This window comes from Podarcis tiliguerta (genome assembly GCF_965153285.1).
Source record: "Podarcis tiliguerta genome assembly, chromosome: W".
Lineage (NCBI taxonomy): Eukaryota > Metazoa > Chordata > Lepidosauria > Squamata > Lacertidae > Podarcis > Podarcis tiliguerta.
This window is the reverse complement of record NC_139552.1, coordinates 6,797,520-6,932,522: the sequence shown is the minus strand read 5'-3', so window position 1 is coordinate 6,932,522 and position 135,003 is coordinate 6,797,520. Positions and strand designations below refer to the sequence as shown.

The 135,003-nt window shown below is 44.9% G+C and overlaps 1 protein-coding gene across 1 annotated transcript; it reads left to right on the top strand.

Moving 5' to 3' along the window:
* Nucleotides 1–17,980: 17,980 nt before the first annotated feature.
* Nucleotides 17,981–119,099, top strand: LOC310668870 (BCL-6 corepressor-like protein 1). Its single transcript, XM_083422231.1, is given in 16 exon segments — nt 17,981–18,974; nt 41,545–41,635; nt 53,495–54,391; nt 59,813–61,327; nt 72,155–72,293; nt 73,242–73,322; nt 73,762–73,886; nt 73,890–74,078; nt 77,375–77,489; nt 79,236–79,456; nt 90,768–90,974; nt 91,073–91,239; nt 94,098–94,243; nt 95,328–95,405; nt 115,966–116,119; nt 117,432–119,099. Coding segments are annotated over 16 exon segments (4,494 nt in total). The 5' UTR covers nt 17,981–18,888; the 3' UTR covers nt 117,715–119,099.
* The last annotated feature ends 15,904 nt before the right edge of the window (nt 119,100–135,003 follow it).

Sequence of the window (135,003 nt, the reverse complement as noted above, 5' to 3'; positions counted from 1 at the left end):
TGGAAACTATACTTCAATAAAGACTTTGGTACTTTACTACCGGCTAGCGTTGGTCCTCTGTGAGCTGGGACCAGGAGCCAGCTCTGACAGTATGGTAATACAAGGGAAGAAAATGTAAATACACGCTTAAACAAAGACTTCAAAAGTCTGTAGTCTATGCTTCTTGCTTGTTGCGTGGCTCTTTTAAAATCGAAAGTAAAAAACAACCCGAAGGTCCTTTGTCGACGTTTCCCATTGATTTCACATAAAGACTGTCCACAAAAAGAAAAATTATCTCCTCTATCCCCTCTGTCCACCTTACTCCTTAATAGGAGCCAAATAAAAAGAATCAAAAAGAGATAAATCCAACCGCCAAAACAACCCCCGTTTGTCTGAACTCACTGTTCCGTTCTGAGAATAATCCCTGTGTATTCTTAGGCATCCAGACAAGGCTGACCTCCTTTTTTCCACCTTGTCTGTGTCGAATTAGATCCAATTAGATTATATTTTAGTCTTTTTTTTAAAGTTTCCAATTCAATTTCTTAGTTTGGAGAGCCGATCGCTCCAGCGTACAAGCTCGAGGCTTCGCTCCTGGAGGTAGCAATGGCGTCCCGCTGCCTGCCTTTCTACCCCGCCGCTCTCGTCTCCTCTAAAAAAAGAGGTTACCTGGCGGCCGGGGGAATTGCTCAACGGCCGTGCCGGGATCCTGGCCCCTGAATCTCCTTCCAGGGGTGTGTTGGGGGGCTGCGGTGCCCTTGTAGCACCCCCTTTTTCCTCTAAGGAGCTGGATTCCCTCTCCGGAGGGTAATCCCGCTTGTTTTCGGCCCACGATCCAACTGGAAGTTCCAATCTTTCAATATTTTATAATATTTTGCAGAAAGACCATCCGGTCCCGGGGCTTTGCCTAACTGCATCTTATTTATTGCCATCTCAACCTCCTGTCTTGTAATCATGCCATTTAGTAGGAACCTTTTATCCTCGGGAATTTTCTGCATTTCATTCGCCACAATAAATTGCTCAATTTTATCCTTATCTTCACTTCCGGGTTGAGCGCCATCGGTCATGGCTGACTTCCTCTGACTCTCAGGGGAAGAGCTCTGAGAAGGACGGGGTTTTTACCGCTACGGCGACGCGGTAACCCCTTGAAACCGTAGGCGGAGGAAGCCTACGGCCGTGGGACTCGGCGGGCACCAAGAGCGCGGCTTCAGATCGTCTCCGGGACGGGAAAACAGCCCTGGAGATCGGAGGGGGGGCCAGCGCGGTGCTGCGAGGCTATCGCTACCTTCTCTGAGCGACGTCGCATTGCCAGGACCGGAGAGTGCCCAACTTCTTCTTGTTACAATTCGGACTACAAAAACAGAATAATCGTGAGTAAAAGAGAGTAAATTTAAAGGAACTAAGTTCGGGAAATTGGAAGACAATCGGGACTCTAAATTTCATTCGGAAAGATTTGATTTGAAGTGGAAAGGTCTAAACAGGAAGTCAGCCTTCCGCTCTGTAAATAGCAAAAAGTAAAGACTGTGTTGCTAATATTTTAAAAGAAGGGACTGAAATAACTAATCTGAAGCCTTTGAAAAGACCAGACCCCCCCCCCAGGACGAAGGGAAGGAGGGGGGGAGTTTAAAAGGACTCTCAGGTCCTGAGCTGTCAAAATTGAAACGCAAGCCTCAGGAAGGGACCGCGGACTGCTTTTAAAAGGAGAAAACAACTACAATTGAGTTGAAATTGCTACAATTGAAACTTTAGCGCTAAAATATTTATACAATATTGCTTCAAGAGGAAGTTAAAAGATACTTTATTTCTTCTGGCTCTGTGACTTTTGGGTCCCCCTGGTGGGCATGGACATCGCTACAAAGTAACTGAAGTTTCTTGGTAACTTTCCACTGTAACTTTCTATTGTAACTTTCTACTGTTTGGACTTTGGATTTGAAAACAAGTGCAGCTGCAGCCTGACCGTGGGAACAGCATATCTTATGGCAGAAGGGAAAGGGAAAGGAGAATTTTATCAGGAGAAAACCACAAGGTCAGGCAAATCTTTCTTGCCAGGAAGAAGAGGATCTTTAGACCCAACAGGAGGTGCTTCTGCACAACCGAAAGGAAAAGGAATGCCAACTACAGACGAGCTGATAAGTGCAGGTTTTGCAAAACTACAAGGAGCATTAGATAAATTAACAGAAGAGGTTGCAGAAACGAAAAGAGAGGTGGCAGAAACTGTTAGGATAATTAGTCCGGTGCTGCCAGTAAATCTTCCCAGATTGATTTATGGCCCCCTTTGAAGTCCGGCACGCTTCCGCCGCGTGAAACTCTGTTGTAAAACACCTTAGCAGAATAAGCGCAGCATACGTGTGATAAAGGCTTGAGTAATGAGAAAGGCAGATTCTTTCCTTAAAGTCTTTTATTGCTCCGATAACATTGGCAAAAATCCATCAGAGTTCAGCTCCATCTCTGCCAGCTCCTCTCACCGAGCGAGCTGCTGACACACAGACACTTTCGCTTTCACAGCACACAAAGAACATTCCAGTCTGCTCACGTCATTTCCTGGCAGACGTCCCAGGAAATCCCTCCCCTTTAGAGCCGAGGCACAGCAGTCTAACTCATTACTGCTCTCAACACCCCCTCTTGCCTCGGATCGGAGGGTAGAATCGACACTTGGTCGTTCCAAACCTAAACCTACGCAAAACTCTCCATGTCTCTGGAAGGAGAGTGGCTTCGTTAAGCCATCAGCTAGGTTCTTCGCAGAGGGACAATACTTCAGTGCTACTAATCCCTCTTGAACGCTTTGACACACATTCCGAACTCTCAGTGCTTCACAAGCTACAAGCGTTCTCTGAGCCTCTGCTCTACACTGTGGTTGCCCAGTCTCTGTGGGTTTCACACGGTAAACCCACCTGCAACCTACTGCCTGTTTGCCTGGTGGCAGTTCAGTGAGTGAAAACACGCCTAGATCTTTCATGGACTTCAACTCTTTGTCCATTGCCTTGTGCCACTCAGCTGCTTCTTCCTCAGGTAAACTCTGAATGTCCTCAAAGGACTCAGGTTCACATCTAGCTGAACCTACCCAGACACCTGAAGCCTCATACCGATCAGGAGGTCTCCTTGTCCTCGCTGATCTCCTCAGTGTGACCCTTGGTGACACTGCTTCTTCTTCCTCAACCTCAGCATCTTCCCCCTCTGACCTGCTGCGCCTTTTGGGCTTCACAGCTGGCTCAACGGGTGAAGAAGGCTCACTCTTTGGTTCAAGCTTGACTCTTGTCAGAGGAGGTGTTCTAGGTTCCCCTCCCTGAGGGAGTCTAAGTTGTCCCTGTCTTGGACTTTGTTGCTCTGGACCTTGGTCCCTTGCAACCACTTCATCATCCTCCTCTTCAGCGTCTGAGTCATAGGACTGTTGCATAACCACCTCTGGGTTTGCGTGCAGACGCTCCCAGCCTGCTTGCTCACAAAACTCTGCACTATTACTCACAACCAGTCTTGACTGATCACCACTGGGGTACGCAAACCTCCAGGCCTTTGAGCCAGGTTCATACCCTACAAAGATCATTTTCTTTGCTCTTGGCTCGCCTTTTCTGCGTAGAGCCTTTGGAATAAGCACCCAGGCTTCACAACCAAACACACGGAAGTAATTAACCTTGGGCTTTTTTCCATGCAGTAAGAAATACGGTGTATTTCCCACACTAGAGTTGTACACTCTGTTCTGTGTATGTACCACATACTTCCAAGCTTCAGACCAGAACTTTTGGGGTAGCCCAGAATCCCACAGGATCGCAGAAACTGCCTCTTGCACTGTCCTGTTTTTCCTCTCTGCCACACCATTCTGTTGCGGAGAGTAAGGAGCAGTGAGTCTGTGGCTAATCCCCTGTTCCCTGAAAAAGTCTTGCAGAGCGGATCCAGTGAATTCCGAACCTCTATCACTCTGAAAGGCCTTAACTTTGGCGGAATATGTCACTTCTACAGCTGTGATCCAATCTCTGATCACTTTAGCTGCCTCTGCTTTGGATTTCAAAGCAAAGGTCCAAGAATTCCTCGAAAAATCATCAACCAGAATCAAAGAAAACTTTGACTTCCCCAAAGATTCCACCGCCATTGGCCCACACAAATCTGCATGAATCAACTCAAAAGGTTGTGTGGTACGTCTCTCTGATTTCGGATAGGAGCAAGTTACAATCTTAGATTGCTTACATGCATTGCAATCTAAAAACTTGTCACAACTCTTAAAGTCACACCCTTCAGTTAAACTTGGTGCTTTTCTAAGAAATGCCCACCCCAAATGAGCAAAGCGTCTATGCCAAATATGGGCACAACCATTGTGGGGCGCTACATTCACACATTGCCCCTTGGCGTCTTCTGCGTCTTTTTCTCCTGTGGACAAAGACAGGTTAACAGTAAACAAATTGTCTTTGGCATGCACTGTATAGACATGTTTGCCATCCTTGTAGAATTCGCACTTGTCACCTGCAAAAGAAACTTGAAAGCCCTCTGTTAGCAAATCATGTACACTTAACAGACAATTGGTCAAACCAGGCACTGCAAAAGCCTTAACTTCATGCTTAAGAAAAGGACAGTAAAACAATCCAGTCGCAGTCAATCGCTTTCTGCTTCCATCCGCAAAAGTCACATATTTCTCAGTTTCTACTCTCCTGCAATCTCTCAGCAGACCAGGAGAGGGCACTAAAGTGCTTGAAGCTCCACTGTCAATCACAACAGTAAAAGAGTTGTGTTGTTGACATTCCTGGGTCGCCATAGCAACAACCCCCCTCTCACTGCCCCCTTGGCTGGGGCCTGTGTTGACTTTCTTCACTGTAGCCTTTGTTGCAACTCTCTCAGTTGCCATGGAGACTGGACTTCTCTCACGCAAGTCCAGGGCTGTTATCTCTCCTTTCGCCAGATGGTTGACCTTGAAGGCTTCCACTGTAGACGGCTTCCCACGGGAAGATTGCTCAGCTCCTTGGAGTAAACAACTTGTAGTAGCCTTTGGAGAAAGAGGCTTCTCCGCGCCGTAGCTTTCCTCTGCCCCCCCACTCTCCACACTCCTGGGGCTCCCAGGTCGATAACCTGCACCCCCTCTGGTGGGTCTGGTGGGTCTGGGGTTCCAGCTTGGGCTTGGCCCCTCTCCAGGCTTCTCAGACAGACTCATCTCAGCATCAAAGCAGCTCTCTGCAGCCGCCACAGCAGCTCTACTGCCCCCCTCTCTTGGGAGCTTCTCCCAGCGGCTCTCAGCTGGGCTCTCAGCGCCATCTTGGCTCTCTGCCCCTTCTGGTATCGCAGCGGCCACTGCTCGGCTTAGGCCTCCCACTCCTGCTTCACAAGCTTCTTGGAGTGCTCGCCACGCTGCTCTAGGCCTCCCAGCCTCCCAATTAGCTCCATTGAGCCTCTCAAAGGGGATATTAAAGTTTTCTGAAGCTGCCTGAGCCATGGCCCTTCCCTTCTGTCGGCTTATACTCACTCAGCCAAAACCGGGAGTCTGTGGGGCTGTTGGCTCCTTGCGTCTGAGTCTCTCCGCTGTGCCTTTGAAGATCTGACACGCGATCTCAGCCCTCCGCAGCTTCAAAGCCTTTTTCCACACGTGCTGAAGACCATAACCTTGTTAGGATAATTAGTCCGGTGCTGCCAGTAAATCTTCCCAGATTGATTTATGGCCCCCTTTGAAGTCCGGCACGCTTCCGCCGCGTGAAACTCTGTTGTAAAACACCTTAGCAGAATAAGCGCAGCATACGTGTGATAAAGGCTTGAGTAATGAGAAAGGCAGATTCTTTCCTTAAAGTCTTTTATTGCTCCGATAACATTGGCAAAAATCCATCAGAGTTCAGCTCCATCTCTGCCAGCTCCTCTCACCGAGCGAGCTGCTGACACACAGACACTTTCGCTTTCACAGCACACAAAGAACATTCCAGTCTGCTCACGTCATTTCCTGGCAGACGTCCCAGGAAATCCCTCCCCTTTAGAGCCGAGGCACAGCAGTCTAACTCATTACTGCTCTCAACAGAAACAAAAAAACAAGTGGCAGAAACGAACAAGGGGGTCGCAGAAGCATCCTCTAAAATAGACCAGAACACTATAAGTATTAGACAGAATACGGATTCAATTAGACAATTATTGGAGGACTCTGCCAAAACAAGAAAGATTGCCGAAGAAGCTAGAGAGGCTGTAGCTGTTACCGAGGGGAAACTACCACCTATGAACAGACAACTTGAGGATCACAGAGCAAGGTTTTCTATGATCGAATTGAAGGACAAGCAGACCAATCTTAGGATCAGAGGCGTGCCAGAAATTGAGAAAGAGAGCCTACGGGACCTTCTCACACAAGAATTTGAAAAATTTTGGGAATTGGACTCGGAAAAAGAAGAATTCAAAATACTAAGTGCTTTTCGACTGGGAAAAACAAATAAAAGGATCAAAATCAGAGACTGTCTGGTTACATTAAGATCCAAAGAAGAAAGGGACAAGATTTTGGGACTGCATTTTCAAAAACCTTTGGAAATTTCCCAGTCCAGAGCTGAAATTTTCAAGGATATTCCAAAACACCTTCTTGACCTTAGAGCCAGATACAAAGATTTGGTCACTCAGCTGAGGGGGAACAACATCATCTTCAGGTGGGAATTTCCAGAAGGACTTTCTTTCAATTTCAAAGGAAGAAAGATAAAAATAAAATCAGTGGAAGACAGAAACAGTTTTTTGGAGGCCTACGGGGAAGACCTACAGAAAGGAACTGCAGATTTGCTAGAGGAAAGAAGGAAGAAGATCGCAGGAGCAATATTGAATCTGAACTTGGACAAGAAGACACCACCGGGACCGGAAGAGGAGAAGTTATCAGAAGCATCTGGAGGAACAGAATAGAAAGAAATACAACATGTCTCTGCAACTTTTGAGCTGGAATTGTAATGGTTTGAACTCGGGTCAGAAGAGGAAATCTATCTTTCATATATTAAAAAAAAGAACAATTAGACTTGATTTGCTTACAGGAAACACATGTGACCAGGCTCCACAGAAAAATCTTAATTAATAAAAAATTGGGTCAAGAATTTATTTCGTCGGATAAAGTCAAAAAAAGAGGAATTGTAATTTATGCTAAGGAGAACCTGTCACCAAAATTTGTCTTCAAGGATGAGCAAGGAAGATATTTGGCAATTGAAATTCAATATTATGGACAGAAATATTTGATAGTGGGTGTATATGCGCCTAATGAAGGAAAATCAGAATTTTTTAAAAGGTTGCATGAGACATTGTTGGACTATATGGAGTACAATGTGATTTTGATGGGAGATATGAATGGAGTAGTTTCAACGAATATGGACAAGGCACAAAGACAAGTAGTCACCAATGATGGGAGACTACTGAAAACTTTCTTTGAATTGACTGACAACTTGGACCTGATTGATATCTGGAGAACTAAGAATCCCTTAGAAAGAGAGGGAACCTTCTTCTCTGAAGCCAAAAAGACTTGGACTAGAATTGACCAAATATGGATCACTAGAGGACTGGCACCGAAGACAAGAAAAGTGGAAATCTGCCCAAAGACTTGCTCCGACCATAATGCTGTAAAGATGGCAATGAACCTACAACCAATTGGTTCCTTTAGATGGAGGATGAATGACTCTCTTTTTAGAGACGAGGAATTTGTTAAGAAAACTCTGAAAGATTATTTTGAGATAAATTTGAACACCATGGTGGAGAAAAGAACCATTTGGGACGCAAGCAAAGCTGTTATGAGAGGATTTTTGATACAACAGAATGCACTCAAGAAAAGATTACAACAGGAAAAAAGAGAAAAGATCAAGGAAGGTGAAAAGAGATTGAGATTAAAACCAAAGTCACAAGAAATTCTAAGAGAGATAAAGCTGTACCAAATACAGTATATGCAAATGATAAACCAAGAGATTGAATGGAAGATCAGACAAATGAGACAAAGAACATTTGAATCGGCAAACAAATGTGGAAAGTTATTGACATGGCAAATAAAGAAGAGGCAGAAAATGAACACGATTACAAATTTGGAAGTAGAAGGAAAAACTTTACAGCATCCTACTGAGATTAGGAGTGCTTTTCAAAAATATTTTAGACAGCTTTATTCTCAACAACCACAGAAAGATACAGAGATAGAAGAATTTTTGAAAGTGAATGGGCTACCAAAAATATCTCAAGAAAACAAATCTAAACTGAGTTGTAGGATAACAGAACAAGAGGTCGAGAGTGCCATTCAAAATATGCAATTAGGCAAATCTCCAGGACCCGATGGGTTGACTGCAAGATATTATAAATCATTGAAAGACTGGTTAATTCAACCCCTAAAGGAAGTATGTAATGAAATACTTCAGGGGAAAAGGGCTCCAGAAACATGGAAAGAAGCTTTTGTGACTCTTATACCAAAGACAGACTCTGAAAAACATCAACTTAAGAACTACCGGCCTATATCATTGCTTAATGTGGATTACAAAATATTTGCAGACATTGTGGCTAGAAGACTGAAGAAAGTTTTAATAGAGGAGATTCATAAGGACCAAGCAGGCTTTCTCCCAGGAAGGCACCTATCAGATAATGTGAGGAATATAATTGACATTTTGGAACTTTTACAGGAAAATAGAAATACAAAAGCGGCCTTGATATTTGTGGACGCGGAGAAAGCCTTTGACAATATTTCTTGGGGTTTTATGAAGAAGAATCTTTAAGGCATGGGGGTAGGCCAAGAATTTGAAAACGGTATAGGTGCAATCTATTCTGAACAAAAAGCTAAACTAATTGTTAATAATGTTTTGACTGAGGAGTTCAGAATAGAAAAAGGAACACAACAAGGTTGCCCAATCTCCCCATTGCTTTTTATATCAGTCCTGGAGGTGTTGCTGAATATGATTAGAAAGGACCAATTGGTCAAAGGGATACAGGTCGGAGCCAAACAGTATAAATTAAGAGCTTTTGCAGATGACTTGGTTTTGACATTACAGGAGCCAGACTCTAGTGCGAAAAAAGTTTTAGAACTGATTCAAGAATTTGGCCAATTGGCAGGTTTTAAATTAAATAAAACAAAAACTAAGGTTTTGACAAAAAATCTAACAGAAATTGAAAATGAAAGGTTTCAGAATGAGACAGGCTTGACAGTGGTGAAAAAAGTAAAATATTTGGGAATTACCATGACTGCTAAAAATGGGAATTTATTTAAAGATAATTATGATAAATGTTGGACGGAGATAAAAAAGGATCTAGATATATGGTCTAATTTGAAACTCTCACTTTTAGGTCGTATTGCTGTGATAAAGATGAATGTATTGCCAAGAATGTTATTTTTATTCCAGACATTGCAGATTATTGACAAAACAGACTGTTTCAAGAAGTGGCAGAAAGACATATCCAGATTTGTCTGGCAGGGCAAAAAGCCAAGAATAAAATTTAAAATATTAACAGATGCAAAGGAAAGAGGGGGCTTTGCCCTGCCGGACTTAAAACTTTATTATGAAGCAGCAGCTTTTTGCTGGCTGAAAGAATGGCTACTTCTTGAGAATACAGACATATTGGATTTAGAAGGATTTAACAATGTGTTTGGTTGGCATGCATATTTATGGTATGACAAGGTTAAAGTGCATAGAATGTTCAAAATTCACATTGTTAGGAAAGCACTGTTTAATGTATGGACTAGATATAAAGATCTTTTGGAAAACAAAACTCCAAGGTGGTTGTCTCCAATGGAAGCAAAAGCTTTAAAGAAACTCAAAATGGAGGCCAACTGGCCAAAATATTGGGAGATTTTAGAACAAGATGGAGACAAATTGAAATTACAGAGTTTTGATAAATTAAAAAGCAAAGTCCGAGATTGGCTTCATTATCATCAAATAATGGAGGCATTTAAAATGGATAGAAAAATTGGCTTCCAGGTGGAAAAATCAAAATTGGAAACAGAATTGTTAGAACCCAAAACAAAGATATTGTCAAGAATGTATAACTTGCTGCTGAAATGGAATACACAGGATGAGGAAGTGAAATCAGCAATGATTAAGTGGGCACAAGATGTCGGTCATAATATAATGCTAGCTGACTGGGAACGGTTATGGACCACTGGAATAAAATTTACGGCATGTAATGCCTTAAGAGAGAATATAATGAAAATGATTTACAGATGGTACATGACACCAGTCAAGCTAGCAAAAATTTATCATATGCCCGATAATAAATGTTGGAAATGTAAAGAATCTGAAGGCACCTTTTTTCACCTTTGGTGGACGTGCCCAAGGATTAAGTCCTTCTGGGAGATGATCTATAATGAATTGAAAAAAGTGTTTAAATACACATTTCGGAAGAACCCAGAAGCCTTTCTCCTGGGTATGGTCAACCAACAGGTTCAGGTGAAGGATAGGACATTTTTTATGTACGCCACAACAGCAGCAAGAATACTCATCGCACAATATTGGAAGACACAAGAACTACCCACGCTGGAAGAATGGCAGATGAAGGTTATTGACTATATGGAACTAGCAGAAATGACTGGCAGAATCAGAGACCAGGGAGAAGAGACGGTGAAGGAAGACTGGAGGAAGTTTAAAGACTATCTACAGAAACACTATAAGATAAAGAATGTTTGATGACATCAGACCGAATTTAAAAGAATATTAGCATAATAATTTAAGGATTAAGAAAGACCAATGTTTTAAGATATATGGAAATGTAATTATGTTAAGATATTAAGATTAAGTTGAACTAAAGATAAGCCAGAGGGAAAGAATTTACTGTCAGAATATAAGAACTAGAATACAGAGTGGGAAGGTCTGGGGAAGTCGCGGACCCAGGTTAATGTTAAATAATGCAAAGACACAATGATTGTTTTTAACTCTTTCATTTTTTCTTTACATTGTACTTCATAAATTTGTTGTTGTATTGTCTGTATGTGTTGCTTTTATTTTCTTTTTTGTATCTGTTTGTTTGTACAGCTGTTTAAAGTATTTCTGAAAACATTTTCTTATATCTGCAGGGTTTTCCATAGATTTTCCATCAGATACAATGTTTGTAATAGTACTTTGCTTCTGTCTCTTTTTTAATTGCCAAGCCAACAATTTCCCACATTTATTCACAGATTCAACATTTCTCTGTTTCATCATTTTAATTTTCCATTCTATTTCCTGGTTAATAATTTGAGAAAATTGAATCTGCAATGCTTCAATTTCTTTTGGAATCTGTTGACTCTTTGGCATTAATCTTAAACTCTTCTCTTTGTCTTTTATTTGAGACAGAATTTTCTCTTTTTTCTCATTCTGTATCTTTTTCCTTATCGAGTTCTGTTGTATGAGGAAACCTCTCATTACTGCCTTACTTGCATCCCAAATGACTCTTGTTTCAACCTCTGTGTTCATATTTAGTTCAAAATAGTCTTTTAGAGTCTTTTGGGCCTTACTAATCATCTGTTCGTTCCTCAACACCTCATCATTCATCCTCCATCTAAAGGAACCCTGCAGGTATAATTTCATCTCCAAAACCACTGCATTATGATCTGAGCAAGTCTTAGGGCAAATTTCTGTTTTAGTAACCTTAGGAACCAAATCTCTGGATATCCATAAATAGTTGGTTCTCGAGAAAGATTGATTTGAATTTGAGAAAAAAGTGAAATCTCTCTCCATTGGATTTCGTAGCCTCCATATGTCCGACAAATCGTATTTATCAGTCATATCAAAGAAAATCTTTGGTAGTCTGACCCTGTGTTTTATCCATTAATGTTGATGCTACTCCATTCAGGTCTCCCATTAAAATCAATTTGTAATCCATATAATCCATTAGTTTTAAGTCGAGATTCTTAGAGAATTCCACTTTGCCCAGCAAAAGAAATTTATCGCCTTGTGCCGTAATTTCAACTACAATGTACCTCCCTTCCTCATCTTTAAACAACAATTTGGGGTTCCATTTTTATTTAACGTAAAAAACCACGCCTTTTTTTTCACTTTGTCGGATGAAATAAATTCCTGCCCAAGTTTCTTATTTTGGAGAATTTTCCTATGAAGTCTTATAACATGTGTTTCTTGTAAACAAATTATATCCAAATTCTGTCTTGCCAGTACGTGATAAACTTGATTCCTCTTAAAGCGTGAATTTAGACCATTCACATTCCAGGAGTAGATTTTCAAAGACATCCTGATTTGTTAGGGGCCCACTGCCCCTGCCCCTAATGAAGGAGAACTTTCCAGTCCAAGCTCTTTTGCGTTTTTCTCCAAAAAGCTTTCTTTCTGTCCGACAGCTGTTATTCTTTGTTTCCTTCCTTGAAATTTAAAAGATAGTCCTTCCGGGAACTCCCACCTCTTCTTAGGGCACTGGCCAAATCCGTATAATTATTTCTCAGGACCAAAAAGTATGTCAGAATGTCTTTAAACAGAATTATTCCCTTCTCATCTACCTTTATTTTTTTTATATAATGGTGGCCTAAAATAATATCTCTCTGCTCTTAGTTTTAAAAATCACCATACAGTCATGTGTCATCTTAGTATCTTTTTTAGGTCCAAATCTGTAGGCCTTGTCAATCCAGGAATTTAATTCTTCTTTTGAGAGGCCCCAGTACACTGCATATTCTTCAATTAACCAATCCTTCAAATTATCCCGCTCTTTCTGAGGTACGCCCCTCAATCTCAGATTGCATTCCCTCTGTTTTAGCTGCAGAGATGCAATTGAAATTTGAGATTGTCGCTGAATTGCCTCTAAGTCAGCAATTCTCACAGTTTCCAAATGCGCCAGTCTTGACTCATGTGCTGATACATCTGAATTAACTTGCGTCAAATCTTGTCTTAATTGAGCAAAGTCACTTTTTAGTTCCTGTATAGACTTGATTTCCTCTTACTTCTGTTTTAATTTCCTGAAGCAATTGCAACAGAGTCCTCAAAAGATGGTGACTTAGAATCCCTCCTTGCTTTGGTTTTTGTTTTCTCTGTCCTCTCTCCTTTCTCTCCCCCATCCATAACTTGCAATTCTTTTGTCTCAAACACAAAGGTGAGATAAGGAGACAGACAGTTTCTCTTCTCAAGCCTCTCCACCAGTCTTAATATACAAGTCAACAGTCTCTCTAACTTGTAATCCTTTCTTAATTCCCCAGAAGTTAATAACACAGTCACAGTTTACAATTTATATCTGGGGGTAGGGGTACTGTTTAAAAGAGAAAGGGAAAAGAAAAACCTTTGAGTTCGGGCAGCTGCAGTTACTCCCCCCCCCCCCAAGTAGGAAACAAAAGTTGAACATGTCCTTTTCTTTACAACGTCACAATGGAGTCTAGTCTCCCCGACTGAGTAGTCTGCTTCCACAAAGAAAATACCTCATAAATCCAAATTGTCTGCAAGGATTAAAAAAGTCTGAAAAGTATCTCCCCCCCTTCCCCCTGCTAGAAGGAGGGATACAAAGGTTAACTTGAAAGTCTTTAGAAACTCGTAAATTTTAGATCACGGCTTCGGCTAATGTAGCTGTTTTGTCTCTTAATCAGAGGAAGGGACTGACCTCCATTTTTTTAAGTCCCTGTCCTTTCCAAATAAATGTCCAATTTTTTAATTTATTACTCACTCTTTTCCAATCAAAGTTGCTTGGAGAAATTGGCCGCTCACGATCGCCGGACTCGGAGCTTCATGCGATGAAGGAAGCGAGTCTATTCCCAAGTGCCTCAGTCTCCAACCCCACCCGCTCTCGGAGCCCTTATCAAGAGCTTACCAGGGGGTGAGGGAGTCGTTCCAGGCACCCGCAGGAACACCAAGTCCTCGGAATGCTCAATCCGAGGTTTTTAAGGGGTACCGCGTCGCTCTAGCGGTTTCCCCAACCTTCAAAGCACCGGTGCTCTTTCAAGCGAAAGAGCTCACCCTTCCAGCAGAACGGGCAGCCAACACTGAAGTCCTATTGCTCTCTTTTCTTTGTAAGGCATTTTGTTTTATAAAATATCCCCTAATAACCGCCTTGCCTGCATCCCATATTGTTCTGATACCGCTCGTTTACTTGTTATTTAATTCGAAGTATTCCTTTAGTGTGTTTTTAGCATCTTCTATTATTTTTTCATCTTTCAATAAAGAGTCATTCAATTTCCTTCTCCTTATTCCTGTTCTCCAATCTGATTTTAGGCCTAAGAGGACCGGATTATGGTCTGAAATTGTTTTTGGTAAAATCTGTGACTCCTCAATCCTTCTAAGCAAGTCTGTAGAAATCCATATAGCATCTATCCTGCTAGCCGATTTCTTTGGTTCAGAGAAATACGTATAATCTCTTTCTAGCTCATGTTTTATACCTCCAAGAATCTTTTAGTTCCAAGCTCTCAATCATATTTACAAAACTGGATGGTAATTTCCCTTGTCTATTATTTCCTCCCATTCTATCTGGTTGTGGGTTTATAACCCCATTAAAATCTCCTAATAATATTATTTTTTCTTCCATATAGTCTAACAACTTCGTTTCTAGTTTTTAAATTTTTTTTTGCCTTTTTCTCGTTAGGGGCACACACCCCTACTATAATAATTTGTTCTCCTTGGCTTTGAATTTTGAGTATTATTATTCTTCTGTTTGGGTCTGAAAATATTAATTCTGGCTCTAAGCATGGTCTAACATAGACCACTACCCCTCTTTTTTTTACCTGGACAGAGATGAATTATTTTCCTAGTTTAGGATTTATTAGCACTCTTTTGTGGTCTTTGGAACATGGGTCTCCTGTAAGCAGATGACATCATTCTTTTCTTTCATTAATATGTGTTGTACTTTGTTCCTTTTTTTCTTTTTGTTTAAACCATTAACGTTCCACGACATAATTTTTAGATTCATTTTTATTCGATAAAATTTGTTAGAATAATTTTTATTTACAATATTAACAACTTAGCAAGTCAGTGTATAATACTTTATTGAATGTCAAATCATCTTCTACAATCACGTTCCTAATGTATTCTAGATTAGTGTTCTTTTAGTTCTTATATTTTAGGCTGGACTTTCTTCTATTGTCTGTCTGTTGCCCCCTAGCTCATTTTTATATGTTCTGTAGAATTTTTCAGCTTCTTCTACTGTTTCTAATCAATCTTCTTTTTCCAAATAATAATCCAAATAATAATCCAAATACCTTTCGTTTTTCACTCTTCTCCCCCGCCCGCCTCCATTCCACCCCCTCTCCCCCCACTCCCCTCCCACCTCGTCACCCACTCTCTTCAAATGAGATTCCTATTAATCCAATTATTTTTCAATTATTGTTGATGCTATAATACTCTTTCTCCTGTTACCAAATTAATGGTAGGTGAGGGAAACAAAAGGGGAAAGGGAAGCCGGGAAGGGAGGCAAGGGAAAAAAAGGAGGGGAGTAGAGGGTAGGAATTTATCAACAAATTTTCCAGAATGCAACAATCCCCCCCAAAAAGAGAAAGGGGAAAAGGGAAAAAAAGTAAGAAGGGAAGACTGTTTGTGAGTCTGTATATCCAGGGGTGGGAGAGTGGGTTTTTTTTTACCTTCCTCCCCTATTCAATTACCTGTTCACTCTTCAATTCACTCAGTCTCTCTTATACAGTTAACTGGAGTAAAGTTGGATGCTTTTTCTTTTTTACACCACTTGGTGTCACTGTGTCCAGTCTCTGTAATCCTTTTAATAGATACCTGTCTTTGTCTCCTTTAAGACCTCTTGTTTCTTTGACTCCACCCCTTCTTGCGTCTTTCCTCTCTCTGTTCCTGAGTCCACACTTAGTCCAGCCTTTTCTCCAAGCACGCTATGCCATATTTGCCATTTATGTAAGTTAAAAAATGTTTAAATCCAAAACCACGTGTTGAGTCTTTCTTTCTGCTTTTTCTCTTGATTTTTTCGTGTCTTTTCCTCTTTGCTCTCTAGCAGTTCAGCCGCTTTGTGTTTATAGTTTTAACACCTTCATAGGACAAACTTGCTGCTGCAGAATAAATATTGTTATTCTTCCACTTTTTTTGATACTTATTGTACAGTTCTGCGCTGTTGTTTAAGTATAATGAGAAATATTTCCGTAATTTATCAAATAAAATCTTCTCCCCGCTCTTTATTCTTTGTGCTATAGTCTTTTGGGGGATTTTTTGGGGGGTTGGCTTCTTTCTGCCACACCAGCACGTTCACGTCATGTTGGTTCCGTAGCCTAGCTTTGTCCCCTTGTCCTTAATGCATTCCTTATCAGCTGAATTATTTATTTTTATGGGATAAAGGTCGCTGGAAATTTCACTGTCGCTCTTATCTTATTCTCAGGAGGCAGTGAAACCGGAAGCCTTTCAACCCCTGCAAAAGCTTAAATGACATATGCAGTTGTGCTTTGAATTAATTCTATGGGTAAGCTACCAAAATCTATTCTATGCTTCCAGCAGCCCTCTTTAACCTCAACATCCTGGACCAAGTGTAGCACTCCTAAGCGATGATTGTTCCAGTATTATCAAGTGTGCTACTTTTTGAATAACTCTGCAATGAAACAGGAAAACAGCAAGCATTTCTGTATGGGTTCTGAATTGGATTCATCTCTGGCAATGTGGACATTTTCACCCCCTCCCATTGCAATAATCTCCTGATCTGATGTTTTGAGAAAGGAGGAGGCGGAAACTGCTCTTCGCTTCTTCCGCTCCTGCCTGATTCTGTGGGAGTCTGAGTGTTATCTCTGTAGAGATTAAATGGCTGAGTGAGAACTATAACACTCATGCAAGCCAGTACCTCTTTTTAGTTTTAGTTTGCAGTAGCTAATAGAAATAAAAGAAGTTATGCTTCACAGCTTTCTTCCGTGTTGTTCATACTCTGCTGAGTTTGGTGCTCACAATGGACATTTGTGAGTCCAGTGCACTTAGACCTGCTTTCCAGGAGCGGAAGGTCTCTGGAAGTGCTCCAGTTGCGGCAGACGTTGTTGAGCCCAGTTGTTGGCATCGGCTCAAAGGCGTACTGACAGGCAATTGGATCAGGCTTCTGAAAAAGGCAGCTGAGGCAGAGGAATGGAGAAAACAGGTGAAGTGGGAGGCAGCTTTCCCCTTTCTCATGAGAGCTATATTCAAAGCTCCATTGCTAAGGTGTTTACTAAATTTGGAAGACCCTACAGATTGCAGCATCCTCTTCACAGTTAGCCTCAACTGTGCAGGGCAACTTCTGAGTAAACATTTGTAGGCTCAAGCTGCTTTCCTGGTGCCTCTGTTTTGTTGTAATAGTTCACTGTAGATTGGCAGAGACGGAGCTTTGGCTCATGCTAATCTGCCAGGCTACATAAGATGACATTATAGGACCCCAAGAGGTGTACATGGCTATCTTCCTGCTGAGGGAGTGGCATGCTGAGGATTGGGAAAGAAGGTGCTTGTTGCTTCTCAAGGCTCCTGACTCCCGAGAAGGGGCGCTTGCCATCAGGGTGACTTCTCAGTGGGGTTGGTCGAGGGCACTTCTGCAAATTCCTTTGTGGAATTCTCTCTGCACTTGGCACCTCCCTATGTGCTGCCTGCCCAGAAGGGAACTCCTCGTAGTTCCTTGGGAACTTGCACTTGTACTGCCTAGATGGAGTCTCTCTCTCTATTTTCTCCGCTACCCAATTTTCAACCCTTGGGTTTTGTTCCCCTAGTTGCGAGGGATTCCTGCTCTCCCCTTTTCTCTGCTCCCTGGGAATGGTTCTGTCTGGCTCACATCCCACATCCTCCCTGGGAACAAAATAAATAAATAAAATGCACTCAACAATGTCTGTTTCTGTTGCTGCATCCTTCAAGGGGCCTTCGTGCCTCTGCCGTTGACCCCCGTCCTTCTTTGTGCTTTCGGCAAATACATGGCTGCCCATGCAGCCTTGGCCTCTGCTTTTGGCATGTTTCGTGCACGGAGATCCTGTCCCATCTGTGCTCTCTGCTTCTCCCCCAGTGCCGCCTCCCATTTTGTATGGTACTTTGCTTTCTTCTTGCCCTCGATATCCCATGAAATTTGCTTGTTAAGTCCCCCACACATCTGCAAGCTCTCTGATAACCATATAAAGCACTGATACGGTGCATGAAACAACATGGGAGAAAGAGTTCACACTTGCTTCCCTCATCTCCCTCCCCCCTTTATTTCATATACTGCATTCAACCCCCATCTTTCCTCCAAGGAGATCTAGGTGGCATAGATGATGCTCCTCCCTGCCCAATTTTTTTCCTCACAACAACCCTGTTAGGTAGGTTAGGTTAATACATGACGATGGGCCCAAGGGATTTGGACTTGGGTCTCCTTTGTCTCAAGCTCTTACCACTACACCACACAGCTTCCTAGTGACTTTGAATTTCCCCTTGGTGTTGTGTTTTCTACTAACTTCCCATCATGAGAAGTTACAGTACTCCCCTCTTTGGGTTTCCCACAATCCCTGTATGGTCTTCCCACTGTGGCCCCAGTCTGGAAATTTGACAGCTCATGTCTTGCATAGCTGTACTGAGAATTGCTTTGTAATTAATTGCCTGGCAGTGCGGAGAGGAAATGACTCTTTATCTGAACAGAACTCAGCTCAAGGAATTTCAAGCTGACGTGCGTGCCTTTGCCTTTTGCACTTCTTCTCCTGCAGTGTTCCATGCTTCCTCCAGCCATAGGCATCCACAAAGGAAACAACCCTGCACCCCATGAACCATAACTCCCAGATTCCCCACTTTTCATTTTAAACAAGCTAAGTTTCAAGCCTGAGATACGAGGCAAAAAAGTACAAGAAGTACGGTAATTATTCTCATTTTGTGCGGCAGAGAGGTTAGCTTGCTTTCCCCTTTTTGGTGGTTTAGCTCCACCTTCCCAAAAACATTTCTGCAGATGCCCTTGCCTCCAGCCTAACTTTGTGCATGGCAGCACCTCACCTTAGCCAAGGGTCAGTGTGACTGCCCCCTGCTCTTTATCTGTCTGAACTGCCCCTTAGAAGCTGAAAACAGCAACTGTCAAATCTGGCCCTAATGCTTTGTGTTTCGTTGTTGTTGTTTTTCAATAGGCAGAGCCCGTGACAGGATTGAGACTGGCTGGCACTGAGCCGCTGTCATGATCTCTGCAGTGCCTCTCTACAGCGGGGTGCACAACTGGACTGGCGCTGAGTGGATTCGCATGTGTGGCCTCAGCGAAGAGAGGTGAGGTGAGCGTGGCCTCCACAGGCCAGGAGGGAGGCCAGGAGGGAAGAGGTTGGGCAGCTGGTGTGTATGAGGTGTTGGATTCCTTGTTAGAGGATGCTGGGAAAAGGGGTGTCCTCCAGTTTGCAGAAATGCAGTTCAGCTGACTTAATTTGTAGGGTGTTTGGAAGTGGGGCTGGGGAACCTGTGGCCCTCCAGACTTTGCTGGGCTACAACTCCCACCATTCCTGATTGTTGCCTGGGGGCTTCTGGGAGTTGCAGTCCAGCAACATCTGTAGGGACACAAGTTCCCACAAGTTCCCGGCACCAGACATCAGCTTTAAACTGTTGCACCAGGTACCCGCTACTTATCTACAGTGGGTCAAAACAGTAGCTCTACAACCATACAAATATATGATAAGGACTTCCTGGCGTGGTGCGCTCAGCGTCGGGTCAGGGAAAGCACTTTGCTGCAGTAAGAGCGCTCCCAATCACGGTTACGGGATAAAAAGACGGGGAAGTGAGGGCGACGCAAACCCTGAAGAGGTCTGAGAGGAGGTTCCAGACTGAGGAAAACAGATCCAAGCAGCGCATAAAGGGGTTTTCTGCCGTTCCAGCACAAAAAGTGGAGGAAGGTGGAAGAACTCAGCGCAGAAAGATCGCACACCTGACCGTGAGACGCCCTTTAGACCCGAATGAGAAAGCACCAGGCTGCTCCAAACTAGAACTGTAAAATCATGAGTACTCCTGAAGCAAGAAGGCAATAATGCTGGCTTAAATTAAAATAAAAGGAGCACGGACTAACTTAATATTATAAAGGACAGTAAAGCTAATGGAGAGAGGAGTTTCAGCGTTCTGAGACTTATCAAGTTGTGGAAAATAAGCCTTGTAAAGAGGCAGAAAATAAAAACTGAGACATACTGAGTACCCGCTTCTACAGGGGGACACTCTGTTGAGAGAGACAAGGAGCTGAAATAACAAGCAGCAGCAGCGGGGACAACAAAGCAGCGGCCATTAAGAAGGAGATCAGCGTTAAACAAAGGGTGAGTGGAAAAGAAAAGGGAGGGGGAGGAACGTGGAGGAGACAGTGGAAAAGAGAAGGAATAGAAAAGATTTGAAGACCAGGCAGCGGTGGGAAGATAAAGATTAAGATAAGGAAGTGAAAGGGAAGAAGAAGAGATATACGAAGGGAGAGAAAGAAGGAGGAAAAAGGCGGAAAAAGACGGTAATAAGGAAGAAAGCAGTTTGCGAAAATGGCGCTGGGGGGGAAGTGTGAGTCATTGCCCTCAGAAGGGAAAAAAGCCGGAAGAAGAAACAGTCGGAAACAGTCACTGCAACAAAGAGAGGCTAGAGAAACAAAACAAGAAGGACCAGCTCACAAGTAAATTGGAAAATCGCACCACTTAGTGGCGGAAAATAAAATTACTCCCGCAATTTAAAAAACGCTGCTAAGACACAGGTTTGAAGCACAACTATACAGAAAACTAGCTATATATGAAAGGATATCTGAAATAACAAGCTCAGCTTCTAGAAAATAAGTTCTTAAGAAGGATGTTAAATACTGCGAAGGAATTTTTCTCTGACAACTGCCAAAGTAATTAAAATAAAACAAAATATTTAACTAAATTTATATTAAAACTTTTATTTATTTATTTTTTAAAAAATTAAATATTTGAGATGAACTGGTAATGATATAGTGTAAACCACTGGAATCTTAATTGACTTTCAATCCCAACAGATGGAATAAAAGGACCAAATTATAGACTATAAACAGAGCATTTTCAAAGTTTTAGGAATATATATATTCTTGATTGAAATAAAGACATCTAGAACTAAAAGGAAGACAAATATGGGTTCTAAAAAATACCAAACTACACTGACATCTGGGTCAGGTCTACAAGTGAGAAGACAATCAACAGCTGAAACAGACCCCAATGCTGACATAAAAGATCTTATAATGGGGATGGAAAAGAGCCTGAATGATAAGCTGGACATATTAGCTGGCAACATCCAACAAAACTCAAAGCTAATAATAGACTTAACAACACAAATAAGTGACCTCTGACTTAAAAATAAAGAACTGGATAAATCTGTACAAGAAATCAAGAGTAAATCCACCAAACAAGAGGAAATGACGAAGAAATTGCAAATTGAAAATAAGGACATTAAAAAGTCACAAGATTCAACGAAGGAAGAAATAAACGACTTAAAGAGAGCCCATGAAGAGCTGTTAGATGATTTATCATTGATGGAGATGTGTCAGAAGGAGATGGTCCTCCGCTTCCGAGGCGTACCACAAACTTATGATGAACAAATTCAAGAGAAACTATCACAGGAGATTGCAAACTGGCTGGGAGTAGAAGTAGAAGAGATGCTATTGGATATTGACAAAATTTTCAGGATCAAATCAGAAAGATCGGACACTTATAAAGGGCCAGGAGATTGCTTAATTTTTTTCAACTCAAGACTTCTAAAGGACAAAATATTACATCAAAAAGGACAAGCGAAGTTAATAATAGAAGATAGGCCTATCAAAATATTTAAGGAAATCCCAAAAAGAATTTTGAAGAAAAGGCAGAACTATAAGACAGTAACAGAAGCACTCAAGAAGAATTTGATTAGATTCCGGTGGGAATTCCCTGAGGGCATCACCTTCACATACAAGGACAGAAGAAAAACTTTTAGATCAGTAGACGAGCTGAGAAAATTCTGGAGGAAGTATAAAAAAGAACTAACTGGAGATCCGACATTGGACCGAGAGGAAACAACGCAGACGCCACAAGAAGCATAGAGAGACAAGCGGGTATCAAGGGGGGGGGGAGAGATTGGAAGAAACATAATATCAAAATCCTAAAATTGCTGAGTTTTTTTCTTTTTCTTTTCTTTTTTCTTTTATTTACTCAATGAAACCTTTGTAGATAATAAATAAAGATTAATGAACCTAAAAATTATATCTTGGAATGTTAACGGTTTAAATGATAAGAGGAAGAGAAATAAAATAGAACATGCATTGAGGAAAGAACAATGGGATTTCATATGCTTGCAGGAGACCCATGTGACTAGAAATCACAGAAGGGTTTTAGAAAACAAGAGATTGGGTCAAGAATTTATATCCTCAGATGTAAAAAAGAAAAGGGGAATTGTGATCTATGTGAACCCTAAACTAGACGCAAAAAAAATCTTTAAGGATGATGAGGGTAGATTATTAGGGGTAAAAATAACAAAAGGTAAAGAACATTTAATTATAGTAGGAGTTTATGCACCGAATGGTAACAAAACAGAATTCTTCAGGAAAGTAGAAGCTAATTTACTGGAATTTATAGAAGAGGAAATTTTTCTGATGGGAGACCTAAATGGTGTCACATCAATAGAATTAGATAGGACAGAGAGGGAAAGAAAATCAAAAAAAGGCAGACTCCCAGATACCTTCTTTCAGATGGTAGAAAACTTAAATTTGGTTGACACATGGAGATATAAAAACCCAGGAGAAAGACAGTATACACATTTCTCGGAAGTAAAAAAATCAGCCGGCAGAATTGACGGCATATGGGTATCAAATAACTTAACAACTAAAATTTAAAAAGCAGAAATACAGACCAAAATTATTACAGATCACAACCCAGTCACATTAGAATTAAAGGAATACAAGGAAACTAATAAAAGATGGAGACTTAATGAAAGAATATTAAATGACAAAAAGATTGTGGAAAAAGCGCAAGAACTAGTGAAAGAATTTTTTGAATTAAATAAAGAACAGGATACAGACATCAGGACAATATGGGATGCAAGTAAAGCTTTCATAAGAGGCTTTTACATACAACAAAGTGCAATAAGGAAAAGAAACAGAGAGCAAAAACTAGAACAAATAAGGAAAGAAATCGGAATAAATGAAAAATTATTAACAAAACAACCAAAAAATGAACTAATAAACCAAAAACTAAAAATATTACAAACCCAGGCTTCAGCAATATTAAATGGTGAAATTGAGGACAATATTAAATGGATGAAACAAAGGTTGTTCAAATTTGCAAATAAACACGGAAATTGAAAAAAAGACAAAAGGAAAAACTGATTGATAAAATAGTGGAAGAAGGGAGAACTTTAGATAATCCTGAAGAAGTTAAAAAGTGCTTTATAAAATATTATAATAAGCTATATAAAGCAGGAAATGAGACAGGATGAAATAAAAGGGTATTTATGTGGAAAGGATATACCTAAAATTAAGAAAGAAAAGATTCAAGATCTAAACTCCCCAATAACCACGACAGAGCTTCATCAAGCGATAATTAAGATGAAACTGGGAAAATCCCCAGGTCCAGATGGTCTTACCGCAATACATTACAAAAAATTAGAGGAACCATTATTATCACCTATGAAGACACTCTTAAATAGAATACTAGAAGACGGGAAGATTCCCAACACCTGGAAACAGGCTCACATAGTAGTAATCCCAAAACAAGGACGAAATAAAGAGCTTATAACTAATTATAGACCAATATCATTACTAAATAATGATTACAAGATCTGTGCACAAATATTGGCAACAAGATTAAAGACAGTTTTGCAGGATTGCATAAATAAAGAGCAGGCAGGGTTCTTGCCGGGCAGGAAAATGAGTAATAATAATAATAATAATAATAATAATAATAATAATATCTTTATTGTCATTGCCCCCTTCGGGGACAACGAAATTACTCGGCTGCTCCTTAAAAACACTAATTAAAAAAATATAGTAAAATACAGCAAAGGAGATTTGATGACTTTCAAAGTCCGGGCTTCCCATTCAGGGACGAGATCGCTCTGGAGAAGAAGCTGTTCTTAAGACGGCTTGTTCTTGTCTTGTAATATAAGAACAGTGATTGATATGATCGAGTATTTAGACATGAAACCGAGTAAGAAGGTAGCCTTTGTTTTTGTGGACGCGGAAAAGGCGTTTGACAAAGTTTCATGGAAATTTCTAAAAATATTATTAGACCAGATGGACATGGGAGACCAAATTACAAGAGGGCTAAAAGCAATTTATGAACAACAAGAAGCAAATATAATAATAAATAATGACATGACTGATTATTTTAAATTACAGAAGGGCACCAGACAAGGGTGCCCACTTTCACCATTATTATTCATTTTGGTTTTGGAAATATTAAATCAGGAAATCAGACTGGATCAAGAAATAAATGGAATATCCCTAGGAGAGAAAATATACAAAATAAGGGCATTTGCAGATGATTTAGTCTTAATGGTGGAAAACCCAAAGGAAAGCATAGCAAAGGCTCTAGAAAAAATGGGAAACTTTGGAAGGGTCTCAGGTTTTGCTTTGAATAAAGAAAAAACGAAACTAATGGTAAAAAACATGGGAGATCAAGAGAAAAAGGAACTGGTAGAAAAATTTGGATTACAAATTGTAAAAAAAGTGAAATATTTAGGAATACAAATAACAATGAAAAATATAAATTTGTTTGAAGATAATTATAAAAAAATTTGGGAAGAAACAAAAAGAGAAATGGAAACTTGGACAAGATTGAATTTAACACTCTGGGGTAGAATTTCGGCTATTAAAATGAATATTTTACCAAAACTCTTGTTCCTTTTTCAAATGATTCCCATAATAGGTAAAGATGATTGTTTTAAAAAATGGAAAATGGACCTGACAAAGTTTATATGGCAAGGCAAAAAGCCACGGATCAAACATAAATTATTAACCGACATAAAAGAGCGGGGAGGTTTCAGACTCCCAGACCTGAGACTATATCACAATGCGGCATGCTTTACTTGGATCAAGGATTGGATCAAATTGGATAACAGTGACATTTTGGACTTGGAGGGATGGAACAACAGATATGGTTGGCATACCTATCTAATTTATAACAAAGTGGCAGTACATAAAGAATTTCTAAACCACATAAATAGAAATGCACTATACAAGGTCTGGGTGAGATACAGAAGGTTGTTAGAACCGAAAACCCCATGGTGGGTCTCACCGTTAGAAGTAATATCGGTTAAAAAGAAAAATACTATAGGAAGAATGGCGACATACCAGCAGCTCCTAAAGGAAGAACAGGGCCAATTAAAATTAAGACCATATGAAGAGGTGACCCAATACTGTACTACATGGTTACAATATCACCAAATTGCACAAATATTTAATCAGGATAAAATAATAGGATTTGAAAAAAAGGAATCAAAATTACAAAAAGTATTATTACAAAACTCAAAAAAGAATATATCCAAAATGTATAATTTATTATTAGAATGGGAATTAAAGGATGAAGAAGTAAAAGAAGTTATGATTAAATGGGCATGTGATATAGGATATGTGATTCGGCTGGAACAATGGGAGAAATTATGGAAATATGATATTAAGTTCACAGCATGTTATACAATAAGAGAAAATTTTATGAAAATGGTGTACCAATGGTACTTAACTCCAGTAAAATTGGCTAAAATTTACAAATTAAATTCGAATACCTGTTGGAGATGTAAAAAAGAAATAGGAACAATGTTTCACATGTGGTGGGAATGCCAACCTATTAAACAATTCTGGAACGAAATTTACGAAGAACTCAAAAAGATGTTTAAAATATCTTTCAGTAAAAAACCGGAGGCATTCCTTTTAGGTTTAATTACAAACGATATTCCCGAAAATCAAAGGAAAGTATTCCTTTATGCAACAACAGCTGCCAGGATGCTTATAGCAAAAAACTGGAAAGGGAGGAAAATTCCAACAGTGAAAGATTGGCAAATTAAATTTTGTGAATACATAAATCTGGCAAGACTCACAGCATTTATAAGGGGACAATTGGAACAGAAATTATTAAAAGAATGGGGTTGTGCTAAAGAGTATATGAAAAAACATTGTTCTGGAATAAGTATATTGGTATGTAATGAATGATGCTTTACAGGGTTAAAGGGGAAAAAATGGTGTAAAAAAAAAAAAAAGGACAAAGATGGAAGTAATCTAACCAGACACAACAATATAGTAAGAGTAAATTTTTTGAGGTCTTAGAACAAAGGAAGGAAGTCAATATGTGTAAATGTACGTAATGATATGGTTTTTTTCTGTAGATGTGTGCTTTTTTGTTTTTGTTTAGTTTAGTTTTGTTTCCTTTTTCTTTTCTGCTTTTTTTTTGTATGTCCCGTTTTGTTTGTTTGTATAGTATTATTTTGGATTCAATGTTTGTAGATCAGATCAGATATCTTTAATACGGTCAGTGACCAGAAAGCAATTTATAAAAATATGAGATTAAAAGTAGTATTGTGCTACAAATAACAGTAAAAAAATAAATGGCCAATTCACAGAATTGGTGCTTATATTTATGACCAGGTTTCGACTTTTAAGGTTTTAAAATTCAATTCAGGTGTCACTACTGTTTGTTATCATTTTTTTCTTCGCTGTTTGCAATTTGAACTCCGTTGTTGACGTCATTGCTCATCTTATTCTTGTTGCAATGTAACAGTACTTTGCCACGGACCTGTTAATTTCGGGCTCTTTGTCTGCTAAGAGGTGTCTGATATAGGTGTCGTCTGTACTACGATGTATTTTCCTCAGAATCGTTTCGATCAGCTCTTTTCTTGAGTCTCGATAAAATGGGCAGTATAAGATAACATGCCCAATGGTTTCGATTTTGTTGCTGTTACAGGGACATAATCTTTGTTCGAGCGGTATTTTATTGTATCTTCCCTCTAGAAGAGCTGAAGGGAGAGCGTTAAAGCGGGCCCTGGAGAATGCCCATTGGTGTTTAGCGTTGTCTAGAACTTTGAGATAGTTTGCTAGATGGGGCCTTTGGGAATTGTATAGAGGTTTATAAGTTATTGGAAGTTGATTAAAGTCATTTTGGACCTCAATATCCCTGAGTCTTTCTTTGATTATGTTCTTGGCCCTTCCCCTTTCTAAGCTCAATAAATACTCTGGGGAGAGACCATATGTGGCCAGTTTTCTGAGAGTGCCCTTCAACCAACTAGATTGGAATTTGTCCAGAAGCATCAGGGAAAGTAGTCCAACCGGCGAGTTGTTAAGTCTTAGCCAGGTGCATAAGGTTCTTATCCATACTTTGGCTTTAATGCTGTATAAGCCCGCTTCCAGTCGTAGGGCGGCGTTTGGGACGCATTTAGGTGTTTGCAGGAGTGATCTAAGGAAACCTGATTGTATCTTTTCATATGGGTCTGGATTAGAGAGGGAGACGAGTGGTGCGCCGTATAGTATTTGTGCTGTTGGTTTTGCAACGAATAGTTTATAGAATCATAGAATCATAGAATCATAGAATCATAGAATCATAGAATTGGAAGAGACCACAAGGGCCATCGAGTCCAACCCCCTGCCAAGCAGGAAACACCATCAGAGCACTCCTGACATATGGTTGTCAAGCCTCTGCTTAAAGACCTCCAAAGAAGGAGACTCCACCACACTCCTTGGCAGCAAATTCCACTGTCGAACAGCTCTTACTGTCAGGAAGTTCTTCCTAATGTTTAGGTGGAATCTTCTTTCTTGTAGTTTGGATCCATTGCTCCGTGTCCGCTTCTCTGGAGCAGCAGAAAACAACCTTTCTCCCTCCTCTATGTGACATCCTTTTATATATTTGAACATGGCTATCATATCACCCCTTAACCTCCTCTTCTCCAGGCTAAACATGCCCAGCTCCCTTAGCCGTTCCTCATAAGGTATCGTTTCCAGGCCTTTGACCATTTTGGTTGCCCTCCTCTGGACACGTTCCAGTTTGTCAGTGTCCTTCTTGAACTGTGGTGCCCAGAACTGGACACAGTACTACAGGTGAGGTCTGACCAGAGCAGAATACAGTGGCACTATTACTTCCCTTGTAATAGTTTAATTGTAGCAGGAAAGAAATTTCCTCCCGTTGTACGATGGAATCTTAGGATTGCTGTTGTACTTTTTTGTGCTGTAGAGGAGCTGTAATTTATGTGGGCAGTCTTCTTCCTTGATGCTTGGAATATAACTCCTAGATATTTAAAGCATGTCACTTGTTCAATCTCCTGATTGTCTAAATACCATCTGTATATTTTCATTTTGTTAGAGAAAACCATGATTTTTGTTTTTTGGTAGTTCACTGCTAGTTTCTCTTCACTACAATATTGGGATAAGCTGTTAAGAGCTCTTTTGAGGCCCATCTGAGTCTGGGACAATATAACCGCATCGTCTGCATAGAGTAGTATAGGCAGTTTTTCCCCTGCTAATTTTGGGGCGTGTGTATCCGCTCCTTGTAGGTGGTCTATTAGGGAGTTTATATAGATGTTGAACAAAAAGGGAGCCAAAATGCATCCTTGTTTAACTCCCTTTGTTGTTCTAATAAAATTAGAGAGTTGACCTTCTTGGCTGCATCTTATACGAAGTCGTGTGTTGTTATACAGGTTGTATATTAGTAGCAGCAGACGTCGGTCTATGGATGATTTGTTGAGTTTGTCCCAGAGTCGGGTTCTTGGGATGGAGTCAAAGGCTGCTTTAAAATCTACAAATGCTGCGAATAGGTGGTGATTGTGGTGCGACGTGTATTTCTCAGCTAGGTGCTGTAAGATCAGGCAGTGATCCATTGTGGATCTCCCCTGTCTAAATCCTGCCTGTGCATCATCAAGAATCTTCGCTCTTTCTATCCATTCACACAGTTTCTCGCTGAGGTGTTTAGTGTATAATTTACTTATTATATTCAGGAGGCTTATAGGTCTATAGTTGGAGGGATCGTCCCTCAAGCCTTTTTTATAAATGGGAATAATGATGGAAGTCCCCCAGTCGTAAGGAATCTGTGCAGTTCTATCTATGTATGTGAACAGAGAGGCTAGCAAGGGGGCCCACCAGTTCGCATTGGTTTTAAAAAGTTCCGCTGGTATACAGTCAATTCCGGTGGCTTTCCCGTTCTTTAGCTGATCAATCAGCAGCTGGGTCTCTGTTATTGAGACTGCTGGCCATGGCTGTATCTGATCTTCCGGTATGTCTAATGCATAGGGCTCATCGCTAGATTCCTCGTAAAGATTATGGAAGTGTGTTTCCCAGGCTTTCATTGATATGCAGCAGGATAGTTGTGATAGGCCCCTATCCGGCTGTACAGCTACGATTCTCCAGAATAATGATGGGTTACTTGATTTAGAGGCCTCTATAAGTTGCTGCCATAATAACTTCATTGCAGCCCTTTTCTTTTATATCAGGAGTTTTTTGTAACTTCTTTTGGCTTCAAGCATCTTTTGTCTGTTATCCTCTGTTGGATTATCCTTATGGCAGATGAAGGAGTGGATCAAATATTTCTTGGAGGCTATACACTCATGATCGAACCACTCCCTGGAAGTTTTCCTATGGAGGGGAGACTTGGAATTTGGTTTTACAACAAACTCTTGAACTTTTTGTATAAGCATTTCATATGTTGTCATCATGTTTGGGGCGCTCTCCTCTATTTCTAAGCACCCTTCCATAATTGCTTTTGAGAGACAGTAGCTCTCCTCAGATTTGTACCAGTTAGATATCCGCTCGCTCACTTGTCCATTCCATTTGATTTTCTTGAGGCCTGTTCCGGGTGTTAGATCTGATTGATATCTGTGTTGTGGTTTGGACAGATCATAGGGTAAATCACATACGAGGGATAAAGGTAGGTGATCACTTTCAGCTCTTGCTGTAATGGTGAATTTTGATATCCTAGGGATCAGGTCCTGGGAACCAATGCAATAATCTATCGTTGACAGTTTGTGTCCTGACCAATATGTATATTGACCAGGATAATCTCCTTGTACAGCCCCATTCAGTAAGTGTAGATTCTGTCTGTAGGCCATCTGTGCTAGATGTAGTCCTCCAATGTTGCATGTCTTATCGTAGGATGATCTTGTCATTAGGGGTGGGATAATTTCCATTTCTGGAGGCCATTGGTGAAAATGTGCGTATAGGGCATTGTCGTTGGGGCCCACTCTTGCGTTTAGGTCACCAGCTAGTAATATCATGGCTGAAGGGTGTTGTCTCCTCCATTGCACCACGTGGGCTTCCACTTCTTTCCATAGTTGTTCTACTTGTGCCTGCCGTCGCCATGTAGGTAAATATAAGTTTATGCATAGCAGTTTGATTTGTCCAAAATCTAAAACTGCTGCTACAGACCATTCATCATTGGTGGGTAATTGGGTAATATTAGCTTGTATCTGCTTTGAGAACAGTAAGGCTAAGCCTCCTTTGGGTCTGCCCCCTCTTTGACTAGGTGTTGCTCTTTTTATACATGAGTAGTAATTATCCAGGTAGAGTTCGTCTATCGACCAGGTTTCCTGGATGAACAGGATGTCAAATTTAGTGAGGAAGTCCATTAGATTGGGATCTTTGCTTTTAGCTCCCCACCCTGAGATGTTCCACGTACAGATGGTCAGCTTGTGATTTTTGCTTGCCAGACGTCTCAAGGGACAATCAAACTTAGGTTTATGGCCAATTTGGGATTTATCATTCATTATGTCCCTTTTGGGGTGTGTAGTGGGACATTTTGGCACAGTGTGTACTTGGACATATTTTAGTGTCCCGGAGGGGTGTTCTTTCCCTGTGACCTTATTTCAGTCATCCGTGTGAATGGTGTCTAGGGCTCCTAGGTTGTCCACAAAGATTGAACCGTTCTTGCCTGGTGGTACCGCTATTTCAGCTCGATGTGTTATTGTTTTCTTTGTTATAGGTGGTTCCGTAGGTCCCAGTTCCTCTGGCGATAGGAATAGCCTTAGTATCCACTCACTGTTGGATAAAGGTTTTGTGTTATAAGTTGCATAGTTAAATTCCCTGGTGACGGGTGTGACTAGGGAGGTAATAGATTTCCTTATGGATGCTAGTCTTTCAATTAGTGCGTCCTGAGCTTTATGTATTTGTTCAATAGTTGCTATGAAGCGATTTTCCTTCTCTATGCTGGAGCTTTCGTCTGGTACGTGATTTGGGGATAGGGTTTTTGGTCTTTTAGCCAGCTGGTTTGGGGCTTTATCTGCCTCTAGTTGAAGCATCTTACAGTTCTTGTCCATCATAGACATTGTCGGCTTTATTTTTATCTTATCAGTCTTAATTGTTTCGATGAGAGGAGTGGGGGTACCGGACACTTCGAATAGGCGAATCACCTGCAATCCAACCCTTTGCAGCTTGTTCTTATTGTCTAAAACTAGTTTGGTTGTATGCCAGTCTCTGAATGTTACCACAACTCTGTTTAGGTCCTTGTCTGATGGCAGGAATTTAACATTAATGATGTTTTCTGCTGGGACGAACCCTCTGACGGCTAATTCAGTTTTCTTGAGAATATAGATTCTCTGTTGTGCTAGGGAAAGGAAATCTTTATGCATGTATACAGGTAGGATGATAAGTTTTTGTTTATTTAGAATTAGATTTCTACGAGAGTATGTTGTTTTAGGAATAGTTTCTTGCGACCACTTCCGGTGGAGCGCGAACTCACCGCAAGCGGGGATTTTGCCGAGAGGCAAGTCCCGGGCTATTTCGGAGGAGAAAGGGGTGCTACAGGGCGCAGTAGCCCCCCAAAATCACCTCTGGTGGGAGTCCAGAAGGTCAGGTTCCCGGCGGTACCAGAAGCGGTCCGCCCGGCCGTCAGGTAGCTTCTTAGAAGTGAAGAGAACGGCGGAGCGGTTCAGCGGGTCGAGGGACGCCATTATCTACCTCCGAATAGCGAAGCCCCGAGCTTGCAGAGGAAGCGCTTCGCTCTCAAGACTTGAAACCCGGCACCAAAATTAAAAGAGATCATATCGGATAATTTTGGATTATAAGGAAGTCCCGGGGAGTGGAAAATTTTTCCCCGAGTTCAGCCGGCAGCCGAAATCGGCGGAGACGCAGCACCATTGGCAGAGCAACAACAAAGGAAAAGTGAGTCACTGGCGGTTATTGTTTCTTTTCCCCCGTAAGATACTTTTAAACGAAGAGGAGAGCGGCTTGAAACAGCGTCTCAAGCACGACTAAAACAAGGGGGAAACAGAAGATCAATTGATTTAAAAAGAGGCTTTCTGTTAAACTGAGGGGTTTTTTTTTTGTTTGTTTATTTAACTAGAGGTGCTTCCTTACTTTTACTACTTTCATTTTTGAAAAGAACAATAGATTCCTAAACGGAAGAGAAGCCCTCGACGCCATCTTTAACTATCGGGCGTTCTCTATAACTTAAAGAGGCTAAAAGCGAAAATATATTTGGAATTGGAAGTGGGGACTGTTGTTGGCATAGGACTTTTTATATTGGTTTTTCTGTCGTTTCTTTTTTTGGGAAGAATTAATACAGCCTGAGAAACGTTAAAAACTTTCGATTTCTGAACTACGTCATTAGCCACCCCCTGGCGGTGGCTAAGGAAATTACAATTTATTTTTCTGCCTTCGGCCACAAATACAAGTGATATAACTCTCGGAATTCTCCCCTTATGGGAGAGGGGCTGAGATGATGGACTAGCTCTCTGTGCTATGGGAATGACTTGATTTTTCCGGTTTTGTTTCCAACTGAAACAGTTTTGGGATTATAACTGCATAAGATTTGGACCCCGGAATTTAAAAATAATTTAATTTGAATGACCCCCAAAGTGGATTAGCCTGAATGGAGGCAAGAAGAGGACGATTAACTCAAAATGGATTAGCCTGATTGGAGGCAAGAAGAGGAGCGAATATTTGAACTATCAAATTATTGAACTATTGTTATTGAACTATTGAGGACTCAAAATAATTATTTGTATTTTGTTATATATTTAAGTTAGAAATTAAGGAGATGAGAGGGGAGTAAAAAGGAGGCAAAATGTCTAATTTGGGAAAGAAAGGGGCGGAGGGGACACCATCAGATAGAAAGGGGTCCAAACAGGAAACAGAATTTAAGGCAGAGATTTTAAAAATGTTTGCTGAAATTAAACAGAGTCAGAACAACTTGGAAACAAAACTAGGGCACGTGGACAATAAAATTGGAAATGTGGATAAAAAAATTGATGAGACAGTAAAGGAATTGAAAGGACAACTGAAGGAGGTCGTGAAAAGAACACAATCATTGGAAGAGGGAATGAAGAAGACAAGAGTAGAGGTGAAGGATGTCAGAAAGGAGGAAGAGAAAATGAAATTGGAGATGAGAGAGTTAAGCAAAGCACAGGAAGAGATGAAGGATTTAATAGCTATGAATGAACTCCGACAGAGAGAGGTGAATTTAAGACTGAGAGCTGTACCAGAAGCACAGGGAGAAAACATCAAAGACAAGCTGATTTCAGAATTGGCACAGTGGCTAGAGATACCAGAGGAAGAGATGGCAAAAACAGTGCAAAGCGCATTCAGAATGAGAGTTAAATCAACAAAAGCAAGGAAATTTACGGGAGACTGCCTGATTACATTTAAAGATAGAGAAATGAGGAATACAGTTCTACAGAAGAACAGAGAGAAGAGACTGAGTATAAATGGGAACTACATAATCATATTTAAAGAAGTTCCGATCAGACTGCTTACAAACCTTTAGTGCAAACGTTGAAGAAAAACAAGATTGACTTTAGATGGGAGTTCCTGGAAGGGATAGCGTTTGCATACAGAGGTAAAAGGCATAGATTGACAAGCTCAGAAGAGATGGGGATTTTTTTTGAGAAAATATAAGGAATTAAAATCAGAGAAAGAAGAAGACAAAGGGGCGGACGCAGAACCATCAGGCGGATCAGAGGAAGAGGAAGAAGAAGAGAAGGAGAAGAAAACAGACGAAGAAGAAGATGAGGAAGAAGAAGAAGCGAAATTATAAAATTATTCAAATAAATTTACTAAAATTAAAATTTGGAAAACATGGCGCTGAAAATTTGGAACTGGAATATTAACGGAATGAACGACAAAAAGAAGAGAAACAGAATTGAACAATTTTTAAAGAAGAAACATCTAGACATAATATGCTTACAAGAAACACATGTGGCAAGAAGACAGAAAAGGATATTGATTAATAAAAGATTAGGGAATGAATTTATATCTTCGGACAAACAAAAGAAAAGAGGAGTGGTCATCTATATAAACAACAAAATCGAAGCCCAGCAAATATTTAAAGATGAAGACGGAAGGATAATCGCGGTTCGAATCAACTGGCAAGGAGAAAACCTAATTATAGTCAGGATCTATGCACCTAATGGAAATAAGACTGAGTTCTACAAAACTTTGGAAGAAAAATTATTTGAATACATGGATCAGAAAATAATAATAATGGGAGATATGAATGGAGTGGTGTCACTGGAGATGGACAGACTTAGAGAGGGAGTAAGCAAGGAAGGGAAATTACCGAAATCTTTCTTTTCAATGACAAAGAACCTGAACATGATAGATATTTGGAGACTTAGACACCCATTGGATAAACAGTTTACATATTACTCGGAACCGAACCAGTCAATGTCCAGAATAGATCAAATCTGGATTTCAACGGAACTCACTCCAAGAACCCAACAAATAGAAATCCAAGCGAAGGTAATCTCAGACCATAATCCAATAAAGTTTGAATTGAAAGGATATGAGGAAAGAACCTTCAGATGGAGGATGAACGACTATCTACTGGATGATCAGGAAGTGGTAGAAAAAGCGCAGAAGAAATTGACGGAATACTTTGTGGACAACTGTAACAAAGGCACAAAAACAAAGGTTGTTTGGGATGCAAGTAAAGCTGTAATGAGAGGTTTCTTTATCCAACAGAATTCAATCAAGAATAAAAACAGGGAAAAAGGGAAAAAAGAAATCTTAAAACAAATAATGGACAATGAACAAAAGCTAACTAAGCACCCGAACAGCCAGAAAGTAAAAGAAAACATCAAAATATTACAAAGCCAATTTGCAATGATAATAAATAAAGAGGTCGAGTGGAACATAAAAAGACTAAGACAAAACAATTTTGAACATGCGAACAAATCTGGAAAATGGCTGGCCTGGCAAATGAAAAAAAGGAAAGAACAAAGCACAATAAACAAAATTATGGTTGAAGGCGAAGAGACGGTCAATCCGAAAGAGATAAGAAAAGGGTTCCTGGATTATTATAGAGGACTTTACAAGAAGAAAGAAAGAAATAATTTGAGAAAAATAGAGAGATACCTAAAAGATAAAAAGGTGCAAAAGATCCCGACTGAGAAAAAACAGTGGTTAAATACCCCAATAGAAATTGAGGAAGTAAAAGAAGCTATTAAAAATCTGAAAAGGGGAAAAGCTCCGGGTCCAGATGGATTCACCGCAGGATACTATAAAGAAATGAAATCTATCGTGCTGACACCGTTGAAGGAAGTTATGAATAACATCTTAAAAGAAAGAGACATCCCAGAAACTTGGAAAGAAGCATATATTACATTCTTACCAAAACAGGACTCTGACTTAACCCAAGTAAAGAACTATAGACCGATCTCACTGTTGAATACAGATTACAAAATATTTGCAGGGATACTTGCAAAAAGGTTGAAAAGAATATTACAAGACTATATTCACAAAGATCAGGCTGGTTTCCTTCCAGGCAGGCAGATGAAAGATAATATAAGAAATGTAATTAATATAATGGAATATCTGTCTGTCAGGATTGAGAAACAAGCCATATTGATGTTTGTGGATGCAGAAAAGGCATTTGATAACATAGCTTGGGACTTCATGTTAAGAAATTTAGAGCATATGGAAATTGGTGAAGAGTTCTTTAATGGAATCAAGGCAATTTACACAGAGCAGAGAGCTAAACTGATAATAAACAATGTTATTACAGAAGAATTGAAGATCTCTAAAGGAACAAGACAAGGATGTCCGCTTTCGCCATTATTATTTATAACGGTGTTAGAGGTCCTTCTGAATTCAATAAGACAAAATGGAAATATAAAAGGGGTAACGATAGGACAAAATGAATATAAAATTAAAGCATTTGCAGATGACCTGGTGGTAACAATAGAAGAACCAGTAGAGACGGCCAAAGAAGTGATAGAGGAAATGGAAAAATTTGGAGAAGTGGCAGGATTCAAATTAAACAAGAAAAAGACCAAGATGATAGTGAAAAATATGGATCAAAGTGTAATTGAAACAATGCAACAGCAAATTGAAATAGAAGCGGCCAAAAAGGTGAAATATTTGGGAGTATGGTTAACTCCGAAAAATATTGACTTATTTCAAAACAATTATGTACCAGTGTGGAATGCAATAAAGAAGGACCTGGAAGTGTGGGGAAGAATGAAGTTTTCATTCTGGGGAAGAATATCTACAATTAAGATGAACGTGCTGCCAAGAATGTTATTTTTGTTCCAGACTATCCCTATAATTAAGGGGGGTAGTCTATTTAAAGAATGGCAAAGAGCGATTTCAAGATATATATGGCAGGGCAAAAAGCCGAGAATACAATTTAAACTTCTAACAGATACAAGAGAAAGAGGAGGCTTTGCCCTGCCTGATCTGAAGTTATACTATGAAGCATCATGCCTTTGCTGGTTGAGAGAATGGATAAAATTAGAGAATAGGGAACTGTTAGATCTAGAAGGATACGATAACAGATTTGGCTGGCACGCATATTTATGGAAAGAGAAAAAAAAGGTACATAAAGGTTTTGGGGACCACATCTTCCGAGGTCCATTAATTGAAGTTTGGGATAGGTATAAAAACCTATTAGAACCTAAAATACCACACTGGTTATCACCTTTAGAAGTTATGAGCGTAAAGAAAATCAATATGAGAAGTGACTGGGCAACGTATGGTCAATTATCAGAGAAGGAAGGAGGAAAATGGAAAGTGAAACCATACGAACAAGTTAAAAAGTATGTCTATGACTGGTTGCATTATTATCAGGTCAAAGAAATGTTTAGGAAAGATGTGAAAGAATGGGGCTATGTTGACAAAGAGTCCATTTTCCAATCAGAGATAGTAAATAAGGAGGTTAAAAACTTGTCAAAAATGTATAAATTGCTATTAGAATGGAATTTAAAAGATGAAGAAGTAAAGTCGGTGATGATACATTGGGCCAGAGATATTGGGTATAATATACAGTTTGAAGACTGGGAGAAGTTATGGAAGGAGAACTTAAAATTTACAGCATGTATGGTATTGAAAGAGAATGTGATGAAAATGTTTTATAGGTGGTACATTACACCGGTAAAACTGGCAAAAATGTATAAGACTTGTAATAAGTGTTGGAAATGTAATGAAAAAGAAGGTTCATTTTATCATATGTGGTGGGAATGTAAGAGAGTGAAAGACTTCTGGGAGTTGATATATAACGAGTTGAAGAAGATTTTGAAATATACTTTTACAAAGAAGCCAGAAGTCTTTCTGTTAGGCATTATAGGAAAGGAGATTAAGAGAAAGGACAGTAAGTTTCTCCAATATGCAGTGACGGCAGCAAGAGTGTTACTGGCACAAAAATGGAAACAACAGGAAATACCGACAATAGAAGATTGGAGGTTTAAGTTGTTAGACTACGCTGAATTAGATAAGATGACTGGAAAAATTAGATACATAAGAGACCAAAAGTTTACAGAAAACTGGGGGAAATTTGTCAAATATCTGGAGAATGTAAGTGATGGTCAAATAACGCTAGAAGGTTTTAAAAGAGCACTGTGACATACGCGAGAGACATTGTTAAAAGGAATGATAGAGAAAAGATATAATTAATGACAATGGTAAAAAAGGAAATGCGGAAACTAATAGTGACTATGAAAGATTTACGGAAAAGCTGAAGGAAGTCTAAAACCAAAGACTTGGAAATGGAAATATATGTGTTGTTTTGTTTTGTTGTAAATTAATAAAAAATATTTTTTTTTAAAAAAGGAATAGTTTCTTGCTTAGGGATCGGGTTTTCCCTTGATTTTCCCGCGGTTCCATTCGGGAGCGCTAGTTGCTCTGTTGAATTATGAAGCCTAGCCTTATGGAGTTCCTCTGTTGCATTGAAAAGCCCAGCCTTATGGAGGTTTTTGTTTGGACTTGGGCTTCGGGTTTTATCAAGGGGTGGCAGAACTGGGTTAGCTGGGCTCGTTGGGTTTGAATTCTCTAATAGCTTAAATAGTCTTGTAAAGTTCGTTTTCTTTATTCGAGATGGGAGCTTTGTCTTCCTTCCCATTTTTACATTCTTGGGCTTCTTCTCTTTATTCCTGGTACACTTCCCCTTTAAGAGGGGTTTCTTAGGGTCAATTAAGTTTCCCTTCTGGTTTGCTTTGATCCTAGGTGTTTTCCTTTTTTCCACATCATGTCGGGTTTTATTTTCCTTAATGCAGTTATCGTTTGGTGTGCTAGAGAGAACTTTATATGAATGCAAGTTGTCTATTCTCCTAGTTATTTCAGTCAGGGTGGTAAGTAGGCCCAAGCATTCTGAGAGGAAGTCTTTGATGTGTCCCAGTTCTCTGCCTATCTGCAACTTCTGTTCATTTAACAGATCATTATATAGCCCTGTTAGTATATAGGGGAGGCATTCCAAGTCCAGATATTGGGCTCTTGTGTCCTCCAGGTCCTCATTCGTCACAGTGTGAAACCCCAACCTCTTCCCGGGCCTGGGTCTTTGGGAGGGCTCATCTGTCTTAATTACTGGGTTTTCCTCTTGTGACCCTTGTTCCTGCTCCAGCCCCGATTGATTCACTGAGGTTTCATCTTCTATGGCAGCTTGTTTTATTTCTGTTGCCAGATTGACTCCCACCCCTTCTTCGGCTGTTTCCATAAGCTCTCCGTACCTGGTGCGGTCTATGGACCATTCGTGGGGGTGTCGTTTGTCAGCATTATTTATTTTGTCTGTTTTCGGGGTAAAATATTGTGAGATTTTCACCTGCCTTCCTCTTGTAGAGGGTTCAGCCGCTTTGGTGAGGGGGATTCCCAGCTCTTTGTAGCTCTGTCTTGTGAGCACCATTCTCCAAGTTGAAAGCTTCCCTTGTTGGGCACTTTATTGTAGAAATAAAGGTAGAGGTAGAGTTTGGAAAGCCGGTATCCAGGCTGTTGGATCAGGGAGCCTCCCTACCTTTCCCTCTTTAAGCCTTAACTTGGGTCGGGAGGGTATTCATGGGGGAGTTCTTGGACTTATCTTATCGAAGTTAGGCTCAATGGTGTTCAGCGGTTTCCTCTGCTTCTTTGGCTGTATTTCAAGCCAATCCGTCGTCCGGGAGCTCCAAGGTTGTAGTATCAGTAGCAGTAGCAGTAAACAGTGCGACGGTAAAACAATAAAACCATAAAAGAATAAACTAATTAAAACGTAATTAGTTTTTTTGTTATGTAATTTTTGTTATGATTCTGCATTGAAAATAAATAAATAAAAATATGAAAAACAAAACAAAAACAAAAAAACAAAAAACAAATATATGGTAAGAAAAATAATAAATGTGTCAGGATATGTATGATTGAGCTAAAGGAAGTTCCTGGGTCTGAAAAAGCTGGAAGACTACTGCTTTAAAGTAGCTATCTTGGTACCCACCAGATGTGCTGACTATGGATCAGATCAGCACCAGCCAGTACATTTTATGATCTCTGTTAATTATTTTAACTCTTTTTTTGCTGGAAGTGTGTGGCTTTGTTGTTTAATAATAATGAAAGTTTTATCCTTTCCTCCAAGTAACCTGTGGTTCTTCTCTCCCCCGTTGTTTATTCCCACAACAACCCTGTGAGGTAGGCTACTTTGAAAGAGAGTGATCAGCCCAAAGGCACCCAGGGAGCCTCATGGCTGAGTGGGGGTTTGAACCTGGGTCTCTCCTTTCCTAGTCTGCTCTAACCACTGCATCACATGGTATCAAGCCTTTTTTGTCATTAAGTGGTACATTGAATAACAATAATATGTTGTTATTATTATCATTATCATCATTAATTTAAAGTATGAATTTGGCCAAGTAGTACTCAATATTGCGAGATCTATATTAGGATGGTAGTTTTTAAGCTAAAATCAGAAACTTTCAATGTATCAGGTTTGAATGGAGAAGCTTTGCTGGATCCTTTTAATTTTTGCAAGATGTATGAAATTTCACCTGTAGCCGTATGCATCACCAGCAGAGGCAAAGTGGGACAAATCACTCCTACATGATCACAGGCACCTCTCTGAGTCTCTAGTATACAGTGGTGCTATCAGGGCAGGGTTTGGAGATGCATGTCCAGAGCCCCACTCCTTAGCAAAAGGAGCAGGAGGGGTTCCAAATGCAGCAGGACTGGCTTTCCACATTTTTGAAGTGATGTAATGGACATAATGGGACGCGGGTGGCGCTGTGGGTAAAAGCCTCAGCGCCTAGGGCTTGCCGATCAAAAGGTCGGCGGTTCGAATCCCCACGGCGGGGTGCGCTCCTGTTGTTCGGTCCCAGCGCCTGCCAACCTAGCAGTTCGAAAGCACTCCTGGGTGCAAGTAGATAAATAGGGACCGCTTACTAGCGGGAAGGTAAACGGCGTTTCCGTGTGCGGCTCTGGCTCGCCAGAGCTGCTTCGTCACACTGCCCACGTGACCCGGAAGTGTCTCCGGACAGCGCTGGCCCCCGGCCTCTTGAGTGAGATGGGCGCACAACCCTAGAGCCTGTCAAGACTGGCCCGTACGGGCAGGGGTACCTTTACCTTTAATGGACATAATAACTAGCAAAAGTTACCTGCTGCCCCCAGCAAGACCAGTGTTTCAAGATCATAAATCATAAATCTAAAGCTCATTTGAAGCATACGATTTCCCCCAAAGGATCCTGGGAACTGTAGGTTGTTTTTAGTAGCTAAGAATTGCAGCTTTGTGAGGAGTAGACTACAGCTCCCAGGATTCTTAGAAGAAAGTCATGTGCTTTAAATTTATAGCATATATACAGCCTGAAATTAGCTGACAGCACCACCACTAACCACATGTTTTTGAAGAGATAGTGCTGCTCTACCTCCCCAAAAAATGTTGGGGTGGAGGGAAAGAAAGATTACTTTCTAAAAGCATGGCCAGGCTTTCCACTCAGCACTCTTAAGTAGAGTAGGGGATTGAGGTCAGGCCAAGTGGGTAATATGGGGTATTTGATGCTGGTTTTCTCCATGGTTGAGATATGAGAGAATTTGTGGAAAGTCTGGGAAGCTTGAGGTGAGGGATCTCAGGGGGGAAGGTGGATGGAAGGGATCTCTTCTTTCATCATCAAGATTCTTAGACTCTTCTTCCCCCCACACTAACTTTGGCTACAATCTCACCTGCTACTTCACAAGTTTACTTCCATCGTCCTTGGTGGTAAAGTTTGGGAAGCTGCAGCCCTGGACCCAAAACAGCATAGATTTAGGAGTGGGTGCCACACGAATCAAGGCAAACAGGTAGAAAAAGGTCTTGGGAGGGAGCTGGTGTTTGTCCCTTGTTATGGCTTTGTTAGTGTTCTTCAACCTTGGATTCCCTGGAGTTGCAGGACTACGGCTCCCATCATCCCTGACTCTTGGCTAAACTGGTTCTGCATGATGGGAGTTTTAGTCCAGCAACACCTGGCGACCAAGACTGAAGCATTCAGTGATTCTGAATTTCTCTTAAGTTACACAGGCCCACTGCTGAAGGTTGGGAAGCCAACCTTGCCTTGCTTGCACATCCTTTAGGACAAGCGTGAGCTGTGTATGATTCATGAACTGCATCTAGCTGACGAAGCCCCCTGCCTACGTGCATCTGCTAACAAGAGATACCCCCAAAAGTGGGGTTGGGGTGCTTTGGGTCTTGCAGGCTTGGGAGATTGTTTCTCAGCTTCACTGTTCTTTCTCTTCTTTCTGCAACAGGAGAGCCCCACTTACTGATGAAGAATCCAACACCAGCAACTCCCAGCATCTGGGCTCCCCTGACTCCTGCACTGGCAGCAGCTTTTCTAAGGTAAGGGCAGCTGGTATTAGTGGCTGTACCTAAGGGAGGAGGCTTTGACACTTGCTGAGATACAGAGGGCCTAGGTGGCTAATTATCTGGCCAGCTCAAATGGAATGGGCTGCCACAGGGTGGACTGATGGCCATGGACTTGGGTGACTTTTTTATATAAAGGGTGTTATGCACATTCATGGAGGAGAAGGAGAGATTTGTTAATGGCTGTTTACCCCCTGACCAAGAGGTAGAGCAACTGCTTTGCATGTGTATAGACCCAGGTTCATTCCACATCAACTCCAGAGGATCAGGTTGCAGGTTCTAGGAAGGCCTGAGACCCTGGGAAGCTGCTGCCAGTCAAAGAAGACAGTATTGGGCTAGATGGGCCAGTCATCTGAATCTGGTACAAAAGGATATTCCTGTTTCTTAAGCCAGGATAGCTAAATGGAACCTCCGCGTGCTGAGACATTCTATCCCCAAGTGATCAGATATTGTGAGGAGAATCAGAGCTTACAGGGTTAATAGCTCTATGTGTCGTCCTGCCCACTGGGAGGTGTGTTTTGTTCACATATGGGGAATGTTCTTTGTGTGTGAAGTTACTTTCGGTTTTCGCTGACAAAAGGGAGGATGCCTGCTCTTTCTCCTGGATGATTTATTTGCTATGCTGTACATTCAAGCTTCTTTAGATTAGAAAGAAGCCTGCGTACGGACTGTTATTTTTGCACCCGCACAAGCACACTCCACTGTTTGCGATACTCTGCTCGAAGCTGGGGAAAGTCCAGAAGCACAAGGAAGCGTACAGGACATCCAGAAATCATCACAGGTTGTGGCAGTTGCCTGCATAACACAACAGGTTATGGATTCAGCCACGTCGTGCCTGTGTGTGTGGGAGCAGGGGGTCCAGCTGGAGATCCTGCCTAAGGCTTGAGGCAGTGGAGCTCACTGGTGAAGGCCTCGTCCTCAGAATTGGGTGCCAGGAGCTACTGGAACATGAGTACGCTAAGCCCTGGGGGAGAAGATGGCAGAAGGCCAAGAGTCCTACACAGTCCCTTTTGAGAGACTCAATGGACATAACTGGGAGGAATGGTCCCGGAAAGCCTGGCTTACAGCCAAAGGTCTGTGGGAGGCAGCTCCGCTTCAGGCTGGAGACGGAGCTGGAGCAGCAGCAGTTGCAGCGGCAAATGCCTCACAGAGGAGGGACCGGAGAGCCCTGGGATCTATAGTGCTCAGTCTGGATGGCTCACAGTTGCCACTTGTTGAGGGTCTTGGAAACGCCCAGGCTGTTTGGCAGGAACTGAAGAGGGTTCATCATGGAACCACAGCGGGAGCCAAAGGCCACATCCCCAGAAGCAGGACAGCCTCAAGGAGAGCTGCCGCCAGGAGTGAGGGAGCAGTAAAGGCAGAAAACACAGTCAAAGCTTTTTCAACGTGTCATTGCTTTGTTTGCGGCTCTGATTGACACCTGCATTGAGAGTGTCCAAGGAGAGCAAAGGAATCTGCACAGGATGCCTCCAAGGCCATTTCCCATGGCAACCAGATAAGAGGGGGAGCCCAGGGTGGGAACGCTAGGAGAGGATGTGACAGAGGAAGTGAGAGAGACAGCACTTCGCATCATCTTGCTGCATCTATGGCGATGGTGATAGACAGCTCCAGTGAGGTCAGCATGCTGCGCTGGATCATCGACAGTGGTGCCAGTCATCATCTGCTGCTCTCTGGTGGCCGGATGTGGAACTGCAGAGCTGTTTCGACTGGAAAAGCAGTCACACTTGCAGATGGGTCGCAGAGTCAGCTAATGACTGTTGGAAATACCTTTGTTCCTTTTTTACAGGTGGAACTGGAAGCCTATGTTGTGCCAGGAATGCAATGTTGTCTGCTGTCTGTTTCTTCTCTTGTTACAGATGGCTATAAGGTTAGATTTGAAAATGATGTCTGTTCTATTTCCAGGGGTGGGAAGCACCTGGTTAGTGTTGAATGTCAGAACAAGGCTCTTTGTTCTGGAAACACCTCTTTTTTTTATATATATATAAATATTTTATTCGTTTTTGCATAAAAGACAACAAAGCAAAACAAAAGCAACAAACAATACACCAAAAACATACAGAATTACACAAACATAACATACTACAAACAACAGAAATAAAAACAATCTTATCTTCATATTGATCTTGCATTAACTTGTTTCTCTGACTTCCCCGAGTCTCCCTTCCCTGTATTCCAATTCATACAATTAAACAACAAATCCCTTCCCTCTGTCATAATTAACCTCCTTTCTGATTTGAATGTCTTAATATAGCTTATTCAATGCTTAGAACTTAGAATGTTGGGTCTTCTGATCCTTAAAATTTTACTCCAATAACCTTATACATTCAATCTGATGTTATTTTAACATTCATTAATCTTGTAGTGTTTCTGTAAATAGTCTTTAAATTTCTTCCAATCTTCCTCCACCGTTTCTTCACCCTGGTCTCTGATTCTGCCAGTCATTTCTGCGGATTCCATATAGTCCATGACTTTCATCTGCCATTCCTCCAGCGTGGGTAATTCTTGTGTCTTCCAATACTTTGCAATAAGTATTCTTGCTGCTGTTGTGGCATACATAAAAAATATCCTGTCTTTCATACGTACCTCTTGGTTGACCATGCCCAGGAGAAAGGCCTCCGGTTTCTTCGGGAATGTGTATTTAAATACTTTCTTCAGTTCATTATAGATCATCTCCCAAAAGGTCTTAATCCTTGGGCATGTCCACCAGAGATGAAAAAAGGTACCTTCAGTTTCTTTACATTTCCAACATTTGTTATCGGCCATATGATAAATTTTTGCTAGTTTGACTGGTGTTATGTACCATCTGTATATCATTTTCATAATATTTTCTCTTAGGGCATTACATGCCGTAAACTTTAGCCCAGTGGTCCATAACCGTTCCCAGTCGGCTAGCATTATGTTGTGACCCACATCTTGTGCCCATTTAATCATTACTGATTTCACTTCCTCATCCTGTGTATTCCATTTCAGCAGCAGATTATACATTCTTGACAATATCTTAGTTTTGGGTTCTAGCAATTCTGTTTCCAATTTTGATTTTTCCACCTGGAAGCCAATTTTCCTATCCAATTTATATGCCTCCATTATCTGATGATAGTGGAGCCAATCACGGACTTTACTTTTTAATTTGTCAAAACTCTGCAGTTTCAATTTATCTCCATCTTGTTCTAGTATCTCCCAATATTTTGGCCAATTGGCCTCCATATTGAGTTTTTTGACTGCTTTTGCTTCCATCGGAGATAACCACCTTGGAGTCTTGTTTTCAAAGAAATCCTTATATCTAATCCATACATTAAACAATGCTTTCCTGACAATGTGAATCTTAAACATTCTGTGAACTTTAACCTTGTCATACCATAAGTAAGCATGTCACCCAAACGCATTATTGAATCCTTCTAAATCCAGTATATCTGTATTTTCAAGAAGTAGCCATTCTTTCAGCCAGCAAAAAGCTGCTGCTTCATAGTAAAGTTTCAAGTCTGGCAGGGCAAAGCCTCCTCTTTCCTTTGCATCTGTTAATATTTTAAATTTTATTCTTGGCTTTTTGCCCTCCCAGACAAATCTGGATATATCTTTCTGCCACTTCTTGAAACAGTCCATTTTATCAATAATCTGCAGTGTCTGGAACAAAAATAACATTTTTGGCAATACATTCATCTTTATCACAGCAATACGACCTAACAGTGAGAGTTTTAGATTAGACCATATATCTAGATCTTTTTTTATCTCCATCCAACATTTTTCGTAGTTATCCTTATATAAGTTCCCATTTTTTGAAGTCATAATAATTCCCAGATATTTCACTTTTTTCACCACTGTCAAACCTGTCTCATTCTGAAACCTTTATTTCTCTTTTTCTGTTAGATTCTTTGTCAAAACCTTAGTTTTTGTTTTGTTGAGTTTAAAACCTGCTAATCGACCAAACTCTTGAATCAGTTCTAAAACCCTCTTCACACTGGACTCTGGCTCCTGCAATGTCAAAACCAAGTCATCTGCAAATGCTCTTAATTTAAATTGTTTAACTCCGACCTGTATCCCTCTTACCATCTGGTCCTTTCTAATCATATTCAGCAACACCTCCAGGACCGATATAAAAAGCAGAGGGGAAATAGGACAACCTTGTCGTGTTCCTTTTTCTATTCTGAACTCTTCAGTCAAAACATTGTTAACAATTAATTTTGCTTTTTGTTCAGAATAGATTGCACCTATACCATTTTCGAACTCTTGGCCTACCCCCATACTATGGAGATTCTTTTTCATAAAACCCCAAGAAATGTTATCAAAGGCTTTCTCCGCGTCCACAAATACTAAAGCTGCTTTTGTGTTTATTCTTTCCTGTAAAAGTTCCAAAATGTCAATTATATTCCTTACATTATCAGATAGGTGCCTTCCTGGGAGAAAGCCTGCTTGGTCCTTGTGAATCTCCTCTGCTAAAACCCTCTTTAATCTTCTAGCCAAAATGTCAGCAAAAAATTTATAATCCACATTAAGTAATGATATAGGCCGATAGTTCTTAAGTTGGTGTTTTTCCGATTCTGTCTTTGGTATGAGAGTCACAAAAGCTTCTTTCCACGTTTCTGGTGTCCTTTTCCCCTGTAATATGTCATTACATATATCCTTCAAGGGTTGAATTAGCCAGTCTTTCATTGATTTATAATATCTTGCCGTCAACCCATCAGGTCCTGGGGACTTGCCAAGTTTCATATTTTGGATGGCGCTCTCTACCTCTTGTTCTGTTATCCTGCAGCTCAATTTAAATTTACTTTCTTGAGATATTTCCGGTAGCCCATTTTCTTTCAAGAATTCCTCCATATCTGCTTCCTTCTGTGGTTGTTGTGAATAAAGCTGTTTAAAGTATCTATGAAAGGCACTCCTAATTTCCACTGGGTTCTGAATAATTCTTCCTTCCTCTTCTAAATTTGTTATTGTATTCATTTTCTGTCTCTTCTTTATTTGCCATGCCAATAACTTTCCACATTTGTTTGCTGATTCGAAAGTTCTTTGTCTCATTTGTCTGACCTTCCATTCAATCTCTTGATTTATCATTTGCATGTATTGTACTTGATATAACTTTATCTCTCTCAAGATTTGTTGTGATTTTGGATTTGATCTCAGTCTTTTTTCACCTTCCTTAATCTTTTCCAATATCTTTTCTCTTTTTTCCTGTTGTAATCTCTTCTTGAGTGCGTTCTGTTGTATCAAAAATCCTCTCATAACAGCTTTACTTGCGTCCCATACAGTTCTTTTTTCCACCGTAGTGTTTAAATTTATCTCAAAATAGTCTTTCAGAGTTTTCTGGGCCTTCTTGGTTATTTCCTCATCTCTAAACAGAGAGTCATTCATCCTCCATCTGAAAGAACCAGTTGGTTGTAAGTTCATTACCATCTTTACAGCATTATGGTCGGAGTAAGTCTTTGGGCAGATTTCTACTTTTTTTGTCTGTGGTGCCAGTCCTCTTGTGATCCAGATTTGGTCAATTCTTGTCCATGTCTTTTTGGCTTCAGAAAAGAAGGTTCCTTCTCTTTCTAAAGGATTTTTGGTTCTCCAGATATCCACCAAGTCCAGGTTATCAGTCAGTTCAAAAAAGGTTTTCGGTAGTCTCCCATCTTTGGTGACTACCTGCCGTTGTGCCTTGTCCATATTTGTAGAAACAACTCCATTCATATCTCCCATCAAGATCACATTGTACTCCAGATAGTCCATCAATGTCTCATGTAACTTTTTGAAAAATTCCGATTTTCCTTCGTTCGGTGCGTATACGCCAACAATCAGATATTTCTGTCCATGGTGTTGAATTTCAATTGCCAAATATCTTCCTTGTTCATCTTTAAAAATTAATTTTGGTGCTAGGCTCTCTTTTGCATATACCACCACTCCTCTTTTTTTAACTTTGTCCGATGAAATAAACTCTTGACCTAGTCTTTTATTAATTAGAATTTTTCTATGGAGCCTAGTTACATGTGTTTCCTGTAAACAAATCAAGTCCAATTGTTCTTTTTTTAAAATGTGAAAAATTGATTTTCTCTTAGAAACCACGTTTAGACCGTTGCAGTTCCAGCTTAATAGTTGCAGAGACATCTTGAAATTAGTCTGCTATATTCCTCCAGTAGCTCCCAATGTGTCTTCTTTCTCTTCTGGTCCCGGTGGTGTCGTCTTGTCCAAATCCAAGATTGCTTTAGCTATATCTCTCCTTTTTCTCTCTTGTGTATCGGACGGGTCTTGGTCTTTAAAGAATTCCTTCTGTAAGTCCTCCTCGTAGTCCTTTAAAAATCTGTCTTTATCTTCCACTGATTTTATTTTTATTTTCCTTCCTTTTATACTAAACGAAAGCCCTTCAGGGAACTCCCACCTAAAGATGATGTTGTTCTTTCTCAGCTGTGTGACCAAGTCTCTGTAGCTAGATCTGAGGTCTAAGAGATGTTTGGGGATGTCCCTGAACAATTCCACTCTTGATTCACCAACTTCCAAAGGCCTTTGGAAATGTAGTCCCAAAATTTTATCTCTCTCCTCTTTAGATCCAAAGGTGACCAAACAGTCTCTTGTCTTGATTCTCCTGCTTGTTTTACCCAGTCGGAAAGCACTTACTATTTTAATTTCTTCTTTATCCAGATCCAGTTTCCAGAAATCTGCAAATTCCTGTGCAAGAAATTCCTTAAGACCTTCTTTCTCATTTTCTGGCAAGGATCTGATCCTGAGATTCGTTTGTTTATCTTTTAATTCAAGCATGGAAAATCTTGTTCTATAGTCCTCAAGTTGCCTGTTAATCGGTGGTATTTTTTCTTCTGTGGCCTCTGCAGCTGCTTTAGCTTCTTCTGCAATTTTCCTTGTTTTTGATGATTCCTGCAATAATTGCTGAATTAAATTCGTATTTTGTTTAATACAAGCTGTATTTTGATCTATTTTAGAAGATGTCTCTGACACCTTTTTGTTTGTTTCTACAACCTCCTCTGTCAATTTATTTAATGATTCTTGAATTTTTGCAAATCCTGTATTAAAAAGGTCCTCAGTTGAAGACATAGCTTTTGGTTTAGGTTGTACAGATGCACCTCCAATTGGGTCTGGTATAGAGGCTCTTCTTCCTGAGTAAAAGGTTTTCCCAGATCTTGTAGTCTTCTCCTGCAGCTGGTCTAGTTTTCCCTTATCACTTGCCATACCACACCAACTTATTTCAAGGTCACTCCCAGCTGAGGCTAGCTGTCAGACTTGAAGTCAAAACAGTGGAAAGTCCCCAGTCACTTTCCCAGCTGCAGCAAGCTGTCAGATTTTAAGGCCAAACAGTGGAAAGTTCCCAATTGCTTTCTGTTTCTTTGTATCAGTCTTTGTAACAATCCTTATGTCCACCAGGGGGATACAATAGCCCCTGGGAACAATGTCTCCCGTCTTCTCCTTCTCCTTCTCCGCAACTTTGCAGCTAATTCCTCCCAGTAACAAGACTTAAACAGCCTCAGCTTTTAACAGTATAATCCAGTTTGCAGAGCTTAAAATCTCAGAGTCTCTCTCCGCAGTCCCTCCTTTACCCTGTGTTTTCAGATTGACGGATCAGAGCCGGGCGCGCCGGGCGGTGGTTCCCCCACAGTCAGCTCTTTCTTACGCAGGCAATATAGTTTCCAGTCCTTCCCCCCCTTTTCCCTGCCACTTAGGGGGGGAAAAGATCCTTATCAAAATGCCAGATTCCGTTTCTTCAAAAGCACTTTTAAAGGTTTGGCACGCAAAAGTCTTTGTTTCCAACTATATACAGAGCGGAAGGCTGACTTCCTGGTTAAACCTTACCGCTTCGGTTCTAATTTAGCTTGCTTTTTTAACTTGCCAAATCCAAAAGTTCCTCAATTTGTTTCTTTCCCTTTTAAAATTTGTAATTCTCCTACTCACGGAAAGTTCTTTTATAATCCAATTTGTCCCAAGAAGAAGTTGAGCGCTCCTCCGATCACGGCTGTGCGACGTCTCTCCAAAAAAGAAGCGATTGACTCTCAGCATCGCGTTACCCCCTCCACACTCCGGAGCTCTTCCTGAGCTCCAGAAACGTTTTAGGGGATCGCTGTTGGTGCCCGCCGAGTCCCACGGACGTAGGCTTCCTCCGCCTACGTTTTCAGGGGTTCACCACGTCGCCGTAGCGGTAGAACCCTGTTTTTTTCGGAGCTCCCCCTCCGGTGCTCAGCAGGGGGCCGCCATGATCGCTGGCGCTCAACTCGGAAGTTCTGGAAACACCTCAAGCACGTAAGGGTGACACTGAGACAGTACAAGCCCAGTGTGCTAGCGTCCCCACTCACAATATGTGTCAGCATTTGTGGCACAGGAGAATGTCGCACAGCAATTGGGGGTATGTCAAGAAGCTGCCAGAATGCACTGAGGGATGCAAAATAAAGGCATGTGATAAGTTCCTGGGTTGAAGAGCTTGCAAGAAAGCTAAGGTTAAAACGTGCACTTATTCCTACCTCTGACAGGGTAACCACAAAACCTTTTGAGCTGGTCCATGCAGATTTATGTGCCCTATGCCAGTTGCAAGTCTGGGCAGAACTAGGTTTGCTCTCACTCTGATTGATGATTTTCCCCGAAATGGTTGGTTGATAACTCTTAAGGACAAGAGTGAAGCTGCCAACATGGTAAAAGAGTGGAACTACAATTCCCCGAGGGTGTGTAGTTTTCAATCAGATCGCGGTGGGGAATTCACTGGGTCTGCTTTGCAGACCCAGGGTTTCTTTTGCCAGAAAGGGATACGCCACAGGTTGACAGTCGCAAATTCTCCACAGGAGAATGGGGTTGCAGAACGTCGGAACAGAACACTGCAGGAAGTGGCAGAAGCCATGCTGTTTGACGCAGGGTTGCCACAGCGCTTTTGGGGGGAAGCGTGGAAAGCTGCAAGCTTCACGCTGAACCGCTCATACAGTTCTGTTGTAGGGAACATGCCCTATTTCCTGCTGCACAGTAAGAAGCCCAAGGTGCATTTTTTCCATTTGTTTGGTTGCAAGGCTTGGGTTCTTGTGCCAAAGGCCCAACGCAGGAAGGGTGGCCCAAGGTCTTGGAAAATGATCTTTTGTGGGTATGAACCAGGGACTAAGGTGTGGAGATTTGCCTATCCAGAAGGCAATCAGTCAAGGGTTCTAGTCAGCAGGAGTGCTGAGTTCTGTGAGCAGAGTGGGTGGCCATGCATCCATGGGAATCCTGACATTCTCTCAGAGAGTCTGTTTGACTCTGCTGAGAAGGGAGAGGTAGATACTGAACCTGCTGCTGAGGATCTGGTCCCTGACCAGGAGCAGGAACAGGGAAGGGCATCTCCACAGGCTATTAAAAAAGAACCTCAGAGTGCACCTTCATCTCCCACCAGTCCAGTGCAGAAGTTCAGAAGACACGGTAAGTCTGAGGTGGAGTCTTCTGATGACAAGGACGCACTACACTAGCTGGCCCCAGTTGGTCAGAGGAGGCACCTGAAGTAATGCTAAGGCGTTCCACACACACTACTAAAGGTAAGTCTTGAGGTCATTAGTGTGTGGGTTGGTTTGGTGCAGTGCGAACCAGAGAGTTTTGAGGAAGTTCAACAGTTGCCTGAAGCAGAAGCCAGGAAATGGCAAGAGGCAATGGGAAAGGAGTTGAACTCAATGAGGTCTTTAGGTGTGTTCTCCACCACGAAGCTGCCAGCAGGCAAGCAGGCTGTGAGCTGTTGCTGGGTTTACAGGATTAAACCCACAGCGACTGGAGAACCACAGTACAAGGCTAGGCTAGTGGCCAGAGGGTTCACGCAGCAGAAGGTGCTGCATTACACTGAAGTGTACGCTCCTACTTCCCGGAGTGAAACTGTGCATGCTTTTAACAGTAGCTGCACAAAGAGGTCATCATGTGGATCACTTTGATGTGGATGTTGCTTATTTGAACTCAGACCTGAAAGAGGATCTGTACACCCCTCCAGGGTTTGAGGGCAATGAGCCAGATGTAGTGTGGAAGTTACACAAGTCCATTTATGGCTTGAAACAATCGGCCAGTAATTGAAACATGTGTCTGAATGATGCTCTGCAGAGTATGGGTTGCCAGAGAAGTCTGGCAGACAGCTGCCTGTACCTGAAAGGGTCAGGAGAGACACAGGAGCTGGTCTTGGTGTTTCTGGATGACATCGTCCATGTGGCACAGACAGGGAAACACGTGCAAGGTTTAAGCTCAAAAACCTTGATCCAGTGAAGGTTTACCTAGGTGTCCATATAGATAGGTCTGAGGATGGAAGCTTTTTGTTCAGTCGGAAAGGCAAGATTGAGAAGTTGCTTGAGAAGTTCAGGATGTCTGAATGTGCAGGGGTCAGAACACCCATGGAGACAAGCTACGTGAAAAACAGTCCGCTTGGGGAATGTGCTGAGTTTGAAAACGCTGAGATCTTTCAGTCAGCTCTGGGCAGTTTGCTTTATCTCTCCCAGTGGAGCAGACCAGACATAGCATTTGCTACCAATCTGCTCAGCAGGGAGGCTACAAAGCCAAGTCTGAGTGCCTGGAATGGTATCAAGAGGGTGCTGCGTTACCTGCAAAATACCAAAGATTTCTGTCTCAAACTGTCAGCTGAGGGTGAAGCACTGCTCACGTGCTGGACTGACAGCGATTGGGCAAATCTTGGAGACAGGAAATCGGTGTCTGGGATGGTAGTGAAGTTTGGGGAATCTCTAGTTGGGTGGAAGTCCTAAAAGCAAAGTCTTATTGCACTTTCCTCTACTGAAGCTGAGTTCAGTGTGCCGTCAGAACTCTATAGGGAACTAGAATTTTACCGGTGTTTGGTCTAAGAGATCTGTGGGGATTGTTGCCTGCCCATCACTGTTTGGGAGAACAATCAATGCTGTTTGAAGTTGGCAGAGTCTGGACAGTTTAAGTCCAGAACCAAACATTTGGACATACGTTTCCAGAATGTGTGTCAGAGTGTCCAGACAGGCTTGGTGAAGCTGAAGTACTGTCCAAGTCAGGAGAATCTGGCATATGGGTTTACTAAACCTTTGAGCTTCCAGCGTCATGGGGAGTTCTGTGAAGGGTTGTGTTTGGGGTAAGTGGTTGTACTTACAGTTCCACCAGTGTACAGAATGAGAGGGAGTGTGAGGAGAATCAGAGCTTACAGGGTTAATAGTTCTATGTGTCGTCCTGCCCACTGGGGGGGGGGGGGTGTTTTGTTCACATACGGGGAATGTTCTTTGTGTGTGAAGTTACTTTTGGTTTACATCTGATGAGAGGGCATTCCACAGGGTGGCCCCAACTACAGAGAAGGCCCTTTGCCTGGTTCCCTGTAACTTTGCTTCTCGCAGTGAGGGAACCACCAGAAGACCCTCAGAGGAGGACCTCAGTGTCCAGGCTGAATGATGAGGGAGGAGATGCTCCTTCAGGTATATTGGACCAAGGCCATTTAGGGCTTTAAAGTCAACACCAATACTTTGAATTGTACTGGGAAACGCACTGGGAGCCAGTGAAGATCCTTTAGGATTGGTGTTATACGGTCCCGGCAGCTACTCCCAATCACCAGTCTAGCTGCTGCATTCTGGATTAGTTGTAGTTTCTGAGTCACCTTCAAAGGTAGCCCCATGTAGAGCGCATTGCAGTAGTCCAAGCGGGAGATAACCAGGGCACACACTACTTTGATGAGACAGTCTGAAGGAAGGTAGGGTCTCACCTGGCATATCAGGTGGAGGTGTGGATCACCCTTGTTGATTCTAGGTAGCCTTAGGCAAGTCACTCTGCCTTGGCTCCCTAGCAACGTGGAGAGAATAAAACTGATTTCTAACCTGTTTTAGGATTCCTGATATAATTTGCATGTGAAACACCAGCATTGTGCTTATACAATAATGTTATTAATGCAATTGCCTTCCCTCATTGCTGCAGGTGGAGCACATGGCAGTCTCGAGTAGCGGTGGCAGTGCCCAAGGGTTTGAGGCAGAGGGCACCATGGAAGAGGAACTCGCACCTACACTTAAGGAGCAGCCCTGCGAGCCAGACTGTGCTGAGAAGGCCTTGAAGGGCAGCGATGCCAACCCAGGCAAAGTTAGGGAGGGTGGACTCACAAGGCCAGAGAGCAGTGGCAGCCCGGAAGGTGCACGGCTGTCTGCTAAGGAGGCGGCAGAGGTCTCCCCTGCTTTCCCAAAGGCTCTGGAGAGCGAGCATCCAGGGAAGGAGAAGAGCACCGCAGCTGCTGGCACAACCCTTACAGCTGCCACAAAGGCTGCCGCCACCATGGCCACCAACAGCTGCAGCACTTTAACCTCTGCCCCAGCCACCTTCACCTTGAAAAGCATCTGTTTCTCCACTTCTCAGGCCCTTTCTATGCGAAAAATGGCCCTCTCCTTCCCACCCGGAGCAGTCCTCACCCCCAGCCAGCCCCTGGTTTACCTCCCACCTCTTCCGAGCCTGCTCGGGGTCCCTTCTGCCCTTGCCCTGCCTGTCATGCCCTCCTTCCCACAAGACCCCTGCCTGCCTAGTCTTCTCTCCCCCTCTGAGCTCTGCTCTTACCCGTATGCCTTCTCCGTGGCTAGGCCTTTGGCCGCAGATCCCAAAGTGGTCCCTGTGGAGACAAGCCAACTGAACAGCCCTGCCCCGTCAGGGGAGAGCAGCACCCCTGCGGTCACTGGACCCTACTCTGCTGTCGATGGCTCGGACCTCTTGCCTAGCACGCCTGCCTCGGCAGCAGCAGGTGCCAGCACTGTGCCGCTGTCAGTCGCCACCAGCGTGCTTGCCAGGGGCCCGGCAGGCCCAGAACAGCTTCCCTTGGGCATCCTGGCCTCCATCTTGTCAGGGAGAGGCAAACGGGAAAAGATGAAAGGACAGAAACCAGCAGTTATAGAGAGCCGAAAGAGATTATAAGCAGCCTGTCATCAGATAGTCAGTCTGACGTAGAGGGGGAGGAGGACGAGCCAGGCACAAGTCAAGATGTACACAGAGTAAACAGAAGGAGGAGCCTTAGCCGATGGGGATGCTGGGTAAGAAGAAAGAGGAAGTAAGATTAGAGGGAACAACTGCCCACAAGGGAAGGACGCATAATCGTAACGCTGGAGATGTACGTTTGAACTTTGTCTAATAAATCAAATAGTTTGGAAACTGGCTGGGAGCCCGGAGCCTTATCTATGCCAGCTGGCCAGCATTAAGCTTCTGACAGCTTGTTCCCTCTCACCTTATTGTGCTGGAAAGCTGGAAATAGCTACAACATGGAAAAGGAGCTGTTGGAATTAAAAAAGCGCAATGTCGCTCTGGAGCAAAGATCACAAGACCTGCAGAGTCGTTTGGAAGAAGCCCGGACTGCCCAGAGAGTAACCCAAGGTGGGCTATCGGCAGATGGGGGCAGGTGTGTGTGGGTGGAACGGTTCCAGGGAGACACGGAAAGTTACTTGGATTTCAAGACAGAGATGAAATATTTTCTGGAACTGGAAGCAGATAAGTTTCAGAATGGTGCGGCAAAGGTTGCCCACATCATTAGGCATCTGGGAGGAGGGGCTAGAAGCTGGATCAGGCCGTTAATAGCTTCGGGGAATGAAGCCCTCAGAAATGAAGCCAAGTTTTGGGAAGCAATGGATTTTATCTATGCAGACCAAAGTTTAATTGACAGAACGCAGGAGGAGCTGCTGGCTTTGAGACAAGGCAAATCCACAGTACGCAGTTACTGGTCTGAGTTTGCTATGCTGGTCCAGAAACTGGGTTGGAATTTAGAGGATCAACCAGTTCAGGCAATATTTAAGAATGGACTTAATCCAGAAATAAAGGACGAACTGGCAAGGGGGCCAAGACCTAAAAACATGGACGAATTAACAAAGGCTGCTCTTGGAGTGGGTTTGAGACAAGAAGCCAGATGGCGGGAAAGGAAGCAAGGCAGAGAGCGGAGTTTCCATGGTGACCGCATTCTTGAAATGCCTGCAGCTGCCTCAGAATGTCAACAAACGCAAGAGCCTATGGAGATAGGCACAGCCAGGGCACGGGAGAGTTTGAAAGCCCAACGGTCTGGCTGGAAGGAAAAAAAAGACTGGCAAGCGGGAAAAAGATGTTTTGTGTGTCAGAAAACTGGGCACTTTGCCAAAGTGTGTCCAGAGCGTCGGAACTGGCAGGGAATGCTGGGGGCCGCCCAGAAGGCAGAGGGAGAGGAGCCCCAGCATTCGGGAAACGAAGAGGCCTGGCTGGTGGGAATCCGGGGCAACAGCCAGGCGGGAGCAACACAGAAAGTCCCCGGCTTGGGCACCCCAAAGCAAGCATAATGCTGAGAGTGCTGCTGGAACTCCCGAATGGACAGACGGTGGAGGAGATGGCGCTAGTTGATTCTGGGGCGTCAGCATCCTTTTTCAGCAAGGAGTTTGCGGAGCAACACAAACTGAACCTGCTGCCTTTGGACTTTCCGCTGCAGGTGACAACAATTGATGGAAGAGAACTGCTGGGGGGTGAAGTGACGCATCGAACACCCCCAATGCGTATGCGTGTGGCCACACACTCTGAGGTCATCGCTTTTCACGTGGCTACATTGGCGGGGCCGCCTATCATATTGGGCATGAGCTGGTTGGCGTTGCACGATCCGATGGTCTCCTGGCACCAACGGTCCCTGACGTTTGGCTCGACGCACTGCATGGAGAACTGCCTAGCCCAGGGGCTAGATCGACAAAGCGAGGGCAGGAGGGCAGCAACATGCAGAGTAGGGGCGAGTGAGATTCCGTCGTGTTACAGGGATCTACAGGAGGTGTTCAGTGAGAGAGAGGCGGATGCATTGCCACCCCATCGGCCGTATGACTGTCAGATCAACCTGGTACCGGGGGCCACGTTGCCGGTGGGGAAAACCTACTCCATGTCGGAGGGAGAGCTCAAGGACCTAAAAGAGTTTATTGAGAAAAACCTGAGAAGGGGTTTTATCAGGGAATCCAAGGCGGCAGGCGGGAGTCCCGTGTTTTTCGTCGACAAGAGATCGACGAAAGAAAGACGTTTAGTGGTGGATTACAGCAATTTGAACAGCCAGACAGAACCGGCGGCCTTCCCGATGCCAAGAATCGACGACGTTTTGGCACGGGTGCGAAAGGGGAAGATTTTCACCAAACTGGATCTCCGAGGGGCTTACAACCTTATAAGAGTACGAGAAGGCGATGAGTGGAAGACCACCATGTTCACCCTGATGGGGGCGTTTGAGTATTTAGTCATGCCGTTCGGTTTGCAGTCCGGAAGTCACTGTTTCCAAGCATTCATGCATCACGTGTTAGGACCCTTGCTCTACAAAAACTGCGTCTGTTTTTTTAGATGATCTCCTTGTGTTCTCGGAAGACGAACAGCAGCACGTGGAGGATGTACGTCAGGTACTGAGCAAACTCAAGGAGAACCGCTTGTGGGTCAAGCTGGAGAAGTGTCAGTTCCACGCAAGGGAAGTCGAGTTCCTGGGGTACCGGCTGTCGGACCAGGGGTTGGCCATGGACCTGGGGAAGGTGAAGGCAGTGGTGGAATGGGAGAGTCCTAAAACCAGGAAAGATGTTCAGCGTTTCCTGGGTTTCATCAATTTCTACAGGAAATTCATAAAGAATTTTGCAGAATTGACGACGCCAATCACGGACTGTCTCAGTGTTAAGAAGAAGTTTCAGTGGACGCAGGCGGCCCAAGAGGGGTTTGAGAAACTAAAGAGGGCTTTCGCTTCAGAGGAGCAACTGATCCACGTTGACCCGGCTCAACCACTACGGGTGGAAACAGATGCGTCGGATCGGGCGATTGGGGCGGTGCTGCTGCAGCCAGATCAAAAAGGGGAATGGCGTCCGTGTGCCTTCTTTTCACGGAAGCTCAACAAATCAGAGCATAACTACACCATCTACGATAAGGAATTGCTTTCGATCGTGGTGGCTTTTAAACAATGGAGGCATTTCCTGGTTGGGGCAAAGCACCAAATTTTGGTGTGCACTGACCACAAGAACTTGGAGTATTGGCGTACAGCACGAGTGTTGTGCCAGAGACAGATAAGATGGGCAGAGTTCTTTGCCAACTTCAACTTCAAGATCCAATATGTGCCGGGAGAGCAGAATGTAAGGGCGGATGCGCTCTCCCGTAAACCTGAGTATATGATGGGGGAAGGGCCACCTGTAGCAAGACTGATGTTTCCAGAGAGCAAATGGTTGTGTGGGGGAATGTTGATCAAGGATGACGAACTGATGCAAATGCTCAGAGACGATGCCTTTGCCAGACAAAAGATGGGGGAGTTAAGAGGGAGAGGGGGTGCCGAGGGTGGTTTTGAGGTGAAAGGGGGGTTACTGTACCACAAAGGGGCCTTGTATGTTCCAGGAGAAGACCTTCGGGGCTGGATCCTCAAGCAACTCCATGACAGTTTTACGGCGGGGCATTTTGGACAGCATAAGACCATGCTACTAGTCACGAGGGAATTTTGGTGGCCGAGGGTGAGAGAGGATGTAAAGCAATATGTGCGAGGATGTGACACGTGTCAGAGGGCCAAAGGGGAAAGGGCGGCACCAGCGGGGTTGCTGGAACCATTGCCCACACCTGGGAAGCCATGGGAGGTGGTGGGTGTAGATTTTATCACTGATCTGCCCAGATGTAAGGGGAAGACAGCGGTCATGGTGGTGGTTGATCACTTGACCAAAATGTGCCATTTTGTGCCCTGTTCGCACGCCGTAACGGCGGAGGAGACAGCTAGGCTGTTTGTAGAGCACGTGTTTAGGTTACATGGGGTACCTGCAAGGGTGGTGTCGGATCGGGGGGCTCAATTTACCTCGCGATTTTGGCGCAAGCTCATGGGGCTGCTCCAGGTGGAAGTGAGCTTTACCACGGCGAGACACCCCGAGACCAATGGGCAAACGGAGAGGGCGAATGCGGTTTTACAACAGTATTTGAGGTGTTATGTAAGTCAGAAGCAGAACGATTGGGTGGACAAACTAGCCCTGGCAGATTTTGCTTACAACAACGCAGAGAATGTATCCACAGGGATGACACCATTCTTCGCCAATCATGGGCTTCATCCAAGGGCCTTCCCCGGGAGGGGGGAGGAGTCGTGGAGTGTTCCAGCGGCCGAACAATTTGTGGAGGAAATGGAAGCGATCCACAGACAGCTGCAGGTAAATTTGGAAAGGGCTAAGGAGACATACAAGAAGGAAGCCGACAAACATCGGCGAACGGGGGAGGTCATCAGGGTTGGGGACAAGGTGTGGTTGTCCACGCAAGGATTGCCTTGGAAAGGGGGCTGTAAGAAACTCAAGCCCAGGAAGGTGGGGCCCTTTGAGGTTATCCAGCAAATAAACCTGGTGGCGTTTAAGCTCAGGTTGCCAGAAAGCATGAGAATCCATCCGGTGTTCCATAGGTCACTGCTGTTTCCCTACAGGGAGGAAGGAAGGAGAGCGGGTAGTGGGGGAGTGGAAGGCTCACCGCCCGAAATGGAGGAAAGGGAGCAGGGGAACGAGGTCACGGAAATACTGGACTCTCGTTGGAGAGGGGGGAATGTGGAATATTTGGTGGCTTGGGAAGGGGCCCCGGCATCGGAGAATACCTGGGTCCCGGAAGATAGTATGTCTAACAATGAACTGGTAGAGGACTTCCACTATTTCTTCCCGGACAAACCAAGAAGCAAGGTGAGGTCCTTACAAGAGGTGTTTGAAACAACAGACGACGAAGAGGAATTCGAAGGTTTCCCAGCATCGGATGAGGAGGAGGAAGAAGACGAAGGCGTAGACTGGGGAACACCAGGACTTGGGGGTTGGAGGAGTGTGTTTGAAGAGACAGATGAGGAAGAGGGTAGTTTTGCGGGGTTCTCTCCAACCACCTCTGAGGAAAGAGAAGGGGACATAGTCGGGTCTCCCGAGCGGGAGGGGGCCTTTGAGGAGGGGGTGGATGTCAGGGAGAGGCAAACGGGAAAAGATGAAAGGACAGAAACCAGCAGTTATAGAGAGCCGAAAGAGATTATAAGCAGCCTGTCATCAGATAGTCTGACGTAGAGGGGGAGGAGGACGAGCCAGGCACAAGTCAAGATGTACACAGAGTAAACAGAAGGAGGAGCCTTAGCCGATGGGGATGCTGGGTAAGAAGAAAGAGGAAGTAAGATTAGAGGGAACAACTGCCCACAAGGGAAGGACGCATAATCGTAACGCTGGAGATGTACGTTTGAACTTTGTCTAATAAATCAAATAGTTTGGAAACTGGCTGGGAGCCCGGAGCCTTATCTATGCCAGCTGGCCAGCATTAAGCTTCTGACACATCTCCCCACTGAAATCCCCCCCACAGCTGGAGCGTGAGATGGTCTCCCCGGAATGCAGCGAGATGCCCCTTGACCTTTCCGCCAAGTCAAACCACCAGAAGCTGCCTCCTCCGAGCCAGCGAAAGATGGCCCCGATGCCTGTGTTGACCCCGGTGCACACTAGTGGCAAAGCACTGCTCACCACAGTCTTCTCCAAGCCTCAGTGGGTAGCTCAGGCCATTGGCGGCCCAGGCACCACGTCGCCCTTCGTCATCTTCCCGGAGTTCCTCCGCAATGGGGAGCAGGGCTCCTGGGTGAAGAACTCGACCACCCTCATCAGCACCATCCCAAGCACCTACGTTGGGGTGGCCAACCCAGTCCCAGCTTCCGTGCTGCTGGGGAAGGATTCTGGCACCGGCCTTGGCAGGGACTCCCGCCATCTCGCCAAGCAGGAGCTCATTTCCATTGTTGACCAGGGAGAGCCTCACAGTGGCGGGCTGCCTCCCGGGAAGAAGAGTGGTGGAGAGGGGCTGCCTGACCCCACAAGGCAGCTCCTTCGTGCCTGGGGTGTCCCAGGGGCCCAGTTGCACCCTTCAAAGGAGCTTGCCATTTGGAGCCCCAGCCAGGGAAGCATTTACCCTCAGTGCTCAGTCAACGGGAAGCCTGCCAGCCCCCAGCTGCTGCCCTTGGGGTGGTCGCCTTACCATCAGGGCCCTCTGCTTTCCATCGGCATCTCGGCAGCCGGGCAGCTGTGCCCGAATCAAGTTGCCCCCTGCAAGCCAGTTGGTGCAGGTGAGCTGGCCACGTTCCCTGGTGTGCAGCTGATAGAGTCCTCCGCAGTGGTCCAGAAAGCCCCCAAAGCTCCCTCTCAGGGCAAGGGTTGTAAGGCAGCCTTGCTGAACACTGCCAGCCCTTTGTGCATCTCACCAGCTCTTCAGGCCAGTCTCCCAGACACAAGGGGTTCTGAGGGTCTTATTCCAAAATACGACTCTGACAGACTCGAGGCTGACTCAGCAGCAGAGGCCACCCCGCAGCCCAAAGCTCCCCCAGAGGGCTGTAGCTGCAAGTGCCCCGGGGACGCCAGGCCTAAAAACCAGGCTTTGGCTGCCTACCTATCTCACGGCCTTTCCTTAGCTAGCCAGCCAAGTGTGCGGACGACCTCTGAGACGCCTCTCCCAGGGAGCAAGCGCAATGACTGGAAGTGCAGCAATGCACCTCGGGATCAGCTGGCGGCAGAAGTCCCTCTCCGCAGTGTGCACCAGGTTGATCTCAGCCGCGTGAAGAAGGAACAAGTGGAGCCAGAGGTGCTGATCACCTCTGCTGCTTGTCTGCATGCTGGGGCTGCCTCGGGAAGCCCTCCAAAAGCCAAGCTCAAGGGGGTGGCCCACATTGAAGTGGAGGAGGGCTTCCCCTGCAAGTCCAAGTGGCAGCATGACGGGCCAGACCGCCTGACCCACAAGAAGCAGAAGTGCAGGGGCAGTGAGGAATCTCAGGCCCCCTGCAAATCGGACAGCCAGAACCTGCACACCCGCAAAGTGAGTGACTTGCCTTGATGTGAAAACAGGGCTCACACCCAGTGTTTCCTGGAGCAGCATCTGAGGGGTGGCGTGGGTGAGATTGGGCTGAGGGTTAGGGAGTCCTCCGGGAGGACTAGTTTCTTGCTGAGGACAAGGAAAAAGATGAACTAGGATTGAAAGATGTTCGAAGTAAGCTCCTGTAGTGCTGATGGAGTTCCTGCAGAGCTGCTTCCAATACTATAGGAAGGAGAGAATCTTGCCTGGACAGCAGACAGAACCAGGAATTTCATGTGATACCACTGTGCATCTTAAATTATTTTGTGACTCTCCCTCATGAGAAGTGCTTGTTTGTTGCATGAGAGCACTATTAGGATCAGTGTCCATTGTTTACATGAATGTCCTGGTTGGTTATTTTTTATTCAGTTTCTTATTTTCACTGTATCTTACCTAAAAGACAGAACGGATCCAGGGAAAATAATTACATGACGAGATGCCTTTGATATTACATTTTAAAATGTAGTTTGTCCTCTATACTTTAAAAAAATGTAGCCAGGTTGAATCTCTGTGTTGGAGGTGAAGCTGATGTGTGAATCCCAGATGTGGTCTTGGAAGCGTTTCTGGTTTTGTCTGGTGGTTCCAGCCTTACCAGAATGCCTTGGGCTTTCCCCTGTGTTAGACTTCACTTGCACCAGAGGTTGTTTTGTGCAGCTAGATGGAGCATGTGACATCAGAAGAGGCTCAGAGGCACTTGGTTGTGTCATATGGCTTAGGGCAGGTCTGTTTTAATTGCCCCAAGTGCGTTCCCTGTTGCCAGCAGCTGCTTGATTGAGACACAGCCATTAAGAAGCCCTGGCTTCTGATTCCTTTCAGAGTTCAGTTCAAAGTGGCCCGTGCTGATCATTTTAAAGCTCCTGCATGGCTTGGAACCCAGATTATCTCTTAGACTGTCTTCCTCCATACCACTGTGACTGAAGTTCACTTCTGTAGCCTTTCTGAGGGTGACCTGCCCTTCAAAGGCTAAGTGAGTGGCAATAAGGGCAGTGAGAGACCTTTTCAGGTATTCCCCTGTGTGTTTGTGTGTGTGTGTGTGTGTGTGTGTGTGTGTGTGTGTGTGCATACATATACACACACATATATATACACATACACACACACAGAAACATAGTAAAGGTAAAGGTACCCCTGCCCATACAGGCCAGTCATGTCCGACTCTAGGGTTGTGCGCTCATCTCGCTTAAGAGGCCGGGAGCCAGCGCTGTCCGAAGACACTTCCGGGTCACGTGGCCAACGTGACGAAGCTGCACCAGCGCCGCACACGGAAACGCCGTTTACCTTCCCGCTATAAAGCGGTACCTATTTATCTACTTGCACTTAAGGGTGCTTTCAAACTGCTAGGTGGGCAGGAGCTGGGACCGAACGACGGGAGCTCACCCCACCGCCGGGATTCGAACCGCCAATCTTACAATCAGCAAATCCTAGGCACTGAGGTTTTACCCACAGCGCCACCCAAGTCCCATATATATATATATAAACACACTTCCCCCCAGGTGGCACCTGATTTGATGTCATTTCAGCACCAGCTAAGTCCTTTTCCATTTTCCCAGGTTGTTTTAATTTTAGTTATTTATTTTTTTACCTGTTAAGCAGATTGGGGTAGTGATGTCACTGCTGTGCTTTTAAAAAATCTGCTGGATCTTCTTAGCATTTCGGTTCCAGAGTTTTATTAAGTTTCATTTCAATTGCAAACAGCCCTGGGTACATGGGAGTGCTGGAGGTGCGGGATGTTGCTGTTGTTGTTGTTATTTAGTCGTTTAGTCGTGTCCGACTTTTCGTGACCCCCATGGACCAGAGCATGCCAGGCACTCCTGTCTTCCACTGCCTCCCGCAGTTTGGTCAAACTCATGCTGGTAGCTTTGACAACACTGTCCAACCATCTCGTCCTCTGTCGTCCCCTTCACCTTGTGCCTTCCATCTTTCCCAACATCAGGGTCTTTTCCAGGGAGTCTTCTCGTCTCATGAGGTGGCCAAAGTATTGGAGCCTCAGCTTCACAATCTGTCCTTCCAGTGAGCACTCAGGGCTGATTTCCTTAAGAATGGATAGGTTTGATCTTCTTGCAGTCCATGGGACTCTCAAGAGTCTCCTCCAGCACCAGAATTCAAAAGCATCAATTCTTCGGCGATCAGCCTTCTTTATGGTCCAGCTCTCACTTCCATACATCACTACTGGGAAAATCATAGCTTTAACTATACGGACCTTTGTTGGCAAGGTGATGTCTCTACTTTTTAAGATGCTGTCTAGGTTTGTCATTGTTTTTCTCCCAAGAAGCAGGCGTCTTTTAATTTCGTGACTGCTGTCACCATCTGCAGTGATCATGGAGCCCAAGAAAGTAAAATCTCTCACTGCCTCCATTTCTTCCCCTTCTATTTGCCAGGAGGTGGCCATGATCTTGGTTTTTTTGATGTTGAGCTTCAGACCATATTTTGCGCTCTCCTCTTTCACCCTCATTAAAAGGTTCTTTAATTCCTCCTCACTTTTTGCCATCAAGGTTGTGTCACCTGCATATCTGAGGTTGTTGATATTTCTTCTGGCAATCTTAATTCCAGCTTGGGTTTCATCCAGCCCAGCCTTTCGCATGGTGAATTCTGCGTATAAGTTAAATAACCAAGGAGACAATATACAGCCTTGTCGTACTCCTTTCCCAATTTTGAACCAATCAGTTGTTCCATATCCAGTTCTAGCTGTAGCTTCTTGTCCCACATACAGATTTCTCAGGAAACAGATGAGGTGATTAGGCACTCCCATTTCTTTAAGAACTTGCCATAGTTTGCTGTGATCAACACAGTCAAAGGCTTTTGCATAGTCAATGAAGCAGAAATAGATGTCTTTCTGGAACTCTCTAGCTTTCTCCATAATCTAGCGCATGTTTGCAATTTGGTCTCTGGTTCCTCTGCCTCTTCTAAATCCAGCTTGCACTTCTGGGAGTTCTCGGTCCACATACTGCTTGAGCCTTCCTTGAAGAATTTTAAGCATAACCTTGCTAGCGTGTGAAATGAGTGCAATTGTGTGGTAGTTGGAGCATTCTTTAGCACTGCCCTTCTTTGGGATTGGGATGTAGACTGACCTTCTCCAATCCTCTGGCCACTGCTGAGTTTTCCAAACTTGCTGGCATATTGAGTGTAGCACCTTAACAGCATCATCTTTTAAAATTTTAAATAGTTCAGCTGGAATACCATCACTTCCACTGGCCTTGTTATTAGCAGCTTTCTAAGGCCCATTTGACTTCACTCTCCAGGATGTCTGGCTCAAGGTCAGCAACCACACTACCTGGGGTGTGTGAGACATCCATATCTTTCTTGTATAATTCCTCTGTGTATCCTTGCCACCTCTTCTTGATGTCTTTTGCTTCTGTTAGGTCCTTACCACTTTTGTCCTTTATTATGGTAATCTTTGTATGAAATGTTCCTTTCATATCTCCAATTTTCTTGAACACATCTCTGGTTCTTCCCATTCTGTTGTTTTCCTCTATTTCTTTGTATTGCTTGTTAAGAAGGCCTTCTTGTCTCTCCTTGCTATTTTTTGGAAATCTGCATTCAGTTTCCTGTATCTTTCACTATCTCCCTCGCATTTTGCTTGCCTTCTCCCCCCTGCTGTTTGTAAGGCCTCGTTGGACAGCCACTTTGCTTTCTTGCATTTCCTTTTCATTGGGATGGTTTTCGTTGCTGCCTCCTGTATAATGTTACGAGCCTCCACCCATAGTTCTTCAGGCACTCTGCCCACCAAATCTAAATCCTTAAACCTGTTCCTCACTTCCACTGTGTATGCGTAAGGGATTTGATTTAGATTGTATCTTACCGGCCCAGTGGTTTTTCCTACTTTCTTCAGTTTAAGCTTGAATTTTGCTATAAGAAGCTGATGATCTGAGCCACAGTCAGCTCCAGGTCTTGTTTTTGCTGACTGTATAGAGCTTCTCCATCTTGGGCTGCAAAAAATATAATCAATCTGATTTCGATGGTGCCCATCTGGTGATGTCCATGTGTAGAGTCGTCTCTTGTGTTGATGGAAAAGCGTGTTTGTGATGACCAGTTTGTTCTCTTGACAGAACTCTATTAGCCTTTGCCCTGCTTCGTTTTGAACTCCAAGGCCAAACTTGCCAGTTGTTCCTTTTATCTCTTGATTCCCTACTTTAGCATTCCAACCCCCTATGATGAGAAGAACATCCTTCTTTGGTGTCACTTCTATAAGGTGTTGTAAGTCTTCATAGAATTGGTCAATTTCAGTTTCTTCAGCACCAGTAGCTGGTGCATAAACATGGATTACTGTGAGGTCTGCCTTGGATTCGTATTGAGATCATCCTATCATTTTTGAAATTGCATCCCAGTACAGCTCTCGCTACTCTTTTGTTGACTATGAGGGCCACTCCATTTCTTTTACGGGATTCTTGCCCACAATAGTAGATATGATGGCCATCCGAACTGAATTCGCCCATTCCCGTCCATTTTAGTTCACTGATGCCCAGGATGTCAATATTTATTCTTGCCATCTCATTTTTGACTACATCCAACTTACCCAGGTTCATGGTTCTTACATTCCAGGTTCCTATGCAATATTTTTCTTTACAGCATTGGACTTTCCTTTCGCTTCCAGGCATATCCGCAACTGAGCGTCCTTTCGGCTTTGGCCCAGCCGCTTCATCAGCTCTGAATCTACTTGTACTTGTCCTGCTGTCAGCTTCGTTCCGAGGGAGATAAGGACACCGGAATGCGGACTGGAATGTGAGAGGGAGGAGGGGCAGCCGAGTGGCAGAACTTCAGAGAGCAGAGAGCAAGCAGAAGATAAAAAAGCTCTAAACACCAATCTTAGCTCAGAGACAGTAGGAGAGAGGCCGGGAATAGCTAGCCAGAAGAAGAAGAAGAAGAAGAAGAAGAAGAAGAAGAAGAAGAAGAGGAGGAGTTTGGATTTGATATCCCGCCTTTCACTCCCTTTAAGGAGTCTCAAAGCGGCTAACATTCTCCTTTCCCTTCCTCCCCCACAACAAACACTCTGTGAGGTGAGTGGGGCTGAGAGACTTCAAAGAAGTGTGACTGGCCCAAGGACACCCAGCAGCTGTATGTGGAGGAGCGGAGACGCGAACCCAGTTCCCCAGATTACGAGACTACCGCTCTTAACCACTACACCACACTGGCTCGAAGACTCGAAGTCGGGAAAAGGTCAGTGAGAGGAGGGAAGAAGAACGGAAGCGGAAGGGTTTTTTCCACTGTTGGAAGAGGAAGGGGCGGAGTTTAGACTCGGCAACTGCTAACTTGGTGTCAGACACGGAGTGAAGGAGCTCCGGAGTGATTTATGTGTTTGAGCAATAAACCTGAGATAATTACTGCCGGTGTCTCGCTTCTGTGGGAGAGCCAAGCCATTACAGATTGCTGAGTCTCATCTTAATCTCTCACACCGGAGGACATCAAAGACCGTGTTGGATGGGCAAGTACCGGACGTAGGAAGTGCAGCTGGGGGAGCAGCTGGGGGGGGGGGCAGGAGAGCCCACTGACGCCATAACAGAATTAAGGAGCTACACGTGGCAGCTCAAAAGCCAATTAGACATTTTGGCAGGAGCACTGCAGAACAAAGGTTGACTTCAGAACAGAAAAGGAACCTCAGAGCCAGCAGGGGGCCTGGACTGATCCCAGCTAAATACAATGGAGATACAGAAAGTTATGCAGCCTTTAGAAATGAAGCCAGATACATTTTGCACTTGAGGTCAGCTGAATTCAGCTCAGATAAGCAGCGTGTTGCATGTCTGATCAGTTGGCTGGGGGGAACAGCTAAGGACTGGGGTATCCCCCTTATGGAGACCCAACATAGTGCTCTAGGGGACCTGCAGGAGTTCTGGAAACTGATGGATGCCATGTTCAAGAGCCCACTGGAACACGCCACTGCAGAGCAGCAGCTACTGAACTTGCAACAAGGGGGTGACTCTGTGGCCTCTTACTGGACTACCTTCAATTCACTAGTGCACAAGGTGGGCTGGGGACGGAACACAGAGCCCCTTGCAGCCATGTATCGTGCAGGGCTGAGTCCTTCGATCCTGGATGAGATGGTGAAGATGCAACCCATGCAGTCACTGGAAGAGATAGTTCAAGCGTCCTTACAGCTAGGGCTACGCCAACAGCAGAGGAAGCTAGAGAAGAGGGGGGCAGGGGGGCCCTTGGGGGTAAGGGCCTACACTCCCAAGCTTCCGGAACAGGGGGTTGGCAGAACACCTAGTCAGGGAGAAGCTGTTGAACCGATGCAGATTGGATCGGTGGAAGGGGAGAGAACCAGGAAGGCATGGAAGGGAGTCAGCAGCGTCAGGAGACACACACTTGCTTCGTGTGTGCTAGGCAGGGGCATTTGGCTAAACAGTGTCCTGATAGGAAGACAGGGGGATCCTTTTCAGGGACCAGAGTGGAGGAAAAACCGAAACCCCAAGCAGAACAGTTGGGAAACGGCCAATCCCAGCCCTTAAGAGAGGCTAGGGGCTGGGCGACAAGTCAGTAGAGGGGCCTCAAATGGAACCAGCCGTTCCTGGGATAGCTCTGCCCATGATGCTACAACTCCCAGATGGTCGCAGGGTGCAAGGGCAAGCACTGGTGGATTTGGGGGCTTCTCTAGACTTTGTAGATGCAGATTTTGCGAAGCAACACAACCTTGGGGCACAGCAACAAGACTCCCCAATCGAGGTACAGATGATAGATGGTTGACCCTTAGTAGGGGGGGAAGTGGTTCAAGCCACACAACTGTTAGGGGTGGAGGTGGTGGGACACAAGGAGACAATGAGGTTCCATATCACTAAGTTAGTGACACACCCCATAGTCCTAGGAATGACGTGACTCACAAAACACAATCCTGTCGTGGCCTGGGGTCAACGCTCCTTAACGTTTCCGTCAGCCTTTTGCCAAGCGAACTGCTTGAGGCTTGAAGTACCTAGAGAGGTGGGAGCCAAGGGGGCGGAGGTAGGAGGGAAACTCACGGGAGAAGAGAGTTCCATACCCTTGCAGTATAAGGCCTTCAGAGACGTGTTCTGTGAGAAGGAGGCAGACCAGTTATCCCCACGCCGCCCTTATGGCTGCAAAATAGACTTGGTGCCAGGGGCCCAGATACCCACCAGTCGCCTCTATTCCATGTCAGAGATGGAGCTAGCCGAGCTGAGGGAGTTCTTGCAGAAGAATTTGGCAAGGGGTTTTATCTGACCAACGAAGGCACCAGGGGGAGCCCCAGTTTTCTTCATAAGCAAGAGGGACACCCGGAAAAAAGGCTCGTTGTGGACTATAGGAGGACCAACAAGCTCATGATTCCCAGCTGATACTCCTTGCCACGTATTGGGAATCTGCTGGAGAGGTTGAGATCAGCGAAAATTTTCACCAAGTTGGACCTGAGGGGGGCCTACAACCTGATACGGGTAAGGGAAGGCGACGATTGGAAGACGGCCTTTAATACAAGATATGGGACCTTTGAGTACTTAGTGATGCCGTTTGGGTTGCAGTCGGGCACAGCCACCTTCCAGGCCTTCATCAATCATTTTTTGGCAGACTTGCTAGACAGGAACGTGGTATCTTACCTTGATGATCTTTTGATATACTCAGAAAGTCCTGAAGAGCATGTGCGACATGTAAGGGAGGTGTTGCAACGGCTGAGGGCACATAGACTCTACGCCAAGTTGGAGAAGTGCGAGTTCCACATGACAGAGGTGGAATTTTTGGGGTATTGCGTGTCTCCTGAGGGGGTGCGTATGGATCTGGCGAAGGTGAAGGCGGTGTTGGAGTGGCAGAAGCCTAAGACCAAGAAGTACTTGCAGAGGTTCTTGGGCTTCGCTAACTACTACAGGAGGTACGTGCCTAACTACTCGCAGCTCATCACACCCCTCACTGACTGCTTGAGTGGCAAGAAGCCGTTCGTCTGGACGTAGAAGGCGCAGTGTGCGTTTGAGAGGCTCAAGGAGATGTTCACCGCAGAGAAGTACCTGCACCACGCAAATCCGTACATACCAATGGTAGTGGAGACGGATGCTTCTGAAAGGGCAGTAGGAGCGGTGCTGCTGCAGGAAGACAGCCACGGGGACTTACGGCCATGTGCATTCCACTCGCGGAAGCTTAACGCTTCGGAACACCATTTGGGAAAGGGAGCTGCTGGCTATAAAAGAGGCCTTGGAGACATGGAGGCATTTCCTAGAAGGTGCACAACACCAAGTGGAGGTGCACACCGATCACAAGAACTTGGAATATTGGCAGACCGCGAGACAACTGAACCAGAGACAGATCAGGTGGTCGCAGTTCTTTGCCCGCTTCAACTTCTGCATACAATATGTACCAGGGCACCTGAACCAGAGGGCAGACGCCTTGTCCTGGAAACCGGAATACATGAGGGGAGAACAGAAGCAAGAATTGAAACACATTCTGAAGCCAGAACAGTTGCAACTAGCGGCAACATCGATTGTCGGTGTAGAGGAGTTCAGGTGCCAAACACAAGGAGATGAATTTGCGCAGCGGAAACTGGCAGCGATACATAACAAGGAGAACAGCGCTGAAGGATTCACTGAAAGGGAAGGCCTCTTGTTTAAGGGTGAGGTGCTCTACGTGCCAGAAGGGGATTTGAGAGCACGAGTCATGAGGCAGTGCCACGACAACCCGACGGCGGGTCACTTTGGGCAGTACAAGACCGTAGATCAACTAAGGAGACGGTTTTGGTGGCCCAGGATGAGAGAAGAGGCCCAGGAGTATGTCAGGGCATGTGACACTTGCCAGTGAGCAAAAACACCTAGAGCAGCACCAGCGGGACTTCTGCAACCGCTTCCGACTCTGCAAGGACCTTGGGAGGCGATCACAATGGATTTTATCACAGACTTGCCGCCTTCTCAAAAGCAGACAGTCATCTGGGTCGTGGTGGACTTGTTCACGAAAATGGCGCACTTCGTGCCATGCCCAAAGATGCTGTCAACACAGGAAACGGCCCAAGATGTTTGTAGACCACGTGTTCAAACTGCACAGGCTGCCGTCACGAGTGATTTCGGACAGAGGAACACAATTTACCTCACAGTTTTGGAGGAAGCTGATGCAGCTTTTGGAAGTTGAAGTGTGTCTTACATCAGCGAGACACCCTCAAACCAATGGAGAGTCAGAGAGGACCAATGCTACGTTGCAGCAATACTTGCGTTGCTACGTGAACTACCAGCAAGAGGATTGGGTGGATAAATTGGGACTAGCAGAATTTGCGTACAACAATGTGGTACATGCGTCTACCCAACAAACACCATTCCTGGCCAACTATGGACGACATCCGAGGGCGTTTCCAGAACCAGAGGACACCTTGTTGGTGCCAGTGGCAGAACAGTTCGTAGGGGAGATGCAGGTGTTACACAAACTACTGAGAGAAAAGCTGGATGCAGCTAAAAAAGCGTATAAGAGGAATGCTGATGAACGTAGACAGCAGGGAGAAGAGATCAAGGTGTGGTTGTTGGCCAAGGACTTACCAACAAAGGGGAGGTGGAAGAAGTTAGAGGCAAGGTGGTTGGGACCATTTGAAGTGGTAGAACAGGTAAACCCCGTAGAGTTTAAATTGAGATTGCCTGCCTCGATGAAGATACACCCTGTATTTCACAGGGCTCTCCTGTCACCATACGTTCCTGCACATCCCTGCCAGGAACCTAAACAGACACCTCCTCCTCCGGTCATGGTGGAGGATCAGGAGGAGTTTGCGATCCGACAGATTTTAGACTCAAGACTGTGTAGAAGACAGTTACAGTATTTTGTGTCATGGAAAGGTTATGGACCTGAAGAAAACTCCTGAGTACGAAGCCAGGATTTACATGCCCCAGACCTGCAACGGCAGTTCCACCGTAGGTTCCCCCACAAACCCAAGCCCAGAGGGTGGGAGCAAGAGGATGACCTTAGCGAAGAAGAAGCTGAAGAGACTGGCACATGGTGGTCACCAGAGCAGAGAGAGCCCTCCGAGACAGGCAGCAAAGCCAAGGAGGAAGAAGGGGGGCTTGGAGGAGGGGGTGATGTCAGCTTCGTTCCGGAGCTGTCAGAGGCTGGGAATCTAAGCAAGCCGAAGGAGATAAGGACACTGAAATGCAGACTGGAATGTGAGAGGGAGGAGGGGCAGCCGAGTGGCAGAACTTCAGAGAGCAGAGAGCAAGCAGAAGATAAAAAAGCTCTAAACACCAATCTTAGCTCAGAGACAGAAGGAGAGAGGCTGGGAATAGCTAACCCAAAGACTCAAAGGCGGGAAAAGGTCAGTAAGAGGAGGGGGGGGAAACGGAAGCGGAAGGGTTTTTTCCACTGTTGGAAGAAGAGGAAGGGGCGGAGTTTAGACTTGGCAACTGCTAACTTGGAGTCAGACATGGAGTGAAGGAGCTCCGGAGTGATTTATGTGTTTGAGCAATAAACCTGAGATAATTACTGCTGGTTTCTCGCTTCTGTGGGAGAGCCAAGCCATTACACCTCCGCTCTTCCTCAGTAGCATGTTGGATGCCTTCTGACCTGAGGGGCTCATCTTCCAGCGTCATAACTTTTATATGCCTGTTGTCTTTGTCCATGGAATTTTCTTGGCAGGGATACTGGAGTGGCTTGCCGGTTCCTGCTCCAGGTGGATCACGTTTGGTCAAAACTCTCCACTATGACCTGTCCATCTTGGGTGGCCCTGCATGGCATAGCTCATAGCTTCTCTGAGTTATTCAAGCCCCTTCGCCATGGCAAGGCTGTGATCCATGAAGGGGGGAGGTGCGGGGTACAAACATGGAAAAAATACCGTGGAACAAATCTGGCAAAGACCTCTTGCTTCTTCTCACTGCCAGTGTGTCTCTTCTGTATCCACAGTGGCGGACGTATCACAGCTCCCACAAGGTCAGCAAGCAGGAGAGCCAGTCGGGCTCCACAAAGGAGCATGGCAGCCCTCATGTGAAGCGCAAGCGCCGGAAGGCAGCTCCAGGGCATCATGGGCACAGCTGCGAAGAAGGTACAGGAGCCGGGTCTGCGCTCTGACGATTGCCTTTCCTAAAAGTGTCCAACATCCATGGAAGACTCTTTTACGCTGGTCCTGTAGCCAGCAAGGGTCTCTCTCTGCTGGGCACAGTCCATCTTTGCCTACCTTTTGAGAGAGGGATGATCAAAATGGGTGTGAGCCACCCTTAAAGGGCAGAGTTGCTACCTGCAGTGTGAGGTGTTTCTGTCCATCCTCTCTGGGATATATGAGGCCCCTTCTCTGAATTTCTGGCTTGCTTCCTTAAAATACAGTAGCGTACCTAGCATTTTCCTTTTTTTTTTTTTTTTTTGTAAAGGTTAGGGTTAGGGTTACATGTAAGCAAAGGTTTAACAAACATCAAGCCTATTAGATAACTTTGCAATGTCCTCTACCTCAGTTTTTGTTTGTGCAACCACGGCAGGACCACTTGCCTGTTGAGCTGGGCATGAGGGTACAAGCTGATGATAATGCAAATCAGAACACAACTGTCCTTTGGGTTTTGCAGCTGTTCAAATTTTGCAATACAGCTCGTAGCCAAAAATAAATAAATAAAGATTTTTTTTTGGGGGGGGGGAGTACCAAAATACGTTTTAAATGTGTATTTTAGGTGACAGGAAGGGCAGGATAGAAATGAAAATTTTAAAGTATATTTTTCGATTAATGTGGAAGTGGGACAGAGCAGACTGAATGACTGAACCCATTCACAGTTTGATCTGTTGTGCCCTAATCTCGAGTTGTGTGTCTGAAAACCCCCTTTTGGGTTTGTGGGCTCACTTTCCCAGCTTCACACCTGCTCGTGGCTCAGATCTCTGGGGATGGGGGCAGGACAGAAGATGTACAGCTTCCCTGGACCAATAGTTGTATTTTTCCAAATGGCACTTTAGTTTTCAGAGCTCTCTTCTTTTTTCTTTTCTTTCCCCCCAACCAAACAATCCTCCTCAGCTTTTGTTGAGAAGAAATCAAAGAACAGTTTCCGGGACTTCATTCCTGTGGTGCTGAGCAGCCGCACACGCAGCCAGTCAGGTGAGTGGCTGATTCCTTCAACCTGGGGCAGGGGAACCTGGCTATTTTTCAGGGAGTTGTGGTCTGTCTGAAACATATGCTTGTGTGTTGTGTAAAATCTTCTTAGCTTAGCTGCCTTGGCCCCCCCAGTCCCTAAACAACCATACAGAAAGAGACAAGCAATATCTGTGCTTTGGGTCAATTTAATTTTGAAACCAAGTGTGCAGGCTTTTGAGTTATACAGATCTCTTCCTCAGAGTGAATTTGGAAGAAAAATCAGCATCTGGATTTGCTAATTGTTTTGTTGTTGTTACTTGTGAAATGAATTATATATTAGGGGATTCTGAGAGGAAAAATTGGGCACAAAAGAGGGAGGTGTTGCTAAAGCTGAGATCCCGGGGTGTAGTGCTTAATTCTGATTCAAGAGCGGAGGGGTCCTTTCCTTTCCTTCTTCCTGTAGGAAGCATGGGAGGCTCTTCTGTTAACATGTTGGAGGAGTGTGGCCAGGAGATTCTACTGCCGGTGGAAGAGGAAGAAGAGAATGTCGAGGGAGAGGATGAACTCACCCTGAGGCATCGCAGGCTGTGAAAATCCCCCCACCTCTCCCCCCACTCTGGCTGCAAAGACAGAGAGCAGTCGCGGTCAGAGAAGACCAGTTTCCACTCGCACAAGGGTCAGGGGATGCCGTGGCAAGTGGATGCCACTCGGCAGCTGTGGAGCTGCAAGGAGGCGGAGGAGGAGAGCGGCCACATCATACCTACGGGACTGCCTCTCCCGGTATGCCCCATGGAGAGCCTCAAGGTCCATAAATAGCAACACCCTAGAGATCCCGGGCCCTAAGGAAGTCAGATTAGCTTCAACCAGAGCCAGGGCCTTTTCAACACTGGCTCCGGCCTGGTGGAACGCTCTGTCTCATGAGACCAGGGGCCTGCAGGATCTGATTTCTTTCCGCAAGGCCTGTAAGACAGAGTTGTTCCGCCTGGCCTTTGGCTTGGAATCAACTTGATCCCCTCTCCCTCTTTCATTTTTCCTTTCTCCTTCTGTGATGGAACTCCTATTTGGGGACTTCCCTGGTTTTTTTCTGGCCCACGTAGGACCAGTCTGGATAGTTGGCCTTGAAGATTTGACGTTTTTATCCCCAAAAAGTTTTGATTTGAGTTTCTACTGAAATGAGGCTGAATTTTAATGTTGTATTTTAATCTTTGTTTGTTTGTTTGTTTTTTGTTTTTTTTTAAATAAATGAATTTTATTAGTATTTTCCACACAACAACAACAACCTAAAAGATATCAAAAGATAACAATACACAACACACAAAAATCAACATTCGAAAACTAAAAAAGACAACAAAAACAAAACAAAAAAACAAACAAATCCATATCTTACAAGTTAATATTATGAACACTAAAACAACAACATGACATTGACTTCCACCAATCCTACAGCACCTCCTTTATCTCTCATTCTGTCTTCCTGATTTCCTGTTTTCTTTATCCTCTCTATCCTAACATCTAGATATAAATCCTTCTTTCATATCCTTTCACTTCACAAGTTTATTCCAGACTCAGCCAGATTTCTGCCCTCAAACCTTGACTTTTGAGGTACAGTGGTGCCCCGCAAGACGAATGCCTCGCAAGACGGAAAACCCGCTAGACGAAAGGGCTTTCCGTTTTTCAATGCGCTTCGCAGGACGAATTTCTCTATTGGCTTGCTTCGCAAGACGAAAATGTATTGCGATTCTTGAGTTTTTTTCCGCTCCCCACCCCCTTTTTCTAAGGCGCTAAGCTGCTAATAGCCTTTTAGCAGCTAATCCGCTAATCCCTTAAGCCTTTAATAGCCGCTAATAGCTGCTAAACCGCTAATAGCGCTAATCCGCTAATCCGCTAATAGGGTTGCTTCGCAAGACGAAAAAACCGCTAGACGAAGAGACTCGCGGAACGGATTAATTTCGTCTTGCAAGGCACCACTGTATTCATTTAGGCACTCCCATTCTTTTTTTACTTCACTTTTTGGTTTTTGTCTTATTATGTCTGTCAATTTGGCTAATTCTAAGTATTCTGAGAGCTTACATAGCCACTCTCCCCTAGTGGGTAACTGATTCCCTTTCCAGTACTTAGCCACCAGGATTCTTGCTGCAGACGTTGTGTATGAGAAAAATCTAGTTTTGTCTTTTGGATTATCGTCATTTAAAATTCCTAAAAGGAATGCCTCTGGCCTTTTACTATGATATTCTTAATATTTTCTTTATTTCTTTGTGGATCATGCTCCAAAATTTCCTAATTTCGGGGCACGTCCACCACATATGGTAGAAGGTTCCTTTTTGTATCTTGCATCTCCAGCACTTATTATTATATGTTTTATTCATTTTTGCAAGACTTTCTGGTGCCAGGTACCACCTGTGATACATTTTCATATAGTTCTCTCTTATTAGGTAACATGCTGTAAAATTTATATTTTTTGTCCATAGTCTTTCCCATTCATTATATTCAATTGGGTTGCCCAGATCTTGTTCCCATTTTTTAATAGTGTCTCCTTTTTCCTCCTTTTCTACTTCCCCATTTTGTAACAGTTTATATATTTTTGAAAGAGTCTGTTGGTTGTTATATAAAATTTCTTTTTCCCATGCCGATATTTTTTTATCAAACCCTTAAGCTTACTATCCTTCTCAAATATTGTTTTTAATAGAAAATATTATAACCAATTCACCCCCCTCTCTTTTAATTCTTCAAATTTCTTTACTGTTGGGCAATCTTTTATCTCTTCTACGAGTTCCCTATATGTTAGCCAGCTATCTTTCATATTGCTTCTGTGCAAGGCTGATGACTCTATAGGTGATAACCACCAGGGAGTTTGGGCTGTTACTATTGTTTTATTTCTTTCCCAGACTTCGAATAGGGCCTTTCTCACCAAATGATTAGTGAATCCTCTATGTGCTTTTATTTTATCGTGACCCAGATAGCCATGCCACCCGAAAACTTTGTCCCAGCCCTCCAGGTCTAAGATTTCAGTATCTGTCAGTAACATCCAATCTTTTAGCCATGTCATGCATGCAGCCTCAAAATACAGCTTGAGGTTTGGGACTGTGAACCCACCCCTTTCTCTAGGCTCCATCAGTACTTTGAACCTTACTCTTGGTTTCTTACCTTGCCAGATAAAATTAGAAAGATCCCTTTGCCAACCTTTAAAACATTTTGTCCTGATAATTATTGGGATCGTCTGGAAAAGGAAGAGCATCTTTGGTAGAATTGACATTTTTATCAAGGATATCCTTCCCCATAAGGGCAAGTTCAATTTATTCCATTTATTTAGATGTCCTTTTATTTCGTTCCACTTCTTCACATAGTTATCCTTGTACAAATTGGTATTTTTATTTGTGATCTAGATCCCCAAATACTTAACTTTTGTGGTCATTTTAAGGCCTGTTACTCTTTCCAATTCTTCCTGATCCTTTACCCCCATATTTTTCGTTAATAATTTAGATTTTTCTTTATTTAACTTAAAGCCTGATACTTCTCCATACGCAAACAATTTCTTTAGTGCTTCTGGTATACTTTCTTCTGGGTTTTCTGTAGTAATGACTTTATATTGTCTATTACCTAGACTAATCCCCTTGATTTTTGGGTCCTTTCTTATCGCTATTAGGAGTGTTTCCAGCGTCATAATAAACAAAAGTGGGGATAGAGGGCATCCTTGTCTGGTGCCTCTTTCAATTTGGAATTCTTCAGTTATTTCATTGTTAATTATTAACTTAGCTTTCTGGTTTTCATATATCGCTTTAATACCATTCAAAATTTTGTTCCCAAGTTTCAAACTTTCCACAGTGTGGACCAGAAAATTCCAGGCCACACTGTCGAAGGCTTTCTCCGCATCTACCAGTAACATTGCCACCTTCTTGCTAGGTTTCATATCAATATATTCTAGAAGATCAGTCACTATTCTTGTATTATTTTTTATCTGTCTTGTTTTAAAGTTGTATTTTAATCAATTGTTTTTATACTTGGTGTTAGCCACCCTGAGCCCGGAATTGGTTGGGGAGGGCGGGGTATAAATAAGAAAAGGAAAGGAAAAAAAAGAGAGAACGAAAAGGAGGAGGCAGAAAAGCTGGAAGTACCAGACTGGAGAGTACTTGATAGAGCGGGAGAAAGAGGAGCACACGAGATGTTGCAACAAGCGGTGGAAAATGCAAGCAGGTAGCGAAGGGGAGCCACCGGGAACGGCTGCAGGGCAGGGATCCTCAAGGCGGCAGCCCTTGGTGCAACTTCTGCGCTGTCAGGCTAGTGTTACTTGGCCCTGTGGCAGCTTCGCATTTAACAATTCACTTACTTGCCATGGGCAAGCAGGAATCCCATGCAGGCGAGTGAGTGGACTTGCAAAGGAGGCATGGACCTTTCTGCCTCTTCTCTGCCAACCTGCTTTGCAGAATGCAATTTTTAAAGAAAGCATTGCCAGTGTTTCTTGCTGGCTGTGGGGCAGGCGGGTAAATAAAAAACACAAATTTGTGGGCTGTGCCAGCCCATGCCAATACCTGTGACTGGGAGGGTTGCCAGCACTCTTAGTTTGCCCACCATGTTTCTGTGCATGTGCAGTAGTTTCCCATGGAAACAGTGTGAACTTGGGACTGGCAGTCTCCCTTCCTCGGGTCATCTGAGGTTTTGCCAAGCATTGACCATGCATTTTGAACCATGTGGTGCAGTCTGAAGTTTGTGATCCTGCGCCAAGTGCTGCACACAGCCCTGTCTGTGCCTGAAGCATCCCTGGTGGACACCCATCCAACTTCACCTCCCTAGAGGTTGTCCAAAACAGACCTCGCCAGGTTCTTAGCCTGCTTATTTGTTGCTGAACGGCTGTGAAGTCTATGGAGTGCCCTTTGAACAGCTTATGCTGCAGCCGTCTCCTCCCTAGAATTTAAAAGGCAGTGCTTTACCAGAGAGGAAATAACAAGCAATTGTTGTCCCTCTCCTTTCTGGCATCTTTTTTAAAAAAACAAAAACAAAACCCTTTTAGGCCATTGGAAAGAAGAGGGACAATTGCTCTTGCAGGCTTGCCAAATTAATCCCACTGTCGGTTGCAGGAAGGCATCCCTCTTCAGCCTGAGTGAGGACAAGTCTTCCGTAGTGGCACGGAGCAAGGCACAACTGTCCAGTTTGCCAGCTGCGGTAGCCACCAGGGGGCAGCTGCTTAAGCTTGGGCTCTGCTAGCACGGGTGGAAAAAGCTGCGGAGTGCTTTGTGAAGATCTTAAAGGCCTGGAAGCCTTAAGGGAGGACAGGGCCGCATGTATTGTGGGAAAGTTCATTAAGCAGGAGGAAACCACGTAGAACTTCAAGCACAGCTTCCCTTTGGGGCGATTGTGGACGTCTGCAGTGTATCTAACGGTGTGTGCTGCCAGTGGTGAGTCCGTCCACCAGTCTGCTTCTCTCTTCGCCCTCGTTTGTATGCTAATTCTTTGCTTCTGGTCAAAGGTATCAGTTTCCCAGAATCCTTTGCTTTTGCAGTTCTCTGGCCCTCTGATCCATCTTCCTTTCAAGTTGTTAGCAAAGGATCATGTACGTCGATGGCATAATAATAAATTCAATAAAGCTATGGAACTCACTGCCACGGTAATGTGGCAGTGGCTCAGAATAAAAGGGAGCTAGGGAAATAGGTGCAGAAGTTGTGACGTTAGTGCCATTTCAGTTGGCTAAAATGGAGCAGTTGCTTAGCAGCACACCATAGACTGAGGATGCTGGACAGCTTCCTTTGATGTACCCACGGCTGGCTGATAGTATGCAAGGGGAGCTAACCAAGAAGCTTGCTCTGAAGCCTCTGCTGTTCCTTTCTTTTTCTACTCCCCACTTCTGTTTGCATGTTCAGGAGCTGATGTGTGCATTTGAGCCCAGGGATGTGTGCATTTGAGTCTCCTTTGTGCTGTTTAATCCGCCTCTGCCTTGCCTTGCAGACTTCAGGTATCGAAACCACAAGGATGCTGTGCCGAGCAAAGGCTCGGACCTGTGCTTGAGGAGCAGGCTTTCTCCAATCCTCCAAGGACTCCTGGACTTCCACAATGGATTCCTCTTGGATCACCCCAACTCGGCTCCCATCCAGGATGTGCTAGAGAAACCTTCCGGGAAACGCAAATGCAAAACCAAACACCTCTCAGGCATCTGTGAAGAGGGGAAGGTACAGTATTGCTTAGGAGATGCTGGAGTTGATTTTGGGATAGGGTTAGACGGGTGCTGCACCCAGGGCTCTGTGGGAGTCTGAGCTACAAAACCAGGCTCAATCGCCACTTAAAAGGTTTAGCTAGCAGAGACTTCCGGGTTGGCGCTTCTGGTAATGGCGGATTTCCTCCGTCTCGGAGGAATCCGCTCCCTGGAAACAAGGGTCTGACCGCCACGGCGAGGTGGAGACCCACAAAAAACCACGGACGGAAGAAGACCGTGGGCTTGGGATTCGGCACGTACCCTTTGTGCCTCCCCTACTCATGGGGAGACCCGGTTTCGGGGCTCCGGAGCAACGTGGGGTGAGCGGCACGGTACATCGAACTGACCGCTACTTTCAGGGAGTGAAGCCGCATAGCTGTTGCCAGAAAGCGCCGACTTTTCCTGCGGACATTTGGACTTTAAGTAAATATTCATAAGTAAATTGAATTGGATTACTAAACATATGGATTTGGCACTTGAACGTGAAGGTCTAAACAGGAAGTCCACCTTCCGTTTTGTAAAAAGATTAAAGCAAAGCCGCCGTAAGCTGAAGCCTACGAAAAGTATTCTGTAAAGTATTAATTTTCACCATTTAAGACATTGAACACCCCATCGGAAGCAGGGGAAGAGGGGGGAATTCTTTTGTGGACGATTTAAACCTGCAGGACAGTGAAGAAGATGATTTAATTTACCACTGTCTCGATCCTGGGATCGGGCTGTCAAAAGGCTTTATGATTTGAAAAAATAATAACGGGGATTGGAATACATCTTGATGGACGGTTGAATAGAGATATATACCTTTTCGTGTTGATTTCATGGTATTTAAAAAGAAGAAGAGCTGATTTGTAATTTTGTTACTGAATTCTGAATTGAAAATAACAAAAATAGAAACTGTTGTCGATAGAGGGAGCTTCAGAAACTGTTGCGACTGTTACACTTCTGAGGCGGAAAATTCCACTAAAGAATGGAGGCTGAGAAATAAGTGGCCTTGAAGAATTTTAAGATAATACTGGAAAAACAAGAAGCTCCTGGGAACATGGCTGATAAAATAACTGCTCTGTTGGAGCAATTGATAAAGACAGTGGACACTTTTGAACAAAGTGTCTCTGACTTGGAACAGAATGTATCTTTTTTTTTTTAAATGATATTTTATTATTTCACAATCAATAAACAAAGAATACAAATCAACAAATACATCAAAGAAAAAAGAAAAGAAAACAATACATACATTGTACATAGACAAAAAAAGAAAAATAAAATAGAAAAAGTTAAAAACAAATATTGTGTCTTTATATTTTTCAGCATTAACTTGAGTCTACGACTTCCCCATACCTTCCCACTCTGTATTCTAGATCTTATATTCTGACAGTAAACTCTTTCCCTCTGGCGTATCTTTAGTTCAACTTAGTCTTATTATCTTAACAATCATTGCATTTCCATATGTCTTAAAAATTATTCTTTCTTTATCATTAAGTTTTTATACTAACATTCTTTTAAATTCAATCTGATGTCCTCAAACGTTCTTTATTTTATGATGCTTCTGTAGATAGTCTTTAAATTTCCTCCAGTCTTCTTTCACCGTCTCTTCTCCCTGGTCTCTGATTCCGCCGGTCATTTCTGCAAGCTCCATGTAGTCGATAAGCTTCATTGGCCATTCTTCCAGCGTGGGTAGATCTTGCGTCTTCCAATGTTGTGCAGTAAGTATTCTTGTTGCTGTTGTAGCATACATAAAAAAGGTTCTGTCCTTCACCTGGACCTGTTGGTTCACCATACCCAGGAGAAAGGCTTCTGGGTTCTTTCTAAATGTGTATTTAAACACCTTTTTCAGTTCATTATAAATCATCTCCCAGAAGGCCTTGATCCTTGGGCACGTCCACCAAAGGTGAAAGAAAGTGCCTTCAGATTCTTTACATTTCCAACATTTATTATCAGGCATATGATACATTTTTGCTAGCTTGACTGGTGTCATGTACCATCTGTAAATCATTTTCATTATATTTTCTCTTAAGGCATTACATGCCGTAAACTTTATTCCAGTGGTCCACAACCTTTCCCAGTCAGCAAACATTATGTTATGACCAACATCTTGTGCCCATTTAATCATAACCGATTTCACTTCCTCATCTTGTGTATTCCATTTCAGCAGCAAGTTATACATTCTAGACAATATTTTTGTTTTGGGTTCTAACAATTCTGTTTCCAATTTTGATTTCTCCACCTGGAAGCCAGTTTTTCTATCCATTTTAAATGCCTCCATTATTTGGTAATGTGATGGGATGAAGAGCTGCTTGTGCGTAAACTGCAAGTCCCTCAGAGTTTGAACAAGTTCTCAAACCTCTGCCTGTGACGGAGCCCCTCCAGCATGGCTGCGTCAATCGCTAGCAGAATCCGAAAGTGGTTGCTTTCGGAAACGTTTCCAACATAAAAGCTCCTTAACGGAAACACGTCTTCTGGACTCTCTGCGTGACAGTTTCCGGCGAGGAACGGGTGTCCCTATAGGAGGTCCTGAGACCTCCCCACTGTTTTCGCTGGAAGCGTCTCTGAGCCATTCCTCCGACTCTCCTTCCCTTGACGTTCCTGTTCGCCCCCTACTGGTTCCCTCTTCAGCTGTTACGTCTCTCTCTACCTCAGAGAGCCTTTGCACCTCCTGTCCTGCCGATGGCAGTTCCCTGACATCCACCTCCCCTCCAGGGCCCCCTTCACCCCCTCCCGTCTCCTCCCCTACGGGTTGGGAGGAGGTAAAACCCCGGAAAGACCCTTCCTCATCGTCTGAAGTTTCGAACACCTTTCTCCACTTGTTGTTGTTCCTAGTCTCTCGGTACTCCTCGTCATCTGAGTCCGTTCCTTCTTCCAACTCCGACTCCGCGAATCCTTCCAGTTCCTCTTCCTCGTCTGTGGTGCCGAAATACTCCCTCCTAAACCTTGCTACAGGCTGTGGTTTCCTCGGGAATCTTTGGTGGAACGTTTCTGTTAAAACCTCGTCATTGACCTCCTCTGCAGTCACCCAGGTGTTTTCTGACTCCGGTTCCCCTTCCCACGCCACCAAATACTCCACCAGATTGCCCTTCCACCTGGAATCGAGGATTTCCGCTACCTGGTTACTGCTTTCCCTCTCTTCCAAGACTGGTCCCCTGGTGTACTCCCCTTCACCTCCCCCCTTGTACGGTGACAGTAACGACCTGTGGAACACTGGGTGCAATTTCATGTGGCTGGGTAACCGGAGTTTGAAAGCCACTGGGTTGACCTGCTGAATGACCTCAAAGGGTCCCAATCTCTTGGGTCTTAATTTTTTGCAACCCCCTTTGAACGGCAACCCTTGGGTGGACAGCCACACCTGATCCCCCACCCTTATTGTTTCACCTTCCCTTCTGTTCTTGTCTGCCTGCTTCTTATATTGTGCCTTGGCCCTTTCTAAGTTGAGCTGAAGCTGACGATGGATCGCTTCCATCTCTTCTACAAAATGTTCGGCCGCTGGGACGCTCCATCTCTCGCCTCCCTCCCCTGGGAATGCCCTGGGGTGACACCCGTAATTGGCCAAAAAGGGGCTCATCCCTGTGGACACATGCTCCGCATTGTTGTAGGCAAATTCTGCCAGCGCCAGCTTTTCGACCCAATCATTCTCTCTGTCATTGACATAACACCTCAGATATTGTTGGAGGATGCCATTTGCTCTTTCCGCCTGCCCGTTGGTTTCAGGGTGCCGGGCAGTCGAAAAATTGACTTCCACGTGCAGCAAGCTCATGAGCTTCCTCCAGAACCTGGAAGTAAATTGTTTGCCGCGGTCTGAGATCACCCTCAAGGGGGCGCCGTGCAGCCGGAAGATGTGTTCTACAAACAACTTCGCTGTTTCTTCCGCTGTGACTGCATGTGAACATGCTACAAAGTGGCACATCTTAGTTAACAGGTCCACTACTACCATAATGGCCGTTTTCCCCTTGGATTTGGGCAGATCCGTCATAAAATCTATTGATACCGCCTCCCAAGGCCGTTCTGGCGTGGGTAATGGTTCTAATAACCCTGCCGGCGCCCTTCTTTCCCCCTTGGCCCTCTGGCATTGGTCACACCCTCTCCCCTGAGACCTCTGAGCTTATTTTGGGCATATTCGTCATTTTCCGTTTCCTCTACCAGTTCTCGTCTCCCCACCAGCGCCGCCCCACACACCCAGCGGTCCTCAGGAATGACATGTCTTTCTTCGATTGCCCCCTCCCCCTCCAAATACTCTGGTTTGCGTGAGAGAGCGTCCGCCCTGACGTTCTCTGGGCCTGGTACATAACAAATCTCAAAGTGAAATTTGGAAAATTCCTGTGCCCATCTCACTTGTCGTTGGTTGAGTACTCGAGCTGTTCTCCAATACTCCAAATTCTTGTGGTCGGTGCACACTTGCACCTTGTGTTGTGCCCCAATCAATAAATGTCTCCACCTCCGGAACGCTTCGTGAATGGCGAGTAGTTCCCTGTCATACACCGTGTAGTTCCGCTCGGACTTATTCAGCTTCCTCGAGAAGAAGGCACACGGTCTCCACTCCGACGTATTCCTTCCCGGCTGAAGAAGTACCGCCCCTACCGCTCGGTCTGACGCGTCTGTTTCCACTCTCATGGGCTTCTGTAGGTCCACATGCAGAAGTTGTTCTTCCGAGGCGAAAGCCCTTTTCAGTTCTTCAAAAGCTCGCTCCGCCTCCGCCGTCCAAACAAATTTCTTCTTGCTACTGAGGCAGTCGGTGATGGGCGCCGTCAAGTGTGCAAAGTTCTTGATGAACTTCCGATAAAATTCCCAAACCCCAGGAATCTTTGCACATCCTTCTTGGTCTTCGGTGTCTTCCATTCCAGCACCGCCTGGACCTTGCCTGGATCCATGGCCAATCCTTTGTCTGACAAGCGGTACCCCAGGAATTCCACCTCCTTGGCATGAAACTGGCACTTCTCCAGTTTCACCCACAGCTGATTGGCTTGCAGCCGGCCCAACACTTCTCTCACGTCCCTCACATGCTGCTCTTCATCTTCCGAATACACCAACACGTCATCTAAAAAGGCCACACAATTCTTGTAGAGCAAAGGTCCCAAGACGTGGTTGATAAAACTTTGAAAACATGCGGAGCCGGCTTGGAGACCGAAGGGCATTACGAGGTATTCAAATGCTCCCAAAGGGGTGAACATGGTGGTCTTCCATTCATCCCCCTTCCTTATGCGTATCAGATTGTACGCCCCCCGCAGGTCCAGTTTTGTAAAAATCTTCCCCTTCCTCACCCTGGTCAGAATGTCATCAATTCGGGGCATAGGAAAAGCCAGGGGTTCCGACACGGCATTTAGCGCCCTGAAGTCCACTACAAGTCTCGGCTTATCTGTGTTTTTTTTGTCCACAAAAAACACTGGGCTGCCCCCCACCGCTCGGGACTCTCTGATGAAACCTCGCTTCAGGTTTTTGTCAATGAACTCCCTCAGCTCCTGCATCTCCCTGTCTGACATGGCGTACAGCTTGCCCACTGGGAGTTGAGCCCCAGGGAGTAGGTTGATTTGACAGTCAAAGGGTCTATGCGGCGGCAGTTTGTCCGCTTCCCTTTCGCTAAATACGTTGCTCAGATCTGCATATTGCGGAGGCACCTCCCCTTTATTCATTACCTCCATCCCAGCTAGGGTGAGCCTGGCTTCCCCTGGATCCTTCCCCTGCTTGCAGTGTTCTAGGCAATGCGCTGACCCAAAGGAGACCACCCTCTGATGCCAGCCCACTAGAGGATCGTGTAGTGCCAGCCAGCTCATCCCCAAAATGATGGGAGCTCCTCCCAAGGTGGCCACATTAAACGCTATCCTCTCGGTGTGCCTTGCCACCCTCATTATCATGGGGACTGTCTGTTGGTTCACTTCTCCTCCCAACAGCTCTCTGCCGTCAATCGTGGTCACCTGCAGGGGTTTACTTAAGGGGAGGGTTTGTATCTGGTGCTCAGCTGCGAACTCCTTACTCATGAAATTACAGGAGCTGCCTGAATCCAGAAGGGCCTTGATCTGTAGGGGGTGTCCGTTTGGCAGCTCTAGCAACACCTCTATCACTAGAGCAGGTCTGGGAGGTTCTGGTGAGGGCACTTTCACTGCTTTTGGGCCTGGCTGCTGTGCCCCGATGGTGGCAGCCAGGCGTTGGCTTTTACTTGCTCCTTGCTTTCCTCCTCCTCTCCCCCAACAGCTCCTGCCATGCCTTGCCATTCCTTTCTTCGTGGACAGACTCTGGCAAAGTGTCCTGGCTGTTGGCAGAGATAACATTTCTTGGCGCTCTTTCCCTCCTTCTTCCGCCCTTCACCGAGGTTTGAAACTGCGCGCGCCCGCGCTGTTCCCACTTCCATCGGCTCTGCCGGCGGGAAAGGCTGCTCTGGAATGTCTGGAATGCGGAGCTCCCTCCAACGTTCTCCTTTCCCCTCCCGCTTCTCCAAAGCCCTCGCTTCCTGGCGCGCTCCTATGGCCAGCGCGGATTTAGTCAGCTGGTCCATAGACTCCGCTCTGGGGGCCCGGGAAAGTTCATCTTTTAAGGACGAAGAGAGCCCTTCTTCGAAAAGCATCTGAATGGGCTCCGCAGACAGGTCCCACCCCAATCTATGAATCAACATAGTGAACTCAGTCCAGTACTCACGGACAGTCCGGTTCCCCTGTTTGCAAGCCGTTAACTGCCTTCGCACCCCTCCCTGCTCAATGTCGCTGGAAAACATCAGGTCCATGGCACGAAAAAACTTCCTCGTGTCCTTTAGGATCTCATTATTTGCTGCCATCAAGGGTCTAACCCAGTCCTTCGCCCCTGATTCGAGATGGCTAATTACAAAAGCCACTCGCGATTCCTCATCAGGGAAGTCATCAAATTGCAGATTGAGAGCGTATTACATCTCTGTCCTAAAGGCATGATAGTTTCTGGGGTCCCCCCCAAATTTCTGCACCAATCCTGGCATCTTTCTGGTGAGCGGGGTGGCTTTCTCCTTCCCCCTTTCTGCATCCTGAGCCCTCCTCTCCTCCAGCCTCGCCGTCTGCAAGGCAAGCTGGATCTCCAACGTCCTGTACCTTTCCTCCAGGCTTGGACCTCCTCCAGCTGCTCCTGCTCCTCCGGTTCCGGCTGGTTCGCTCATGATGCCTCTCCCTGGCACAAGCTAGCTTTCGGTGACTTTCGGATTGCTGTGATGGGATGAAGAGCTGCTTGTGCGTAAACTGCAAGTCCCTCAGAGTTTGAACAAGTTCTCAAACCTCTGCCTGTGACGGAGCCCCTCCAGCATGGCTGCGTCAATCGCTAGCAGAATCCGAAAGTGGTTGCTTTCGGAAATGTTTCCAACATAAAAGCTCCTTAACGGAAACACGTCTTCTGGACTCTCTGCGTGACAGTTTCCGGCGAGGAACGGGTGTCCCTATAGGAGGTCCTGAGACCTCCCCACTGTTTTCGCTGGAAGCGTCTCTGAGCCATTCCTCCGACTCTCCTTCCCTTGACGTTCCTGTTCGCCCCCTACTGGTTCCCTCTTCAGCTGTTACATCTCTCTCTACCTCAGAGAGCCTTTGCACCTCCTGTCCTGCCGATGGCAGTTCCCTGACAGGTAATAATGAAGCCAATCTCGGACTTTGCTTTTTAATTTATCAAAACTCTGTAGTTTCAATTTGTCACCATCCTGTTCTAAAATCTCCCAATACTTTGGCCAATTGGCCTCCATATTGAGTCTCTTTACCGCTTTAGCTTCCATTGGAGACAACCACCTTGGAGTTTTGTTTTCCAAAAGATCTTTATATCTAATCCACACATTAAACAATGCTTTTCTGACAATGTGAATTTTGAACATTCTGTGCACTTTAACCTTGTCGTACCATAAATACGCATGCCAGCCAAATGCATTATTGAAACCTTCTAAGTCCAGTATGTCTGTATTTTCAAGAAGTAGCCATTCTTTCAACCAGCAGAAGGCTGCTGCTTCATAATAAAGTTTTAAGTCCGGCAGGGCAAAGCCCCCTCTTTCTTTTACATCTGTTAATATTTTAAATTTTATTCGTGGCTTTTTGCCCTACCAGACAAATCTGGATATGTCTTTTTGCCACTTCTTGAAACAGTCAGTTTTATCAATAATCTGCAACGTCTGAAATAAGAATAACATTCTTGGCAATACATTCATCTTAATCACAGCAATACGTCCTAGAAGTGAGAGTTTCAAGTTTGACCATATATCTAGATCCTTTTTTATCTCCGTCCAACATTTCTCATAATTGTCTTTAAATAAATTCCCATTTTTTGCAGTCATAGTAATTCCCAAATATTTTACTTTTTTAACCACTGTTAGACCTGTCTCATTCTGAAACCTTTCATTTTCAATTTCTGTCAGATTCTTTGTCAAAACCTTAGTTTTTGTTTTGTTTAATTTAAAACCTGCCAATTGGCCAAATTCCTGAATCAATTCTAAAACCTTTTTTCCACTGGATTCTGGCTCCTGCAACGTCAAAACCAAGTCATCTGCAAAGGCTCTTAGTTTATATTGTTTAGCTCCGACCTGTATCCCTTTAACCAATTGGTCCTTTCTGATCATATTAAGCAACACCTCCAGGACCGATATAAAAAGCAAAGGGGAGATAGGGCAACCTTGTCGTGTTCCTTTTTCTATTCTGAACTCCTCTGTCAAAACATTGTTAACAATTAATTTAGCTTTTTGTTCAGAATAGATTGCCCCTATACCATTTTCAAACTCTTGGCCTACCCCCATACCCTGGAGTTTCTTCTTCATAAAACTCCAAGAAATATTATCAAAGGCTTTCTCCGCATCCACAAATATCAGTGCCGCTTTTGTATTTATATTTTCCTGTAAAAGTTCCAAAATGTCAATTATATTTCTTACGTTCTCTGATAAATGCCTTCCTGGGAGGAAGCCTGCTTGATCTTTATGGATCTCCTCTATTAATACCTTCTTCAATCTTCTAGCCAAGATATCTGCAAATATTTTATAATCCACATTAAGCAATGATATAGGCCGGTAGTTCCTAAGTTGATGTTTTTCAGAGTCTGTCTTTGGTATAAGAGTCACAAAAGCTTCTTTCCACGTCTCTGGAGCCTTTTCCCCCTGAAGTATTTCGTTACATATTTCCTTTAAGGGTTGAATTAACCAGTCTTTCAATGATTTATAGTATCTTGCAGTCAGCCCATCAGGTCCTGGAGATTTGCCTAGTTGCATATTTTGAATGGCACTCTCAACCTCTTGTTCCGTTATCCTACTACTCAATTTGAGTTTATTTTCTTGAGATATTTTTGATAGCCCATTCACTTTCAAAAATTCTTCTATCTCTGTTTCCTTCTGTGGTTGTTGAGAGTAGAGCTTTTAAAAATATTTTTGGAAAGCACTCCTAATCTCAGTAGGATATTGTAGCATTCTTCCTTCAACTTCCAAATTTGGAACAGAATGTATCTGTCTTGGAACAGAAAGTGAGTAATTCAACAGGTGCTGTTTGGGATGTGGAACCAACATCGAAAGGGCAAGCATTGGAGAAGAGGATGGAACAACCAAAACAACCTGTTTTGTCTCTGCAAGATGAAACTCAAGTGGAGGCCTTGGCCTCAGTGTTTCAAATTGATGGACATAAATTGAAGTTCGAGGTTATGGACTTTGAAAGTCAGAACTGGAGAGGCAGGGCCCCATTTGGACTGAATAAGGCAAGATGGATGGACTTTCTGTTGGAGAGTGGCACTGCGGGAAAGCTTGGAAAAGTGGAATTCCGTAACCTCAAAGAGACTGTGGAGTATGCTTTGGAATACCTCTTGGATCACAATTTTGAACATGGAGTATGGGCAATCATGTTGAAATTGAATAAAGGAGCTGCCGAGAAAAAAGCCCTTTGGGATTTAATTTTAGGCACTGAAAGAAACCCGCAGACAGATCAGGAAGAAGAGTTAAGAGCCTCGGACATAAGAGCACCGGGTTGATGGAATTAATGGAACTGACAGAAAAGACTGATAAAATTAGCAGAAAAGACTGATAAAATTCGAAACCAGGGGGAAGAGATGGTGGGGAAAAATTGGGAATTTTTTAAAACAGTATTTAGTATAATATTGTACAATTAAGGAATGTTGGGAGATGGTGGAATGAATTTATTTGACTTTAGTGGAAATATGATAAGGATTTGAGATATTAGGATTTAAGGGTATAAGATTTAAGGTTTTTCTCTTTTCTCTTTTTATTAGATTGGAGTATAGATAATTTTCTAGATGTTGATGGGAGGATAAGGTTTAAATGGATTAAGATAAATAAGTGAGTAAGCAGTGAAAGATGGAAAGAACTTGCTGACTTAATTAATAATTGGAATACAAAAAGGGAGGTGGGAGGAGGTCGAGGAAATAAGTTATTGAAGGATGGAATTCTGAAAAATGGAAGTGTTTCTTTTTTAAATGTTTTTGTTTTTTGTTTTTTCTCTTGTTGGTGGGGTGGTGGGGTGGTTCTTTATGTATTTTTAATTCTTATTTTTGTTTTTTTCCCCTTATTCTATTGTATTTTGTCTTTTTCAAAAAAAAAATGTATTTGTGAAAATTGGAATAAATATTATTTTTTAAAATAAATAAATAAAAGGTTTAGCTAGCAGATGCTGGGAAATAACTTCTCTCGGTTGCCTGGGACTTTGGGAAGTTGCCACTCGGCATCACAGACCAAGGATGGGCAACCTGTCATCCCCCTGGCTGGGGTGTGAGGGAGCTGAAGTGCCAAAGGCAGCACATCCCTGTTGTCAACAGTACTAGTTTAAGCAAAACAAAGAGTTTCATCCTGGTGTACAGCTGCTTCCTCAGTTCCTGTGAATGGATCTGCCAGCATTTTTCATTTTATTTTAAAGGGCTCTCAATATGATCAGAGCAGAAGCCGTGTGTGTATGTGTTCAGAACCCAAATCAGCAATCCGCCCTGGGTACGCCTGCCTGTGCACAATGCAAAGGCCGAATGGATTACTGGGAGCAGAATTCAGCATTTGAGAGTCTCGGTTTTCTTTTTTTTTTTTTAAGATTTAAAAAAATGTGAGCGATGCCTGTGAGATCCCAGGAAAATGGGCTAGCGTGGTGTTGGAGAGTGTGATTTACACAGCTGAGATTTCCGGACTTCCATATTGTATATCATTTTCTGCCCTTCTTGAGTGTGCATACAATTGAGTGTGCATACAAAAGTAAATGTGTTATTGATGTAAACTGTGACGTTGTGGAATGCAAGCTTTTTTTAGAGGTTCAGCATTCTTCTTCACTTAGCCCTGTTCTGACACTACTCTTCTTCCTCCCCAATCCCCCCAATCATTCTCTGTGTTCCATATTTTTTTTTTAAAGGCCAAGGCATGCCTGAGCCAGTTCAAGATACGCTCTCCAAAGAAAGCTCGGGAACCCTGCTTGTTGAACAAGTCCCTGCAGCACAAATCAGAAAGAGCCCTTGAGCCCCCCGCAGCCCCGCCGGTGCCCCCTGAAGCTCGTCGACTGATAGTGAACAAGAATGCAGGGGAGACACTGCTGCAGAGAGCAGCCCTGCTTGGCTACAAGGTGGGTGCCACTTCTTGCAAGGGGGGCGGGGCGGATAAACAGCAGGAGACAACTGCTGCCATTGTTTACTAATCTTGGGTTGGGGGTTCTTTCGCCAGGATGTGGTGATGTACTGCCTGCAGAAGGAAAACAACAATGTCAACCACAGGGACAACGCAGGCTACACAGCCCTGCACGAGGCCTGCGCTCGCGGCTGGGTGGACATCCTGCAGCTCTTGCTGGAGCATGGTGCAAACGTGAACTGCAGTGCGCAGGATGGCACCAGGCAAGTCCACCGCTGCTGAGGAACCACAGTTGCCAGGGGCTTGGCCAGGGGCTAAGTGGTCCACTGAATCTGGGCCTCAGGTGGCCCGTTTTAGCTTCTGAATCTGTAACATTGATGAGTTAAGCCAGTGAGAGCTGCTGTGGTGCAGTACTTAAGAGTGTCAGATTTAGGGCAGAGGAGAGTCAGGTTCCATTGCCAACTCTGCCACTCTCTGGGTGATCTTGGACCAGCCATACCCTTCCTACCTAACCTACATTGCACATTTTTCATGAGGGTAAAGAGATGGGGGAGACCACGTGAACTTCCTTGAGATCCTTGGGAGGAAAGCTGGGGTGGCAATTAAATAAATAAATGCAACCTACCTTGTCCGTGTGCTCTTGCACTGAATTTCTTTTTCTTTTCTTTTTTGCATTTGCTTTCCTTTAAAAAAAAATTATTAGGCATTTAAGCAAAACATATTATCCAAAAACATGTCTTCCTTAATATTTTCCCCATTTTCCTCCCTCCCCCCACCCTCCCCTAAAAAGCCCCCACCCTCCACCCCCTGACTTCCCTCAGTTCCAATCTTTGGTTTCTCTATGAATGCTATTCTCTGCATGTTACAAAGTTGTATAAATCCTTAAGTTGTCTAACTGATTATTGTCAATAAAGAGTTTGTGAGTGTTTATTCAAAACCTGCCGAAGAGTCCAATTCACTTTGTTGCTTCTTCAAATAGTTTATAAAGGGTTCCCATTCATCTTTGATGTCACAGTTATCCTTGTCCCGTAGCTTATGTGTCAACTTTGCCAGTTCTGCATAGTCCATCAGTTTCTCTTGCCATGATTCTTTAGTTGGGATTTCTTCAGTCTTCCATCCTTGTGCTATTAAGACTCTTGCAGCTGTTATTGCATACATGAAGATGTTTTTCAGCTTTTTTGGCAGGTCTTTCCCTATGATCCCTAACAGAAATGCTTCAGGTTTTTTAACAAACGTTAAGTGGAACATTTTCTTCACTTCATTGTGTATCATTTCTCAATTTTTTTATTATTACATTACAATCCCACCACATATGATAAAATGTCACCTCCTTTTCTTTACATTTCCAACATATATTTGAACTAGTTTTGTACATTTTCCCTAACTGCACTGGTGTCATATACATCTTCTTCATATAATTCTCCTTCAACAGGGAACAGTCTGTAAATTTTATTTCAGTTTTCCTTAACTTTCCCCACTCTTCCATCATAATATTGTGGCCTACATCTTGTGCCCATTTAATCATGACTGATTTTACCTCTTCATCTTACGTCTCCCATTCTAATAGTATGCTGTAGGCGGCCTTCAGTAATTTCACTTTCCCTTCAATCACTTCTGTTTGGAATCTAGATCTTGTGTAGCTAAATCCTTTCTTACTGTCTTCTTTATATGTTTCGTCTAATTGTCGCTAGTGCAACCAACTCTGAAAATGATCTTTGATCTCGTCATAATCTCTTAATTTCCATTTTCCATCATGATCCTTTAATAGATCAACATATGTGAGCCATTTTCCTTTCTTTCCAAGTGGTTTGAGCAGTAATGCTTCATGTGGTGAAATCCACCAAGGGGTCTTTTGTTCCAATAAATCTTTATATCTCTCCTATACTCTCATTAATGATTTCCTAATTATATGGGCCACCTCATGAGAAGACAAGACTCACTGGAAAAGACCCTGATGTTGCGAAAGATGGAGGGCACAAGGAGAAGAGGACGACAGAGGACGAGATGGTTAGACAGTGTTCTCGAAGCTACAAACATGAATCTGACCAAACTGCGGGTGGCAGTGGAAGACAGAAGGGCCTGGCGTGCTCTGGTCCATGGGGTCACGAAGAGTCGGACACGACTGAACGACTAAACAACAACAACAGAAACTTCTGTGAATCTTCCCTTTCCCATACCATAAATATGCATGCCAACCAAATCTATTGTCATGTCCTTCTAATTCTAATGTGTCTTGCTTATCCAACCTCATCCAGTCCCTGATCCATACCAAACAAGCAGATTCATAATACAGTTTAAGGTCAGGATCTTGCACTGAATTTCAGCAAGTTCTGCAGGTTGAGAACTGTCTGCTGAAGTGGAGCTGCTCTCTCTTTAAAAATCCCTGCACATAGAAAAATAGCATGCTAGGGAGAAGGCTCAGCAAGAATCCCTCTGCAGTCTTGAAATCAGTCCAGTCCACGTCTCACCCCATGAGAAAGATGCAATGGATGGGCTGTCTGATGCACTCATCTACCCTGAGGGGCATCGGTTCTGCAATGTCCCAAGCCCAAAGTGGCAGTGCCTGGATCTTTTATCAAGTAATTCCGGGGACTAAATTGTTGTCCCGTGTACTTGAAAGGCATGTGCTTTGCCATTGAGCTGTGGCTCCTTCATGTCTGGTACTTCTTAAAATCCTTGCAGCTCGGGATAATTATTTATTAATAATACGGTTGTTGCTCAGTTACCAAGGACAGACCAACAGTGGACATTTCTCCATATTCATTTCTCCCTATTTAAAATATGTAGCAGAGCACAGGACCCTTCCATCCACCTCAGCATATTGTTCGCACTGGCTGGCTGAGGCTCTCTGGTTTTTCAGACGGGTCTCTCCCAGCCCTACTTGAAGCTCCTAGGGATTGAACCTGGGACCTCTTGTAGGCAATCAGATGCTGAGCTTACCGCCTGTCATTAACAGAGAGTACACAACACTTTACAAAGGCAAACAGGAGGGGTAGGGTCCCTTGCAGGTTCCTCAAGGGTTCCCTGATGGGGAAAGGCCAGGGAGGAATGGGTGATCCCTGGTCAGCTCCAGCCTTTTGACTCTGTGAAATCCAATTTAAAACTCTTTGTCTCTTGGCAGGCCTGTCCATGACGCTGCAGCAAATGACAACTTGGAGATCATGTGGCTCCTGCTGTCTTACGGTGCTGACCCAACCCTGGCTACATATTCGGGGCAGACTGCCCTGAAGCTGGCCAGCAGCAAAAACATGAAAAACTTCCTTAATGGTAGGTTTCCATTTGTCAAAGGTAAGGCAGCAATTTTATTCCCCTGCACACACACACCCTGGCCATTGGATACTAGATATGACGTATGTGTTGCTGCAGTCGAAAATGCACATGGGTTTTGCAGGGAAAGTGCTTGATTTGCACTAAAGGACATCATTCTGCAGGATATATGCATGCTTCAATGGGTTGATTCTGGTGCTTAGTTTTCCCTCTAAGGAGGGCTTTGGACGGATTCATGTTGGAGGGCTCTACCTTGAAAACATTAGACTAGAATCCTACATGAATCTTGCTAGAAGGTACCTGTGAGCAAAAGACGAAGATTTTTGCTCTCATTAAAGGCTTGCAAAGTTCAATGTGGATTTATCATAACATCACAATCTTTTGTGATAAATCCACATTGAATTATCCCTTTAATCCAGGGTTTCCCAAACTTTGGTCTCCAGCTGTTTTTTTGGACTACGTTTCCCATCATCCCTGACCACTGGTCCTGCTAGCTTGTGGTGATGGGAGTTGTAGTCCAACGACAGCTGGAGGCACAAGTTTGGGAAACCCTGCTTTAATCAGTCTTTATGGCAAGGATTGTAGAGCCTTCATCCTGCAGGCCAATCTTGGCTCCAGTTTGGCCCATGAGGGCATTTCCTCTAAACTGTGCCCCCTCTGGTCACCTGACATCACTTTGATGGGTGGGTGAAATCAGCTGATGGGCTGTTCAGTTCTGCATGGGCTGTGCCTGCCTGTTCCCCACATGGAGCTGGTATGCTCAGCCAAAGCACCAGTATTTTAAGTGCCCACCCATCACCTGATGAGAGAGAGTTCAGTTCTGCTCCTTGCTGCTTCCTGGTGACTTTTTCCTTCCGCAAGTTAACTTAAACAGGTGGGCAAGATTGCCTACTTAATGGTCACCCGATGGCAGATGGGTTGCCTCTGCCTACCTGTAAAAATTCAGCCACAAGGATGGGGAGAGATAAAATATCTGGCACACCAGGTCAAAAATTCCCCCATCTTACTCTCTGGGAACCTTGCCTAAACACCTGAAAACACATTGACATCTCAGCTTCCTTTATTCCATTTTATCTTCTTGCAGATTACCTCTTGGATCTGCAGGGTCGAGCTGAAGGGGACCCCCATACAGCCTGGGATTTTTACAGCAGCACTATATTAGGTGAGTAGACCCCACCTACCTCTTTTCCCTGCTCCACAAGTAGTGGAGCTGATCGGCTTCCCTCCATCCTTAGAGGCAGGATGTTTGGAGCAAGGGAATGAAGTGAAGGGCATTTTTTATTTGTTTCCCAAGCACTCTGTCTTTTGGTCTTAAACCACTTGCTCCTGCAGCGTACTGAGTGGAGGAGACAGATCTTCAAAGATGTGTTTGAACCATTTTCTTCAAATGGTGGGTGATTTTGCTCAGTTACTGCCCTTTGAAGAAACTGGTTTGGTTGACCCTTCAAGCTCAAGACATATTGGCCTCACAAGTGCACCTTGGGATGTTTCTGTTGGGATACTGCCAAGGAGACGGAGGCATCAGGCAGGCCCCCAGTTGTCTCCGGACGATCACCGGTCTCCTGTGGAACAGCATCAGTCAATTAGCGACACGAGCCTCAGAGACATTCCAAGGCCTGTGTACACCCTTTCAGCAGTCTCCACAACGAAAGATGTAGACAGGAGAGCATATTTACAGCTTTATTTCGTCAGGATCGGTGGGAGGCCAAATGGGTAGATGGGTAAACAGGTGCGTCAGATGGTCGGAGGGAGCATCTGCTTGTGAGAAACATCTCTTCAGGAACAATTCCCATGTCGGTGCAGGGATGACTGCCCTTGGGTATATCCTCACCCTTCTATTAATCAAGGACCAGAATTCCCTGGATCTGTGTGGTTTTGAAGCAGCAATCAGGGCCTGCCAACGATTATGTTGCCACTCGCGTTTGGCAATTTTTTGCGTGCGTTTATAAACTTGCTTGGCTTGTGCGTAGCTAGCTGGCAGAGTAGATGCATCAGAGGTCTTATATACATTATATATAGCACGAAGGCGCTGTCTTGCTTGTTTACACTGAGAATTATACCAGGGGGCACCGTGAGTATACTCGTTACGATTTAAATTTTTGGGTGGTAGCCTGAAGAAGGACGTAAGAACAGTGGTATGATGGTGGAAGCGATTCAACACTATGCTATGCTCGTCTGGGGCAGAGCCTATGTTGGGATGAGGCCCAAGGATTTCTTTTTGAAAGAATTCCTGATACCTTTGAGCCTGGGTCTCCGACCATTTGATTCCTCTTATTTGGAAGGATTCGTTGGTTACCATCTGGGTCGTGTGTCTATCAGCCTCTGGCTGCCAGTTCAGGGAAAACTTGGCTACCAGGGGGAGATGATCACTAGATTGTACATTCTCAATCTTAAAGGTGGAAATACACTTAAGTAAATCCCTGGAGACCAACAGGTAATCGAGGACGCTGTTTGACTTAACGCTCAGGTGAGTGAAATCCCCTGGGATATCAGGGAGACAAGCGCCATTTAAGGGGGCCAGATTTAAACGGATGGCCATTTGATATAGGAGCACTCCAGCCTCATTTACTCTGTGGTCTTTAGAGGTTCTCCTCATGATGTGTTCCAGATCATAATTATCAAGATTTGGGGTAACCCACCATTTGGCTTTGGTCAGCGAATCCCAGTTTGCTGCTGTGCGGGCATTAAAATCGCCACCTATTATGGCCGGGGTGTTGGGAAACTTAACATAACATGAGAGCAAATGATCTTCCAGCGAGGCCCATTTAGAGCCCAGTTCAAGAGAGGAACCCCCAGGAGGCAAATAAACATTTGTAACTAGGAGTGAGATCTTTTCCCCCGCTATCAGCCCGGTAAGGGCGTAAGGGGGTAAGGCCTGTACTAGAGAAAATTTAGAATGAAGGTTGAGAGAAATGCCTATTATTAGGCCCCCTTTAGGGCGGCCTCCTTTCAGGGAGGGACAGGCTGGGAGTTCTAGAAGCTCAAAACCATTTAGGACAATTTTCTCTACTTCCCACGATTCTTGGAACAGGATGATATGAAATGGGTTAATAAACTCCAGGAATTCTGGATCAAGTTTTTTTCCCCTCCAGCCCGCAATGTTCCAGCTCAGGACTGATAGGGGGGAGTTCCTGTTGAGTCCAATTCGCTGTCATTTCGGGGAGGAATGTGAGACCTTTGGGGGCAGGGCAGGCCCCACAAAGAAATCAGTTATTTTACTTTGCATAGGCACCTGCTGAAGGGTCCTGGTCTTGAAGTTGGTATTGAGGTATTCTGACTGGGGTGACAGAACGGGTCTCCCGCTAGCTAACCCAAGGGCGGACACTTCAGTGGGGAACACCACGGGGTTAGCTGAGACTGCCCCACCGCGAGGTCTAAAGGTCGCCGATGAAACCATTTGGTTTATATGTCCGGCCGGATCTTCAGTCAAATCCGCGCCATTTTTTGATGTAGATGGAACACTCCCCTGACCAGCTGCCAGCAAAGGTGCTGGGGATGCTCGGCGTGCAGTTACCGTTTGTATGACGGGTCTATGCCGCTCAGGGGAATATGAAGACTCCAGTTCCGGCATTGATGGATTAGATGGTAAGGAATTGTTTTGGTGGGAGGCACTCTGAGTTACACTCTTCGGCGGAGGGCTCTTGGAGGGCGAATCAAAATTTATCAAGAGTTGGGATGAGCGGCCAGCTTGTGTGGCAAAACTTGAGTCTGCCAAGCATCGGTGGGATTTACCCACAAGTGGGGGAGGTATGGGTTTAGGAGCTGGGCTGAGGTGTGGAAGACTTCCTGCTTCCTTAAAGCACGACTCCGAAAAGCTGGCAAGGTTATCCTGAGAAGTGGACAGGGCTTTTCCGTTCTTCTGGACGTGTATGAGCTGATGATTAAGTACTTCTAGTCTATCAATTATTTCTTGTTGTTCCCTCGGTGGAAGGTCGCCAAAGGTGGCTAAAAGCTCTCTTTCCTCCGGTGGGGTCAGAGAGTTACTTGCGCCAGTGAGATCCTTTAAGGCTCGTGGGGACATGGAATAAGTCCAGTTTCGAGATGGATGGATATCCTCCGGAATAGGAGGTTTGATGACCCGAGGTGTTCCCGACCTCTCCGACCGGGTCCGCTCCGTGTCGTAACCGGCAAGTAGGAGGGGATGGATCATGCTATCCATAAAAACTCTTGTTGGGATGATATCGTACCTAGCCAAGAGTGATTTCTGCCTGATGATAGCTGAGGGGATCCTTGGAGAGTAAAACGCAAGCATCACTTTCTGTTGCCTGAGGTGCTGGTTCAAAGGTAATACTGCAATGAGATCGCATTGTGTGGTTTCTATGTTTAGTAGGTTGCTTATATACCTTTTGGCCCCATCCAGAGTGAGCCACCTTGCTGACCCTACCCCGATATTTAGGCAAATTTTCTTAGGTTGCAGAGACAATGCTTGATGTTTCAATGCGGGATTTGGTTTATATTTAGGGATCCCACTTCCTTTTTTGATTGAGGATAAGGTTCTCTGGCACTTCATTTCCCCCGTAGCTACAGTTGGTTCGAACTTTGGCCAGAGGTTATCAATTTTCTGTTCAAGGTTACATAGCTGGGAGGATAGCACATCAATCTTCTTGAATATGCAGTTAAGGGTTCTGACCACAAGGTGGAGATGTTCGTGTTGTTCTTGTCTTGCGCAGTCCTCGACTCCAGCGTCCTGCGCCACCCCCAGTGGGACACTCCCTCTTCCTCCGAGCTTGCCATCCACAGCTGTAGTCTGGGGTAAAAGTAAAGGTAATTCCTCTGGTGTTGACGTTGTTTCTGGTGACATTAGAGGGTGAAAACGGTTCTGAGTTTTCACCCTATAGCAGTGATCAGTGGGGACACTCCATTTGCCAGACACAGGGGGGTCGGTTTTAGATTGTTTGGCTCTTGGGGAGGGCAGAGCCTCGTCACAGTCCCTTAGGCGTTTGCCTTGGCCCATCGTTGTGAGTCTTTTAAAATAGCAGTGGTTAAAAGGTAATAAAAGGTAATAAAAAAAGGTAATAAAAATAGAAAAACAACCTAATGTGGGCTGTCGAAAAAAAACCAGTGTGTCGAAGGCTGCCGAAGGGTACGGTTATCTGCTCGTTGAAGCTGATTTGCGATGCAGGCTTTGTAGATTATCAGCAATGTAAACTCCTGGTATGGGCTCCGTCACCCTGGTGCAACCTTCAGCAAGAACTTGAAAGGCTGGGAGCCGCAACACAAATTTTAGGGAGGATTCGAGATGAACTCCGGCAAATGCGTCTTACCTTGACGCCATTTCTACAGCAGCTTCCCCAGATCAATCCAAAGCAATCCTCCTTCGTCAGACTTAATTAAAATCTGGCATCACATCAGTGGAGAGTCCAGCAATTACTTGTCTAGCTAAATGCAAAACTAAAGTAAATGACTTACTCCAGTGGTTGTAAAATCCAAATCGGGAGAAGAGGTCGGAGAGAACTGGGAAGAGGAACCTTACACAGGGCCCGATCTGATCCCTGCCGAAGCCATCAAACTACACCCAAAATGGTGGGCTGGCATCTTGGCCAAAACCTTCAACGCAATCAACGCCTCTGGTCACATCCCCAAAATATGGAAGGAGGCCATTATAGTACCAATCCATAAAAAAGGTTCTCCAACGGAGCCGGAAAATTACCGTAACATCAGCCTCCTTTCGATTATAGGGAAAATTTATGCCAGCTTCTTGCTGACTAAACTATTGCGTTGGGTAGATGAGACTAATCAGATTGGCCATGAACAAGCAGGGTTCAGAATTAAACGCTCTACAACCGATCATGCGATAGTGCTCTATCACCTGGCACGGAAGTACTCCTCCCCTCCGCGGGGCTACCTCTGTGCGGCCTTTTTAGATCTAAAGGCAGCCTTCGACAGCGTGCCCAGAAATATTCTTTGGGAGAAACTTGCGAAACAGGGCATTGATAGAAGACTCTTATGGCTTATAAGTCAACTCCACGAAGGTACCCTTGCCAGAGTGAGACTCACTCCTGCGGGCGACCTCACAAACCCGATACCAATAAACAAGGGAGTGCGCCAAGGTTGTATATTGGCTCCCTGCCTATTCAACCTATTCATCAGCGACATGCGAGCACCCCTAGTTAATTCATCTCCAAGTACACACGCGCCTAGACTAGCGGACTATCGTTGCCCACTCCTTTTATATGCGGACGACGCAGTACTCCTATCTTTTACACGTGTTGGACTAACCAGAGCTCTGAAGATCTTTGCCACGTATTGTCAACTCAACCAATTAACCATCAACTATGCCAAATCCAAGATTCTGATTTTCTCCAGAAGCCGGAGATTATATAAATGGAAGCTTGGTGGAGCAAAAATAGAGCAAGTCCTAAAATTCCAATACCTAGGAGTTATTTTTCAATACAATCTGGGGTGGAAAGCTCATATACAACACCTACTTAATAAGGCCAAAACTCTGTCATATGCGCTCCTCCGATTTTTCTTTTCGGATGGAGCTTTGCATGTTCCCTCGGCCCTAAAGGTGTTCAAGGCAAAAGTGGTGGCTGTGCTCGCTTATGCTGCCCCGCTCTGGGCCGTGTTGACTGATCTTGCTCCCCTTGAGACTCTGCAAAACCAATTCCTACGCCGGCTCCTAATGCTTCCTCTGTGCGTAAGCAACGCAGCCATGCGACTAGAATTGAAGATCGCATCCTTAGAAACTTGTCTGTGGAAGCAAGTCTTCAATTACTGGTTATCACTGTGGCATAGATTACCAAACCATTACCTTATCCAATGCCTATGGCGAGATGAATTCTCTAGCCTTTGGTCTAGTAGAATTCATGCCAAACTCTTGAGCTATGGAATCTCTCCCGCAGATTCCCTAAAATTAGATCAAATCACAGCTCAAAGACTGATCCGCCAAAGACTGGATGATATCGACTTACAGCGAAATTATATGCTGGGGGGAGGTGTTTGTTCGCCCCAGAGCATTGGTATCACTTTAACTTACTGCGTCCCATCATACCTCTCCTCCCTTTCGACTGTTGCCCATAGACTGGCCTTCACCAAAGCGAGGTTTAACGTTTTTCCCTCCAATGTCCTGAGACATAGATTCTCAAAGGGCCAAGTCCCCGCCATGTGCGAATGTGATAAGGTGACGCCGGAGTCGCTCCAGCACATTATGTTTTCTTGCCCCTTGTTCAATGTGTTACGAGCAAATCTGCTGGGATCAATCATACAGAAACTAGCGGGTACCCCTCCAACATTCCACCTTGCCCAAATCTTGCAGGATAAGGATACCCATACGACCCTGAAAGTGGCTAGGTTCCTGGTCGCGGTCCTTACCCAAAAGCGACGCCAAGGAGCACCACAAGCTAATTAAGGCGTAGGATGCCATTCTATCTTATAGTATTTTATTGTTATAGCGGTGTGTTAGCGGCTGTTTTTTTCTTTTTTTGTTCCCTTCCCTATTTTTTTTCTTTCTTTCTTTTTTCCCCACGTGCACAAGTTGTTATTTATGTTTTTTCTTGTATGGGCCTATGGCCGTAATAAATAAATAAATAAAATTACAGCTTTATTCAACGTAGATCAGAACAAAGGAAAAACATGACTGCTTGCCTCCGTGTCCAGAAAAACAGCCAGAACAAAAGCTATATACAAAACGGAAGTTCCCAGCGAGAGCTGGAACGAAACAGGAATGTGATACACAACAATCATGCCTGACCATTTAAGGTGGAACAAAACTATATCCTAACATCCTCCCCCTTTCCGTGTAACCTGTAGTACCTGTGGTTCAACCCAATTGCAACATCTGTACATAAACCTTAAGTTGTTCTCTGTTAACAACCTTAGACAACAGATCAGCAGGAATTTCATTTCCTGGCATGTAGGACACCTGAATGAGTTCTTTCTGAATACACTCTCTTGCACAATGTAACTTAATCTGCAAGTACTTGGTTCTTTGCTTGCAACTCTCTGAGTTCAGCAAAGCCAAATAGGATCTATTCTCTTGATACACCTGTATAGGACATTTCACAGAAACTCTGATGTCCTGAAACAGTTGCATCAACCATTCACAACCCATGAGTGAAAATGACAGGGCACTGAGTTCTGCTTCACAGGAACCTAGGCTTACTGTCATCTGTTTTTTGCACAGCTAGTCAAACAGACAATGGTTGTACATGTAGCATGCTCCAGAAGTGCTTGTACCATCCGTGGTGTCACTTCCAAAACTAGCATCTGCAAAGATTTCAAGACCTCCAGTCTTCTGACTGGTGAACCTCAGCCTGTAGTGCATAGTCCCTTTCAAATAGCGGGCTATGCGCTTCAGAGCTTTCCAATCCTGAACTGTAGGATTGTTGGCATGTCTGCTAAGCAGGTTAGTGCTTACAGCTATGTCAGGTCTTGAACATCTAGCAGAGATTCAGCTTGCCTAGAATGCATCTGTACAGTGTGGTGTCAGAAAATGCTTCAGCAGTACTATCTACCTGGTAACCTGTCACCATCGGTGTGTCTGCTGGGTTTGCATCAACCAAATTCAGCCTGGTTAATATATCAGCAATTTTCTGTGTTTGGTGTACCAGAAAATTACCTGCTTGGTCCTTCTCCACCTGCAGAGAAAGATAGTTGGATACCTCACCAAGATCCTTCATGTCAAAGTGCTCCTTCAGCTCAGCGAGGGTGCTTTGGTACAAAGCCTGATTCTTCCAAAACATCAAAAGATAATCAACAAAACATAAACAATACAGTTTGTTTTGCCCCTCCTCCTTGACAAACACACATGGATCAGCTTTGCCTTGGTGAAAACCTAGAGAAAGCAATGTCTCAGTGAGTTTTGTGTTCCAACACCTGGCACTCTGCTTGCGACCATATAAGGACTTCCGTAGTTTACAGACCATTCCCTTCTGTATCTGCACTCCATCAGGTGGAAGCATATACAGCTCCTCCCCCCAAATCCCGTACAAAAAAGCTGTGTTCACATCGTGATGAGAAACGTGCAGTTTCTCCTCTGCAGCAATCTTGAGCATCAGTCGAATGCTCTCATACTTGACGGTGGGTGAGTAGGTCTCATGGTAATCCTGTCCTGGTACCTGTGAAAAACCTCTGGTGACCAATCTGGCTTTGTGCCTGACAACCTTGTCATTCTGGTCTGTCTTGGCCTTAAAGACCCATTTGCTGTCCACCAGCCTCATTCCTGGAACTATTGGCACCAGCTCCCAGGTTTGTTTCCTATTCAAGGAATCAGCTTCAGCCTTCATGGCATTAAGCCATGGCTCAGCATCTTTAGAGGTCAACTCCTGAACCTCTTTGAAGCTTGAAGGTTCCCACACCTTCTCTAAGCTACTAAGAACAGCAGTTGCTGTCTTAGCAAACTCATCAGCAAATCTCTTCACATCTGCGTACTAGACGCAAGTCTTCTGCACTCATCTTCTCCTTCTTAGGAGAAAAGTGACCAATGGTGAACAGTGGTTCTCCCAGTTCAGTGTCAGACGCATCAGATGGTCTGACTGAGGCCTTTGCGCTCTTGTAGTCTGCTGTGTCATCACTGTCGCTGACAACAGCAGCAGCGCTGCCCACTGAGCTGGAATCCAAACTCTGATCATCATCCTCAGCTTCCTCGTCTACCTCATCATCATCTGCTTCTTTCACATCATCTTCATCCTCCTCTGAGTGACTCTGGAAAATTCCCACATTCCCCCCCCCCAACTTAGGATTGTACTGAACACTCTTTGTGAACCTAATGGACTTAGAGTCAGTCATTAATACCCTGTATGCACCTTTTTCGTACCCCGTGAACAAACCATGTGCCCCACACTTCCCAAGCTTGCTGTTCTGTGGGGTGTGTACCCACATGTCAGAACCAAATATTCTCATGTGCTTGACATAAGGTTTCTTACCAACCATCTTCTCATAGGGAGTACAACCAATAGGTGATGACAATCTCCTATTATAGGAATAAAGGAAACACGATAAAGCTTCAGCCCAATATTTCTCAGGGAGATTGGCATCATGCAGTAAGGTTTTTAGGCCTTGCAGCAAAGTCTGTCTTGCTTGCTCACAAAGTCCATTCTCCCATGGAGATCTAGGACTTGAGAGGCTATGCTGGATTCCCTTCTCAGTCAGGAAAGCTTCAAACTGCTGAGAAGTGAATTCACCACCTCGATCAGAAAATAAACAGCCAATGCATTTATTGTGAGCATTCTCCAACCAAGCACAGAACACCTTGAATTTAGGAAACGCTTCTGACATCTGGTGGACCATAAACACATGAATGTACCTGGAAAAAGAATCAATTAAAACCATGAAGTATCTTGCTCCACCCAAAGAGGGTGCAAGTGGACCAACCAGGTCTGCGTGGACTAGCTGATATGGTTTGGAAGCCTGTCTCCTAGACACCTTGCCTTTCGGAGCAACCTTCACCTTGTTCTCTGCACAAGTTTCATGTGAAACTTACAGGGCTTGATGTTCAAACCCTGAACCATTCCAGGCATCTTGGCCAGTGCCTGCCAAGACATGTGACCAAATTTTCGGTGCGCCTCGTGAATACATCCTGCGTGAAGAACTTTGTTAGTTTGTGCAACACAACAAGATTCAACACTAGGCACATCAACAGCATTGTCATCATAAGTTATCAAGAACAAGCCATGTATAAACTTTGCATGCAAAATGTCCTCTTTGCCCTTCCTGATGACACAGACGCTCTTCTTGAAGGAAATCTCAAAGCCTCGCCCAGTCAGCTGTGGGACGCTGAGCAAATTGTCTGCAGAATCTGGAACAAAAAGTACTTCACTAATGGTTGTGTGCAGACTTGCCAATTTCACTGTCCCGACTCCTGCAACTCTCAACGTCTTTCCATCAGCCTGTTGGATCTCTCCATCTTGAAGCGTCAAGGAGATAAACAAGTGTTGATTTATGTAATGTGCCTTGTGGCTACAGAATCAACAACAAATTTGGCTTTGGCCTTTGGAGCAGCAGTGCCAGCAAACAAAACCTTGTTTTCCACCGGCCTGGGCTGCTGCTTGCCCCCCTGCTCCTGGCCATCTGCAGGCTTTTGTCTCTGTTTACATCTCGCCTTCTGGCCTCTGCAAAGGCGACCTTGGTTCTCACAGGAAACAGAGCTCTCAGCTGCCGACTCGTTGGCTCCCTCTGGAGGCTGGAATGCTGTCTGGGATGACGTAACAGTCAGCTCCCCCTGCAGCTTGCAACCGGTGCCCTCGGCATCCCTGCAATCACTCTCAATCTGGGAAACAGCCAGGACCTCCAAAGCAGTCAAACTCTGTGCTGGAGACGCTGTCAGATGGGCTACTTTCAAAGCATTTCACATCTGAGTTGCTGTCGTGCTGCCAGCCAGTGTTACAATTTCCTCCAGAGAGACGGACAAGACAATCACGTCTATGGCCCTTGAATCATCGGCCCTCCATCTATCTGTCAGAGGAACTGGAGGGGCTTCAGAAACAGTGTGCCACACTCCAAACTGTCTCATCTGGCCCTCGCAGTACCTTGCCCAGGTCTGATCGTTGTGGCCATCAAGCTTTGGCCACGGAACCCCATCTTAGGCTTGTAAAAGCTCCATTTCAGCTCTTTACTTCAGCCATGAGCCTTATTCCCTTCAAAAGCTCCTTATCTTTGGCAGGTTGTAAATTACGAGGCCTGCTTGCTCTCTCTGCCAGCCTAATTAGTTGGCTCAGACTTCAAAGACTCTGTTGTGGCACAGAAAAGTCTCACTTTTCTCCACATACCTCTTGCAGTCTTCAACAGTCTTACTCTCCTGTAAGCACCGTGAATCTGGGCCCATAACCTGTTGTTGGGATACTGCCAGGGAGACGGAGGCATCAGGCAGCCTACACGTTGTCTCCAGACGATCACCGGTCTCCCGTGGAACTGTTGGGATATGAGTACAACGCAGCTGCAAACAAGCAGCTCGATGTTTACATCACATGATGTGACTAGTCCTGGGAAAGAATGTACCAGGCAGTTCACAGGGATTTGTTCTGTGTGTAATATGAGACCTTCCTGTTGCGTGTGTGAAGGAAGTCTTAGTCAGTTGCTTGGAGGAGACTGAACTGAACGGACATGTTTTTGTACAGATGTAAAGTCAGAAATAAACCGTAGAAATGTAATAGACTTTCTGACTATCTTCTTTCCCCTGCTGGTATGCAAGGGGAGAAGGGGGTGTGCCTCTTCCACGCTGGGGGATGTCGCCTATCAAGACCTCTCTGGACTGCCGTGATACCAGCCGGAGTAGGTCACCGGAGACAAGCCCCGGGAGCCAGCTGACAGACTGTTGGATTTTTACGCTTGTAGCTGAGAGCTGACACTTGGAATCAAGATGGATGCCAAGCAAGGGGCGGGTTTGCCTTATCCACCCCCTCTAACTAATGACAATTATTCCTCATGGTCTTTGAAAATGAAAGCCCTACTTCAGAGACAGAGAATATTTGGGGTGATTGAAAATCCCATCCCAGCAGCACCCACAAGGGCTTGGACTGAACAGAATGTGAAAGCCAGGTCAGCTATCATCTTATGTGTTTCTGACCATCAACTTGTGCATATTGCGTATTTGCAATTCGTGCGCGAGATTTGGCAAACGTTACAGCAAATTCATCAGAGAGATGCCGCTAGAACTGCGCTGCTGCATTTTGAGAAACTCACAAACATGAGACTGAAGCCTGATGGCGATGTGCAGGTGCATCTGACAGAGATGAAATTTCTACGCCAGCAGATGGCGCAAAGAAATTTTCCTCTTCAGGAAGAAATATTCTGTTTTATGATTATTAACAGCTTGAACCAGACTTACAAAACCGTTGCAAGTCAACTTTGTTCTCTACCTGCCACGGATCTTACGGTGGAGAGAATTTGTTCCGTGGTTCTGAATGAGAGAGACCGACTTGCTGCAATAGCTGTTGCTGATGGGGGGAGTGAAGCTCGGAGTTCAAGCACCCCCACTGTTATTGCTACAGAGGAGCAGGCTGTAGCTTTGAACGTTGTTCGTTCTTACAATTGTGGCCAGCCTGGGCATATTTAGAGGAACTGTAAAAGGCCACGTCAACAGAAAGGCGCCAAAGGGGGCTCTGCAAAGCCTGAGGCTTCAGGCAAGGGTCGTGCCAAGTCGCAGGCAAGACCAGCAAAGGCTTTGATGTCGCCAAAAGCCACATCATCGGTAGAAAACGCGTTTATTATCGACGCTGGAGTGACCGAGCACCTCGCGTCACGCCGGGAATTGTTTTCTACGTTTGAGAAGCAACGCTTCACTGTGATTCAAGCCAACGGTCAGGAGATGGAAGCTACTGGAATTGGAACTGTTTATCTGGAGAGTCTGAACTTGACTATAAGTAATGTTCATTATGTTCCGGACTTAAAGTTCAATTTGTTGAGTGTTTCTCAGATGACAAAGAAAGGGCTGATGTTGTCCTATGATAAGCAGAGTTGCAAAATCTTTAAAGACGGAGAGCTGTATCTTTCTGCCAGAGAGAAAGATGGACTGTATCTGTTGACTTTTGATGAGAATGATTACAAAATGTGCACAGCATGTGAGTCTAAAATGCTTTCTCTTGCAGGTGTATCGAAAGAAGCCACGGGAAGAAAGGCAACAAAGATTAACAGTGTTTTTCAGCGAGTGTATGCTGATGTAATTGGTCCTCTAGCACCATCTAGAGGCAATGCTAAATACTATCTTGTGTTTGTTGATCACTATTCTCAATATGTATGGATATATGTATTGCAATCACCAAAAGAAACCTTAGCAAGCTTTAAAGAGTTTTGTGATAAGGTTAAGAATGTTCATGATGCTAATATTGATGATCTTTTCACAGATGAAAAGCCAATTTTGCTTAAACAGGATTTTCAGGATTTCCTGGAGAAACGAGGGATAGAGCATAAGATTGCTGTATCTGAAGCTTCATGGAACAAGAGTGTGTATGTAAAGGTGAACAAAGAGTTGCAAAATGGCATGAGAGCACAATTGCTGAGTTCACATTTGCCACATGAGTTCTGGGCTGAATCTTTATCCTCTTTTTGTCACACTTGGGTGAGAAAGGTTTCAAAAGCTATGGAAAGTTCTCCTTTTGAGAAGCTCTTCCACAGGAAACCTTCTGCAACACATTTTAAGGTTTTTGGATCTCACGTCCATACAGAAACTCCACAAGGGGTCAGAAATGCCAAAGGCATTTTTGTGGGTTATGAAAAGCGTCTCTACAGAGTAATTTTGTCTGAATCTGGTCAGGTGATTCTCACAAAATATCTAGAGAGTACTCCGAGACAGGAGAGAGAGGTTCTCCACACATTTCCCACTGATGACAATGCAGATGAGTACTCTGATACTGAGAGTGACAGAGAGAGCTCAGAGAGTTCTGCTGACACAGTCATTGAGAGGGGTTCACACACAATGTCTAGTCCTTCACAGATTAAGGCTGAACTAGAATTGACTGAACCGCTGTTTACTGTTGGGAGTGGTTCTCCAAAAAGTCCAGAGGAAGAACCAGTCAGCAAGGAAGATCTGCACCTCATACGCAGGTCTGAGAGAATGACAAAGGGCATACCACCCAAGAGGTATTCTCAAGAGTTTGCTAACTCAGCTGTTGCATGTGTTACTATTGTTGACAACTCAAGCCAGGTTAAAGATATGTCTAAGTATGGTATGTCTAAGTCAAAGACAAAGACACAACTGGGAGTTGCAAAACGTAACACTACCTTCCCTAGCCAAGGCAATGTAGAAGCACTTATTCCTTGGAAAACAGACAACCAGAGAGTTACACTGGTGAAACCAGTGGCGGGTAGTTCCAAAGGTGGAACTGAAACAACAGGGGATTGTTACGTGTATAACAACTGTTTGTTTTCTTCTCTGGATCAAGCTTTGTTCGCAGCTAACGTTGAATCATATGGGGGAGTATGTTGGGATATGAGTACAACGCAGCTGCAAACAAGCAGCTCGATGTTTACATCACATGATGTGGCTAGTCCTGGGAAAGAATGTACCAGGCAGTTTACAGGGATTTGTTCTGTGTGTAATATGAGACCTTCCTGTTGCGTGTGTGAAGGAAGTCTTAGTCAGTTGCTTGGAGGAGACTGAACTGAACGGACATGTTTTTGTACAGATGTAAAGTCAGAAATAAACCGTAGAAATGTAATAGACTTTCTGACTATCTTCTTTCTCCTGCTGGTATGCAAGGGGAGAAGGGGGTGTGCATCTTCCACGCTGGGGGATGTCGCCTATCAAGACCTCTCTGGACTGCTGTGATACCAGCCGGAGTAGGTCACCGGAGACAAGCCCCGGGAGCCGCAGAGAGGGGCCAGCCTCTCCCGAGGGGGCATGTTTTCCAACAGGAACAGCATCAGTCAATTAGCGACACAAGCCTCAGAGACATTCCAAGGCCCGTGCACACCCTTTCAGCAGAGTCTCCACAACGGAAGATGCAGAAAGAGCATATTTACAGCTTTATTCAACGTAGATCAGAACAAAGGAAAAACATAACTGCTTGCCTCCGTGTCCAGGAAAACAGCCAGAACAAAAGCTATATACAAAACAGAAGTTCCCAGCGAGAGCTGGAATGAAATGGGGGGGGGGGGGGCACTAGGGGCGCATTGGAAGATGGCCGACAATAACATCTCTCCGGCCCACATGAGGTAATTAAGAGGCTGTTATGGGAGTATGCAGCCTCCCTTGTTGCCCCAAGGGAATGGGGAACACTGCCCTTGCCTGCTGTGCCCATAAATCACCCTCGGATTCGAAAGAAGGGGGGAGGGCACTAGGCAGAATGCCTTTGTGTGGACTCCGGCTCTCCTGGACGCTGTCTCTGATCGCGCACTAGCTGCAGCAAATTGGAAATAAACAATTAGAAAGAAGCAAATGCACATATTTCAAGTGAAGAACGGGAGTGAAGACTGCTAATTGAAGGGACCTCTGCGAAAGAAGAGCAACAGGTTGGATCAACAGGAATATATCATGAAGAATACATCAAAGGCTTGGAATGTCGGCAGCGGGACTGGATGGGGGCGGGACTCTTTTTATTTTCTTCTATGTGGTTAACCAATAACCCCTCCTCAAGATAGAACCGTTGTTTAACTGATCCAAGCAGGATGATTAAGAACTGTGTGGAAATGAATTCTAACCAAAAGTTTGCTTTACGGAGATTGAGAAAAGAACGAGCTTTTGGAATGACGCAGCAATAAAAAACAGAGTCACCATGTTGGCTGGTTTTGTCGAAAGATTTACGACCGGGAGGAGGAATGGACTTGTTTTCATACTGGATTCCTAGCGGACCTCCTCAAAGGACTGAGAAGGGAGCGACAGACCAGTGAAGATTAACGACGGTAAGAGCGTTTTTATTTATGGAAGCGATGATATACGGAAGCCATCTGATATGGCTCTTGGATGAACGGAAAAAACCTACACAGGATTACAATTTGTCTTAACCCGCTTGTGGAGACCATCAGAGGTCACAAAGAGAAAGGAAAAATATATGAAAACAACAAGAAGAGATGTGGAAAACAGCAAGAAACAACAAGAAAGGATTGGATAGAACTGTGAACATTATTTGGACAGATTTGTGGACTTGAAAGCAGCAGCAAGAAGATCATAGAATCATAGAATCATAGAGTTGGAAGAGACCACAAGGGCCATCGAGTCCAACCCCCTGCCAGGCAGGAAACACCATCAGAGCACTCCTGACATATGGTTGTCAAGCCTCTGCTTAAAGACCTCCAAAGAAGAAGACTCCACCACACTCCTTGGCAGCAAATTCCACTGTCGAACAGCTCTTACTGTCAGGAAGTTCTTCCTAATGTTTAGGTGGAATCTTCTTTCTTGTAGTTTGTATCCATTGCTCCGTGTCCGCTTCTCTGGAGCAGCAGAAAACAACCTTTCTCCCTCCTCTATGTGACATCATTTTATATATTTGAACATGGCTATCATATCACCCCTTAACCTCCTCTTCTCCAGGCTAAACATGCCCAGCTCCCTTAGCCGTTCCTCATAAGGCATCGTTTCCAGGCCTTTGACCATTTCGGTTGCCCTCCTCTGGACACGTTCCAGTTTGTCAGTGTCCTTCTTGAACTGTGGTGCCCAGAACTGGACACAGTACTCCAGGTGAGGTCTGACCAGAGCAGAATACAGTGGCACTATTACTTCCCTTGATCTAGATGCTATATTCCTATTGATGCAGCCCAGAATTGCATTGGCTTTTTTAGCTGCCGCGTCACACTGTTGGCTCATGTCAAGTTTGTGGTCAACCAAGACTCCTAGATCCTTTTCACATGTACTGCTCTCAAGCCAGGTGTCACCCATCTTGTATTTGTGCCTCTCATTTTTTTTTTGCCCAAGTGCAATACTTTACATTTCTCCCTGTTAAAATTCATCTTGTTTGTTTTGGCCCAGTTCTCTAATCTGTCAAGGTCGTTTTGAAGTGTGATCCTGTCCTCTGGGGTGTTAAGCCACCCCTCCCAGTTTGGTGTCATCTGCAAATTTGATCAGGATGCCCTTGAGTCCATCATCCAAGTCGTTGATAAAGATGTTGAATAAGACCGGGCCCAAGACAGAACCCTGTGGCACCCCACTAGTCACTCTTCTCCAGGATGAAGAGGAACTATTGATGAGCACCCTTTGGGTCCGGTCAGTCAGCCAGTTACAAATCCACTGAGTGGTAGCATAGTCAAGACCGCATTTTACCAGCTTCTTTACAAGAATATCATGGGGCACCTTGTCAAATGCCTTGCTGAGATCAAGGTAGGCTACATCCACTGCGTTCCCTTCATCTACCAGGCTTGTAATTCTGTCAGAAAACGAGATCAGGTTAGTCTGATATGACTTATTTTTCAGAAATCCATGCTGACTATTGGTGATCACAGCATTCCTTTCTAGGTGCTTTAGCTTTTCTGACTTTGTGTCTACACGTGCTGGCTATTTGTTTGAATTCCTCTTTGGTGGTTTCCCCCCTTTTCCATTTTTTGTACACATCCTTTTTTAATCTTAACTCAGTTAAAAGTTCTTTAGATAGCCACCCTGGCTTCTTTAGGCACCTTCCGTGTTTCCGTCTCATTGGTATTGCCTGAAGTTGTGCTTTTACTATCTCCCTCTTAACAAACTCCCAGCCATCATGAACTCCCTTTCCTTTTAGTATTACTGTCCATGGGATCTCACCCAGCACTTCCCTAAGTTTTATGAAGTCGGCTTTCTTAAAGTCAAGAAATTGAGTCCTAGTATGCTTGGCTGCTCCTTTCCGCTGTATAGTAAACTTCAGAAGAGCATGATCACTCTCGCCTAATGATCCTTCCACTTCTACCCCACTAACCAGGTCATCAACATTGGTTAGGACCAGATCTAAAATGGCTGTTCCTCTTGTTGCTTCTCCCACTTTCTGGACAATGAAGTTGTCTGCAAGGCCAGTGAGGAATCTGTTTGACCTTATGCTCTTGGCTGAGTTTGACATCCAACAAATATCCGGGTAATTGAAGTCCCCCATTACTACTGTCTCCCTTCCTTTTGCTTGCTTGGCCATCTGTTCCAGGAAGGCATCATCTATGTCCTCCGTTTGGCTTGGGGATCTATAGTAAACTCCCACAATGAGGTCTCTGTTATTCTTCTCTCCCTTAATTTTGGACCCAAATGCTCTCACTTTGGCTTTGAGGTTCTAAATCTTGGATCTCTTCACAGGTATACACATCCCTGACATATAACGCCACTCCTCCTCCTTTCTTGTCTGGTCTGTTTCTCTGAAATAGATTGTATCCCTCCATTATTACATTCCAATCGTGGGACTTATCCCACCAGGTTTCAGTGATGCCTATTATGTCATATTTAGTTTGCTGTACCAAGAGCTCAAGCTCATCTTGTTTATTTCCCATGCTTTGCGCATTAGTGTACAGACATTGAAGTCCATTAATCATTCCCCCGTGTCTCCTATTTAAGGATTTTTTCCTCCCACCACTAGGTCTGCTTGCTGTTTGCTCCATTTGGTCTATGACATTTGGATGATCATCTTCATCAATTGATAGACACCTACCTTCAGGAGCACTGTCTCCCTCCCCCACATTAGTCAGTTTAAAGCCCTCCTGATGAGGTTTCTGAGATTTTTGGCAAAAACATTCCTCCCAACCGTTGTGAGGTGCAGCCCATCGCTTGCCAGAAGTCCATCTTCAAGAAACTGCAGTCCGTGATCTAAGAATCCAAACCGTTCCTGTTTACACCATTTGCGAAGCCAGCTGTTCACTTCCACTATTTTCCCCTCTCTCCCTGGGCCACGTCGTTCAACTGGGAGGACAGATGAGATAACAATTTGTGCATTTAATTGCTTCAATTTCCTGCCCAGAGCCTCGTAGTCTCTTTTGATCTTCTGGAGGCTATTGCTTGCAGTGTCATTGGTTCCCACATGAACCAAGGGGTATTTGTCAGTGGGTTTTATGATTCCTGGCAGTCGTTCAGTTACATCTTGGATCTTAGCCCCGGGGAGACAGCACACCTCCCGAGACATCTTGTCAGGCCCACAGATCACTGCTTCTGTTCCCCTCAGTAGGGAATCCCCTATCACCACTACACGCCTCCTCTTAGGTTTGGTCGGGGTTCTTCCATGAGCTGTCCGTTCCAAGGTCGCCTGCACATTCCCTGAGGACTGACGTTGCTGCTCGTCTTCATATACCTGATCGACTGTAATGAGGGAGAGATCCTCAAATGGAGTGTGTTCTTCGTCTTCCATGCTAGGGGAGAGGACTTCAAAGCGATTGTGTATTTCTAAACAATCAGAGCGAACCCTGGGCCTCCTACTTCTTTGAGTCACGTTTCTCCATGTATCTGGCACCTGTGTTTGTGAACTAGCCTCCTTCTCACGGGTGCCCCCTGTCTCCTCCTTGGTGGCGACGGTGTTCTCTGTTGCTTCCAAGAAGACCTCCAGCTCTCTTATTCTTTGGAGCGTAGCTACACGTTCCTCCAGTTGCTGGACTTTGTCTTTTAAGAGGGCAATCAACATACAATTGCTGCAGGTAAAGCTGCCTGCAACCTTTGGCAAGATGGCAAACATTGCGCAGGAACCGCAGGTGACTGCTGCTGTTCCCTCACCCTCCATCTTGAGAACGTGTTGTTGGGGGTGGCTACAGTGGTCCTCCATCTTAAAAAGTGTGAAGACAGGACAAATACCCCCCCCAAAAAAAACCTAGGTCTCCCCCAACAAACGTTTGAAACTAGCTCCCCTAAATCTGAAAGATGGATTGAACTGCGCGCGCCGCTGCCCTGCTAGCTCTGATAAGCTCCTCCCACAGCTAATCACCTGCCTCAACAGAAACCCTGCCCCCTCTGACTTTTGCACAGGGAGAGCAGCTAATCAGCCACAAAGAAACACACACACAAGAAAACCCTTTTTGCTCCCTCTTCAGCCGCTGCCCTGCTAGCTCTGAAGTCCATTAATCATTGGATCCCCTTCGGAACTTGAAATATGAGTACCCCCAACAAAAATTTAAAATTTGGCTTTGTAATTTGTAATTTATGTGATTTGATTGGTCGGTTAATAAAAATTATTTTTTAAAAAAAGAGAGAGAGAGCTGGAACGAAACAGGCATGTGATACACAACAATCATGCCTGACCATTTAAGGTGGAACGGAACTATATCCTAACAGTTTCCTCCATTCTTTGATCCTTTGCTGGTGCCTTGCCTTCTTCAGCCTAGGCAGGGACAGGGAACCTGTGGCCTTCCAGGTGCTGTTTGACTTCCGCTTCTGTCATCCCTAACCCTTTGCTTGGACTGATGGGAGTTGGGAGTCCAGCAACATCTGGAGGGCCACAGGTTCCCTGTCCTTGCCCTAATGGCAGCTCTGGGCAAGCAGTAGGCAGCAAGAGATGGGTGACTTTTGGCATACCTTGTGCCAGAATTCCAGCCATTCTCTGTGGGAGAAAAGAGCCTGCTGCTCCTGTGCCTCAGGAAGTTGGCCTCTCCCATCCTGAGAGTGGAGAGAGTGGGGAAATGAGAGGCAGTATGTATGTAAGACTGTTTGTACTCTCTGTTTAAATGTGGGAAAGAGGAACCCAGCATTTTTGCATCCATGCAGTCCAGAAGAGTTGAATTTTGTGCCTGCCAAAAGTAGCCTCCCCTCACCTGGTGCCTTCTAGATGCTGCATGGTCCCAGTTCCCATCAACCCCAGCCAGCACTGCTGACAGTCATGAGTAATGGGAGTTGTAGTCTAAAAACAACTGGAGGGCACCACATTGGAGAAGGTAGCTCTAAAGGACAAGAATTGAGCACTGTGCATAAGTTCCCTTATTATGCACAATTTATTCCACTGTTTGGGGGTTTTTTGTGTCTGTCATTTATTCTACCTTTGCTGATCCTGGGAGGGGCTGATGAGTTATGCACCCCAACCCCTGGAAATCTTACATTCCGACTTCTGAAACATCAGGAGACCCAGCTTACTTGCACTGCCAGATGCTTCTCTGTACCTAAAAAGGCTAGATGCATGGGGTTTTTCAAAACAGGAGCTGTCATTCTTGCAGAGCTACATTCCTCACCCAGCCTGAGCCGTCTGCACTCCTGTAGCATTGCAGCATAACACAGCCCCATAGTGGTCTCTAAATTTCTATCGGCTTCTGCCAGGTGTTCCTCCAGGCATCTACATGCTGGGCTTCTTTTGCAGCCCGTGGTTGCTATGGTGATGGCTGTCCAGCAAGTGAACTGGGCACAGAGAAGGCTAGGGAGCAAGCATGTGCGTGCAGAGTTCTTTGAGCCCGTGGCATTTCCCCTCCCTCACTTCCCTCTCCCATATCCCTTGTTTCAGAGGGGAAAGAGAAAATTGGCTGTGACCTTCTGCTCAACCCTCCCGGGAGCTCTGATCAGGAGGACGATGAGCAGGACTCGGGCCACCTCATGTTTGAGTTCTCCAACAAGCCGTTGCTCCCCTGCTACAACCTGGAAGTGTCTGTCTCCCAGGGGTGAGTAATGGCGGCATCTCCTTGTTGGGAGAGATTGGGGAGCTTTTGAGAACGGGCCAAATTGTACCACCCCACTACTCCCTGGGAGAAAGAGGAGCCCTGAAGTCCGAAGGCCAGTGTCATTGGAAGGTGGTGAGCAGGAGGGAAGGAAGGACGGGTCTGTTGCAGACAACAGCTTTTGAGAACCTTGGAGAAAGGATGAGGAGACATGCATTTGCTTGCAAGTCAGCTTTCCCTTTCCTTCTCCAGCTCACACAGGCACAGCAAGGTTTTGCCAGCTTCTCAAGGAGGGGAGGGGCATTCAGAGAGCCTGCTGTAACAAATGAGAGACTGGCAAACCATGACAAAATAACAGGCTTGGGGGGGGGGGATATGATGCCTATTCTGCATATTAAGCATGGAAGTGGTGGGAGCTCCGTGGTTCCAAAAGGATGGGGGTGAAGGCAGGCAGGGTTGTGGCAAAGATCCTGCATCTGCAAAAGCACCATTCCAAACTGCTGGTGCTGCAGTTGTTACAATGCTGTGACCCAGATAAAGGATGCAAAGGAAGCAGATCTCAGAATGTCTTGTGCTTTTGCATCATTGGTTCTGTTTTTTATTAGGCAGAAGCTGGGAGAGGGATTGGGGAGGGCCGCACAGCACAGAGACAAGCTACCCACTACCTGACCCAAGTCCTGCCTCCCCGCTCCTCTGCCCAGCCAACTGCTGAGATGTCAGTAGGGACAGGCTGCAGTGTATTCAAGCATAATGGGCACCCATGAGGGTTAGAAGCATGGTGTTCAAAAACAAAGCACTACCATCCTTTTCACTTACTTGTACCAGGCAGTTATAGCCGTGGGTGATGTGAGGTGGGTGCTAACGGCTGGGGAGAGAAGATGCGTGGAGTTGCAGCGCGAGCACTTTTTAAGCTAGCAGGACTAGTGGTCATGGATGATGGGAATCATAGCCCCAAAACAGCTGGATACCCACGTTTGGGGAAACACGGCACTAGAAGATAGGGCAGTTGCTCTGAGTACATTAGGGATGGGGAACATGTGGCCCCCTAGATGTCATTGAGCTCCAACTCCTGTTGGCTCCAGCCAGTTTGGCCAGTGGGAAGAATAATGGCAGTTGTGATCTAGCAACATATGGGGAAAATGGGCTTCCATCAAGATGGGATGGTGTCGCTTATGGGTAGGTTTCAACCCTTGCATTTCAGCTTTTAGAACTTTGACTGTGGGGGTGGGAGGGGGAGAGTGAAATGGAGAACAGGGGAGGGATGGGCACAGAGAGCATGTCCCTATTGACCACCACGCTTCTCCCCTTTGCCCAGGCCCTGCAACTGGTTCCTCTTCTCGGACATGCTGAAGCGGCTGAAGCTCTCGTCCCGCATCTTCCAGGCCCGTTTCCCACACTTTGAGGTGACCACCCTGCCCAAGGTGGAGTTCCAGCGCCAGGTGTCATTGAGCCAGGTGCTGGCCCCAAAAGAAATCCAGGAGCACAAAGCGCCCCCCTTGGCTCTGGGTGCTGCAGAGACGGTGGAGCTGGTGCGCCACGAGCTGGAGCTGGCTCGGCTGCTGGGCTCGGAGGTGATGTTGGAGGCCTGGAGCAGCTGATGGGGGGCTGGGCATTCCCCTCTGTCAGCGTCGGACTGCACTGCAAGGCAATAATCTGGACCAAGGAGAGAAGGTGGCCTTCTCGCGGGCAGGGCTTCTGTCTGCCTGGTCCTCCCTGACGAACTGCAACGGGTGCTCACCGCCTGCCCTCCTACCTTCCCACCAACCCTGAGGGTAGGGAGCTGCCATCCCCTGTGCCCTGGACTCTCCACTCGTTCACCTGCTGCAGGGCCTCGGTGGCTTGGAAGCCTCTCCATGGAACTGTGTCTCTTTCCCCACACCCAAGCTCTTCGAGAGTATTTATTTAAATTAGTATTTAATTTGTGGTGTTCTTTTTCTTGTTTGTTCTTGCTAAGTCTGTATCACTGTGATTCGGGGGGGGGGGAGTGGAGAGACAGGGGACAACTTCCTGCAGCCACCATCGCCTCTGGGATTCCCCTGAGTGACTAAGCTGGGCCTTCCTTTCTCCTGTCCTCCATGAAATAGCGAGAGGGAGGCTATTGTTTCTTCTCCCCCCTCTGTTTTAGAGACACCCAGCTTCTGTTGGGTGAGTAGGAGCCAACCTTCAGTTTCCACAATAAATTATTTGAGGGGCCGGGGCCCCCCAAAGTTGAGGAGCATAACCATTCAAATGGTGTGTGGTCATCACGTCTTGCGATCAGCTAAGCGATGCAACACCTGCCCCCCCGAGTACTTTATTCAAGTTGGCACCCCTGGTTGGGTGCATTTCCCTCCCTGCCCTTTTTTATCATATTATTTTGTTTCTGATGTCCAGCCAGCCACTTTTCGAAACAGAATGATTACACAGCCAAAGGCACCTGGTGGTCTCAGCTATTTTATTTGCACACCCCCCACTCCCTCTTTATAATTTCATCCTTGTTCAATCAGTTCGGCTGGCAAGGCAGTACGGTCTTCAACGGGGTGGGAGCAGCAGAGAGAGAGAGAGAGATCATTTGGAGGGTAGGGGGGCAGGGTGTGGGGGTGTGCAGTACAGTTTTATTGTACAGGTGCTAACAAGGACTGGACAATCTCTTATTATTTTGGCTCTTCCCCTGCTCTGGGGAGGTTGTTTTGGGTGGTGACATTTTTGTTCTTTTGTGTTGTGTCCCCCCCCCCCCTTCCCACTCGGGGAGCTGCATTTCCTTGCACAGCTCCAAAATCAGTTTTCCAAGCAGGCTGCCTCTTCTGGCCCCCTTCCTTGGAAAAAGCAAACAGCGTTCCCTTCTCTCCGCCACCATCTCTCTCTTCCACCAAGGCTTTGGGGCATGTGCTGCAGCTGCTGCAGCTGCTGCAGCTGCTGCTGCTGCTGCTGCTTCTGATTTTGATTTGTTTTAAGCAACACTTTGGTGTCAAAAACACTTATGTACAGAAAAACCTGCATCAGAGCCTCAGTCTCCTGCCTCATCTTTTGGGTCTGGCCTCTTACTTCTGAAGCCTGGTGGATAGGGCGGGGGTAGGGGTGGGGGGAAAGCAACCCCATCATAGAAGCACTTCTGCTCTGAGGGGAAAACGGGTGTTATCTATATGCTGTAATGGCTGCCTCTTCCACCCATTTTTGGCAGTGAGTTGTGCAGACTAAAGAAGGCCGTTTACAACTTCCACTTGATGCTTACCTGTACAATAACAGTTGACTTTTGAAAACAGTTTCTTGCCATATCCCTCCCAGGACAAAGCAAGCTGTTGTTGGTTGGGGGAAGAGAGTGCTGGGCTCTTAGTCCCAGTACAGGCCGGCCAGTAAACCAAGGTCAGCAAGGAAGGGAGATGGATTTTGGCTCTGATACTGTTGTCCATCACCTAAACTGTTGAACACGAAGGCATCTTGAAGGACAGTTTTAATTTGAGAAGCCTGCATTGTGTTTTTTGAAGGTGCATCATTTAAGCGACTTGCATTTTCCTGACTGGAATTCCCATTCCACTCACCCCTCAGCTAAAGCTGCTGTGATTCCAGTTGTGTAAAACAGGGTGTGAGGAAGTTGAAAGGGTCAGCCTCCACGTACACTTTCTCTCCCAGCTCTATCCAAACCCAATGTTCTAATTTCTTTAAAGGAGTCAAGTGCTCTGTTCACACAGCTGGTTTTTTTAGGACTTAGCCCCCTTTGCCTCCTCTTTAAACCAGGAGTGTGGAACGTGTGGCCCTCCAGATGTTGGGGAAACTCGGAACACCCCAGCCAGCATGGGCAATGGCCAAGGACTCTTGAGAGTCATAGGTTCCCTATACTCACTTTAAACAGTACCAGAGTATAATTATCTGCTGCAGAAAAATCTTAAGGCACTTTGCTGGGTTATCCCTCATACCATTCAGCTAAGGTGGGATTTGCTGCAGCAGCATCCTGTCTTTGCAAAAGTCTTCCCTGTCAGTGCTGCGCAAAGGGAAGGACTAGCTGCAGGGGGGCAGGCGGTCTGTTCAACATGGAAGGTTTTGTCCATGGACAGGAAACCTGTGGCCCTTTGGTTGCTGTGGGTGGACTTCAACTCCAAGCACTTCCAGCCAACTTACCCAATGGTCAGCAGCAGCTAAGGTGTCCACAGGTGTTTCCTATCTCCGATCAGCTCCATCATAGCTTAGCTGTACACAAGGTTTCTATTATTCCTGGGAGGAGGATTGGTTTGAAAAATCTGTCCTCCCTAGCTGGGATTATCTCCCACTTTGTCTTCAGCAGTTAGGTTGGCTTTCTAGTCAGGAGTGTTATGTGGGACTGTCGCCTCATTTCCCAGAATCTCCTGGCACGGGCAAAGAACTGAGGGTGGAAAGTCAAGGCACTCTTCTTTGATGCAGGTATTGGGCAGAATGCCTGTGCCTTCCACTCCATCCTGAAGCCCACTCGGAAAGTAAAGTAATTACCTCGTCACCCATTACTACTCCTTTTCTCCAGCAAGAACTTGGGGTATCTCCTCCATCTTTTTTTGACAACAGCCAACTTACAGTAGCAAGATTTCACTCCCTTGCTCTCCTACAGCAAGGGAAAGAGGTGGGTTCTCTCCTCAAAGCAGAGCTTTTACTGGCATATCAGGCTGCTTTCCTGGTGCAGAGAGGAATGCAGCAAGCTGGTGAATTTCTGGAACCCCCTGAATTGTGCCTGCTTTGTTTTGTGTTGCAAGTTGTCACTTACGATGCTGGGCTGGGGTCTAGGACCTACATTGGCTCCCAGTACGTTTCCGAGCACAATTCAAAGTGTTGGTGCTGACCTTTAAAGCCCTAAATGGCCTCGGTCCAGTATACCTAAAGGAGCGTCTCCACCCCCATCGCTCTACCCGGACACTGAGGTCCAGCACCGAGAGCCTTCTGGCGGTTCCCTCACTGCGAGAAGCCAAGTTACAGGGAACCAGGCAGAGGGCCTTCTCGGTAGTGGCGCCCTCCCTGTGGAACGCCCTCCCACCAGATGTCAAAGAGAACAACAACTACCAGACTTTTAGAAGACATCTGAAGGCAGCCCTGTTTAGGGAAGCTTTTAATGTTTGATGTATCACAGTATTTTAATATTCTTTTGGAAGCTGCCCAGAGTGGCTGGGGAAACCCAGCCAGATGGGCGGGGTATAAATAACAAATTATTATTATTATTATTAGGGACTAGGGTTCATTCCTCTCCTGTGCCTGCTTTCCCTTTGACATGATACCTGTTCCCTACCCAAGCCTGGGGCATGGAATGCCTGGATGAAAGGAGATGCTGTTCCAAACTCAAGTGGGATGCACACACAATCCTTGTTGGGCACAACTGTAGCTCCTGGGGGACAAATCTTGTCATTTAATCTAGAAAAGCATTTATTGGCTATTCACTGGAACAAGGAGGCATGGTCCCTACTCTGTAAGGCAGGGATTGGAAACTTGTGACCTGGCCATACTGCCCAGGGCTGATAGGAGCCAGGAGTCCAACATATGGCCAGTCACAGGTTCCCCATTTCTGTTGGAAGAAAGGATATGCATGCCAGATGATAAACTGCCCAGTAACCTAATCATGGATGTGAGCCTCATTTAAATTTCTCCCTCCTAACTGCTTGGGATCCAAGCTGGGGCCTAGCATGAAGCTGTAGCCAATCATTATTACATGGTAGACTAGAATCCCCCAATTGTTTCTCATACAGAGCAGATGACTGGATTGGGTGGCTGCAAGGGTTGAGAGGGAATTCAAGGACGTAATGTGCCACCAGCAATGTGGAAGGAGGACACAAAAAATAAACCACTCCCCATGCCCCGTATCAGTCAATGAGCTGCACTGGTGTGTGACAGGCTCAAAGGGGGCATGGCTTGTCCTCACTGGTCAGTCTTCAGTATATGACAACAAACTATATATCTGGAGCCAGGTAAAAACGGGCCCTTGGGCAGCTGCAGTAGTTCTCCTGAGCTCATGAAAATCCTTCATTTCATGGAACATTTCAAAATAAGGGTGTTGAACAGCAGAAGCTTAAGTGTAATCTTAAGAACTGAAATGTGAAATGGCTGATCGGCTACCAAAAGTATGCAACACCCTAAGATCAGCCTCTGTGCTTGAGGTCCTAAAGGTAACACCATTTTTTAAAAAAAGATAATTGGGGAGCTGCCATGAAATTACAGGCCAGTTAGCTTAACATCTCTACTGGAAAAGCTATTGCAGAGCATTATTAGAGGTAGAATTACCAAGTGTACAAAAAAGAGAGCCTTGCTGAAAAATAACCAGCACAGTGTGTACATCTCAGAAACCTCCGTACAACTCACTCACTCCCCCTTTGCAGCAACAACAGGAAGCTCTTAAGTTACACTGAGAACACAACCTTGAGAAGAGCGAAGAACATCCTGTCTCACGGTCAGTAACATCAGATGAATCACATGATGTAAACAATGAGCTGCTGGTTCGCAGCTGGTGAGCACTCATATCCCAACACATCTTGCCAACCATAGCAGTTATTTTAAGAGCGTCAATAAGTATATCTGCGGAGGTGCTGTGGTAGATACCGTATTTTCAAAACTTTTTGATACAGTTCCTCACCAAAGACTAATGAGTAAGCTTAGCAGTGATGAAATAAAGAGGATAAGGTCTTATGGATCAGCAGCTGGTCAACAATCAGGAAGCAAAGGGTAAGAATAAATGGGCTGTTCTCACAATGGAAGACTGTAAGTAGGGCCCCCCTAGGATCAGTACTGGGACTTGAGTTTTGAACTATTATACTAATAACGTGGAGTTAGGGATGAGCAGTGAGATGGCCAAGTTTACAAATGGCACCAAATTGGTCAGGGCAGTAAGAACAAAAAGGATGTCTCCAAACTGGGTGAATGGGCATTCAAATGGCAAATTCTATTCAATGTAAGTAAGTGCAAAGTGATGTCCATTGAGGCAAAAAATCCTGGCTTCAACTGTACACTTAAAGGGGCCTGAGTGAGTGATAGACTGACCAGGAAAAAGGTATTGGAGACATTCAATGGAAGCATCAACTAGTGTGCCACAGGTGTGGAGGTGAATACCATCTTATGGACCATTAAGAAAGGGATTGAAAACAACTGTCAGTATTGCAACACTACTATACAAATCTGTGGTGATACTGCGCTTTGAATACTCTGTACAGATCTGGTCACTGTCCCTAAAAAATACATTGTAGAACTGGGAAAAGGTTCAGAAAAAGGTAAGCAAAACGATCATGGGACAGGAACAAATCCCCTCTAATGAAAGGATACATTTGTAATGCTGGAAAAAACAGTGCGTGTGGCAACATGTATACAATTATGCAAAATGTGAAGAAAGTGGGTAGGCATTTTCTCTCTTCTAATGCTACAAACACTTCCTCCAACCCAAGATGACTCTTCAAATTCATGAGGACTGAGTGTCCCACCCAAAGCCTCAGTCTGGGATGCATTTGGAAACTGGAGAGATGAAGGCCTAGGCACCAGGCTGCGTCAGCTCGTCTGCTTGTGTGCCCCCTCCCTGTTCTGCCCACCACAGTATATGTGAATATTTGTGAATGTTTGTAATGGCCCAAGACTTGGGTTCTCTTTGCACCATAAATAAAACCAGATTCTAAATAGCAATCAGGGCCGGTTTCCTGGCAACCTCCCTGCTGCTGATTGGACACTGGCAATGCTTTTCTTTCTTTCTAGAGAAATAGGTGCTGGTACTCACCATGAAGTTGTTACAATAAGTGCCACACTTTTTAAACAACAAAATGAGGTGCTGGTACTGCGTCCCCTTGAGTACCCCCTGGAAAAAAAGCACTGAGCAATGGTCGTGTGAAGGTTAAGGTTGGGCAGTCACGGTGTAAAACAAGCCACTCCTTTCTGACATCAGCCTTTGAGGGGAAACAACTGTGCTGGGTAGGAGTGAAAATCAGGAGCTTCAGAGACCAGCTGCAACAGTATAGGAAACTTCTGATCCTGCATATGATGTTGGATTCCAACTCCCATCAGCCTCAGCCAGCATGGCCAATGGTAAGAGATGATCAGAGTTGGTAACAGCTAGAGAGCTGCTGGTTCCTCATCCTTATAGAAAAAAGACAGTCACGGAACTGAGAAATTGCACAAAACAAATGAAATACCGTGAAAATCCCTGAAACGAGAAGTAATCTACTAGAAATATTATCTTGTGGAAATAAACTAAATATTAAAAATCAAAAAGCTTAAGGAAAACATTAGAAAAACCTAAAACAGAACAAAGCCTTAACGGGATGCCGGCTACAAACCTCGTTTCACTGAACTATTCAGTTTCCTCAGAAGGAAATAGAAAAATCATAAACTTTAAATGATCAAAATTCAAAAAAGGGTAGAACCCCCCAAAATTCTGAAGTATTATAATCCTAGCTTGACCTAGGTAAAGCAAAGCGCAGTAATAAAGGATTGAGGACTCAACTGTGAAAATTCTAGTGCTGCTTTTACAAAAGGTTTAAAAACCTAAATGGCACAAATTCCAAAAAAAAAAAAAAAAAAAGGATTTTAAACAAACTCAAGAACAGGGCTGAAAAGCTCCCATGGTCGAGATGTTACTGCTGATGTTAAAGACTGATACCGGGTGTTTCCAATCACAGGTTTATCACAGGGTGATTTTTTTTTTTTAAGGGACAGGCCATCTTGTTAAAACAATGGATGGGGTTGGTAAAGTTTGGAAAAAATGACTGAAAAACCTCAGGGTTTTGGAACTCAGAATGATCCCCAAGTTGACTGTCCTTCACGTAGCTTGTCTTCATGGGTGTTCTGACCCCTGCACAGTCAGACATCCTGAACCTCTCAAGCAACTGCTCAATCTTGCCTTTCTGGACCAAGGTTTTTGAGCTTAAAATGGTTTCCAAGCTCTTTGGCAAAACCTTGCACCTGTTTCTCCTGTGTCTCTCCTGACCCCTTCAGGTATAGGCAGCTGTCTGCAAGACTCCTTTGGAAACCCATGCTTCCCAAAGCATCATTCAGACATATGTTCTAATTTCTGGCCAATTGTCTCAAGCCATAAATGGACTTGTGCAGCTTCCACACAACACCTGGCTCATTGCCCTCAAACCCTGGAGGAGGTAGCATGTACAGATCCTCCTTCAGGTCTGAGTTCAAATAAGCCACATCTACATCAAAGTGGTGCACTTGGTGTCCTCTTTGTGCAGCTACTGTTAAAAGCATGCACAGAGTTTCACTCCGGGAGGTATGAGCATACACTTCAATGTAATGCAGCCCCCTCCTCTGCATGAATCCTCTGGCTACTAGCCTAGCCTTGTACTGTGGTTCTCCAGTCGCTGTGGGCTTAATCCTGTAAACCCAGCAACAGTTCACAGCCTGCTTGCCTGCTGGCAGCTTCGTGGTGGTGAACACACCTAAAGACCTAATTGAGTTCAACTCCTTTCCCATTGCCTCTTGCCATTTCCTGGCTTCTGCTTCAGGCAACTGTTGAACTTCCTCAAAACTCTCTGGTTCGCACTGCACCAAACCAACCCACACGCTAGTGACCTCGAACCTCTCAGGAGGTATCCCTTTAGTAGTGCGTGTGGAACGTCTGAGCACTACCTCAGGTGCCCCCTCTGACCCACTGGGGCCAGCTAGTGTGTCCTTGTCATCAGAAGACTCCCCCTCTGACTTACTGCATAAGTCCCTTACCCCCTTTTGGCCTTCTGCACTGGTCTGATGGGAGATGAAGGTGCACTCTTTTGCTCTAGCTTAATAGCCTGTGGGACGCGGGTGGCGCTGTGGGTTAAAGCCTCAGTGCCTAGGGCTTGCCGATTGAAAGGTCGGCGGTTCGAATCCCCGTGGTGGGGTGCGCTCCCGCTGTTTGGTCCCAGCACCTGCCAACCTAGCAGTTTGAAAGCACTCCCGGGTGCAAGTAGATAAATAGGGACCGCTTACTAGCGGGAAGGTAAATGGCGTTTCCGTGTGCGGCTCTGGCTTGCCAGAGCAGCGATGTCACACTGGCCACGTGACCTGGAAGTGTCTTCGGACAGCGCTGGCCCTTGGCCTCTTTGAGTGAGATGGGCGCACAACCCTAGAGTCTGTCAAGACTTGCCCGTACGGGCAGGGGTACCTTTACCTTTAATAGCCTGTGGAGATGCCTTTTCCTGTTCCTGCTCCTGGTCAGAGACCTGATCCTCAGCTGCAGATTCAGTGTCTACTTCTCCCTCCTCAGCAGAATCAAACAGACTCTCTGAGAGAATGTCAGGATTCCCATGGATCCGTGTTCACCCACTCTGCTCACAGAACTCAGCACTCCTGCTGACTAGAATCCTGGACTGATCGCCTTCTGGATAGGCAAACCTCCACCCCTTTGTCCCAGGCTCATACCTACAAAAGATCATTTTCCGGGACCTTGGGTTGGGCCTTTGGCACAAGAACCTAAGCCTCGGATCCAAACACACAGAAGAAATGCACCTTGGGCTTCTTACCGTGCATCAGGAAATAGGGCATGTTCCCTACAACAGAGCTATATGAGCGATTAATCATAAAGTTCGCCGATTTCCAAGCTTCCACCCAAAAGCGCTGGGGCAGGCGCTTTTGGGCAGAAGTAGAGCTTCAGCTGCCTCTTGTGGTGTTCTGTTCCTGCGTTCCACAATGCCATTCTCCTGGGGAGAATAAGTGACCGTCAGCCTGTGACGTATCCCTTTCTGGCGGAAGAAACCCTGCAAAGCAGACCCAGTAAATTCTCTACCATGGTCACTTTGAAAGCTCTGTACACATGTGGAAAATTGTAGTTCCACTGCCGCAATCCAGTCTCTGATCAGCGGCTCACCCTCACTCTTGTGTCTCAAGATGAACAGCCAACCATTTCAGGAAAAATCATCTGTCAGAGTGAGCGCAAATTTGGCCCCGCCCAGACTGGCCACTGGCATGGGTCCACATAGGTCTGCATGTACCAGTTCAAAAGGTTTTGTGGTCACTCTGTCAGACCTAGGATAACTGCACCTTTTTACCTTTACTCTTTTGCAAGCTCTGCAATCCAAGAATTTATCACATGCCTTTATTTTGCATCCCTCAATGCACTCTGGAAGCTTCTGGATGTACTTCCAGTTGCTGTGCGACATTCTCCTGTGCCACAGATGCTGACACATATTGTGTGTGGGAACGTTAGCACATTGGGCCTGTGCTGTCTCAGTGTCACCCCTACCTGCTGGAGGTGTTTCCAGAACATAGAGCCTGTTCTGACATTCAACACTGACCAGATGCTTCCCACCCCTGGAAATAGAACAGACATCATTTTCAAAGCTAACCTTATCGCCATCCTTTACAAGAGCAGAAACAGATAGCAAACAAAATTGCATTCCTGGCACAGCATACACTTCCAGCTCTTCCTGTAGGAAAGAAACATAGACATTTCCAACAGTAGTCAACTGCCTCTGTGTCCCATCTGCAAGTGTGACTGCTTTTCCAGTTGAAACAGCTCTGCAGATCCACATTTGGCTGCTAGATGGCAGCAGATGATGACTGGTACCAGAGTCGATGATCTAACGCAGCATGCTGACCTCACTGGAGCTGTCTTTGACTGTTGCCGTGGAAGTAGCAAGATGATAAGAAGTGCTGTCCCTCTCACTTCCTTTGTCATGTCCTCCCTTTGCATTCCCACATTGGGCTCCCCTTCTAATCTGGTTGCCATGGGGACCTGGCTGGCTGCCATGGGAAATGACCTTGGAAGCATCCTGTGTAGCCTCCCTGGCTCTCCTCGGGCAGGAGCGACGCAGGTGCTGGTCAGAACCGCATACAAAGCAATGACGAAAAGAAAAAGCTTACACTGTGCCTTCTGTCTTTACTACCCCCACCCCTGGCAGCTCTCCTTGAAGCTGTACTGCTTCTGGGGACGTGGCCTTTGGCTCCCGCTGTGGTTCCTTGGTGAACCCTCTCCAGCTCCTGCCAAACAGCCTGGGCATTCTCAAGACCCTCAACAAGTGGCAACTGTGAGCCATCCAAACTGAGCATTATAGATCCCAGGGCTTTCTGATCCTTCCTCTGTGAGGCATATGCTGCTGCAACTACTGCTGCTGCATCTCTGTCTGCAGCTTGCAATGGGGCTCCTTGCGTGGCCTCCCACAGACCTTTGGCTATTAGACAGGCCTTGACATTCCGGGACCATTCCTCCCAGTTATGTCCATTGAGTCTCTCAAAAGGGACTGTGAAGGACTCTTGGCCTTCCGCCATCTTCTCCCCCAGGGCTTAGCCTACTCACGTTCCAGTAGCTCCTTGCAGCTGGTCCTGAAGATGAGGCCTTCTCACCAGTGAGCTTCGCTGCCTCAAGCCTTAGGCAGGAGCTCCAGCTGGCCTTGCTGCACCCCCACACATAGGCACGACGTGGCAGCTCCCATAACCTCTTGAGTTAGAGTAGTGTCTGGCACACTTCCTTGTGCCTCTGAGCCTTAAGACTTTTTCCTGGCTCCAAGCAGAGTATCACAGCAGCAGTGTGTGCCTTGTGTAGGTGCAATAAATCACAGTCCGTACGCAAGCTTCTTTCTAATCTAAAGAGGCTTTAATGAACAGCATAGCACAATAAATCAGCCGGGAGATTGAGCAGCCATCTTCCCGGTTCATCAGCGAAAAAGCGAAAGTAACTCACACACAAAGAAAGATTCCCGTATGTGGAAAAAAGCCATACCTCAGTAAGCTGGACGATACACAGAACTGCTTAACTCTGTAAGTTCTGATTCTCCTCACACCTTCCATAACAAATGGAGTTCCTAGCAAACACTGCCTCCCCTCTTTTGCAGTTTCCTCGTGAAAGGAAGCTTACTTGGGAGTAAATTTACCTGTTAAGGCACAGAAGTAAGGGGGGGGGGGACTGAAAGAGACTGAAATGGAGGAGGGGGCATTTTCCAAGAAAAGAGGCCAGGAAATCCTGGATGATCTTACAGAGCCTTACAATATCAGGAGCCTTACAATAACCCTTCTGTCCAACTGAATCAAAGTTAAAACTGGACTTAAATAGACAATTGCTGGCTATGAAAGCTTCTACCTTTAATGACATTTTTCTTAGAAAGAACACCATATTTTCATAGTCATATAGTCATAATACTTCCAAGGATTCCTCAGAACAACAACAACAACTACACTTTTCTCTCAAAAGGAGACCTACCTAAGGCTTAATGAAATACATACATTGCATTTTAGCTTGCGAGAGCATTTGTGCTCAACTAGGCTAGTTGCAGCAGAAACATTAGGCTAACTTCACAGCACATTCCAAAGTAGACTAGAACATGGCTGCAGACTAGCTCTCTCATAAACTCAGTTACAAATTTCTTTCCTCTTTAGTTGTCTAGGGAAGGGGGGGCAATACCCCTCTCAGAACACAGGTAAGCACATACACAGGATTTATTTTTCTTTTCTCTCTTTTCTTTCTACCACTTGGAGGAAGACTCTCCTTTGGAGCCTCTCTCAAATAACAAACATTTGCACACTTCATTCTCATATTTGTCTTGTTTAAGATTGATAAGGCCCAACATGGCTTACTTAGATTAAATTTTTGAAGCTAGCTTGCATTTTTTTTAGATGGCACATTTAAGATAGGCAGCTACTGGATGTTACCTAAGGCCAATTTAAACACAGGAAAAACGTTTCTTAAACACAAATTGAAGGGGTCTGTCAGAGTCCAGGCAGGAAGTAAGCACCAACTGGGCTTCTTTCCCATCAGGAGTATGTGGGTTCATTTCTTTTGATTGGGGTGCACCCATTTTAAGAGTTTTAATAGCGCTGGCTTTTACTTATATACTGCAGTCGGGGTTTTAGCCCCACTTTTCCAGGAAACACAATAAATAACCCACAGTAGACTCAATCTGGACAACTCTGAGGGATTAGTACTGTGACACACCACCGTTCGTCTAGCCTGACTTACTAGGCTGGTTCAGCTGTTGGCCTTCCTGGCTACTAAGCTAACAGTGTGGTCAGCAATCTCAAACCCACTTTTTTGATCATTAAATCAGCCGGGGAGCCCACAGCAACCTCCTGCCTCTTACAATCTAAAATCAGAGATCCCTACTGGACTGTTGGGTTGGAAATAAACTGGCAGACGGTTGTAGGTGTCCATGTGGGAGGCATCTCGTAGCTCGGGGCTAAGAGTGTCCCTTTTATTGTATATTACCTCTATTGCAGCATATACGCTTGGTGCTGATTGGATACACGTGGGCTACGTATAAGCGTCACACATATTACATATAATGTGTAGAGTTACATACAGACATACGCATCACTAGATAGAGAGAGAGCACAGGAACATGGCAATCTATGATAGATAGGGGGTGTCTTACGCAGGGATTATAAGAGTGCACTTAACATTCTTCTAGTCTGTGGTAATAACTCTTTGCGTACACTCTTTGCGGAGGTTTGAGCGCCTCCAACACCCCACACTGCGGAAGCTGACTCGAGGGGCCACGTGGGGTCCCAGCAACTGATGGAAATGACAGAAATGTCTGCTCCTGTGTCAATCAAACCTTCCAGAATTTTACCATTGATTATATACTTACGAAGAAGTTTCTTCTCACCAATTCTCTGGATAACCGCTAAAAGCTGTGGAGGGAAAGAAGAGAGCTGGTGCAAATTACTATCCATAAGTGAAGCAGAAGGGTGGGCTGGGAGCATCACCAAATGCACCCAAGTGTCACCCTTTTTCAGCTGCATGGGCATATGGCTCCAAAGTTGAACCATGACAGTGCCCACATAATCTGGGTCTAACACTGCTGGGATAACCATGATGCCTTCTTTGGCCGCGGAAAGCTTGGGTAAAATTATACCTGCGACCTTAGATGGCAGGGGACCCGCCAGTTGGGTGGGCATAAGCACAACTTCACCAGGTAAAACAGTCTCTTTGTCTTCCTGATTGATTAAGTCAATGGTGAAGTCAAAGGATTTTTCTTTAGAAAATTTTGCAATAGTAGAATCAGATGGTGTACCTTTAGAAAACTTTTCAGTAGTGGGAACTAAAGGCAGCGGACTCTCTAATTCTCCTGGCCCGAGAGCAGGGCCTCCTGGGAGTTTCCCGAACTCCTGCATTGGTTTGCCCAATGGTAGCCTTTTCCACACTTAGGGCATTTTTTGGAAGGTCTAGGCTCGTTGGTATCAGCATTCTTGTGTGCCCCCCCGCCAGGGGCTCTGCATTGCTTAGCAAAATGGCCTGGGCGTTTGCAGTTAAAGCAATTGCCTGTGGGCCTGCTATTAGATTGAATGGCATTTGCAAGCAGGGACATAGCATGACTTTGGCTCCCAACCTCTGTACAAGCTTGGATCATATCAGCCAGTTCATATTTAGAGCGGCGTATGACGGACTGCAAGGCAGTTTTGCAGTCTGTATTTGCATTTTCAAAAGCCAATTTTTTTGTCAATTCACTTTGAGCCGTAGTGTTATCAATCTGCCTGGTGATTGCTTCTTTCAAGCGATCTATGAATTGATGGTAAGGCTCTGAATGTTGTTGTTTTATGTTCACAAAAGAAGACATGGGTTGGCCTGAAACAGGGACCTTTTTGAAGGCACGTTGCACGCAGGTCGCAGTGCGACTGAAATGTACATTTGTCAACGTTGCCTGTGTTGTTATGGTCTCATATGGGCCAGCACCGAAAAGTTGGTTGGCTGTATGCAGAAGATCAGCCATGGCCATAGCACTATGCTTATATTCACTTTCAAAAACCACATACTGAGCAGGAGTTAAAAGCATGCGCATCAGATCTTTCCAATCCTGAGGCAGCATAGTATAACCACTTGCTATTGCTTCCAACATTCCTTGCACATAGGAAGATTTCAGTCCAGAATCAGCAATTGCCCTCCTTAAATCTCTCATTACAGAATAAGGCAAGTTTTCATGCAAGATACTGGCTGCACCTTGGGTAATGGGAAATGCAGATGGCATATCCCCTGGCCAGTTTGCCTGGTCCTCTAAGGAGAGGTCACCCTGCTGCCTTGCTTGTGACAACGCGGCACGTACGGCCCCTATGGACGCAGGGGTATTCCCAGGCGGAAAAGGGATAGGAGGGGGGGAGGAGGGGGGGAGGAGGGGGAGGAAGGGAAAGCATGGAAGGAGGAGGGGGAGGAGGAGGGGAAAGCAGGGAAGGAGGAGGGGGAGGAGGAAGGGACGGAGGAGTGGATGGGATGCCTTCATGCTGAGGCTAAAGGGGTGAAAGGGGGGTTGCAATTGAGTTGGCAGGGGCTTTTGGTCAGGTGGAGGGGGTGGAAGGGAGGGAGGTAAGAAGTTTGGGTAAGGGGGGGGATTGTCTGCTGCGGTTGAAATGGCAGGGGCTGTCGGAGATGCCTGACCTTCCTGATCCAGGTCGAAACCCAAATCGGAGACAGCCTCCACACACCTCTTCCAAGTGAGCAGACAATGAATCAGGGCCCTTGGTTCTTTAAAGAGAGAGGTCCCGATCTTCTGCCATGTCCCAGGTTCAAGAGTTCCAGCCTCCGGAAGCCAGGGACATCTGCAGGCCACTTCACATAATAATTTTTCAACATCTTTTAAACTAATATGAACACCGACCACCCTCTGCCTGACTAAGTAATGCAGTTCTTTGGCATGCTCTCTCTGCAACTTTGTCAAATTCTTCCCCATACTACTCACGAATTTAGCGCGCTTAAGACTTCTCCAGTCGAGTGAAGAGATGGGGGTGGCTGGATCACGTCGGGGTCACCAGATGTTGGGTTGGAAATAAACTGGCAGACGGTTGTAGGTGTCCATGTGGGAGGCATCTCGTAGCTCGGGGCTAAGAGTGTCCCTTTTATTGTATATTACCTCTATTGCAGCATATACGCTTGGTGCTGATTGGATACACGTGGGCTACGTATAAGCGTCACACATATTACATATAATGTGTAGAGTTACATACAGACATACGCATCACTAGATAGAGAGAGAGCACAGGAACATGGCAATCTATGATAGATAGGGGGTGTCTTACGCAGGGATTACAAGAGTGCACTTAACATTCTTCTAGTCTGTGGTAATAAACAAGGGAAGTTTATAGTTCGATTACAGGGTCATGACATCAGCTTAGAGAGGGAGCTTTCCGTACCAGGGTACCATACTGAAGGCACAAAGTGAGAAGTTTCACCTACGCAGCGCCTCTGAGATATGCAGCAAGAACACACAAAGGACAGGACAAAACATATCCCTCTAGTCACATAGGGATCCAGAATACACTCTACACTGGACGCTTGCACAGTGCAGTGCCAGATCGGGACTCGGGAACAAAAGAAAGGAAAGAAATCAGATGCCCTTGCGTTCTTTGGCTCATAGGTAATCTCTCTCTCTTTTTTAATTATAATTTTTATTAGGTTTTTTTTACATACCATTTTCAACAGTAATTAAACATATTTTAACATCTTATTCAATATTTTGACTTCCATCAGTCCAGTCTGAAAATTTTCCAATCTAATCTCTTAGTATACATTTCTTATTTTCCCTGTTACATTTAAAACTCATAACCAATATCTCTATTCTTTATCTACTTTGTAGCACTTCATATATTTCTTCCTACAAAACTTTTTGTAGTCCTACTAGCGTAATTTGTTGATTACAATTGCTCTTCAAATAGTTTGTATACTTCTTCCAGTCTTCTGTAAATCTCTGCTCCCGGAGGTTTCGAATCCTTCCTGTCATTTTGTCCAGTTCTGCATAGTCCATTATTTTCGTCTGCCATTCTTCTTTCGTTGGAATTTCTTCTTGCTTCCATTTCTGGGCTAACAATACTCTTGTTAACAATACTCTTGTTAGAAGGTGCAGGGGAGGTTGTATTTCCTGAGAATGCTCAGGGGACTGAATCTATCTCAGCACCTACTCCTGTCCTATTATCACAGTACCATTGAGAGTGTCTTAACCTATAGTATATTATCGTGGTATGGAAGCAGCTCTGAAACGGATAAAAAAGCTTTACTGAGAATAACAAAAATCGCTCAGAATGTTATAGGGCTCCAGCTACCAACCCTGGATGAGATCTTCACGTCTCGCACTTTGAAGAAGTCACACAATATCCTGAGAGATCCCACCCATCCTGCTCACAACTTCTTTGAACTGTTGCCTTCGGGCAGAAGATATAGGACAATGAAAACACGAACCACACGTCTTCTGAATAGTTTCTATCCAAGAGCTCTGATTGCACTAAATAATGATCTCAGGGCCAGTTGTAAGAAATAGCAAGCAGGGAGTAGGAAGGAATGAGATAGGGTTTAGGTCATGTTATGCTTTTAATAGGTCATGTTATATTCTGGATTATGTATGTTTTATAGATTATGTCTGAATGGGATGAGAGTGTTGGAGGTACGTGCAAATGTGTATGTGAAGCCGGTCTTTGGGTGGGTGTTTGATTTTCGTTGTTGTGTATACTGTGTATATACGGACAATGACAATAAATTTCTATTCTATTCTATTCTATTCTACTCTTGCCGCTGTTGTTGCATATAAAAATAATTTAACATCTTGCCTATTTATATCCTGACCTATAATACCAAGTAGAAATGCTTCTGGTTTTTTAAAAAATGTATCTTTCAACATCTTTTTCATTTCATTATATATCATGAAGTTCTTTATTTTCTTACATTCCCACCACATATGATAAAATGATCCTTCTTTTTCTTTACATTTCCAACATTTATTATTTGTCTTATATATTTCAGCTAATTTCACTGGTGTAATATACCATCTATACATCATTTTCACCATATTCTCTTTCATTACAGGCTGTAACTTTTATCCTTTCATTCCGCAACCTTTCCCATTCTTTAAGCTGTATATTGTAGCCAAAGTCTGTTGCCCAATGTATCATTACCAATTTCACTTCCTCATCTTTCAAATGCCATTCCAACAGTATTTTATACATTTTAGACATTGTTTTACATTCATTGTTTAATATTTCTATTTCAAATTTTGATTTTTTTATCATCAAATCCTTTTTCCTTTAAATCC